Raw genomic sequence first — 144,179 nt, forward strand, 5'->3', positions numbered from 1 at the left:
CATAAAATCAGATGTAATTAATGGAGGGTAAGGATAAATAAATAAATGAGAAGGAACATATGCATGTGAGGGGAAAGTGTGAGCTCTTAGATCTGTGTATAGAGGGCTTTGATCTTCTGAGGATGACCTCCCTCTAAATCTGTTTTCACCATTAATTCATATGGATATGTCAACATTTTATATAGAGTGAAGCTGCTAAAGTTGGTGCTTCACAGCAGTATCAGTTCTAGGAACCAGTCTGTTAGCTTATTAAGTATATTATTCCAAAGTCATAGTCATTAATTCAGAGTTGAGACTGAGCATTAAGGTTTTGGAGTGTGTCTGTGAGCGTTGGTGCCCATTAAGACAAACAAGCATTTTTGAGTTTAGGCACTGATGTTGAATGACAAATTATTGCTCACACTAAAATTTTCAATTTATGCAAGGTTTCAAAGGGGTTGAGTTTAGACCTCTGTGCAGGCTACTAGAGTTTCTCCACGACAAAATCATCAGATGATCTATGTGAGTTTTGTTGTACAATTGCAGTTATGCTTAAACAGGAATGGGCTTTCCCAAAATGTTGCCACAAAGTTGGATATATACACGATCAGCCATAACATTAAACCACCTCCTTGTTTCCACACTCACTGTCTATTTTATCAGCTCCACTTACCATATAGAAGCACTTTGTAGTGCTACAATTACTGACTGTAATCCATCTACCTCTCTACATACCTTTTTGACCTGCTTTCACCCTGTTCTTCAATGGTCAGGAGCCCCACAGGACCACTACAGAGCAGGTATTATTTAGGTGGTGGATCATTCTCAGCACTGCAGTGACAATAACATGGTGGTGGTGTGTTAGTGTGTGTTGTGCTGGTATGAGTGGATCAGACATAGCAGCGCTGCTGGAGTTTTTAAATACCATGTCCACTCACTGGACATGACACACATTAGACACTCCTACCTAGTTGGTCCACTTTGTAGATGTAAAGTCAGAGATGATCGCACATCTATTGTTGCTGTTTGAGTTGGTCATCTTCTAGACCTTCATAAGTGGTCACAGGACGCTGCCCATGGGGCGCTGTTGGCTGGATATATTTTTGGTTGGTGGACTATTCTCAGTCTAGCAGTGACAGTGAGGTGTTTAAAAACTCCATTAGCGCTACTGTGTCTTATCCACTAATACCAGCACAACACACACTAACACACCACCACCGAACTGCCTCTACTCTGCCTCTAAGCATGTATTCAACAAGGTAGATTTATCAGCTGCACATTTATGCTACTACATTTACCATAGCTTTGTAGTCAGCTTGAGTCTTGCAGTTTTTCTATGAACAAATCGTTTTAGCATGCAGAACATTCCCTTACTATATGTTCCTTTCTATTTTTTGCATCCGTCCAACAACCAACCACACCAAAAAACATGCCTATTTTAATTTTAGTTTGGTTAAATTATTTTTACATTTTTATTTTTTTCATAAATGTCCCTTTACAAACATTATAGTTGTACAGAACTTATCAATATTATTGGAATTTGGTTCCTTTCAAAAAATGTCCACAAGTACTAGCTCCATTAGCTGCTTAAATGTGATGGGTGGGTTACAAGGACCTAAGGACATGACTGTCAAAGACTCTTGTTGATGGTGAACGCCACCCTCTTCTTGGCTTTAGGATCTAAAGCTACATGCCAGTACCCACTGTTCATGTCCAGCAAACTAAACCAGCTTGACTCTGCCATCCAGTCCAACGTGTCATCAATCCAGTGAGTAGAAATCCATTGTAGTTACATTGTTTAGCCACCGGTGGTCCATACAAAAATTCCAGTCCATCTCTCAGATTTTGTCCCGGGCACTCTGTCATATTACTAGTGGCAAGCGGCGTGGCTGCAAATGACCAGTTACCACTGTTCCCATGGTGATGACATGCTGGACCAGGTCTGTTCATGTGCAGTCTGCCTCACTGGCTGCAAACTCATTATGAAAACCATCCAACCAGGACAAGCTTAACATGCCGCTGCAGAGCTACTGGGCTGAGTGCCTTGAGAAATGCATCAAGCACCAACTCTTGCTGGACTTCAGCAGAAAACTAAGGGTAAACCTGCCGGACTAGAGTAAGCAGATCCACTGCTAGAACCCCCAGTTGCTCGCCTCTCTCATGGCTGTGCTTTCGGAGAAGCCACCGCTGTACTGCCTCTGTCGGAACCCCACCGAAGCATCACCGCAATGCTGTTTTCAGGGCCCAAGCCTGCAATACCCGACCGCTGGCATGTCCAGTAGCATTTGAAGTGCCTCGTCCTCTAGTGCTAAGTCGAGCTGCACCGTCATCATCTCGTCCATCCACTCGCAGTGCTGCAGGACCAGCCGCAGATGCACCTTGTAGAACTTATACGCTCTGCCACCGTCAAAGCACAGGAGACGCACCAGCTGGCCTTCTGCCATGGACCATCCTGCTCTGACACTGTGTGCCACCGTCATGACCACCAGATGACATTTTTATTTTACATACAGTCCTTGGGAATCTCATTAGGACAATAAAGAAAACAAAACCACGTCATTGCAAAATACAATAAGATCACCAAACAACCAAGGACTATATAGCGGGTCTCCAAGATTCATGCCACTTTTGACAAAGAAGCACAGGATTTGGTTAGGCCTGCAGAATCTAGGGACACATGTTTACATGGAGTGACAAATGATAAAGGTGGGTCAGTAATGATGTGTGCTATGATGTCTGTAATGATGTGTGTAATGATATTTTCAGCTGCAAAAAGGTGTTCTTGTGCTTCACATTATAGCACCATGCATGTGTCTTGAAATTATGTATTCTATTTAGCTATATCTGTGTTATTTATTTTGGTCTACATGGCCAAATGTATGCTGACCCTTGGTACTGGAGTACCACAGGCTGTGTGCACTCACTCTTCAGCTCTTCCAAACACTCCCCAAACACTAGGGCCATTAAACACAACACAGGGCAAGCATAACCGAACATCTTAACAGCTTTTTTTTCTCAGAGCTGTAGCACTTGATAGCCAGTGGACACCTTGCACTTTAAATTTAAATAGAAAACCAACAAGCATTATTGTACCACAGTTTAAAAAAAAGGCTTACTTTTTACATTCATCTTTTATTTTAATCAAGTGATTTACACTAGCTAGGCTTGCATTCCCAGAAGACAAGGGGCTGTGATTCATAGCTGTGTTAGGAGAGCCAAGTGTTTAATGGTCATGGTTTCATCATGGTATGTACAACAAGCTAACAGTGTATCTTACTATACAAGTTAAATTCATAATTTGCTTACAAAGGATATTGTGCTCGGATAAAAGTGGACAATGTGGACAAATTACAGAAAGAAAATACCATTATATCTGATCCCCAGATAATCTAAGCCATCCAAGCTCAACTTTAGGAAAGAAAAAAAAAACAATAGATATAGCAGGTAAAAAATTTAGCTCAGCTGACCCTCAGGGTAATGTGTGCTGACAAGGCAGGCAACTGAGGCACTGGGCAATCTGACAAGTCCCCTGTCTGTCGCTGTGGGGGAGACATCCACACTTGACTAAAATCAGCTTGGTTGATGACACAAAGCCCCTGCAAATGTTTTTTCTTTATTATATTTTTAGAGGTAAGGCAGAGGATTTTTGGTGGTTTTTAACTTACCTTGAATAAGCCTGACTTACCTTTTCTCATGTGTTAAATAATACACAGAGGCAACACTATCAATATTTAACACATTTTATTGTGTAACAGTGTCTTAAGAACGTATGTAGTCCCCAATTTAGCCTTGTCACAAACTGTGATGTGTTAATTCTTACTCTTATTTTCCCAGTAAAAGCATAAAGAAAAAGAGACAATAAGAAAACTTAAAAATGTAAACAAATTCAATTTAATATCATATATATATATATATATATATATATATATATATATATATTAGGGCTGTCAAACGATTAAAATTTCTAATCGCGATTAATCTCAGAATTTCATATAGTTAATCGCGATTAATCGCATTAAAAAAAATCTGTGTAAATGTTATAGAAAACAAGGATTTTTAAGTGAAATGTTACAATTAAAATGGTGAACACATTTTATGCTAAATGTACTTATGTTAAAAACTGCTGGGACAAGAGAAAACTGTAAGGGAGTTTTATTCACTCACATATTAGGCAGTAAATGTCAGATTGTAGGTTAGAATTTCTCCATCAGCAAACATTGTAGATCAGCGGTGCTTTAGGTGGGATAAGGTGTAGTTATTGTATCAGACTTGTCTGTGGTTGTATCGTGACGATGGTTTGATGGACGTTTCTACACGAAGTGAGTGTGTTTTGACCCTTTGGGGCTTCCATAGTTCATGAACTAACGTGCTTGACTCAGCTTTCCGGTATTCGGTACAGAAGAAGAAGTTAATTAAGTGTAATAAAGTGTTCTGCTCCCGACAACTTGTGAATATAGCGTGTATTTATTTCTTTATTAAGCAAGTACATCACTACCACGATCGGTTACATTATGTTAACAAACCGCAAATGAAAAACGGTGGCAAGTCCGACATTAAAATGTTTGTTCTACCAGTCAAGTGTCAACATGAACTAGAACCTGCGTTAATGGCACTAATTTTTTTAATCGCGTTAAATTGAGGTCGCGTTAATGCGTTATTATCGCGTTAACTTCGACAGCCCTAATATATATATATATATATATATATATATATATATATATATATATATATATATATATGTACTGTATATATACTGTATATATATATATATATATACTGTATATATATATACAGTGTATCACAAAAGTGAGTACACCCCTCACATTTCTGCAAATATTTCATTATATCTTTTCATGGGTAAACACTATAGACATAAAACTTGGATATAACTTAGAGTAGTCAGTGTACAACTTGTATAGCAGTGTAGATTTACTGTCTTCTGAAAATAACTCAACACACAGCCATTAATGTCTAAATGGCTGGCAACATAAGTGAGTACACCCCACAGTGAACATGTCCAAATTGTGCCCAAAGTGTCAATATTTTGTGTTACCACCATTATTATCCAGCACTGCCTTAACCCTCCTGGGCATGGAATTCACCAGAGCTGCACAGGTTGCTACTGGAATCCTCTTCCACTCCTCCATGATGACATCACGGAGCTGGTGGATGTTAGACACCTTGAACTCCTCCACCTTACACTTGAGGATGCGCCACAGGTGCTCAATTGGGTTTAGTCCATCACCTTTACCTTCAGCTTCCTCAGCAAGGCAGTTGTCATCTTGGAGGTTGTGTTTGGGGTCGTTATCCTGTTGGAAAACTGCCATGAGGCCCAGTTTTCGAAGGGAGGGGATCATGCTCTGTTTCAGAATGTCACAGTACATGTTGGAATTCATGTTTCCCTCAATGAACTGCAGCTCCCCAGTGCCAGCAACACTCATGCAGCCCAAGACCATGATGCTACCACCACCATGCTTGACTGTAGGCAAGATACAGTTGTCTTGGTACTTCTCACCAGGGCGCCGCCACACATGCTGGACACCATCTGAGCCTAACAAGTTTATCTTGGTCTCGTCAGACCACAGGCCAGTCCAGTAATCCATGTTCTTGGACTGCTTGTCTTCAGCAAACTGTTTGCGGGCTTTCTTGTGCGTCAGCTTCCTTCTGGGATGACGACCATGCAGACCGAGTTGATGCAGTGTGCGGCGTATGGTCTAAGCACTGACAGGCTGACCTCCCACGTCTTCAACCTCTGCAGCAATGCTGGCAGCACTCATGTGTCTATTTTTTAAAGCCAACCTCTGGATATAACGCCGAACACGTGGACTCAACTTCTTTGGTCGACCCTGGCGAAGCCTGTTCCGAGTGGAACCTGTCCTGGAAAACCGCTGTATGACCTTGGCCACCATGCTGTAGCTCAGTTTCAGGGTGTTAGCAATCTTCTTATAGCCCAGGCCATCTTTGTGGAGAGCAACAATTCTATTTCTCACATCCTCAGAGAGTTCTTTGCCATGAGGTGCCATGTTGAATATCCAGTGGCCAGTATAAGAGAATTGTACCCAAAACACCAAATTTAACAGCCCTGCTCCCCATTTACACCTGGGACCTTGACACATGACACCAGGGAGGGACAACGACACATTTGGGCACAATTTGGACATGTTCACTGTGGGGTGTACTCACTTATGTTGCCAGCTATTTAGACATTAATGGCTGTGTGTTGAGTTATTTTCAGAAGACAGTAAATCTACACTGCTATACAAGCTGTACACTGACTACTCTAAGTTATATCCAAGTTTCATGTCTATAGTGTTGTCCCATGAAAAGATATAATGAAATATTTGCAGAAATGTGAGGGGTGTACTCACTTTTGTGATACACTGTATATTAGGGCTGTCGAAGTTAACGCGATAATAACGCATTAACGCAATCTCAATTTAACGCGATTAAAAAAAATAGTGCCGTTAACGCAAATTCTATACAGGAAAAATTTACCTATACAGGCAGTGAGTGCCATGTAGAATTACATCACGAAGACCCACATTGTTATGTTTTGTACTTAACCACGAAATACAAATGACACTAGTTATGTGGAGAACATGTTGTCTTTATTGCTTAATCCACAACTTGGAGCATCTTAAACATAACACGCCATTACCCGCTGGTCACCTGATACACATATCAGCTCAGTGACGTACAGTGGTAACGTGATATGCAGATCACGTAAATTATATATATCACACGCATGATAATAGTAAGCTTTTTTCTCTCTTAATTTTCCCTGACAATTGAAAAACCAAAATATAGCAACCTTAACATTATGACGAAGAATTTCAAAGATATTCCTTTGCAATACTTTATCATTTCAAGAATATGATACAGACTGACCAACACTATTAAGCCAAATCAGCATTGAAAATTGACTTTACTTTTAATATTCTTTTACAATGCTGGTGCTTCTTAAAACTGAATATTTTCTTTTAAACAGAAGTGTTATTTAAATGCTATTAAATTGGTTTCCAACAAAATCTGCCCAATTTGGCAGCTAACCGCCCAATCTGGCAACACTGGAACGCGTTATTATTATCGCGTTAACTTCGACAGCCCTAATAAAAACGTATTCTGATATCCAGTTAGCAGTGTAGGGTTTATATAGCAGCAGGTAGAATAAGGTGAGAATAAGGTGCAAAAACAATGCAATATTGTGCAAAGATGCAAGTAATATAGTCACTAGTATGAGTTGTCAGAACCCAGGGAACAAGACTGTGTTGATTGTGAATGAGTTTTTGTGTATGTTAGTGTATGTACACCGATCAGCCATAACATTAAAACCACCTCTTTAAAAAAAAAAAAAAAATGCGATTAACTATATGAAATTCTGAGATTAATCGCGATTAAAATTTTTATATTTTTATATATATAGAATAGAATAGAATAGAATCTTTATTGTCACTATACACAAGTACAATGAAATTTCGAGTGGCATCTCTCCAATAGAGTAGCAGCAGTAGAAGAAGAAAGACAGTAGTAGTATTAATACAAGTAATTAAAATTATTTACACAGAAAAATTATTTACACTCTAAAAGATAAAAAAAAATAAAAAATAAAATCTTTGCTCTCTTGTAAAGTGAATTTACATTTTTGCTTTAAATATTAAATATTAACTGTGTGTGTGCAGATGCTGCATAGTTCGTGTGTGACCCGTAGTCCTGTGTTTGTGTGTGCTCAGTCTTTTCCAGTTCTGTGGTGTGTGATGGAGGCCACAGCTCTAGGAAAAAAGCTGTTCCTTAGTCTGTTTGTACGTGCTTTTATTGTCCTGAATCGTTTGCCTGATGGTAGTAGCTGGAACAGTGTGTGTCCGGGGTGTGTGGTGTCTTTGATGATGCTGCTAGCCTTCTTCCTGAGTCGGCCAGCATACAACACGTCCAGGTGTGAAAGTTCTGTGCCAATAATTCGTTGAGCTGTTTTCACTATGCGATGCAGATCCTTACGCTCGGCGGCAGTGCAGCTTGAATACCACACTGTGAAATTGCTGGTCAGAATACTTTCTATTGTGCTCTTATAGAAGTTTACTAGTAGTTTCTGTGGTAGCTTGGCCTTTTTCAGCTTCCTGAGAAAGAAGAGTCTTTGTTGAGCTTTCTTAATCAGGTGTGAGGTGTTAACGGTCCATGTCAGCTGGTCAGACATGTAGACTCCGAGGAATTTCAGGCTTTCCACCATCTCCACCTTGTCTCCATTGATGTGCAGGGGAAGGTGGTCTATCTCCTTTGTCCTTCGAAAGTCAATGACGATCTCCTTTGTCTTTGAGGTGTTAAGAGCCAGGTTGTTTAATCTACACCAATCAGACAAGTGAGCTACCTCCTGCCTGTAGGCCATCTCCTGATTGTTGGAGATCAGTCCGACTATTGTTGTGTCATCTGCAAATTTAATTATTCTGTTGGAATTGTGAATGGGGGTACAGTCCTGTGTAAAAAGAGTGAAAAGCATAGGGCTTAACACACAACCCTGCGGAGTTCCTGTGTTTACGATGAGGGTGGAGGAGTTGTGGTTGCCAATTTTGACCTTTTGTGGACATCCAGTGAGAAAGTCCATAATCCAGGTACACATTGAGAAAGTCAGGCCCAGGTTCACCAGTTTGCTGACCAGTTTCTTGGGGATGATCGTGTTAAATGCGGAGCTAAAGTCCACAAATAGAATCCTTACATAGCTGTCAGGTTCCTCCAAATGTGTTCCTCTGTGGAGCGATTTGGTCGGTGGGCAAACTGATACATGTCCAGGCCAGGTGGGATGAATGTTCTGATGTGTGAAAGCACCAGCTTCTCAAAGCATTTCATGACTATGGGTGTTAAAGCCACTGGACGATAGTCATTCAGGCATGATGAAGCTGATTTCTTGGGTACAGGAACGATGGTGGAGGATTTGAGACATGTTGGGACAGCAGCTTGTTGAGTGAGAGGTTAAATACAGTGTATCACAAAAGTGAGTACACCCCTCACATTTCTGCAGATATTTAAGTATATCTTTTCATGGGACAACACTGACAAAATGATACTTTGACACAATGAAAAGTAGTCTGTGTGCAGCTTATATAACAGTGTAAATTTATTCTTCCCTCAAAATAACTCAATATACAGCCATTAATGTCTAAACCACCGGCAACAAAAGTGAGTACACCCCTTAGTGAAAGTTCCTGAAGTGTCAATATTTTGTATAACCACCATTATTTCCCAGAACTGCCTTAACTCTCCTGGGCATGGAGTTTACCAGAGCTTCACAGGTTGCCACTGGAATGCTTTTCCACTCCTCCATGACGACATCACGGAGCTGGCGGATATTCGAGACTTTGCGCTCCTCCACCTTCCGCTTGAGGATGCCCCAAAGATGTTCTATTGGGTTTAGGTCTGGAGACATGCTTGGCCAGTCCATCACCTTTACCCTCAGCCTCTTCAATAAAGCAGTGGTCATCTTAGAGGTGTGTTTGGGGTCATTATCATGCTGGAAAACTGCCCTGCGACCCAGTTTCCGGAGGGAGGGGATCATGCTCTGCTTACAGTACATATTGGAGTTCATGTGTCCCTCAATGAAATGTAACTCCCCAACACCTGCTGCACTCATGCAGCCCCAGACCATGGCATTCCCACCACCATGCTTGACTGTAGGCATGACACACTTATCTTTGTACTCCTCACCTGATTGCCGCCACACATGCTTGAGACCATCTGAACCAAACAAATTAATCTTGGTCTCATCAGACCATAGGACATGGTTCCAGTAATCCATGTCCTTTGTTGACATGTCTTCAGCAAACTGTTTGCGGGCTTTCTTGTGTAGAGACTTCAGAAGAGGCTTCCTTCTGGGGTGACAGCCATGCAGACCAATTTGATGTAGTGTGCGGCGTATGGTCTGAGCACTGACAGGCTGACCCCGCACCTTTTCAATCTCTGCAGCAATGCTGACAGCACTCCTGCGCCTATCTTTCAAAGACAGCAGTTGGATGTGACGCTGAGCACGTGCACTCAGCTTCTTTGGACGACCAACGCGAGGTCTGTTCTGAGTGGACCCTGCTCTTTTAAAACGCTGGATGATCTTGGCCACTGTGCTGCAGCTCAGTTTCAGGGTGTTGGCAATCTTCTTGTAGCCTTGGCCATCTTCATGTAGCGCAACAATTCGTCTTCTAAGATCCTCAGAGAGTTCTTTGCCATGAGGTGCCATGTTGGAACTTTCAGTGACCAGTATGAGAGAGTGTGAGAGCTGTACTACTAAATTGAACACACCTGCTCCCTATGCACACCTGAGACCTAGTAACACTAACGAGTCACATGACATTTTGGAGGGAAAATGACAAGCAGTGCTCAATTTGGACATTTAGGGGTGTAGTCTCATGCTATTACTGTTACTTTTCCGATTACTCTTCATATCATTGTAATTTACAGACCACCTGGCTCATTGGGAGACTTCATAGAAGAGCTGGATGTTCTTCTGAGTTTCTTCCCTTCAGATGGAACTCCTCTGACTCTTCTTGGTGACTTTAATCTCCCTACACTTCAGTCCTCATGTCTTCTTCCTCTTCTTTCATCTTTCGACCTCCTCTTTAATCACAGCCCTCCGACACACAAAGGAGGCAATCTTCTGGACCTTGTCTTCAGTCGTCCAACTTCTGTTCTGGACCTCACTGTCACCCCACTCCACCTCTCTGACCATCACTTTGTGTCCTTCTCTCTCTGTCTCCCAACTCTTCCTACCTCCAACCACATCTTCACCCTTAAAACACGCCCCAATCTTCACTCTTTATCTTCCTCCCTGTTGATCTCCACCATCCTAACTTCACTACCTAACCCTGACATTCTTGCTACCCTTCCACTCAACTCTGCAACTAATACTCTTCTCTCTTCTCTTTCAACATCCCTCGATCAGCTCTGTCCTCCTACCCTCAAACGAGGTAAACCTTCTCACCCTGCTCCTTGGCTTTCAGATGCACTACTCAGCAACAGAAGAGAATTAAGGGCAGCTGAGAGAAAGTGGAGGAAATCTAAGCTCAGTGTTGATCTCCACTCCTACCACGATCTGCTGTCCAGGTTCTCATCTGACGTGACTGCTGCAAAAACATCTTTTTACAAAGCCAAGCTTGAACAATCTTCTGCTGACCCACGTAAGCTTCATGCTATCTTTTCCTCTCTTCTAAACCCTCCTCCTCCTCCCCCATCTGCCTCTCTCACTGCTACTGACTTTTCAACATTCTTTCAGGACAAGATCGACAAAATCAATCAAACCTTCTCTCCGACTGACCCACTTTCAACTGACCCTCAACCCACCAACACACTCACCAGCTTCACCCCACTCACCATGGATGAGGTTACACAGCTCCTCTCATCCAGCAATCCCACTACATGCACACTTGACCCTATACCATCCACCATCCTCAAAGACATCTCACAGGACCTAATCCCCTTCATCACACCCATCATCAACAACTCCCTGACATCAGGTGTTGTCCCTACTGCTTTTAAGAAGGCTCAGGTCATTCCCCTTCTTAAGAAACCTACACTAGACACTACAGACATTAACAACTACAGACCTGTCTCACTCCTCTCTTTTCTATCCAAAATTCTTGAACGTGCTGTCTATAACCAACTGTCTGCCTTTCTTACTCAGAATGATCTCCACGATCAGTACCAGTCTGGCTTCAAGGCAGCGCATTCTACGGAAACAGCTCTTGTAGCGGTTACTGAGAAGCTTCATGCAGCCAAAGCAGCCAAACTGTCATCTGTCCTTATACTTCTTGACCTCTCTGCGGCCTTCGACACAGTGAATCACAGCATTCTCCTGTCCACTCTCTCCAACCTTGAAGTAACAGGTTCAGCATGGCAATGGATGGCCTCCTACCTAGAAGGGCGCTCCTACCAAGTGTCATGGAGGGGATCCATATCTCCCCATGCACTCTCTCAACCGGTGTTCCTCAGGGCTCTGTACTCGGCCCACTTCTTTTCTCTATCTACACCCGCTCTCTGGGCAAGGTCATAGCCTCCCATGGCTTCTCCTACCACGCCTATGCAGATGACACTCAGCTCGTTCTGTCATTTCCTCCTTCAGACACGCAAGTCTCAGCTCGCATCTCAGCATGTCTGCGAGATATCTCACAATGGATGTCGGCTCATCATCTAAAACTTAATCCCAGCAAGACAGAGATGTTGCTCATTCCTGGAGATCAGTCTCCAACCCAGGACCTAGTCATTTCTCTGGATGACTCCCAGATCAGACCATCTGATAAGGTAAGAAGTCTTGGTGTTGTTCTTGAAAACCAGCTGACATTCTCTCCTTATATAGCCAACATGACAAGAGCGTGTCAGTTCCTCCTGTACAACATCAGGAAGATTCGTCCATTTCTCTCCAGGGAAGCTACCCAGATTCTGGTGCAATCACTTGTAATCTCACGGTTGGACTACTGCAACTCCCTTCTGGCTGGAGCTCCCATGTCCACGATTAAACCCTTACAGCTCATTCAAAATGCAGCTGCCCGTCTGGTTTTTAACCAACCCAAACACTGCCACATCACCCCACTGCTGCGTTCTCTTCACTGGCTTCCTGTAGCTGCACGCATTCAGTTTAAAACACTGACGCTCGCCTACAAAGCCAAAAATGGACCAGCCCCAAGCTACCTTCGTGGTCTAATCAAACCCCGCTCTGTACCACGCAACCTCCGAGCCTCTAGTCTCGCTCGACTTGAGCCTCCATCCAGGACTAGAGGAAGACAAGCATCAAGGCTCTTCTCTGTTCTAGCGCCCAAATGGTGGAACGAACTTCCTCTGTCTGTCCGAACATCTGAGTCTCTTGCTGTCTTTAAAAAACGATTAAAAACCCACCTTTTTACTAAACACTTAGGCTGACTTGTACTTATTTACTAACAATCTTTTCCATTAAAAAAAAAAAAAAAAAAAGCCACTTTGGTTCTAACAGGTTTTAGCAGATTTGTGGTCTTCGACTGTTGTTTACCTAAACTTGAGAAATGAAATGTTCACTATAGAAGCACTTCTGTAAGTCGCTCTGGATAAGAGCGTCTGCTAAATGCTGAAAATGTAAATGTAAATGTAGTCTCTTAGGGGTGTACTCACTTTTGTTGCCGGTGGTTTAGACATTAATGGCTGTATATTGAGTTATTTTGAGGGAAGAATAAATTTACACTGTTATATAAGCTGCACACTTTTGTGATACACTGTATATCCCCCCATTTTTCTCCCACTTTAGTGCATCCAATTTCTGCCCGTCAATCATACTCTCACTAATGCTGGTACCTGCTCCTGATTGGGGAGGACGAGGCTGCTCCACGCCCCTCTGACACATGCACAGCAATCGAACATCTTATCACCTACACTTAACGAGTGCAGTGCAGTACAGCGCTGTGTACGGAGAGCCACACCCTCTACCGCACTCCGTTCCCATCTCCCTCCAACCAGCCAGCAGAGGTCATAATTGCACTAGTCTGAGAGAGAGTCCCCATCCGGCTTAATCCTGCCCCTATCTGAACAACAGGCCGATCGTTGTTCATGTGGACGCTCATCCACAGCCAGAATTCGGACAGCCTTCTTCTAGGGAGCGCGCGTAGGATGAGGTAAAATGCTGTCCATGTAGAGAGCTCACTAGGTTTTTCGGACAGACCCAATGTTTGATGTATGTGTTTATGTATTGAGTGCATTTTGTCCCTTTGGGGATTCCAAAATCAATGGAAAAGTGTGCTTCTCTACACATGTGATCATCTATCTGTAGTCTGTGCTCAAAAGAACAAGCCAGTAAAGTATTATACTCATGATCATTTGTCAGTTGTCACATGTACAGTTTATTTCTTTTGTTAAAAACTCTAATGATGCTCGGTCAAAGTCTAAAGCAGCTTAAAATACTCCTGAGTTTGGGTACCTGAGTTTGGGAGAACTTCCAATCGAGTCTGTGAACGCGGAGGTCGGGGGAGGGGTGTTATGTGAAAACGGACGAGAACTATTAAGGTAAGCTGTGCTGTGTATTGTAGCTTCTATTTATTCTATCATTCAATTTATGTATGATATTTAATGAACGCTGTGAAATGTGGCACTTTTCTTAAAAAATACATGAAATCTGTGATTTCTAAAAATGAATGTCCATGAAATTAAGCACATTTCACCGTGAATTTAGTAGGGCGCTAATAATAATATTAGGTAGCAGTGTTGTTCAGCAGTTTGGAGGTCTTTTCACAAATGTTGGATGAAGTTTTGAAAAAAACCCTGATTTGCCCATTCACTTCTTTCTCCCAGTTTTAAACAAGGGCAGTGTTAATCTGACATTGTGCATTGGGTCAGTGTATTTGAACCTACCTTGTTATTTAAGTCATCTTTGCTACTGTAGAGCATCCTTATAATGCAACTACCACCATATTGCACATTAAGGATAGTATTATCTGTTTTATCTGTTGGATTTACAGCACACATACTGCCTAAAATTGAAGCCCAAAAGTTTTAAATTTTCCATCCCAAAATTATTTAGACCACTGTAGTCCTGGGCATGCTCAAAGCATTAGATATTGATTTATAATTATCCTATGATCTATGCCTTGCCGTAATGTGATCACATATATCCAGTTCCTTGGACTTCATGCTTTTTTTGACAATGCAGTATAAACCACAGGCTCCTACAGACCCAGGTGTTTTCCAAATTACACCCCATCAATTTAAATTCAGTTTTATACAGATCTCAAGCCTAGCAAACAGGCTGCTCCTGACAGCAATTTAAAGTGCCACAGACAATGGTCTGAATAATTTTGTGAATAGGAGGCTTCAGTTTTTGATTACTACTTAACTTTTGAAAAACATGGTCATTATAGGTAGTTAGGCATAGATTGATGGGTAAAACTGTAATTTTATCCATTCAGAATAAAACTTTGAGCCATTTAGAGGAAGAATCGCCTGTGTTCTTCAGCTCATTGTCTTGTTGCATAACCTAATTGCATTTGAGTTTTTGTATATGGCAGGTGACAAGACAATTTTCTTGAACATTTTTGATAGAGAAAATTTATGGTTTCCTCATTTAAAGCAAGGGAAGACATAAAAGACATGAGCCACATTGTATATAGCTTTTAGCTATAATACAGCATTATAAAATATAAAATCATACCAATAGTCAAATATAGTGGTGGTCCAGGAATGTTTTGCTAAAAGCTATATGTAATGTGGCTCATACCTTTCAAAAGTTCCATTTTATCTACTCATTAGTCCAAAGCATTATCCCAAAAAGTCCTTGAGGTTATCAGAGTGTGTTTTGTGAAATGAGCATTTATGATACTCTTGGTTAACATTGGTTTTACCTCACAACAAATCCCTAGATACCATTTGGTAGGCTGATCACTTCTAGGAAGAAATAACACTGTTTCAGATTTTCTCTATTTAATGGTAATGGCTTCCACTGTAGTTAGCTTCTACAGCCTCAAAAAATGTCTTTTTACCCGTAAAATATAATGTTGTGCTGCATTATAAGACTTTCAAAACTACACTGATGAAAAGATTACATTTTGTTGATGTTTAGATCCAAGTAAAACTTTCCATTTGGCTACTTAAATGATTAAGTAACTTTGAAGGCAATTACTGTTCTACACAGGACCAGTAGGTGTTAAATGTTTTCTGTTTTCATCCATCCATCCATCCATCCATCCAAAATTTCATCCATCCATCCATTAAAAATTTCATCCATCCATCCATCCATCCATCCATCCAAAATTTCATCCATCCATCCATCCAAAATTTCATCCATCCATCCATCCAAAATTTCATCCATCCATCCATCCAAAATTTCATCCATCCAAAATTTTATCCATCTATCCAAAATTTCATCCATCCAAACTTTCATCCATCCATCCAAAAATTTCATCCATCCCATCCATCCATCCATCCAAAATTTCATCCATCCATCCAAAATTTCATCCATCCAAAATTTCATCCATCCATCCATCCAAAATTTCATCCATCCAAAATTTCATCCATCCAAAATGTCATGCATCCATCCATTCATCCAAAATTCCATCCATCCATCCAAAATTCCATCCATTCATCCAAAATTCCATCAATCCATCCATCCATCCAAAATTCCATCCATCAATCCATCCATCCAAAATTCCATCCATCTAGCCATCCATCCATCCATCCATCCAAATTTCCATCCATCCATCCATCCAAAATTCCATCCATCCATCCATCCATCCAAAATTCCATCCATTCATCCATCCAAAATTCCATCCATCCATCCATCTATCCATCCATCCATCCATCCAAATTTCCATCCATCCATCCATCCATCCATCTATCCATCCATCTAAAATTCCATCCATCCATCCATCTATCCATCCATCCATTCATCCATCCAAAATTCCATCCATCCATCCATCCAAAATTCTATCCATCCATCCATCCAAATTTAATTTACTTTGAATCCTGGTCACACTTAGGGCACTTTTAGTACTTTCAGTTGGCCTGACAGCCTGTCTTTGGACTTGTGTGAGGAAACCGGAGCACCTGACCCTGGCTGCCCAGCCAAGAAATCAAACTCGGGGTCCTTTTTGCTGTGAGGCAACAGTGATACCCACTGTGCCACCATGTCACCTTACCTTAAAATCTAACACTAGTATATTAGTATTCTTAATAAAACAAATAATGGTGTATGGCAGCTCATATCTGTAGTTTTAATGTATGCATGATTTTTGAAGTTTACCTACATTTGAACATGGGGGTTGATGCATGGGTCAACATTCTTTCTATCTTGGTACCTTTTTCACACATGGACTTTTTCAAATTCCAACTTTTGTGGTATGGTTAGCCAGTTAAAAAGTAAAAACAAGCCTTTTTAAATTCAGTAAAGTTTTAGTAACTGGATATTTGGAGGCCATACTGTAAAAAATCAAATGAACAGCATGTCTAAATGTAATAGATTAATTAACGTAACTAGTCATTGGAATGAAAAACAAGTCAGGATGAATCTGTGTATTTCAAACAGTAGCAAACCATGACTCTTAAACCCTTGTCTCCTAAACTCTTGTAGCTTGTATTCTTCAGAATTGGACCAAATTTATATCTGTGTGTTGGATCCGTATTGGGAATGGTATTTAATGTATCCTTTTTACCAGTCACCATTACTCACACTAAATCTGTTATTGTGTTCCTAGCGTTAATTGATTCATGAGCTGGGGGAAATTTCATTAACGCTAATTTGGTGAAGCAAAGTAATTTCCCAGTGAAAACCCATAATAAACTAACAGCGGCCAAGTAGTATTGGACGGGACTATACCACCCATGTCAAGAGTATATCCACTATTACAAGTAGAGGAAATGGCCATGGAGGAATACATTAAGGAGGCCCTGGCACAAAGATTCATCAGGATTTCTACTGTTTAAGGGAGGAGGCTTTTGACCATGCATAGACTATCATGGGCTTAACCAAATTACCAAACCATATGCTTACCCACTAGCTTTGGTCCCTTTAAGGACTAGAACAACTTCATAGAGCAAGCATTTTTACTAAAATTGATCCCAGAAGTGCCAATATTCTCAACAGGAATAAAGAGATAGATGAATGAAAAGCAGCCTTTCTTACCGCCTTTGCAATGCACCCAGGGTCTTCCAGGCATTTGTGATCCATGTCGTACAGGACGCTGGGAAAACATTTTTTTGCTTAAATTGTTATCTTGATTTATTCCTCTGTTTATGGAACCCACCTGGGTCACGTTCACTCATTACTTACACGGCTACTCTCAAATCAGTTGTTGCATTTTTTCTTACATTGCTATTAAAGAGAAATGCAAGAAGAGCAAATGGGACCCTTCAAGCCAAGGTTAAATCACTCACGCATTTACTATCACTCTGGTTTTGAAGCACCTAGATCCCACCCAACCATTTGTTGTAGAGGTGGATGCCTCTGAAGTGGGCGCCAGAGCAGTCTTGTCATAACATGTAGGTATCCAGAGTAAGTTACACCCTAGTGCCTTTTATTCATACCCCCCACAGCCAAACTGAACTACTTTATTCTTGATGTTGATGTACTATTTTGATTTTGTACTATGATTTGTATGGTGTATGTACGTATTTGTTTTGATTATTTGTCTTATGTAAAGCGTCTTTGAGTATCTTGAAAAGCGCTATATAAATAAAAATGTATTATTACTTCTTTTTTAGGAGATAAAGAATTCCAGGCTACAAGACATGGCATTTGAGGAATGGCGCCATTAACTAAAGGGGGCCAACCACCCACTTTTAGTTTTTACTGATCATACAACTTAGTGGTCCCTATTGTTCTTGCAGTTTAATTTCACTTTTACATACCGTCTAAAGTTTAGAAACAAAACAAGCTGATGCTTTGTTGATCAACCAAGAATTAAATAGCACTTGGACCCCCAGCCAGTGTCCAGAGGGTAAGAAATACATGTTTTATAATAATAAACATATAATAAATTAATTGCCTGGGCTTACTCATTACAAACTTTAGGCCACCCAGGCGATACTTAAGTTGAATATATTGGTAGGAAAACATGTTGGCAGACATTCACAAATTTGTAGCATCCTGTACCACTTCCTCTTGGTGCAAGATTCCCAAAACTCTTTCAGCGGGCAAACTGATGTCGTTACCCGTCGTGTCTCTTCTATGGTCCCAGCGGTTGACTTTGTTGCTGATTTACCCTCCTGACAAGGCTATACAGTCATTCATACCATCATGGACAGATTCCTACGAGGAGTAAGATTTATCCCATTCTCAGGTATCCCTACAGCATGCCAAATGGCCAAATGTATTTTTAACTCAGTGTATAGTTTTTTTGGAGTACTGAAAAAATATAGTTTCGGATCGTGGATCCCGGTTTGTTTAACAGCTGTGGAACTTCTTTAGGGGTCATTGTTAGCCTCACCTCTGGTTGTCACCCCTCAACCAAATGGAAAATGTGATACCCCTTTTCCACCGACGCGGCACGGAGCCCGTTCCGGTTCCCAAACTTGATTTTGAACCGGTTCCGTGTGTTTCCACCGGAGAAAAGAGGTTCCAGACAGCAAACTAACGGGCCAATCTGGCACTACAGAATACTTGGTTTTTCAGCCCGAACCGTGACGTCCGTCAGTGGGCGTGTCATGTTGTACAGAATAGCGCGTTAGCAACAATGCCATCTGCTGGAGTCTCATATGGAGCTTAATGCTGCATTTTTATCTTTTAAACTTCACCTGATTAAATTTTGAACCAGTTTGCCGCTGATATTTTCAAAGCGACTTTAAAAAGGTGAATTGTGTGATATTACGAGATAAAAGTGACCCGGACAGAACGAAACATGCTTAACGTGAAAAATAAAGCATGAAGCTTTTTCAACTCCCCGAGCTGCATAAACACACGTGAAGTAAATCCAGCTAAACACAGATACATGTGGTATTTTAGAGTGGATTTGATGTTTATTTCACACAGATGGATGTTCATGTTGTGGAACTTTAATGATGTTTCACCGCTCGAGTCGAGCGCTGAGCAAATCGGCTATTTGCGCCGAGAGTCGCGGTGAAAGCGAAGCGCAAAACTCCTCTCACGCCAATAAACTAAAGAAAACAACAACTGAGACAAACACGTCACATCTTCTAATCACCGATAGTTAGATCGATGCGTTTTACATAAAAACAAACATCTGTAACAGCAGCACAAATGCTCGCACATAATCCACACACTCCGCCATGTTAATACTGCTCTTAACTCTTAGTATGTAACGCCCACTGTTGATGACGCTGCTTGGTTCTTAAAAACTGGTGGAAACGCGCGTCGGTTCTCTACAGAACACCAAGGTTCAGAGAAACCCGAACAGAACCGGTTCAAGAAACAAGTTTTTTTTGGTGGAAAAGGGGTATGAGAGGGCAAATCAGGAGTTGGGGAAATCTTGCCGTGAGCTGAAATGGTTCAAAACTCTTTAGTTTGTTCGTCCACAGACATGATCGCTTTACAGTGTGTACTCGGTTACCAGCCTTCTCTAATGCCCTGGTCAGCTACACCTTCAAATGTACCAGCAGTCAATGAGTGGATGTCAAAGGAGTGAACAAGTCTGGGACAAAACACACCAGAAGATTGAGTAGGTTCTGTCCCGACACAAAAGAATGGTGGATCACCACAGAAGAGAAGTACCTACCTACCCACCTGGGGACTGGGTATGGCTATACACGAAGAGCCTCCGGTTTGCTGAGGTAAGTAAAAAACTATTACTTAAATACGTCCATTTACAGTTCTCAAAAGATTAAATTATCTAACATATAAAACTGATAGCAGACTTTCACAAATGTCATCCCCACAGGCCGGCTCCTAGATTCAGAGGCCGTCCTGATGTGAATAGTCCAGCAATGACCATCCTATGAGAAGATTAGTACTCAAATCTTTAGCCCAGCACAACAGAGGACAATAAAGATCTACAAAAGAATGACGCCAGGAGGTAGAGGGGCAGAGGTGAGATTCGCCTACAGCACTGCCACTCTATAATGACCCTAGGGACTCCAATTCCCAAAATACATGTAGTCATACTGAATACATCTAGAGCATAGTGAGCATTATTACCTATACAAGTGTTCCTGTGTATGACTGCTTAGTGTATCTGATCACATTTCTTGGATCATCCCTGGTTTGTTTGCTTGGTTGCTCTCTGACTTCCCTTACTGACTCTTGACTAGTATTTTGGATTGCCTATTGCATGAAATAAAAGCCTTCTTTTTGCAACCATCATCCGTGTGCATCGGCCTTCGGCCTGACAGTTGGACACATCCACCCAGCTCTGTATACAGATACACCGATCAGCCATAACATTAAAACCACCTTCTTGTTTCTACACACATTGTTCATTTTATCAGCTCCACTTACCATATAGAAGCACTTTGTAGTTCTACAATTACTGACTGTAGTCCATCTGTTTCTCTGCTTGTTTTGTTAGCCCCCTTTCATGCTGTTCTTCAATGGTCAGGACCCCCACAGGACCACTACAGAGTAGGTATTATTTGGGTGGTGGATCATTCTCAGCACTGCCGTGACACTGACATGGTGGTGGTGTGTTAGTTTGTGTTGTGCTGGTATGAGTGGATAAGACCACGGCCATGTCAGTATCACTGCAGTGCTGAGAATCATCCACCACCTAAATAGTACCTGCTCTGTGGTGGTCATGTCCATTGAAGAACAGGGTAAAAGCAGGTAAAAAAGTATGTAGAGAAATAGATGGACTACTGTCAGTAATTGTAGAACTACAAAGTGCTGCTATATGGTAAATGGAGCTAATAAAATGGACAGTAAGTGTAGAAACAAGGAGGTGGTCATAATGTTATGCCCAATTGGTGTATTATCGCAGCTGGCACAGCGGGCGGAACTTGTCAAACAAGTTAGCAATAACAATGTTATAATTGGTAAATTTTGTGGTCTCTTACAAATTTCTATTGCTTGGCCCTCTGAAAATGTATAGCTGGACCACCAATCACAGCAACACATTATTTCTAGCAATAGCAAAGAATGGGCTTCTTTATTTAACCCTTGACATTTCAACACAAATCGAATAGGCAGGTGTAAAGGACTTATTTGCTTAGATTTTTATTTGTTTAAATGTTGATTGTCAAATTATAAGTAGATAAAATAAATGAGAACTAAACACTTTATATTATTATATTATAGTATTAGAATATTTAAAGCCTTCTCTGATGGCCCAGAGGTTCCCCTCTGATTTCAGATGATTGTTATACATTGTTACATTCTCCAGATATTTCCCCCTATTTATAACAAGAAGAACAATTAAGTAATGATCTGCGCACCTGTAATTTGAAATACAGAACATGTGATGTGGAGGAAGAGCTGATAAAGCTGGAAGGGGAGAATCAGCAATCTGTCGGCCACATTTTAATAACATGGAGCCTAACTTGGAAAAAAGAGGTTATATAATATCAGATTGACAGGTATGCGTCTTTACTCTGCTTTCCTCTCTCTACTGTTGAGAGATCACCCTCTTGACAGGGGTGAGCAGTGTAAAATCAGTGTGAAGAATGTTAGCTTGGCACAGTTTAATGACAGATATAGCAAGCGTACAGCATCAGTAGAAGGCTTTAAAATAAAAAGATGGTAGAAATGACTACAGGTAAATAGTGTGAAAACGAATTATCATTACAATGGCAAAAATCCTAAATGTATAGTTATACACCGATCAGCCATAACATTAAAACCACCTCCTGGTTTCAACACTCACTGTCCATTTTATCAGCTCCACTTACCATATAGAAGTACTTTGTAGTTCTACAGTTACTGACTGTAGTCCAGCTGTTTCTCTGCATGCATTTTTAGCCTGCTTCCACCCTGTTCTTCAATGGTCAGGTCCCCACAGGACTACCACAGAGTAGGTACTATTTAGGTGGTGGATCATTCTCAGCACTGCAGCTACACTGACATGGTGGTGGTGTGTTAGTGTGTGTTGTGCCGGCATGAGTGGATAAGACACAGCAGTGCTGCTGGAGTTTTTAAATACCGTGTCCACTCACTGTCCGCTCTATTAGACACTCCTACCTGGTTGGTCCACCTTAAAGTCAGAGACGATCGCTCATCTGTTGCTGCTTTTTGAGTTGGTCATCTTCTAGACCTTCATCAGTGGTCACAGGATGCTGCCCACGGGGCGCTGTTGGCTGGATATACTTTTGGTTGGTGGACTATTCTCAGTCCAGCAGTGACAGTGAGGTGTTTAAACTTTATCAGCGCTTTTGTGTCTTATCCACTCATACCAGCACAACACACACTAACTCACCACCACCATGTCAGTGTCACTGCAGTGCTGAGAATGATCCACCACCCAAATAATACCTACTCTGTAGTGGTCCTGGGAGAGTGTTTGCTCAGTCTCAAGCCCCTTTTGTAATTGGTCTCCGGTTAATGATCTACAGCTGCACCTTGTTTAGGGAAAATGCTCAGGGCATTTAAGGAGGCAAGTGAATCATTCATTGGAGACTATTTTGGTTTGGTTGGTTTTCTTGCATATGCTATTTTGGTTTTCTTGTCAGGTTTGGTTCTAGCTCTTTGTCCATGCTCTTTGTCCATGCTTTTTGTCCATGCTCTTTGTCCATGCTCTTGTTTAGTGAATATTGTTTAGTTCTTGTTTTTTTAGCTTTTGTGTTAGCGTGTCTGGTTAGTTTTAGCATTGTTAGCTTAGGTTCAGAAGAGTTTAGTCACATTGTATGTGTTTAGATTAGCATTAGCATTTAGCATAGGTTGTGTGTTTGTGTGTCTTGTTCTAACCTGTCTTGTGTAACCTTGTCTTGTCTCATTGTGGTTGTTATTATCAAACATTGGAAACATCTCTGCATGTGTCTGCCCCTTGTCACTTGCCTTTAGCCTATTCGTTACTTAACCTATTCGTATTTAGAAATAGATGCCGTCTTTACTCTTAAAATTTAAGATATTAATTGTTGAACTTCTGCCAGTAGACAATTCTCGCTGTTAACAAGTCTTGAATTAAATGGAGTGCCTGGGAAAAGGATAGCAGCATATGTCTCTCCAAAATACCACTATAAGCATTTGTATCAATAATACCTTCACATATGTGCAGATCATCCATTCTGTGGGCACAAGTTTAAACTGCTAATGGTTTCCAGTGTCTGACTAGGATTTTAGGGTGTGTTTCCATCATCAAATATGTGTTTTAAGCTGTTTTAGACCCAATTAAAACTTGGTCTTTCTATATGCCTTGTTTCTGGGTGGTATCCTGATAAGATTATAACCACATTTATTTACACATTTATACATAACAATGAAATGCTTTTTTGTTTGAAGTAGGTACAAGAAAATCCATTTACTGTATTCTGTGTATAATTTACCACAAACATTGTGTGCCTGGTTTAAGTCAAGTAAATGGTTGCATATACATAAACTCAACATTTTAAAGTTGTCAAAAACAAAAAAACAACTGGTTTTAGACTAAAACTTATGTTCAGACTATAAAGTCTGTCAAAGAAACATCAGTATAGACCCTTTGAAATATAAAAAGTATGAAGAATAATGTAAAATCAAATACTGTATTTTAAAATAATGTATAAATAAAAAATTAATAATGTAGTTAAGGAAGTGGAGAGCCCAGGAGGCAGTTGTCCTAAAGCACTTGGGGAAGGGCGTTTCCACTGGCGAAATGACCAGGTGCTGAAGGTAATAGCTGAGCACATCTGCAGCGCCATGGACCAGGCCAAGTGCCGTAGACCACCATGTTGTGGTCACATTTGTAAGAGCTGGTGAACATCCCAAACCCAAGCCGAGAACTCAAGCAGACCTCCTAGGCACAGTACATGACTGGCAACTGAGGGTGGACCTGGGCAAGCAACTTAAATTCCCAGATAACATAATCAAATCCTCTCTTAGGCCAGATGGTTTCGGATATGTTGAAGCAGGTGGTCATACTGGATCTGACAGTACCTTGGGAAGAATGGATGGAGGACGCCAACAAAAGGAAGAGAGGCAAATACATGGAGCTGGTGGATTTTAACGTCATGCTTTACACTTTGGTTACTCATTACACAAGGTTCATTAGTTCACACAAGGTTATATCGAACACAGTCATGGACAATTTAGTATCTCCAATTTACCTCACTTGCATGTCTTTGGACTGTGGGAGGAAACCGAAACAAGTAAACCCACACAGACACGGGGAGAACATGCAAACTCCACACAGAAAGGACCCAGACCACCCCACCTGGGGATTGAACCCAGGACCTTCTTGCTGTGAGGCGACAGAGCTACCCACCGTGCCGCCCAAGGGTCACTTTGCAAAGCTTATAGCGTCCTGGGCAGCACTGGCGCACAGAAAAGGAAAGCCATCAGACAAGCTTCAGAAGCAGCAGAGAAAGCTTCAAGATGGTTGTGGATTAGGAGGGACAAACCGTGGGCTATTGCTACTTGGACACAGGCTGGGAACTGATCGCTCCCGGTCGGGTCGCCTGGGTGAGGGTGTCTGTAACACACCCTATGACCCCAGGTACTATCACTGATGATGTGTCCATGTGCATCACTAGATGTATCATGCAAATAAAAAAGGATGAAAAATAATGTAAACACAAATACTGTATTTTAAAATAATGTGTAAATAAAGATTGGGATAGGGACTGGAACTGAATCATGGGCAAAAGACAGAAACAAACAAACAAAGAAAGTCAGAAGCAGAATCTTAAATAATATAGTCCTCAGAAACACAAGTTAAATACATTTTAAAATGTTAACTTTATTTAATATACAATAACCAGCACAGAATGAACAAATCTATAGAAGGGATATAAAATGTTCGGTCTGTGTCTTTTACGTGTAACTACACTAGGCATAAAAAAGCCATTAGGCTACATTAGTGCTGTATTACAAACTTCCGTAGACTTTTATGTTGAAAGTTAAAAACCAGCATCTTAAAAAACTATGACAATCCTTGTAGTGTTTTGTAGTGTTTACAGTAATCATTAAACCTGTGGACCATGGTTAAGTGGCTAACAAAAATGCCAAAAGAAAATTGCAGAAAATATGATAGACATTTAAAATCAATAAACTGATATTTTGCAAAGAGATTAATGGTCGGCCCTGGGGACGAAGGAATTGCTAAAAATAACAATGGGAGCATAACATGACTTATGATCAAGCGGTGAATATAAAAGAAAAAATGGCACTGTGGCATAGCTGATTATGTGGGTGTCCTGGCACCTAGTTTGATTCCTGACACCTAATGTGTGTGCACATCACAATGTGATGGACTGGTGCCCTGTCCAGGATGTGTTCCTGCCTTGTGTTTATTGTTTAACATGGGAACCCACAACATCCCTGACCAGATTACAGCAGTTAGTAAAAATTACAATAAAAATAATTATAATGATACTTATTTTTATCTTTACTATTTTAAAAACCCAACAAACAACTAAAACATTGAACATATTATCTTGCTAATGTACACATACTATACTTTTTTGTTTACATAATACATAATACTCACTATTGGAAGACTTAAATGGCATTATATACACACTGTATACAAATATAGAGAGATAAATAAATATATTCTACATATTAAACTTCTGTAATAAATTGTGCAAACTCATAACTATTGTGCAAAACTGTGGTACGTCAGCTCTGGTTGTCTTATGTAGAGTAAATCCTTGATATTAAATCAACTGGTGACGTCAGAAACATCTGAGCATTTCACAGATATTGCTACATACACACATACTAACAATAATGCAACATATACAATAACATAACAAAATACAGTTTTCACATTTGTACATATATAACAAAAGCTATTGAAATGGAATTTAGGTTGAACACACCCAACTGTCAAATACAATATTTTCTAAAACCGATTAGTCTCTTTTTGGTGGAATTATAAACATAATTAGGTCCCTAATATTAAGGACATCTTATAAGCAAAATCAGTCAGTGCAATTTCAATCACACAAGTGTGCAAACATTGTTGTACCAGTAATTGTCCAATAACGTGCCTCACAATGTACCGCTGTTTTATCCTGGTTCATGTAAAAGTAGACATCCTCTTTCGCCATCCAGTTATTTTCAAGACGACAGTCTGTAAAATCCTGATATTTAACGTAGTGCCAGGAACTGTTATGAAGTCACTAGATTGTAGATCATACTGGAAAACAGAAATACAAACTGTTAACTTCAACCCATGTACACAGTTAGCTCCCCAGACAAAAAGGTAGCATCCAAATAATTTAGTGTTAATCGGTTGTGCATCTGGAAATAGCATGAACACAGATGTTCAGTTGTTAGTCTGAGTCAAAAAACAACAGCATGTTATCTACAAAGAAAGCATTTTGTAAAGTAGGTAAATGTATGAGTCTTTTAAATGTACTGCTGGCAGGTCACCGGCACAGGTGTTTTAACTACAACCCCAAATCAGAAAAAGCTGGGACAGCATGGAAAATGCAAAAAAATAATACATTAAGATATTTTGTAATATTTGAAATAGACATCCATTCCTGCATTTCCTGCCTACAACACATTACAGAAAAGTTGGAATGGAGGCAATTTAGGACTAGTAATGAGGTGAAAAAAACTAAAAATATGAAACTTCTTCTCTACAGTGAATATTATCATTAAACGATTCAAGAAATCTGGAGGAATTTCAGAGCATAAAGGGCAAGGGCACAAGCTTAAGCTGAACACCCGTGATCTCTGATCCCTCAGACGGCACTGCATCAAGAACTATCATTTATCAATTGCTGATATAACCACATGGGCAAGGGATTACTTTGGCAAATCTTTGTCAAAAAGTACAATACTATGCTACATTCTCTAATGCCACTTAAAACTTTACTGTGCAAAAAAGAAGCCTTATGTTAACCATGTCTAGAGGTGCTATCACATAGTGGAAACATGTATTGTGGTCAGACAAATCAGTATTTCAATAGTTCTCAACAAAGAATGTGTGGAGAAATTTAAAACAAAAAATGCAACAAATAAAACCTTGTACTGTTGCATACCTAAAGACATGTTTGCAGGAAAAATGAGACAAAATAATACCTAAAACACTTTATAGCTTGGTATCCTTGGTGCAAAAATGTCTTGTAAGTGTTGTGAAAAGAAATATAATCATTACAAAGTGCAACTTTTTCTGGAATGTGTTGAAATGCAGGAGTGGATGTACTGGTGCTGGTCATAAAATTAGAATATCATGAAAAAGTTGATTTATTTCAGTAATTCCATTCAAAAAGTGAAACTTGTATATTATATTCATTCATTACACACAGACTGATATATTTCAAATGTTTATTTCTTTTAATGTTGATGATTATAACTGACAACTAATGAAAACCCCAAATTCAGTATCTCAGAAAATTAGAATATTGTGACAAGGTACAATATTGAAGACACCTGGTGCCACACTCTAATCAGCTAATTAACTCAAAACACCTGCAAAGGCCTTTAAATGGTCTCTCAGTCTAGTTCTGTAGGCTACACAATCATGGGGAAGACTGCTGACTTGACAGTTGTCCAAAAGACGACCATTGACACCTTGCACAAAGAGGGCAAGACACAAAAGGTCATTGCTAAAGAGGCTGGCTGTTCACAGAGCTCTGTGTCCAAGCACATTAATAGAGAGGCGAAGGGAAGGAACATATGTGGTAGAAAAAAGTGTACAAGCAATAGGGATAACCGCACCCTGGAGAGGATTGTGAAACAAAACCCATTCAAAAATGTGGGGGAGATTCACAAAGAGTGGACTGCAGCTGGAGTCAGTGCTTCAAGAAACACCACGCACAGACGTATGCAAGACATGGGTTTCAGCTGTCGCATTCCTTGTGTCAAGCCACTCTTAAACAAGAGACAGCGTCAGAAGCGTCTCGCCTGGGCTAAAGACAAAAAGGACTGCTGAGTGGTCCAAAGTTATGTTCTCTGATAAAAGTACATTTTGCATTACTTTTGGAAATCAAGGTCCCAGAGTCTGGAGGAAGAGAGGAGAGGCACAGAATCCACGTTGCTTGAGGTCCAGTGTAAAGTTTCCACAGTCAGTGATGGTTTGGAGTGCCATGTCATCTGCTGGTGTTGGTCCACTGTGTTTTCTGAGGTCCAAGGTCAACGCAGCCGTCTACCAGGAAGTTTTAGAGCACTTCATGCTTCCTGCTGCTGACCAACTTTATGGAGATGCAGATTTCATTTTCCAACAGGACTTGGCACCTGCACACAGTGCCAAAGCTACCAGTACCTGGTTTAAGGACCATGGTATCCCTGTCCTTAATTGGCCAGCAAACTCGCCTGACCTTAACCCCATAGAAAATATATGGGGTATTGTGAAGAGGAAGATGCGATACGCCAGACCCAACAATTCAGAAGAGCTGAAGGCCACTATCAGAGCAACCTGGGCTCTCATAACACCTGAGCAGTGCCACAGACTGATGGACTCCATGCCACGCTGCATTGCTGCAGTAATCCAGGCAAAAGGAGCCCCAACTAAGTATTGAGTGCTGTACATGCTCATACTTTTCATGTTCATACTTTTCAGTTGGCCAACATTTCTAAAAATCCTTTTTTTGTATTGGTCTTAAGTAATATTCTAATTTTCTGAGATACTGAATTTGGGGTTTTCATTAGTCGTCCGTTATAATCATCAACATTAAAAGAAATAAACATTTGAAATATATCAGTTTGTGTGTAATAAATGAATATAATATACAAGTTTCACTTTTTGAATGGAATTACTGAAATAAATCAACTTTTTCATGATATTCTAATTTTATGACCAGCACCAGTATATTAACAAATGAAATGAAGCTGACCAGACAAAACATGACATGAACTGTCTGCAATTAAAAAGTTCAAGAATATGGTTTGATAAAGGCAAAAACATGCTTTTGAATTAGACTGGTACTATGGAGTTGGTGTCCAGTTGTAGAAGGATTGTTGGCCTTTCTTACCATCTTGCTTACTGTGTATATACACTGTTATACTCTTGCATGAAGGTTTTACAGCTCCAGATATTTAAAGTATTTAGAAAATAGAACCACTAATAATGAATTCAAACACTTATTTTGCACATGTTTGTTGTCATAAATGAGCTCTTAGAATTGTTAATGTATCTAGATGTTTGCACTTTAGTTTTCTTGGTCTTGGTTTAGAGCATAGTATAGAGCATAGTATTACTGGATGATTAACAACATTGCACAAGCATGTTATATGCTAGTGTATGTGGTACTTCTTTTTCCAGCTACTTGTTCTTCTTGTGCCATTAAAAAGGTGGGATTGCCGAGCCAAAAACTGCAGAAATAAATATTTTATTGTGTCTGTTTATGTATATATTACCATATAGAAGCACTTTGTAGTTCTACAAATTTCTCTGTATGCTTTGTTAGCCCCCTTTCATGCTGTTCTTCAATGGTCAGGACCCCCACAGGACTACTACAGAGCAGGTATTACTTAGGTGGTGGATCATTCTCAGCACTGCAGTGACAATAACATGGTGGTGGTGTGTTAGTGTGTGTTGTGCTGGTATGAGTGGATCAGACACAGCAGCGCTGCTGGAGTTTTTAAATACCGTGTCCACTTACTGTCCACTCTATTAGACACTTCTACCTAGTTGGTCCACTCTGTAGATGTAAAGTCAGAGACGATCGCTCATCTATTGCTGCTGTTTGAATTGGTCATCTTTGAGATCTTCATCAGTGGTCACAGGACGCTGCCCACAGGGCGCTGTTGGCTGAATATATTTGATTGGTGGACTATTCTCAGTTCAGCAGTGACAGTGAGGTGTTTAAAAACTCCAGCAGCATTGTTGTGTGTTATTCACTCATACCAGCACAACACACACTAACACACCACCACCATGTCAGTGTCACGGCAGTGCTGAGAATGATCCACCACCCAAATAATACCTACTCTGTAGTGGTCCTGGGAGAGTCCTGACCATTGAAGATCAGCATGAAAGGGGGCTAACAAAGCATGCAGAGAAACAGATGGACTACAGTCAGTAATTGTAGAACTACAAAGTGCTTCTATATGGTAAGTGGAGCTGATAAAATGGACAGTGAGTGTAGAAACAAGGAGGTCGTTTTAATGTTATGGCTGATCGGTGTATATCATCATTAATTCTTGTTTTTGTTCATTTGTCCCAGTTCTTTTAGGTTTTATAATAAGAATAAAATGTGATCCTAGAATGCTTGGACATCTGTATTTTACTCTTTTTAAGCAGACACAATGTGAAATTAATGATGTGCATAAGCAGTTTTTGGCTCATTAACATTAAAAGCCTTAGGCCTTTTTCTTGACACAGGACTAGAAGTCATAAGGTGAACTGAATGTTAACTGGCAGTTTCTTTACCTCGTCCTTCACCTAAAAAGCTTGCATGCTGTAGAGGTTCTAATGTAATATTTACATAGCTAAGGCTTTTCTGGTCAAAGACAAAATCTAATTTTGTTTTTGATATTTGTAAAATGATGCATTCCAAAGCTTTCTACCAAAATGAAATGGGACTGACAAGAAGCACCATTATCTGCAAGCAGAGATGCTTTGTACTTGGGTGCTTTAAAACCAATTGTCAATTTAGTTCCCATTATTGTCTATTTATTATACTAAATATTTGTAAATAATTGTACACACAACACAGCTGAAAACGTTAAATGCAAGTTAGTTTAAGACAGTGCTAATTTGATAATGTATAATTTGCTCATTGATATTCTATACTGCAATTCAGGCCTGCAACACATTCCAAAAAAATACGTTTTGGCACCGAGGATACCAAAGATTTAGTGTTTCAGTGAATGCTGATTCATCTGACCACAATACTTGTTTCCACTGTGTGATGGTCCATCCTAGATGCCCCCAAGCCCAGAGAAGTCAATGCCGCTTCTGGACATGGTTAACATAAGGCTTCTTTTTTGCACAGTATGTAACTCTGTATTGTAATCCCTTGCCCATGTGGTTATATCAGCTATTGTTGAGTGGCGGTTCTTGATGCAGTGCCGCCTGAGGGATTGAAGATCACGGGCGGTCAGCTTAAGCTTGCGCCCTTGGCTTTTCTTTGAGGTACATTGTTGCAGGATGGAGGTATATTAACACATGAAATAAAGTTGAGCAGACAAAACATGAAATATCTTGGGTTCAAACTGTCTGCAATCAAATAAAAGTCCAAGTAAATGTAAGGAACACATTTTTATTTTATTTGCATTTTCCATACTGTCCCAACTGTTTCTGACTTGGGGTTGTAAAATCTTTAAAAAAATCATTAAATAAATGCATTTAGTTTTATCCTATGTGGCTAAAAATTGTTAATAAAAGGTTACAACGTTGCAGCGGTAGCAAATGAAAAAAAATACAATTATACAATTGTAGTTATGATAGCAGCGATTAATAATTGGCACCCACCAGTAAAGATAGTAGAAAAAGGAAAGCACAAAGAAGGACATCTTGCACCAAGCCTCTTTCTGGCAGAACTTGAGTGTGTCATTGTTCATGACACTGGCTGGGTCATAAAGCAGCTCCTTGGTATCTGTGGGGCTGTGAAAGTACCTACCAAAGAGTGGAAAAAAAACAGGACAGGTAGTGCACCATATTATATTACACACACCTATGAAGGTTTGGAATTTACTTTAAGATTACCTGGATTTCAGCATTGACTGCTAATACAATTCTAACCTTTATCAGATATATTCAGCCTAAACTAATAATACACAAAAAAGAAGCACAATGCTAAAAAATATAAAAATATTTTAAATGTTTAACAGTGTGTCTGAAGAGAAAAAATCGGCAATGCAAAACATGGTAGATAAAGCATCATGGCTTGGGACATTGTTGCTACCTCAGGGCCTGGACAACATGTTATACTTAAAGGGAGTTAATTTAAATGAATGGATGAATAAATTGTTATTAAAATATTTCACAGGATAATTGTAAGGGGCGGTCTTGGGGCTAGGCAAACTCCAGCCACTAGGGTCAACAATGAGCCAGCAATCAGGCCTAATGCACAACACCTGTGCACAGGTCTATAAAGAGACAGAGAAGCAATCAGAACTTGCTGGGTCTTTGTCTCATGTGAGCAAACACACATAGCCAGTAATCTGGGTAGAGGACTGAGAGCTAGTAGGCTTGTTCGACTTAACCCGGCGCTGCGCAGACCGATCGCCGCCTGGCTCGGTACGGCGCATGCCGGTTAGTTTTTTTTGTCCGACTTGCGTCGGCGCCACCGGTGCGTCACGATGACAGACTGGTTATAATCTCGCGAGAGCGGGGCGGCTGCAGGCGGCGGAACCGGTCACTGCAGTTGCTCTCCACGGGCTGCGCTGCCTGGGAGACGGCTTGATGACGACAGAGCTTAATCCTCATTGGCTAGAAGCTCCGCTGAATCCTCTGGCGGTTGTTTCGTTTCATTCTAAAATGTAAATCTCAGTTTATGTGTCTTAAAGACCTGATATGTGCGAAATACTATCATGCTTTCTAGTAGCATGACAGTTTATTTTCGTACAAATTGCAACATATGTCATAATTATCATTCCATATCATGAAAAGACTCAAGTAGGCTACCTGATATTCTTTAATGTAACAGATCTTTTTATCTTGATGTTTTTCTAGAACTTCTGATGGTTCTTGTCTTCTAATTGTATTAATATAAAGCAATCTGAATTGCTTTAATATTTTATATCTTAACTGTTTTAATACCACTATCACTATTACACTTTGATTTATTTTTCATTCTTCTCTGTAAACTTTGTAAACATTTCAAAATATGCTACATAAATAAAAATGTGTGGATGTGCATGGTGTCATGTTTCTTTACAAGAACCAAGGCCAGAAGGTAAGCTGTTCTGGAAGAACAAAACAATCTTGTTCAGATGATGATTGTGTTAAGAGATTCATCTTCAATAAACCACAGCCACTATTCATCATCAATGCCTAAATAACTGATGTGTCCATGCTCGAAGAAGCACAAACTTCTACACAATTGTACAATGTACTTATTAACCACATTATTCATTAGTGACTCATACTGGGCACATTGGTGAGCATACTGAAGTTTACTGTTTAACAATGCATCTATAAAATACAGTGGTGTGCGAACATTTGGGCACCCCGGTCACAATTACTGTTACTGTGAACAGTTAAGCAAGTTGAACATAAAATGATCTCCAACAGGCATGAAGTTAAAGATGACACAAAACATTTTTTTTGTTATGTCTCTATAATAAACTGCATCTTGGTTGTGAGGTTGTAGTGAATGCTGTTCATCATTCTCTTCATCCTGCACATAATCACCTTGGTCTCCTGGCTCCAAGCAAACATTGTGTAGAATGCAACAAGCTGACACTGCTGAGCTGATGGACTGGACATTCCTCATGTGCAGGCATCAGAGTCTCCTAAACTTTGCTTTCAGAAATCCAGTGAGAATGATAGAATAGAACTGTTTCCTGTTAAAATATGCCAGGGGGTTGTCACAGTGTGGCTTCTGAATATGAATGTGGCATCCATCTACTGCACAGATAGTGTTTGGAAATCCAGCTGCTTGAAAGCCTAACAAAGAATTGTGCAGGGTTTGTCCTAAAGGCCAGGAAATGTGGTGTGCCATGTGTGTATTTACCAGAGTACAAAACTCATGGAGATGTTTGGCAAGAGTGGATTTTGTGATACTGAATCGGTCTGAAATACCCCTATATGACTCCTGGTTCGAGTGTCCATAGACAGGCTAGGACACTCTTTGTCAGTGGCAATTTTGTTTGCTGTGGATTCATATAGACAGGGCCAAACGTGTTTATAAGATCCTAAATAGTAAGTGAGAGAAAAGACGGTTATCATGATAACATTGAAACCATCTGGATGATTATGTGGCTTCCACATACTCTACGTACCTCCACTTGTCCTTTGGTGAGTCTGAAATGACCTCTAAATTCTGAGAGACTATAGAGGGGGACAACATCCTCTACAAAATGTTGTGTTTTTGGAACAAGCCTAAAGAAGGGTAAATGTGATTAATTCCTTATGTAGACAAAATAATTATATAGACCAGGGGTCCTCAAACTTTTTAACCAAAGGGCCAGATTACTGTTCTTCAGTGTTTCGGGGGCCGGACCGCAGGTGAAATAGTAAACACACCCAAAAAAGCTATTTACTATGTATACTGGATGTATTGTCTGTGCTTTGTATAATTGTACTTCATAATGGTAATGCAGAAATTGTATTTATTTCAATAATTTCCATTATCCTTCCTCATACAGTGTGAACTGTGAGTCTGCTTTTGCCTGATGACAGTAAGCGTCAGGTTCCATATTTGTTACTGCCAGTCATAATAGCTAATAAATGTTGATCAGTGAGTCTGGATCTGGTTGGAGATTTAAGGTGTTTCAACTTCGAAAAAGTCTGCTCACAGAAGCATCGGGCCGTAGTTTGATGACCCCTGATATAGACAGTTTGGACTTTAAGCCACTTTGACACAATATAATTGCAGTCTATTTACCATATACACAACCATAATGATTAAGGTCTGATTGAGTGCACTTTATAATTTCCATCTAATTATTTTTGGAACACTTTTACATTGTTTATCACATTCACAGATTCTACCTTGAACAAACCATATATTTGGAATTATGTATTCTTACGTTTTCATGTGAAATGTTTCAATAGTCTTGAAAAATAGGCTACTTAGTTAAGGTCTATTTATTTAAATTGTTGTAGACAGATATTTAAATCTATTCATTAACATAAATATGTGTTTGATAACATGTTTGTTAGAACTTTTCTTTCTTTTTTTTCAATCTACAATCTACAAGATAAATGAATGATGAGTAAAACTATATTTATTTACAGAAACTTATTTTGACACTTTATGGTCATCTATATTCACCACTATGGATTTGGAAAACAAACGCTGGGTTTAACCTGCTCAATGATCAAGAATGTTTAGTTCGATTTTAGTTAGATTCGCTTCATCAGCCACGCAGAACGCAAACGCCACGAGATCCGCTGTAGCTCACGTGGGTTGCAGGTGGCGACTGTCCGACTTGACGGCTTTCTTTTAACCTCCTCCCCCAACTGCAACCGGCAGCTCTCGCTGACCACCAAGGCGAGGCGCAGTTCATCTCGAACAAGCCTCTTTACTCTCACCCTCATTTATCTCTTGTCTGAAGTTTCTCTCTCATGCTTTATATATATATATATAATTATTTTTTATTATTAACCTTTATTTAACCAGGGAAGTCACATTGAGATTAAAATCTCTTTTACAAGTGAGCCCTGGCCACGACAGCAGCAAATCACACAAAAATTACACCATCAACAACATAGGGAGGATAAATATACATGTATACATTTAACAAGAACAAATATATGTATACAATTTTTTGACTTGTTCTTTAAATTCAGTCAAAGAAATAAACTGCTTCAATTTAAAATGTTTCTGTAAATCATTCCAAACAAAAGGTGCACTGTAACTGAATGCTGTCTTTCCAAATTCTGACCGAACTACTGGAACTTCCCATTGTATATAGCTACTGGATCGTAAGTCATACAAAGACTTGTTTGATGATAAAAATTTAGACAAGTATGGTGGGAGCTGACCAATAATTGCTTTATACACAAAAATGACAAAATGTACTCTCCGTCGTACTGAAAGTGGAAGCCAACCAGTCATTTCATAGAGTTTGCAGTGATGAGTTGAATAACTCGCATGTGTTATAAACCTTAATGCAGAATGATAAACCGAATCTAGGGAGTTCAATGTTGTCTTTGAGGTATGTCTGTATAAAATATATCCATAGTCTAGAATTGGTAAAAAAGTAGCTTCAACTAATTTCTTTCTAGCCTGTAGAGTAAAACAAGAACTGTTTCTAAAATAAAAGCCCAATTTTAGCTTTAACTTTTTTATCATATGTTCAACATGCAACTTAAAAGACAGACTATCATCCAACATAAAACCTAAATATTTATAAGATGAAATTAATTCTATTGGTTTACCAGACAGTGTGTATATCTGGAAGGATGATGCATTCTGAAACAAATTTCTTTTTGAAAACAACATATATTTTGTTTTTTGATCATTAAGAACTAGTCTTAGAGAATTAAGATTATGCTGAACAGTCACAAATGCTTTCTGTAGATTTGAAAGAGCCTCTGCAGGTGATGAGGCTGAACTATAGATAATAGTGTCATCTGCATAAAAATGAATATTAGCATTGCACACATTATCGCCAAGGCTGTTGATATAAATAGTAAACAACAGTGGTCCCAAAATAGACCCCTGTGGCACCCCATTTCTAACAACCAGCTTTTCAGAAAAAGCCCCTTCAAGAAGTACTCGCTGAGATCTGCTACTTAAGTAATTTCTAAACCAACCAATCACATTGTCAGACAAACCAATACTAGTCAGTTTTGACAATAAGATTTCATGATTGACGGTATCAAAAGCTTTTGATAAATCTATGAATAGCGCAGCACACAATTTTCTGCTATCAAGAGCATGTATTATGTCATTAAGTACTTTAGTAGTAGCTGTTATCGTACTATGGTTTTTCCGAAAGCCAGACTGAAAAATGGACAGAATATTATTACTACATAAATACTGCTTTAGTTGGTCTGCAACCAGGGATTCAAGAATTTTTGCCAATACTGGTAATTTAGAAATTGGGCGATAATTATCTAATTTAGAGGGATCACCCCCTTTTAGCAATGGCAGGACTATAGCTGTTTTCCAAGCATCAGGTACAATATTCTGCTCCAATGATAAATTTAAAATATAAGTAAGTGGCTCAACAATAATATCAGCTGCAATTTTCAAGAATATTGGCTCAATCTCTTCAGACCCTGCAGACTTCCTAACTTTTTAAGGGTTGACAAAACCTCATTTTTCCCAACTGGTCTAAAATGAAATTTAGGCCCGTCCTTTACTCCTGTACATGTTTTATCTGATATGTTCTTATTTGACACACAGTTAAAATTGGACCCAGATGAAATAAAATGCTCATTAAAACAATTCACCATTTCCTTTCTATCAGTAACTTGTTGATTGTTTACAATTAATTGCTTAAGAACAGAGAAGGATGATGGGATGAAAGACAATGACTTTATTGTTTTCCAGAATTTAATAGGATTATTCAGATTTCTTGTTGTTTCATCAAGATAAAACTTTGATTTGGCTTTGCGAACAGATATTGTACATCTGTTTCTCAACAATCAAAAAGCCAACCAATCTACTGCCAAATGAGATTTTCTTGCTTTAACCCAAGCCAAATTTCTTTCATGAATAAGTTCTGACAATTCTTCTGAAAACCAAGGATTGTCCCGTCCCTTCACTCTGAAACTCCTCATGGGAGCATGCTTGTTCACAATCTCCAGTAAAAGAGTTTGAAAATAAGTCCATGCTATTTCAACATCAGGTATAAGGAATACCTTTTTAAAATCACATAAAAACACATCATGTAAAAAACCCTGAGTATCAAAAACCTTAAAACTTCTCTTCTTAATAATCCAGGGTTTAAATTTTGGCATTTTACTATTCCTGACAGCAGCTACTGCACAGTGATCACTTACATCATTTGGGAATATTCCAACATGAGAAAATTTATTAGGTGCATTTGTTAAAATAAGATCAATTAAGGAAGATTTACTTGGAGTTTTAAAATTTGGCCTTGTGGAAGCATTTACTATTTGGGTTAAATTTACTGAATCACAATATGCTTTAATATCGTCAGAAGCTGAGGTCATCCAGTTCCAATTTAAATCACCCATTAAGATGATCTCCTTAGAAGACAAATCATCTAAAACAGATGAAAGGGAAGAGAGAGCCTCTTTATCAGCTGAAGGTGGTCTGTAACACCCAACAAGAGTCAGATGGCTATCCTTTCCATATTCTAAGTCGATTGCTAATAATTCAAATTGTTTTGGAATAGACAATGATTTTATAACAGTAGCACTGAGTTCTGACTTTATATAAATTGCTATACCACCTCCCTTACTTTTTCGATCTACACGAAAAACATTATACCCACAGACTGAAATGACACTATCTGTGATTGACTTTTTAAGCCAAGTCTCAGACAAAACCAAGATGTCTGCCCTGGATGTCTTGGCCCAGATTTTCACATAATCCAGTTTTGGTATCAAGCTGCGAACATTCATATGCATAAATCCAAGACCAGACCTATTAGAAAAGTCCAGAGGAGTCAGTTGGCAGTTCAACTCTGGCCCAGGGTTTGGGTTAACATTCCCAGCCATCAAAAGCAACAATAATATTAAACCTCGCTTCTTGAAATTTTTCAAAAGGACAGCTCGATGATGATGATTTCCAGCAGATTTCTGAGCCAAGTTTGAGCAATCAACAAAATGCTCTTGGATAGTCAATAAGTAAACCAAAGTGGAGTTCATCATGAGTTCCATGACGGCTGTGCATTAAACAATTTTAAAGAAATAAACAATTGCAGTGCATTTTGATGGAAGTTGTGGTGAAATATATATATAAAATTAAAACCACCTTCTTGATTCTACACTCACTGTCCATTTTATCAGCTCCACTTACCATATAGCAGCACTTTGTAGTTCTACAATTACTGACTGTAGTCCATCTGTTTCTCTGCATGCTTTTTAAACCTCATTTTACTCTGTTCATCAATGGTAAGGACCACACAGGACCACCACAGAGCAGGTATTATTTAGGTGGTGGATGATTCTCAGCACTGCAGTGACACTGACATGGTGGTGGTGTGTTAGTGTGTGTTGTGCTGGTATGAGTGGATCAGAAACAGCAGCGCTGATGAAGTTTTTAAACACCTCACTGTCACTGCTGGACTGAGAAAATCCACCAACCAAAAATATCCAGCCAACAGTGCCCCATGGGCAGCATCCTATGACCACTGATGAAGGTCTAGAAGATCACCAACTCAAACAGCAGCAACAGATGAGTGATAGTCTCTGACTTTACATCTACAAGGTGGACCAACTAGTCAGGAGTGTTATAGAGTGGACAGTAAGTGGACATGGTATTTAAAAACTCCAGCAGCGCTGCTGTGTCTGATCCACTCATACCAGCACAACACACACTAACACACCACCACCATGTCAGTGTCACTGCAGTGCTGAGAATGATTCACCACCCAAATAATACCTGCTCTGTGGTGGTCCTTTGGGTTAAATCTATTGTAGTTCAATAGTAATCCATAGTTAAATCTATTGTAGTTCTACTCTTCTGTTGGGAAAGCCTTTTGTTATAATTTTTTCTTTTCCCCTGGCAGTCCTTTGTTCTTAGTTTTTTTTCCCGTTTAAACATTTTCCCAAAACGGGTGGTTTTTGTATGTTACTTTTGTAACTGTTTGAGCTTATTGGTTTTTTATCCACCTGAGTCAAAGCAGTTTCTAGAGAGCCTGCGTGGCTGACTAATAGAGTGTTCTCTCAGTAATATGACAACCTAGGTTTGAATCCCACTCAGAGAGTCTTGTTTTTTTTTGTTATATTACCTGTTCCATGATCAGACTACTAAGCACTTGGGTCCTATTCCTAATTGGTCTGGTAGCTCACCCAGTTAAAGACACCTGTGTAGTACGCAGGGGTTTGGTGTTCAAATCCACCACTGGGTGAGCACTATTACATAACGGCCAATAACCTGGGAGTTTATAAAAGTTGTATAGGGAAGCAACACAATGACCAAAAATAGCCAACAAATCTAGGGTGGTCAATAAAGAAAGCAGGTGAATACCCTGTAGAATACACACCCTGCCCTAAATATAGTAGTGCTGCGATGTGACCGGATGAAAGATGTTCATGAAAGAAATCCTAGACTGATCTTTATTATGACTAATACTTTGTTAATTGTAAACCTGTGTTACTGGTTTTAGCAGAATGTGTTTGTACTAATTTGGGAATCCTAGTAGCATCTGTAATCTGTAATCTGCGTATGCTAAACAAAATAGCCTAGTAAGGAAAATTATACAGTCAATGTAAACTTGTTGGACACTCGGTTTTAAGATAAGTTGTTAATATAGAGCCCCCTCTTTGTGGCTTCACTTTTGTGGAAAAGCTTTTCACAAGATTTTGGAGTACAGTGGACCCTTGACTTACGAATTTAATTGGTTCCGAAGGGTTGTTCTTAGGTAAAAATGTTCGTTAGGTAAACCTATTTTTCCCATAAGAAATAATATAAACAGAATTAATCTGTGCCAGACCTCCCAAACCCCCCCTTAACTAACCTCTCTAATGTCTTAAATGGTCTTTTTTGTTATAAATACAAGTATATTATAATCTTAAATTATAGAATAGACATTCCTGTAATAAGCAATAATGAACAACAATACACAGTAGTACTGTACATAAACACACATCACATTTCAGTACAGTACGTGCTGTACTATACACCAAAATAAATTTCCTTCTTTTTTTATAAAATGTATCTACCAGAAACAACAATAACTGTCATATTTCCCTATTATTTCCTTCTTTATTTTAATAGTGTTGTATAGTGTTGTATTTTGTAGGTGTAATTGCACGATTCCTTCTTCTCTCTCACTCACTGTCCCCTCTGCCTGATACACAGTGACAGCTACTGGCAGGAATAATTATACAACAACAAATAGTGATTTTTTTTTCATTTTCTCACCATTGCGCTTCGTCTTCTTCTTTGGGGACATTTTAATATTAAATTTTACAAAATATAAAGAAAACACCGGAAAAACACCGTCCGCTGTCCGAATATTCGCTTACTGTATATATATTATTATATATATATATAGAGAGAGAGAGACGGTTGGAGTCAACTTGTTCGTGACGTCACGTGTTTCACGAATTTCTGTTCGTAATCCGAAATTTGTTTGTACGTTAAATTGAAAAAGATCGTTCGTAACCCGAAATGTTCGTATGGTAAACCGTTCGTAACTCAAGAGTCTACTGTATAGTTATTCTATTTTAAATCCTCCCGCCCCTGCCGGTCCGTTGAATTATATTTTATATGAAACCGGTCCGTGGTGCAAAAAAGGTTGGGGACCGTGGCTGTAAAGGACTAAAACCAATAGCATAAACAATCACTAAGTACATGACAGCAATGCTACCAACAAATCTATAAACATCATCCTACCTTTTATTACAGGTGCTAAATAATCAAACCCTTACTGTATGGCAGCCAACCTGGCCGTTTGGTGTTCTGCTGAATGTGCATAGCTTCCAAAAAGGATTGTGATATCCAGTCTGTGCAAAATGTTATTCATCCCTACTGTTTGAATATAATTTCTCAGTAAATTTTTAATCAATACAATGACAAAAATTAGCTGTTTTGCATAATAGCTTAACATGAAATATAAAAATGTGTACACCAGCAAGGTAAAGGGCTGTGTCATCCCTTTACAATATCCTATATGCTGTGCTCAAAATAGTATTTAAGCCATTCGTTGAAATCTGATTTAGCACACTATTTAGTACACAAATACCCTGCAGCACCCCCTTACCCCACTTTCGCTGTATGTGTCCATTACCTTATTTGTGAGGCTATTTATCACACTAGCACATTTAAGCAAAGGTTTTAACTATTGCCATTAGCCATTGACCTAAAACATCAAGCTTGAAGTCCCCTTACGCGAAGATGACATTTGTCAGATATACACTGATCAGCCATAACATTAAAACCACCTCCTTGTTTCTACACTCACTGTACATTTTATCAGCTCCACTTACCATATAGAAGCACTTTGTAGTTCTAAACTACTGACTGTAGTCCATCTGTTTCTCTACATACTTTTTTATCTGTTTCTCTGCATGCTTTTTTTAGCCTGCTTTCACCCACAGGACCACCACAGAGCAGGTATTATTTAGGTGTTGGATCATTCTCAGCACTGCAGTGATACTGACATGGTGGTGGTGTGTTAGTGTGTGTTGTGCTGGTATGAGTGGATCAGACACAGCAGTGCTGCTGGAGTTTTTAAATACTGTGTCCACTCACTGTCCACTCTATTAGACACTCCTAGCTAGTTGGTCCACCTTGTAGATGTAAAGTCAGAGACGATCGCTTATCTATTGCTGCTGTTTGAGTTGGTCATCTTCTACACCTTCATCAGTGGTCACAGGACGCGGCCCACAGGGCACTGTTGGCTGGATATATTTTTGTTTGGTAGACTATTCTCAGTCCAGCAGTGACAGTGAGCTGTTTAAAATCATACCAGCACAACACACACTAACACACCACCACCATGTCAGTGTCACTGCAGTGCTTAGAATGACCCACCACCAAAATAATACATACTCTTTAGTGGTCCTAGGAGAGTCCTGACCATTGATGAACAGGCTGAAAGCAGGCTAACAAAGCATGCAGAGAAACGGATGGACTACAGTCAGTAATTGTAGAACTACAAAGTGATTCTATATGGTAAGTGGAGCTGATAAAATGAACAGTGAGTGTAGAAACAAGGAGGTGCTTTTAATGTTATGGCTGGTCGGTGTACAATTGCCATATTAAGGCTTGAATGAACTTAAATAAATAATAATAAATGATTATTAAATATAATAAATAATGTAATAATTATAATGTCTAATCAACTGATGCTTTAGGTAGCAGCTGAAACAATAGGCTAGGACAGGTGGAAGGACACAGGTGCACACAAATTATAAACATATTAAATTTATTAAAACAAACTAAATGACAAGATCAAAAACACTAGAAACAACAAATAAAAATATAACAAATAGTAATTGCAGGGGTAGAATACACACATACTAAACTAAACCCTATGCTAAACAAGAAGAACATGACATACTAGTCTCTATACTAAGCTATGCTAGCTTATTAATGCTTAGTTAAGAAAATGTATTCATTTATTTATTTATTAGGGTTTTAATGTCATGTTTTACACACTTTGTTTACATTTATAACAGGACAGGTAGTTACTCGTTACACAAGATTCATCAGTTCACAAGTTTGATGTCAAACACGGTCATGAACAATTTAGTATCTCCAATTAACCTCACTTGCATGTCTTTGGACTGTGGGAGGACACAGGGAGACACATAGAGAACATGCAAACTCCACACAGAAAGGACCCAGACTGCCCCACCTGGGGACCGACCTTCTTACTGTGAGACAATAGTGCTACCCACTGAGCTACCGTTAAGCTACACTAGTTGCTAAATGTTAAACTAACAACAGACTATAAAACAATACGATTACAGAAATACACAGCTGCTCAGGTGGCACAGCGGTAAAAACACACGCTGTTCACCAGAGCACATCGTATCGAACCTTGGCTCTGCCTGCCGGCTGAGGCTGAGCGGCTACATGAACAACGATTGGCCTGTTGTTCAGTTAGGGGCGGGATTAAGCCGGATGGGGACTCTCTCTCAGACTAGTGCGATTACGACCTCTGCTGGCTGGTTGGTGGCATCTGCACGGAGATGGGAAAGGAGTGCGGTAGAGGGTGTGGCTCTCCGTACACAGCGCTGTACTGCACTGCACTCGTCAAGTGTAGGCAGGGATGGACTGGCCATCGGGAGGGTCGGGAGTTTTCCCGGTGGGCCGCTCTGTATGTGGGCTGCTGAGAGAGTGAAAAATAAATTCTGTTTTAAATATTCCTGAAGTGTGCATTGGCCCACCACAGTATCCTCGCTGCATGTCCATTGGCCAATCACAGAAATGTCCCGCCCCCAGGATAAACCGTAATCACAAGCAGTGTTGCCAATTTAGCGACTTTGTCGCTATATTTAGCGACTTTTCAAACCCCTCTAGCGACTATTTTTCAAAAAAGCGACTAGCGACAAATCTAGCGACTTTTTCTGGTGTTATTGGAGACTTTTGGAGACTCGAACGTGAAAACACATATTGTTCTGCAGTTACTGTCCTCAACGAGCAGTGGGTCCTGCCGTGAGCCCCTCCCCCGTCCCAAAGCACGGGCAGTATCACAGTCAGTGTTGCCAGATTGGGCGGGTTTCCACCAAAATGAGCGGATTTTGTTGGAAATTGGCAGGGAAAAACACACTTTGGCAGGTGGACAAAATTTGGGCTGGTTTGTAATTATTTTGGCAGCTTAAAATATGAATAAAAAAAAAGCTATTGCTAAAGCAGGTGGAATATAAACAGGTCTCCCTTCTCCCACCACATCCAACCCGTTGTCAAACGTTTGATTGACAGGTTATTCTTTCCAGTCCAAGACACTGTTGCCACGCCCATAAATACACTGATTCATATGTTAGACAAGTGATTTGAGTTGAATATGAAGGTAAGCAAGTCTCGTACATACAACCTCTCATATGTACGAGAGGTTAAACTTTCATTTCTTGCAAGTTTATTTTTATTTACATGCAAAGGGTTGTGTCCTAACAAATAATGCATTTTACAAACTTGGTAGGCTACTTTAAAGACATGCAAGCAAAAAAAAATTGTCCTTAATAATGTATAATTACTGATCTGTACATTTTAAGATATTCATTTGTAAGTCATGATGGTTTAACTGGTTTATTATTTGTGAAATGCTAAACATCATCTGCTTATCCTGTGTTTTGGGCGTTTTTTCATGCATTTTGGCTGAAAATTACTGTCGCAATCTGGCAACCCTGCCCAGAGTAGCTCAGTGTTTTCTTAAAAAACAAAAACAAACCACGAATTAACAGAAGAATGTTCATTTGTAGTTCTAAACATATTTAGGGTGTTTTACCCACTTTTTGTCTCTCCCACGATGTTATTCCTCTCTTCTACAGCGTCAATTACATGCAAATGAATCATATGCAAATTAGGCGATGACGTCATTTAGCGACTTCTAGCGACTTTTAGGACAGCCAATAGCTACTTTCCTTACTGAGGAGTTGGCAACACTGATCACAAGCACCAGTACAAAAACTATGAATGAGTGCGAGATGGAGAAAGGGTCGAAAAAGCGTAAATGAGGTGCAGAAAAAGCCCGTGATAAAAAACAGAAAAAGCTGCAAGCAGATGCAGAAAAGTGCAGGAAACTGGACAGCCTGTTTGGCAGTGAGGAACTACAGTATATCCAGAGAGCAGAAAAGGAAAAGTTAGTGTTCAGTGACTCTGCTTCGTTAGTAACGCCGTTTAAGAAGAGACTGTGGGCCCATCTCAAATGTCGCCTATGCCCTACTTAGGGTACTTCCTAACAGTACAAAACATTTCTTTTAACAGTCACTGAATGATTAATAAGTAGTTATCTAAGCTACTGTTGGATATCAGGGGCTTTAAACCAGCCGTTTTAAGGACGATTTTTGTAAAAGTTCTATGATATCATGTCCAAGATAGTGCACTACATAGGGCGGTGGATATAATTTAAGATAGTACCATTAGTCTCTGCTCTTCAGAAAAAGTAAACACTATCTTGTCCTCTATAATACAGAAAGGAAAATGCAGTTGTTCAGGACATTTTTAGAGTGATTATGTTCATAGCTCACATGGTTAATTTCCCTTGTCAACATATAAAATATTTATTTCTTTGCTCATCGGAGCAATGCACTAATTTGGAACAAACGTGAATCACGTGTGAATAAAAGTGCTAAAAAAGCATATTTACCAGTGTTGAAGGTTTAATGAAAGAAAGGTTTAATTTTATTTCTTGTGGTTTAATGAGACAGGATGGGGAAATCCAATAGAACCATTTAAGAAATTGTAAATTTTATGTGTGTGATAGATGGATAGAACTATTAATCCCAAAGGAAAGTGTTGGAAATATATATATTTGTTTGTAGTTATTTTTTTATTATTTTAATTTTTATTATAGTGAGTTATTAACTTTAGTGGTAAGATAGATGAAAACTATTAATATCAATCATCTAACACTTGATTAGGGGGTGATATGTGTGGCGCAATGTGCTTGTAGTGGGCTGGTCAAGAAAAAAGTCCAGGGCTGAATTTTGTTCCCAGTCCAGCCCTGAGTGTAGGTGATAAGATGTTCGATTGCTGTGCACGTGACGGAGGGGGCGTAGAGCAGCCTCATCCTCCCCAATCAGGAGCAGGGACCAGCATTAGTGAGAGGATGATTGACGGACAGAAATTGGATGCGCTAAATTGGGAGAAAAGGGGGAAAAAAAAAGAAATACACTAAGAAATCACAATAAAGGGGCGGCACGGTGGCTAAGTGGGTAGCATTGTCACCTCACAGCAAGAAGGTCCTGGGTTCAATCCCCAGGTGCGGCAGTCCGGGTCCTTTCTCTGTGGAGTTTGCATGTTCTCCCCGTGTCCACGTGGGTTTCCTCTGGGTGCTCCGGTTTCTTCCCACAATTTAAAGACATACAAGTGAGGTGAATTGGAGACACTAAACTGTCCAAGACTATGTTATATATAACATTGTGAGCTGATGAATCTTGTGTAACGAGTAACTACTGTTCCTGTCATGAATGTAACCAAAGAGTGTAAAACATGACGTTAAAATCCTAATAAACAAACCAACAAATCACAATAAAGAAAATGAACCAGGGTATCAAACCCAGGACCTTCTTGCTGTGAGGCAACAGTGCTACCCACTGAGCCACAGTGCGGCCAACCAGGAATCACAACCAAGCAAAATTACATCCAATCTGTAATAAAAGATCTAGATAATTATAAATGCCAGATGAAGGTAACAGAGCAGAAGGGGTACTTAACACAGACTAATTAGGAGAGACGTGGGGAACAGCTGAGGATAATAAACAAAGGACACATCAAAAAGAAGGGGCAGAGACTGAGTGGGCGTGCAGTGTAAACAAAAACAAAGAGTCCATGTGGTAAATCACAGCGGGAAACTGAGACTGTTACAGCAGCTCTGTACAAGCTTTAAAAAAACCCAAGCAAGATAAATACTCCTAAATATAGGCATCAAATCTTGTTTTAATCTGTTAATTTGTCTCACAAAGACAATTTTGTGTATAAGATTATTTTGCTTGTTTTGATGTTATATAGTACTAAAACAAGCACAATTAGGTTCTTATACACTGATCAGCCATAACATTAAAACCACCTCCTTGTTTCTGCACACACTGTCCACTTTATCAGCTCCACTTACCATATAGAAGCCCTTTGGAGTTCTACAATTACTGACTGTAGTCTATCTGTTTCTCTACATACTTTTTTAGCCTGCTTTTACCCTGTTCATCAATGGTCAGGACCCCCACAGAGCAGGTATTATTTAGGTGGTGGATCATTCTCAGGACTGCAGTGACAATGACATGGTGGTGGTGTGTTAGTGTGTGTTGTGCTGGTATGAGTGGATCAGACACAGCAGTGCTGCTGGAGTTTTTAAATACCGTGTCCACTCACTGTCCACTCTATTAGACACTCCTACCTAGTTGGTTCACCTTGTAGATGTAAAGTCAGAGACGATCGCTTATCTATTGCTGCTGTTTGAATTGGTCATCTTTTAGACCTTCATCAGTGGTCACAGGAGGCTGCCCACAGGGCGCTGTTGGCTGGATATACTTTTGGTTGGTGGACTATTCTCAGTCCAGCAGTGACAGTGAGGTGTTTAAAAACTCCATCAGCATTTCTGTGTCTTATTCAGTCATACCAGCACAACACACACTAACACACCACCACCATGTCAGTGTCACTGCAGTGCTGAGAATGATCCACCACCCAAATAATACCTACTCTGTAGTGGTCCTGGGAGAGTCCTGACCATTGAAGAACAGCATGAAAGGGGGTTAACAAAGCATGCAGAGAAACAGATGGACTACACTTTTTTTTTATTCATCTGTTAATTTTCATTTACGCTTGGGCATTTTTATAAAAAAAGGGCACGAGGGCGGGATCTAAAGAGAAAGGTGAAACGCAGAAAGAATTTGACAATTTTTGGTCCAAAACAGGGGACATGTCCTGGAAAAAGAGGATTCATGCTCTAGTTTTGCAGATACAACTGCGGCACACATCCTGTTGTTGTTTACACCAGAGATCAAGTGATAGCATTGAGGAGCAGGCTTTGATTGCCACGCAGCAGCTGAGGATTCCAGCGGACTTGAGGCATTTCAGGGAAGCTAAGCCGCAAATTTAGGGCAAAGAAAAGGAGATATAAACCTTATCTCCCTTCCATCGTAATGAGAGAAATGGACGAACTGTCTGCTCTAATACAGACACAACACGATTACCGGGATTGCAGAATATTGTGTTCAACGGAGTTATGACTGCATGAGGATCTACCGGACTTGCATGTTCATCTGAAGAATTCACCATTTAATAGGTTCATGAGCAGTTGGGTGGTGTAATCATGGTCACATTACTGTTAAAGATGTCATTTGCAAACCGGACTGTTTGTGGTTGCTATATGTTCATATTATTTACCTCATGAGTTGTCCCATGCTGTTCTTTGTGCTCTTTACATCCCACGTTCTGCTAATGCTATGCCAAGAGTGCAACTATCCTGTGAGTGCATAATCAGAACTTTAATTATTCTTCTCTTTCCTCATATTTAACATTTAGTCAGTTTATTAAATGCAAAACAAGAGAGAACAGGATGTTGGACCTTCTGTATGCTAAAGCTAAACAGTCCTTCCACCTCTGGGGAGATCTGATCACAACTTCATACAGCTCATCCCCCACTATAAGCCTGTAGTATAAAGCCAACCAGTGACAACTAGGACAGTAAGAAAATGGTCTTCTGAGGCCTGAAATTCACTTCATCGTTGCTTTAAATTTACAGATTGGGCTGTGTGAATCACAGGAAGATGACATTGATGGTATTTCATCATCAATTACTGGCTACATCAATTTCTGTGTGGACTTGGTAGTGTCAACTATGACTGTTTGCTGCTTTGCCAGTAACAAACCATGGATAAGCAGGAAATCCCTCCTTAACCAAAAGAAGTGACCCCTCAAGATAGGGAACAAAGAAGAAATTAAGAGGATTCATAAGGAGCTCAAAATTAGGATTAAAGAGGCCAAAGATTATTACTGGAGGAAGCTAGGGGTCAAACTGCAGTGTAGATGTATACACTGATCAGGCATAACATTAAAACCACCTCCTTGTTTCTACACTCACTGTCCATTTTATCACCTCCCCTTACCATATAGAAGCACTTTGTAGTTCTACAATTGCTGACTGTAGTCCATCTGTTTCTCTACATACTTTTTTAGCCTGCTTTCACCCTGTTCTTAAATGGTTAGGACCACCACAGAGTAGGTATTATTTGGGTGGTGGATTATTCTCAGCACTGCAGTGACACTGACATGGTGGTGGTGTGTTAGTGTGTGTTGTGCTGGTATGAGTGGATAAGACACAGCAATGCTGATGAAGTTTTTAAACACCTCACTGTCACTGCTGGACTGAGAATAGTCCAACAACCAAAAATATCCAGCCAACAGCACCCTGTGGGCAGCGTCCTGTGACCACTGATGAAGGTCTAGAAGATAACCAACTCAAACAGCAGCAATAGATGAGCGATTGTCTCTGACTTTACATCTACAAGGTGGACCAACTAGGTAGGAGTGTCTAATAGAGTGGACAGTGAGTGGACACGGTATTTAAAAACTCCAGCAGTGCTGCTGTGTCTGATCCACTCAAACCAGCACAACACACACTAACACACCACCAGTATGTCAGTGTCACTGCAGTGCTGAAATTATCCACCACCTAAATAATACCTGCTCTGTGGTGGTCCTGACCATTGAAGAACAGGGTGAAAGCAGGCTAAAAAGGTATGTAGAGAAATACGGGCTAGAGTCAGTAATTGTAGAACTACAAAGTGCTTCTATATGGTAAGTGGAGCTGATAAAATGGACAGTGAGTGTAGAAGCAAGGTGGTGGTTTTAATGTTATGGCTGATCGGTGTATAAGATATGTGGAAGGGTATAAAGGACATTCCTGGCTGTCAGTAAAGCCCCGTTTCAACTGAGGGCACTCATGTGCAAATGAGCCGAACCATTTTATCTTAGGCCTATCAAGATCCATCTCCCATAAAGCCATCATCTCTAATGCCTCTGCCTCCCTCAAAGCTTTGATTTTTCTCCTTAATCAAATGAAATGATAATTGATTTTTTGTTTACTTAGATTTTCCTTCTATTAGATGTTGTATAGGTATCTAAAACTATTTAGTGTGACAAATATGACAAAATAAACATACAGTATTAGTAATAGTAATGGAAGAGTAAGTACATAACTGTACTTTAAATAAAATGAGCTTTTAATGGATATATTAACTGCATTGCAAAGCAGTCTGTTGCTTTAGTTTTTTTTGTTCACACCTAATTTACTACCAAGTGTATGCATAGTTCTACAGGCAGTGTAGAAGTGTAGAGAAACGTTTAGAAATGTTTAGCATTAGCAGCATTTATCACATTAAAAATGGCCAATCATGACCATAGTACTTAAAAAAAAAGTTGGCTCAGAAGCTTACCTCCATGTGTTGTAAAATAGTAGAGGGATGTTCAAACCCACAGTAAGCCACTCCTGGGCACACAAGAACATGATACAGAAGAGACTGTGGATTGAATATTCTGGAAGCACCAGCTGGTGGAAGAACAGACACATTATAGATGTTATCATTTAGTGCCAGCTATAACAACAAGACATTCATGTGCCATTAAAATTCTATTAACTAAAATTGTAATAGACTAAAGTTATATTGTCTCCTTTTTATGTTCAGTAAATGTGATTTCAATTATAATTATAAAAATTAGGGATGTCCCAATCAAGATTTTTTGTTCCCGATCTTTAATTTTGATCCCGATCCGATACCGAGTCTCAAACCGATACTTGTATTTTCTAGATATTGTCTAGATAAGAACTGGATAATACTGTTCACACAGTGCACACTTCAAGTACATTACAGTTATTCAAATTAATCCAATGTATATGTTTAACAACTGAATAGTTCTGCAGTGCTGTAGGAAAAAAAATGCCTGCCGTGTTGGAACTGTAACAAACGTTTCTGTGGTTCTATTGTGACAATGGTTTGATGGACGTTTCTACGCGAAGTGAGTGTGTTTTGACCCTTTGGGGCTTCCATAGTGCATGGAATAGCGTGCTTGGCTAACACGATGACTCTAGCTGTCCGCTGTTCGGTACCGTAACAGAAGAAGTTAATAAAGTGTTATGCTCCCGACAATTTGTGAATATACCGTGTATTTATTTCTTTATTAAGCAAGTGCATCACTATGATGCTCGGTTACATAACTAAGCCAATCAGAGTGCTTGATACTGAGATGTCGTTCAGTCTTGTAACATGGTAACCCTGTATGTTATGGTCCTGAAGTTTTCATACTCGGATTAAAAGTTATTGTTTTGTAAACCGGAGTGATCCTTGACTCACACACCATATAAATAGTAAAATTCTACAGTAATGAACGCAGCTCTGCTCCTACCGCCTCGTGAAACGCTCGCATTGCAGACATTACACTTCGCTGTTGGACTTGTTTCACTTTCCAATTTAAAGTATTTCCACACAGCGGACATGCTGACGTAAAACAAAGGATGGGGCTTAGGATCGGCCTTAGTAAAGCCGATACCAATCAGTTAAAAAATGCCTTGATCGGCCCCGATGCCGATCTTTGAGATCGGATCGGGACATCCCTAATAAAAACCATTTGAACTTTCTTTATATATATATATATTCCACCCAATTGCCTGATTGCGTCATGCTTCCCCTCCACCAATGCCAATCCCCACTCTGATTGAGGAGAACAAAGCTAACCCACGCCCCCTCTGACACGTGGGCAGCAGCCGTATGCATTTTATCACCTACACTTTGACGAGTGCAATGCGAATCAGCACTGTGTGCGGAGAGACACACCCTGACTTGCCGGACGGGACCTCATAACTGATGCAATTACGACCTCTGCTGGCTGATTGATGCCGTCTGCACAGAGTTGAGGAATAATGCGTTGATCAGGGTGTGGCTCTCCATACACAACACTGATCGCCTCGTGCAGGTGAAAGGATGCAGTCGGCTACTGCACACGTGTCGGAGGGGGCATGTGTCAGTCTCTGCTCTCTTCAACCAGGGTGGTGATCAACATTTGCAGAGAGGAAACAAAATGCAATCGGGTAATTGGATATGACTAGATTGGGAGGAAAACTGGGAAGAATGCAAAAAAAAAAGTGTCCAATGTGATTGAGATTAAGACTCTGCACAGGCCACTAATGCTTCACCACACCAAACTCATCAAACAAGGTTTTTATATAATTATGAAACATGTAATTGATGAAAGTTGCAGAGTGTCTACATACTTTTGGCTGTATCAATGTGTTTTTTTTTCTACAATCCCAAATCAGAAAGTTGGGACAGTATGGAAAATGCACATAAAATAAAAATGCAGTGTTCCTTACATTTACTTTGATATTTCATGTTTTGTCTGCTCAACTTCATTTCATTTGTTAATAAAACCTCCATTCCTGCATTTCAGGCCTGCAACACATTCCAAAAACAGTTGGGACAGGGGCAATTTAGGGCTAGTAATGAGGTGAAAAAACGAAATAATGATGTGATTCCATGAGGTGATGTCAACAGGTGATTGTAATCATGGTTTGGTACAAAAGCAGCATCCAGGAAAGGCTGAGTCTTTGATGAGCAAAGATGATCAGAGGATCTCCAGATTGTCAACAAATGTGTAAGAAAATGATTGAAATGTTTACAAACAATGTACCTCAAAGAAAGATTGGAAGGGATTTACATATTTCTCCCTCTACAGTGCATAATATAATTAAACCATTCAAGGAATCGGGAGGAATTTCAGTGCGTAAAGGCCAAGGGCGCAAGATTAAGCTGAACGCTCGTGATCTTCGATCCCTCAGACGGCACTGCATCAAGAACCGTCACTCAACAATAGCTGATATAACCACATGGGTGAGGGATTACATTGGCAAACCTTTGTCAAGCACTACAATACAGAGTTACATGCACAAATGCCACTTAAACTGTACTGTGCAAAAAAGAAGCCTTATGTTAACCATGTCCAGAAGTGGCGTCAACTTCTCTGGGCTCTGAGGCATCTAGGATGGACCATCACACAGTGGAAACGTGTACTGTGGTCAGATGAATCAGCATTTTAGGTCTTTTCTGGAAAAAATAGCCATGTGCTCTGGACCGAAGACGAAAAGGAACATCCAGACTGTTATCAGCAACAAGTCCAAAAGCCAGGGTCTGTCATGGTATGGGGCTGTGTCAGTGCCCTTGGCAAAGGTAATTTACACTTCTGTGATGGCAGCATTAATGCAGAAAAGTACATTGAGATCTTAGAGCAACGTTTGCTGCCTTCAAGACGTCATCTTTTCCAGGGATGTCCATGCATTTTTCAACAAGACGATGCAAAACCACACGCTGCACACATTACAAAGACATGGCTGCAGAAGAAGAGGGTACTGGACTGGCCTGCCTGCAGTCCTGACCTGTCCCCAATAGAGAATGTGTGGAGAATTTTGGAATGAAAAATGCGACGTCAACCCCGCACTGTTGCACATTTTAAGACGTGTTTGCAGGAAGAATGAGACAAAATAAAAGCTACAGTAAATCACTTGGTCTTCTCGGTGCCAAAACGTCTTTTAAGTGTGGTGAAAGGGGATGGCAACATTACAAAGTGGTAAATGCTTTACTGTCCCAACTTTTTTTGGAATGTGTTGCAGGCCTGAAATGCATGTTTGGAATGGATGTTTATTAATAAATGAAATGAAGACAAAGCATGAAATATCTCAGGTTCATCCTGTCTGCAATTTTCTCCCTTTTTCTCACGATTTAGCGTAGCCAGTTAGTATTCCGCTGCTGGTGATCCCTATTGCATTCAATGAGGGTATGTTTGTCTGTTCCATGCCCCCTCAGACATGTGCCCAGTCCCTCGACCCCTTCTTTTTTGGCTGTGCTTCGGTGGATTCGCACATGAGACTTATCCACTTCTGCACAGGCACCTTGGTCTGCTAACCAGGATTTTTGCACAGCGGTTGAGGACCCCACTCACTCAGTCCAGCAGACTCAGGGGCCAATTTTGTCTGCTGCAGGCACTGCCAGTTATGCCAGTTAGATGGCACCCAGCCGACCGGTAGCAGAGCTGAGATTCGTACCAGGGTGTTAAGAATCTCAGTGCTAGTGTGCTAACAGAATATCCCGCTGTGCCACCTGGGCACCGTTCAATGTGTTTTATATAATAAAGTAAAAATAATTAAGCTGCTTTTAAAAAAAGTTACTGTCATGGTTTCAGCTTCTCTTTCCTCCAGGAACACATACATTCTTGTGGTTTGTTTACGTGACACATAAATAATAATAATAAATTTTATTTATAGGCGCCTTTCAGGACTCTCAAGGTCACCGTACATAAAAGAATAAACATACAAACAGCATAAAACAGCAATAAAAACAGGGAAAGAATTTTAAAAATATATATAGTCAAGAGAACAGGCTAAAGACTGTATGCTGTCCTAAACAAGTAAGTTTTGAGGCGTGATTTAAAAATGTCTAGAGAGTCAATATTACGAATGTCTGGTGGGAGGGAGTTCCAGAGACGGGGAGCCGAACGGCTAAAAGCTCTAGACCCCATGGTAGTCAGACGGGCTGGAGGGACAATAAGACTAATGGATAAGGAAGATCTAAGGGTCCGGCTGGGTCTATTTATATGAAGGAGCTTGGTGAGATATGGAGGAGCAAGATGATGGATAGCCTTAAAAGTGAGCAGTATAAGTTTATAGTCAATGCGAAATTTAACAGGGAGCCAGTGGAGCTGTTGAAGAACGGGGGTGATGTGATGAATGGATGGGGTTCTAGAAATGACACGGGCAGCAGCATTCTGAACTAGTTGTAGCTTATGGAGGGACTTGAGGGGGAGACCAAACAGAAGAGAATTGCAATAGTCCAAACGGGATGTGACCAGGGAGTGGACCAGAATGGCAGTATTGTCAGGAGTGAGGGAAGGACGGAGACGGTTAATATGACGAATATAAAAGTATGCAGACCGAGTGATGTTATTTATGTGAGTTTGGAAAGACAAAGTGCTATCAAGGACGACACCCAGACTCTTTACCTGAAGGGAGGGGGAAACAAGAGTGTTGTCAATGGAAATTGAGAAACTGTCTACTTTAGCAAGGACAGATTTAGAACCAATGAGAAGAACCTCTGTTTTATCACTATTGAGTTTGAGAAAATTAGAGGAAAACCAAGACTTGACTTCCTGTAAGCAATTGCAGAGGGAGGAGGGAGGGAGGGTAGAAGTGGGTTTGCTAGAAAGGTAGAGCTGGGTGTCGTCTGCATAACAATGAAACTGGATATTATACTTATGGAAAATATGACCTAAAGGAAGAAGGTAAATGATGAAAAGAATAGGACCTAGAACCGAACCTTGAGGAACACCAGAAGTGAGGGGAGATGGTTGGGATGTAAATGTCTTTAATTGAATAAACTGAGTGCGATCAGAGAGATATGAGGTGAACCAGTCCAGAGGTATGTTGGAAAAACCAATGGCTGATAGTCTATGGAGGAGAATAGAATAGGAGATGGTATCAAATGCTGCACTCAGATCAAGGAGAATGAGTATGGATAAAAAACCTGAGTCTGCTGCAGTCAAAAGGTCATTTGTTATTTTGAGGAGAGCTGTTTCTGTACTATGATAGGGACGAAGACCAGATTGAAACTGCTCATAAAGGTGATTATTGGAGAGGTGAGAATGTACCTGAGAAGCAACTGTCTTTTCAAGGATTTTTGAAAGAAAAGGCAGATTAGAGATGGGACGAAGGTTATTGAAGTTGTTAGGATCTAGACCGGGTTTCTTTAAAATAGGGGTGACTGAGGCAGACTTTAATGACAAAGGGACAGATCCAGAGGTGAGGGAGGAGTGAATAATGGCAGTTATCAGAGGCAATATAGCAGGTAAACTTGCTTTGACCAGGGGTGTTGGGAAAGGATCAAGTTGAGAAGTGGAAGATTTTGATTTCTGGATGAGATTAGATATATCAGAGATAGTGGGAAGGTGAAAAGTAGTAAATGGATGAATAAGAGGGACCGACACTGGGGAAAATACGGTACAAGAAGTAACAGGAAGCAATTGCTGGTGTATCAGATCTATTTTAGTATTGAAAAATGACATTAACAAATTGCAATGATCGACAGAATAGAAGTGTGAAGGTAAAGAGTCAGGTGGGCGAAGAGTGGAAGTGACCAGAGAAAACAGGGCCCGTGTGTTTCCATCACCAGCTCTAATTAATTGGGAATAGTACTGGGATTTTGCTGTGTGAAGATTATCTTTATATAGAAGAAGATGGTTATGATATAGCTCCTTGTGTATTATAAGGCCAGTTTTCCTAAAGAGACGTTCCAGCTGGCGTCCTGTAGTTTTAAGCTGACGTAGATGGGGTAAAAACCAAGGAGCTGAATGGGTGAAAGAAACAGTCCGGGTTTTTAATGGAGCAAGTGAGTCCAGTAGAGAATGAAGTCCAGTGTTATAGTGACAAACCAAATCATCAGTAGTGGCTGAAAGACTAAGGTTAGGAAAACTGTCAATACCTGATAAAAGAGAAGTTAGATTAATATTTTTAATATTATGATATGTAATGTCACGTAGTGGTCTACTTTTAGATAGAATCATATTGATATTGAATGAAATTAACAAGTGATCAGAGACAGGGAGATCAGTGGCAGTACAGTTGTGGGGAGTTACACCAGAACAGCAGACTAAATCCAAGGTATGTCCTTTAGAGTGTGTTGGAAAGTTGATATGTTGTTGTAATCCAAAACTGTCCAAGCAAGATATAAAATCCTTAGTAGTAATGTGATTAACATTGTCCATATGTACAGTGTATCACAAAAGTGAGTACACCCCTCACATTTCTGCAGATATTTAAGTATATCTTTTCATGGGACAACACTGACAAAATGAAAATTTGACACAATGAAAAGTAGTCTGTGTGCAGCTTATATAACAGTGTAAATTTATTCTTCCCTCAAAATAACTCAAAATACAGCCATTAATGTCTAAACCACCGGCAACAAAAGTGAGTACACCCCTAAGAGACTACACCCCTAAATGTCCAAATTGAGCACTGCTTGTCATTTTCCCTCCAAAATGTCATGTGATTTGTTAGTGTTACTAGGTCTCAGGTATGCATAGGGAGCAGGTGTGTTCAATTTAGTAGTACAGCTCTCACACTCTCTCATACTGGTCACTGAAAGTTCCAACATGGCACCTCATGGCAAAGAACTCTCTGAGGATCTTAAAAGACGAATTGTTGCGCTACATGAAGATGGCCAAGGCTACAAGAAGATTGCCAACACCCTGAAACTGAGCTGCAGCACAGTGGCCAAGATCATCCAGCGTTTTAAAAGAGCAGGGTCCACTCAGAACAGACCTCGCGTTGGTCGTCCAAAGAAGCTGAGTGCACGTGCTCAGCGTCACATCCAACTGCTGTCTTTGAAAGATAGGTGCAGGAGTGCTGTCAGCATTGCTGCAGAGATTGAAAAGGTGGGGGGTCAGCCTGTCAGTGCTCAGACCATACGCCGCACACTACATCAAATTGGTCTGCATGGCTGTCACCCCAGAAGGAAGCCTCTTCTGAAGTCTTTACACAAGAAAGCCCGCAAACAGTTTGCTGAAGACATGTCAACAAAGGACATGGATTACTGGAACCATGTCCTATGGTCTGATGAGACCAAGATTAATTTGTTTGGTTCAGATGGTCTCAAGCATGTGTGGTGGCAATCAGGTGAGAAGTACAAAGATAAGTGTGTCATGCCTACAGTCAAGCATGGTGGTGGGAATGCCATGGTCTGGGGCTGCATGAGTGCAGCAGGTGTTAGGGAGTTACATTTCATTGAGGGACACATGAACTCCAATATGTACTGTGAAATACTGAAGCAGAGCATGATCCCCTCCCTCCGGAAACTGGGTCGCAGGGCAGTGTTCCAGCATGATAATGACCCCAAACACACCTCTAAGACGACCACTGCTTTATTGAAGAGGCTGAGGGTAAAGGTGATGGACTGGCCAAGCATGTCTCCAGACCTAAACCCAATAGAACATCTTTGGGGCATCCTCAAGCGGAAGGTGGAGGAGCGCAAAGTCTCGAATATCCGCCAGCTCCGTGATGTCGTCATGGAGGAGTGGAAAAGCATTCCAGTGGCAACCTGTGAAGCTCTGGTAAACTCCATGCCCAGGAGAGTTAAGGCAGTTCTGGGAAATAATGGTGGCCACACAAAATATTGACACTTCAGGAACTTTCACTAAGGGGTGTACTCACTTTTGTTGCCGGTGGTTTAGACATTAATGGCTGTATATTGAGTTATTTTGAGGGAAGAATAAATTTACACTGTTATATAAGCTGCACACAGACTACTTTTCATTGTGTCAAAGTGTCATTTTGTCAGTGTTGTCCCATGAAAAGATATACTTAAATATCTGCAGAAATGTGAGGGGTGTACTCACTTTTGTGATACACTGTATGTTAAAATCACCAAGCACAATGATGTTAGGAAAATGTAAACAGAGGAATGTGAGAAATGCTGAAAAGTCATTTATAAAATCCTTATTGGGCTTGGGAGAACGATAAATAGTAGCCAGAACAGTAGGTTTTGGTCCATACAACTGTATGGCTGCTACTTCAAATGTATGGTAGACAGGTAGAGTGAGAGTGGAGGCTTTCAACTGCTCACGGTAAAGTATCGCGAGACCTCCTCCACGACCAGTGACACGCGGCTGACAGATGTAAACAAACCCAGTCGCCCTCAGTTCCGGGAGCACATAGACTTAATGTTTGTATCTTTTGTTTCCACCCCTGCCTCCTAATTTGCCATCATGTTTATGATCACCACCTGTTCCATGTTATTCAATAATTGTCATGTGTATACACCGATCAGCCATAATATTAAAACTACCTCCTTGTTTCTATACTCACTGTCAATGTTATCAGCTCCACTTACCATATAAAAGCACTTTAAAGTTCTACAATTACTGACTGTAGTCCATCTGTTTCTCTGCATGCTTTGTTAGCCCCCTTTCATGCTGTTCTTCAATGATCAGGACTCTCCCAGGACCACTACAGAGCAGGTATTATTTGGGTGGTGGATCATTCTCAGCACTGCAGTGACACTGACATGGTGGTGGTGTGTTAGTGTGTGTTGTGCTGGTATCAGTGGATCAGACACAGCAGCGCTGCTGGAGTTTTTAAACACCTCACTGTCATTGCTGGATTGAGAATAGTCCACAAACCAAAAACATCCAGCCAGCAGCGCCCCATGGCCAGTGTCCTGTGACCACTTATGAAGGTCTAGAAGATGACCAACTCAAACAGCAGCAATAGATGAGCGATCGTCCCTGACTTTACATCTACAAGGTAAACCATCTAGGTAGGAGTGTCTAATTGAGTGGACAGTGAGTGGACACAGTATTTAAAAACTCCAGCAGCGCTGCTGTGTCTGATCCACTCATACCAGCACAACACACACTAACACACCACCACCATGTCAGTGTCACTTCAGTGCTGAGAATGATCCACCACCTAAATAATACCTGCTCTGTGGTGGTCCTGACCATTGAAGAACAGGGTGAAAACAGGCTAAAACAGTATGTAGAGAAACAGATGGACTACAGTCAGTAATTGTAGAACTACAAAGTGCTTCTACAGGGGTTGGACAAAATAACTGAAACACCTGGTTTTAGACCACAATAATTTATTAGTATGGTGTAGGGCCTCCTTTTGCGGCCAATACAGCGTCAATTCGTCTTGGAAATGACATATACAAGTCCTGCACAGTGGTCAGAGGGATTTTAAGCCATTCTTCTTGCAGGATAGTGGCCAGGTCACTACGTGATGCTGGTGGAGGAAAACGTTTCCTGACTCGCTTCTCCAAAACACCCCAAAGTGGCTCAATAATATTTAGATCTGGTGACTGTGCAGGCCATGGGAGATGTTCAACTTCACTTTCATGTTCATCAAACCAATCTTTCACCAGTCTTGCTGTGTGTATTGGTGCATTGTCATCCTGATACACGGCACCGCCATTGGATGCACATGGTCCTCCAGAATGGTTCGGTAGTCCTTGGCAGTGACGCGCCCATCTAGCACAAGTATTGGGCCAAGGGAATGCCATGATATGGCAGCCCAAACCATCACTGATCCACCCCCATGCTTCACTCTGGGCATGCAACAGTCTGGGTGGTACGCTTCTTTGGGGCTTCTCCACACCGTAACTCTCCCGGATGTGGGGAAAACAGTAAAGGTGGACTCATCAGAGAACAATACATGTTTCACATTGTCCACAGCCCAAGATTTGCGCTCCTTGCACCATTGAAACCGACGTTTGGCATTGGCACGAGTGACCAAAGGTTTGGCTATAGCAGCCCGGCCGTGTATATTGACCCTGTGGAGCTCCCGACGGACAGTTCTGGTGGAAACAGGAGAGTTGAGGTGCACATTTAATTCTGCCGTGATTTGGGCAGCCGTGGTTTTATGTTTTTTGGATACAATCCGGGTTAGCACCCGAACATCCCTTTCAGACAGCTTCCTCTTGCGTCCACAGTTAATCCTGTTGGATGTGGTTTGTCCTTCTTGGTGGTATGCTGACATTACCCTGGATACCGTGGCTCTTGATACATCACAAAGACTTGCTGTCTTGGTCACAGATGCGCCAGCAAGACGTGCACCAACAATTTGTCCTCTTTTGGACTCTGGTATGTCACCCATAATGTTGTGTGCACTGCAATATTTTGAGCAAAACTGTGCTCTTACCCTGCTAATTGAACCTTCACACTCTGCTCTTACTGGTGCAATGTGCAATTAATGAAGATTGGCCACCAGACTGGTCCAATTTAGCCATGAAACCTACCACACTAAAATGACAGGTGTTTCAGTTATTTTGTCCAACCCCTGTATATGGTAAGTGGAGCTAATAAAATGGACAGTGAGTGTAGAAACAAGGAGGTGGATTTAATGTTATGGCTGATCGGTGAAAGCATTAAACCCTTGTTGAAGCTAGCCCTGTTGTAGTCTAGCCATAGTATAACACTGATTTCTTGCTCTACCCTAGCCATATTATAACCTTGATATTCTTGTTATAGCGTAGCCTTAATATAACCTCAACCCTTGTCAATGCCTAGCTGTTGTATAGTCTTGTTTTTGTAGCTTTGTCCTTGCTTATATCGTGGTTTCCCCATAGTGTCTTGCCCCTTGTTAGCCATTAGCTTAGCTTTGGCTTACGAATTAGCATTCATATTTATAGACAACAATTATTTTGGTAGAATACTTTTATAAATTCATTAGCAGCTCATCACAATTACTGTTTTTACAGTGTAATTTAACTTTTAATTACAGGTCTTAAATTGCCTTTTTGTTCAGCAGGCACATTTTCTTTAATGTCCATTTTTAACTTATTTGTCAATACACTAAAGTCTTGTAGTAAGGCATTTACTATGAGCTGGCTCCTTCAATGCTGTTTATTTTCTTGGGTAATTAGGGGATGCTACTAAGAACAAATAGGAGACATTAAAATTTTCTTAATTGCAACTTTCAAAATGGTCTACCCTTGTAGTGGGTGCGGGTTCACATTTTATGCTTTGGTTACCTAATTATAAATGTGATGTATGTTGACGGTTGCACTCTCGTTATTTTTTCTTCTCTCCACTAATTATACAGTTTTTGGCAGTTTTCATTTGGAATACTTAAACTTAAAAAATATATATATTTTTTTATAAATTAATACAAAAACTATTATTAGCTATGTGGGGGAATTTCAAATTGCATTTAAGATCCTAAACTTTATGCAAGTCTTAGCTGGACATTAATTAAATAGAGCAGAATATTGGAGATGAATGTATTTATTTGTTATCTTAAAAAAAGCCAACATTATTTTTTTTAATGTGCCAAGGTAGCTCTTCTGTGGAATTGAACCGAACAAGCTAGCTTATGCTTCCCATGACAATTAAAGAGCCTTGGGGATACATGACCCTGTCACTGGTTCGCCAGTTGTTTTGGAGATGTTTTGACCCAGTCTGCTTCTTGCTGTCAGTAGTTTTAATTAATGTATAGTACATTGTCTTTAAATATATTATGCATCTAGCAAAACAATCACAAGCTTTATTAGTCTTTTAATGTCAAATACAGTCATGAACAATTTCATATCTCCAATTCACTTCACTTGCATGTCTTTGGACTATGGGAGGAAACCAAAGCTCTCGGAGGAAACCCATGCAGACACGGAGAGAACATGCAAACTCCACACAGAAAGGACCCGGACCACTCCACCTGGAGATTGAACCCAGGACTTTCCTGTTGCGAGGCAACAATGCTATCCACTAAGCCAATATGCTGCACCTGCTAGTCATGTTGGAGGTGGATTTGTCTTTAGTGGCTAGCCGTCGCCCCTCATGATGATTGGTCAATGAAGCTAATGATCCACAGCTGAACCTAACTGCAGTTTAAGTGCTCATGGCATTTAAGGTAAGGCTTCAATGGAAGCAATTTTGGATAAAATTCTTTGTTTGGGCTGCTCATGGTTTGGACTGCTTGTGATTTGGGCTGCTCATGGTTTGAACTGCTCGTGATTTGGGCTGCTCATGGTTTGGACTGCTCATGGTTTGGACTGCTCATGGTTTGGACTGCTCATGGTTGTGGTTTAGAATTTTGATTGCTCATGCTTAGTAGTCTTGTTTAGTGTTGTGGTCTTGTTCAGTGTTGTGGTCTTTTTCATGTTTGGTTTTAGCCTGTGTTAGCTTCGCTTAGGATCTAGAATAGTTTAGTCAGGTTTCATGTGTGTTTAGTTTAGCAGTTAGCTTAGCATTTAGCTTAGTTCATGTGTTTGTGTCTGGTCTTGTCTTGTGTACCCCTGCCTTGTTATTATTAAACATTTTGTGAAACACATCGGCATATGTGTCTACCCCTTGTCTCCCATATTGCCCATTTGTTACGTCTACTTCCCATTATAACCAAATAAAATGTTTAAGCTATGCTTTGTATCCCTGTATCATTCTCCATATTATGCTATGTTCTGTTTTTAATGCTATCCATCTGGGTGGATTGGCTAATTTAAATAACTCAAATGTTTAAGTAAATGGGTGGCTTTGTGATGAACTGCAGTGTACTGCTGTTCCTCACCAGTGGTAACAAACCCACCACAATCCTATTCAAGCCAAAGTAGTTTCAACAGATCATATGCAATAAGAGTTAATGATCCAGTAATTATGGGCCACTGCCTGTTTTAGACCCTTGGGATCATCCTTTCCACCCTCTATTCAGAGTGCTCCTGGTTTCAGAGCTCAAATGACAGACTAATGGTTCTGGTACCGCCTGCCTGAACACAGCCTATTTGCTTCAATCCACGATGCTGCTATTTTTATAAAACGCTGCCTTTTCAAGAGAACAATTCATGTCTGTTTTAATACATTTTAAAAACATAAGACCTGTGTGCTTTATTATTAATCACTCTTTTCTAGAAGAGATTTATAGCTACATCAGAGTGAATCATAAATGTTTAACCAGGCAGATTTATTTGGGATTTTAAAGCCATACGCTCTACGCTGCTCATACATATGAGTTTCTGCCACACAGCATTTTCAGGTTTCAGTTCAAAAGTTAGTAATATAGGTCAAGGCAATGTGAGTTTGGCTGATGGTTCCCAGCTCTTTGCTCCAAAAACTGTGATGGATCTTTTTCAGATAATACGGAATCTGAACCCAGAGAAGTTTGTAATGTTTCCAGATGTTGTTGATACGTGGCTTTCAATCTGTGAAGTAGAATCTTGTATATTATCTGTTATTAACATTTTTCGAATTTTGTTTGTAATAACTGCACCCAATATCTGCCCTGCCAAGAATAAAAACACCTACATCTGGACACACCAATGCAATTATTCTGCCACATTTATGCTCATTTTACCAATTCTCATGCACAGCCAACCATTAAACCAAAACAGTACAGCTGCTGAGTGTTTCCTTGTCTTGCTACATAGAATTAAAGTCCTTTTGCAATGACCTCAAATTAATATAAACTGTTGGGCATCAACTGCAGTTGCTTATAATGAGCTATGTCATTTTGAATGAACTGAAGCTCATGTCCTTAAATAAAACATGATTATACTATTTCAGTCTTATTTAATTTACAATGACTTTCTGTTAACTGCTGAATTGACTACAATGTCTCACTAATGCCCAATTCATTTAAAGCCCTAATTTTTTAATTATATATTTTATTTAGCTCGTCTAATTGCCCGATGGGGTCATGGTTCCTCTCCACTAATGCCGACCCCGGCTCTGATTGAGGAGAATGAAGCTAGCCCACACCCCCTCCGACACATGGGCAGCAGCCGTATGCATTTTGTCACCTACACTTTGACAAGTGCAATGCGGATCAGCACTGTATATGGAGAGACACACCCTGATCAGTGCACTCTTTGTCATGAGAGAGCCCCTATCCGGCTTAATATCCAACCCCTGTATGAGCAACAGTTAAATCGTTGTTCATGTGGCTTGATACGATGTATTTGAGATCCCAGATCTGGTGTTCTAGCGTGTGTTTTTACTGCTGCGCCACCTGAGCGGCTTAAAGCCAGCATATTTTATTCACATACAGTACGTACTAAAATAGTGTAGCCAATGCAAAGCATTTTAACAGAGGTCTTCTGTTAATCCATAAAATCACTTACAGCTTACTCTGTGGTCATGTTTTTCTTATATTATTTCTCAACACTAAAACAGTTTTCCAGAAGATATTAAGATTATAAACTTCATTCTGTTTTTAAACCCGGATTAAAAATGTAGGTTTCAACCTTACTCTTTCAGAACTTTTCTCATTGTAGTTTTTTTTTTTTATTAAACAAATCTTGTTCATATTCATGTGAATAATTCAAGATTTTAAATCTAAAATAAAAAATATTCAATCTATTACTCATTATTTTAATACTGTAACATTGTCTAAGCTGTTTATGAGCTCCTGCTGTGCAGCATTTGCCAGGGTCCAGTTTAAATGTTTCTGAGGCTAAGGCAGTGTGGTGAAAACGCAAATGAGTCTTCCTCCCTAGGGCAGAAGAACAATTGACACTCCAACATCTCAGAAAGTAATCTAGTTAAATCACCACTAATGAGATGTGCATTAACTGGTACAATTCTGAGAGTTAATAAAGGCTGCTAAAACCGGATGCATGCTGAGTTGAGACATTTTTATAGTTTAGTCAAATCTTTTGTGCCCCCGTTGTCTCATCTAATAACGATTATCTTTTAAATTAGTGGTTTTCAGTATAGATATTGCACACCAAAGCTGCTATGCATTTAAATCTTGTTCCTGTCTATAAGTGTGTGCTGCACACAATCATGAATCAAATGCTCTAGAACTGCTGAAAATTATGACAACTCTCAGTTAAAGAGGTTAATATAAGAACCCCTCTTTTTAAAAAACCTTTATTTCAACACCACAGAATAAAGTAATGGATAAACTAAGATGAGATGTTTTTAATTATTTAATACATATTTTGCATCCTATTCAAATTATGCAATACTATTAATACCCCAAATTTGTAGTTGTTAAGATGCATATTGCACCTAATATCCACAATTTAAATAATTCCTTATTTGTGTGATTGCAGTACACAGTACTCTTATCATTATTTATTTGTTGTCTGTTTTACTGCAGGTTTATCCTGGTCACGGTTGTGTTGGGTCTGATTTTTTTGGGCGTAAGGCAGAAAGCACCCCGGACAGGTCACCACACACACACACACACACACACACACACACACACACACACACACACACACACACACACACACACACACACACTCACACTTAGGGCATTTTTTAGTAGCTTCAATCCAATAGTCATATTATTCTTAGTGAAACAATCACACTGTTGTTATCTGATAGTCTTATTGTTAGTGATTGTGCACAGTATTGTGCACAAGGTATATTCTTATTCTTTTTGTCCTGCAGCAAGAAGGTCCTGGGTTCGATCCCCAGTTGGGGTGGTCCGGGTCCTTTCTGTGGAGAGTTTGCATGTCCTTCCTTTGTCTGCATGGGTTTCCCTATAGGTGAATGAGTATTGAACCGGCAACCTTCTGTTTACTAGTCCAGTACCTTAACCAATGAGCTATCACTGGCCCTATCACTGGTATTATATACACACAATCACATACTATCTAACCAAATGCATTCACACCCATTCCCCATATACCTACTTGCACACCCTTGCACATACTAGCAATTAACCGCCAGCACCCTGGCTACCAATTACACCTTAGCAACCACCAAGTAACAGCTTAGTAACCCCAGTACACCTTGGCAACAACCTAGCTACACCTCAGCAACTGCTTAAAAATGCCTTAGCAATTAAACTGTTCCCATAGCAACCACCTGTCCTTGGGTGGCCTGGAGAATAATGTGACCTGGAGAATACATTTATTCATAGTTTTGTATATTCTTTTAAACACATATTTAACTTTGCGGGCAAAGATATTTAGTGGCTCACCAGTATGTGCCACACTATGGGTGGGTTCGAAAACGTAGGAGCTGTCTTGCTGTCTTACTGTCTACATAGGCAGCTGCCTCAGTAAAGAGGAATCTAATAAGTATTTGACTTATAAAGCAGGTTTTGCGAACCCGTTATTTAGACAGCGATTCCATCAGTTTTCGCTAACTAAGCTAACACCGTTAGCCGCATGCCATTCAAACCCATGAGATGAAGTGGCACAACGTGCTAGCATGTCAACTAACGTCTCCCTCCGTGTACCGAAAATGGATAAATTGTGGCTGACAAGCCCGAATTTGCAAATAAAAACACTTGTACACCTTTATACAAATTAAATTAAATAATATTTTATTTACGTTTGAAAATAACTCGTGTCGTTCATGTCCCCGCACCGTCCGCCATGTTTGTTTATATTTCTCTGTGAGAAAAGTTGGATGCTGGGATTGCCTTCACCGCTAAGGGAGCATCAAATGCTCCCTCGCTCTTGAGTCTTGAGCGTTGACATTTTAAGATGCCTTAGTAGTGAGGGTATTAAGACATCTAGGATTTCGAACAGCCTACTTCTCGGGAGTGCGAGTAGGATGACATAAAATGCTGTCTATGTAGAGAGCTCACTAGGTTTTCGAACACACCCTATGTTAATGAACACTTCAATATCAAACAAAAACAGCCTTAAACCAAATGCTTACCTTACGTAGAAGGCAGCATATCCTCTCAATGTTCCGAAGTCTTTCACGCTGGGAAAATAAACAAAAAACTGTTAATTTCTTTTCAATATTTGTTTATACAGTTGACCCAAATGTTTGTGTTCACAAAATTATCTGATTGTAATCATTTGTAAATGATTTAATTTAGTTGCATACTGTTTTAATACACAGCATTAATGTACAAAAATAACCATGTTTGTGTATGTACTTGCAGGAAAAACTTATAAATCCTCTAGAATTACTAAGACCTGTGCATTAATTACTATTATAAAACGGATAGTTCTGGTCCTAAAATCTCATTGGCTGAGCCACGTTCGAAGCCGTTGTAAAATCCCCGATATACGCACACCTATGACCACCTCACATCATTCCATATTAATACGCCACTGAAAAGAAAAAGTACAAACTTGGTTGAACACTATTTTAAGTCATGTACTATAATGTCCAGATTAATATAAACAGTAATCATTAAGTGGGTGTTTCGTCCAAGAAATAGTGTAATAGTGTTTGTGGAGGAATGTTTATTGCGAATGTTATGTTCGCCCTCATGTTGCCTAGCAACACTGTTAACGGACTACCTGATTTCGCGGAAGAATGCTTTTTGTAAGTGTTTTTGTAAATAAAAACATTTATAAATTGAACGTTGTTGTATTTTATTATATTTTATGTTGACCGCCGTTTTATAAAAGCAATAAGCCACTCGAGACCGTGCGTTACTGCTATGATTTTATCACGGGGAAAGACGTTTTAGGCACTCCGCTTCGTGTTGTGCCAAAACATCCTTCCCCGTGATAAAATCGCAGTCAGGCATGGTCTCGAGTGGCTTATTGCTTTAATACCAGTGGTCTGATGTTCATAACACTTCCATAATACATAAACACATTTTGCCTGAACTCATTCTTTACTCATTCTGACATCAACATGCAGAAAAACATATCTTGTGATTGGCCTGAATTTTGAAAATGGTAAGGTAGTAAAGGTTTCCTCCTGTAGAACTGCTGTGTTTAATAAACACTCTCTTTTGGTTAACCGAACAATAAGGATAATGTGCTTTTTAATTTTCTTTTTTGTTACTGGGGTTGTGATATTATATTTGGTGCTTATCAAATACCGCTAGTTTAGCCCAAAGATTATGGAGGACATCATACAAGGGTTCTTTAAAAAGTTTCCGCACTTTTTAACTCTATTTATTAAGAATTGCAAAAACAAATTACATAACTTTACTACATAGTCACCTTCCGATGCATTGTTCTTAGCGTCATTCCAATTTTTTAATGCCATCAGCAAAAATGTTTTTGACTGAGCGCACAGCCATTGATGCACTGTTGCTTTCACATCATCATCACATGCAAATCTTCTTCCCCTTAAAGCTTCTTTGAGTGGTCCAAAAAGGTGGAAATCAGATGGCGCTAAATCTGGACTATAAGCTCTCTCTCAGTCTCTCAGACACAACCAATTACTACTCCTCCCACCCTCACTGTTTCCAACCAAAATATAAAAGTGCGGAAACTTTTTGAAAATCCCTCATATATTTTCATTCACCAGCTATTTTATACTTTCCATAGTGCAGTTGGATCAAAGCTGCTAGAAAAAAAAACTGGACACAAAGCAGGAATACACCCCTGACAGGGCACCAATTCTTCGCATGGCCACACTTACATTTTACAATCTACATATTTAAAGGAAACAAATACTCACACTAATACATAGTAGGGATGTCACGATCACGTTTTTTTGTTCCCGATCCCGATCTTTAATTTTGATCCCGATCCGATACCGAGTCTCAAACCGATACTTGTATTTTCTAGATATTGTCTAGATAAGAACTAGATAATACTGTTCACACAGTGCACACTTCAAGTACATTACAGTTATTCAAATTAATCCAATGTATATGTTTAACAACTGAATAGCTCTGCAGTGCTGTAGGAAAAAAATTAAGCAATTGCTTAATATTCTCTTATTTTTACAAAATAAAAGTAAACAAACTCACCATCTCTGCCGTGTTAGCAGACAGCCGGTTCCTCTTCTCATCATATAAAAATAAACTCGCTGTATTCGGCTGAGTGTTTATTTTTTAGGTGCCGTATCAAATTAGTAGTAATTGTAGATCGTTTGGTTAAATGATATCTGGTTTGTTTCTTATGAGCCACCGTACTTGAATGAATGTTGTAACTGTAACAAACTTTTCTGTGGTTGTATTGTGACAATGGTTTGATGGACGTTTCTACGCGAAGTGAGTGTGTTTTGACCCTTTGGGGCTTCCATAGTGCATGGAATAGCGTGCTTGGCTAACGCGATGACTCTAGCTGTCCGCTATTCGGTACCATAACAGAAGAAGTTAATAAAGTGTTATGCTCCCGACAATTTGTGAATATACCGTGTATTTATTTCTTTATTAAGCAAGTGTACCACTACGACGCTCAGTTATATAACTAAGCCAATCAGAGTGCTTGATACTGAGATGTCGTTCAGTCTTGTAACATGGTAACGCTGTATGTTATGGTCCTGAAGTTTTCATACTCGGATTAAAAGTTATTGTTTTGTAAACCGGTGTGATCCTTGACTCACACACCATATAAATAGTAAAATTCTACAGTAATGAACGCAGCTCTGCTCCTACCGCCTCGTGAAACGCTCGCATTGCAGACATTACACTTCACTGTTGGACTTGTTTCACTTTCTAATTTAAAGTATTTCCACACAGCGGACATGCTGACGTAAAACAAAGGATCGGGCTTAGGATCGGCCTTAGTAAAGCCGATACCGATCAGTTAAAAAATGCCTTGATCGGCCCCGATTCTGGTCTTTGAGATCGGATCGGGACATCCCTAATACATAGAAAGATGAACATTTCCTCAGATAAGTGTTGACCTCCATGGTTTATTTATGTGTTTACTGGGATTTTAATGTTACGTTTTATTGTTTGGTTACATTCAAGACAGGACAAGTAGTATGATTACATATGATTAATCAGTTTAAGTTCAATGTCATGTAACAGAATAGACTCTGTCACAGTATTAGGCCCTCCATTAGCTTGTGATATGTTGCAAAGCCTCTCCCAGCCTATAGGGGGCAAAGAGGCTACTGCTTCTCCTCTAAGCCTATAAGAAGAAGAAGTGAAAGGCATGGGGGGAAGGGGGGTTGTTTGGTGAGGACTTCATGAATGTTGGCAATGTTTGGTGTGGAGTTTGGTTCCTAAAAGAGCACCCAAGAATTTGGGTTTAAAAAGCAGGAGGCCTAGCCTTCTAGCCTTATAGTCTGCGTATACACGCCTTTGAGGAGCTAGTAAGCTCTCCCACTCAAAGTAAGTGTATACAGTGTATCACAAAAGTGAGTACACCCCTCACATTTCTGCAAATATTTCATTATATCTTTTCATGGGACAACACTATAGACATGAAACTTGGATATAACTTAGAGTAGTCAGTGTACAGCTTGTATAGCAGTGTAGATTTACTGTCTTCTGAAAATAACTCAACACACAGCCATTAATGTCTAAATAGCTGGCAACATAAGTGAGTACACCCCACAGTGAACATGTCCAAATTGTGCCCAAATGTGTCGTTGTCCCTCCCTGGTGTCATGTGTCAAGGTCCCAGGTGTAAATGGGGAGCAGGGCTGTTAAATTTGGTGTTTTGGGTACAATTCTCTCATACTGGCCACTGGATATTCAACATGGCACCTCATGGCAAAGAACTCTCTGAGGATGTGAGAAATAGAATTGTTGCTCTCAACAAAGATGGCCTGGGCTATAAGAAGATTGCTAACACCCTGAAACTGAGCTACAGCATGGTGGCCAAGGTCATACAGCGGTTTTCCAGGACAGGTTCCACTCGGAACAGGCTTCGCCAGGGTCGACCAAAGAAGTTGAGTCCACGTGTTCGGCGTCATATCCAGAGGTTGGCTTTAAAAAATAGACACATGAGTGCTGCCAGCATTGCTGCAGAGGTTGAAGACGTGGGAGGTCAGCCTGTCAGTGCTCAGACCATACGCCGCACACTGCATCAACTCGGTCTGCATGGTCGTCATCCCAGAAGGAAGCGGACGCACAAGAAAGCCCGCAAACAGTTTGCTGAAGACAAGCAGTCCAAGAACATGGATTACTGGAATGCCCTGTGGTGTGACGAGACCAAGATAAACTTGTTTGGCTCAGATGGTGTCCAGCATGTGTGGCGGCGCCCTGGTGAGAAGTACCAAGACAACTGTATCTTGCCTACAGTCAAGCATGGTGGTGGTAGCATCATGGTCTTGGGCTGCATGAGTGTTGCTGGCACTGGGGAGCTGCAGTTCATTGAGGGAAACATGAATTCCAACATGTACTGTGACATTCTGAAACAGAGCATGATCCCCTCCCTTCGAAAACTCATGGCAGTTTTCCAACAGGATAACGACCCCAAACACAACCTCCAAGATGACAACTGCCTTGCTGAGGAAGCTGAAGGTAAAGGTGATGGACTAAACCCAATTGAGCACCTGTGGCGCATCCTCAAGTGGAAGGTGGAGGAGTTCAAGGTGTCTAACATCCACCAGCTCCGTGATGTCATCATGGAGGAGTGGAAGAGGATTCCAGTAGCAACCTGTGCAGCTCTGGTGAATTCCATGCCCAGGAGGGTTAAGGCCGTGCTGGATATTAATGGTGGTCACACAAAATATTGACACTTTGGGCACAATTTGGACATGTTCACTGTGGGGTGTACTCACTTATGTTGCCAGCCATTTAGACATTAATGGCTGTGTGTTGAGTTATTTTCAGAAGACAGTAAATCTACACTGCTATACAAGCTGTACACTGACTACTCTAAGTTATATCCAAGTTTCATGTCTATAGTGTTGTCCCATGAAAAGATATAATAAAATATTTGCAGAAATGTGAGGGGTGTACTCACTTTTGTGATACACTGTATACTTACACCTTCAATAAAACTGTTATGGTTCACACAGAGGGTTCTTCATGTGTTTCTGTATGTGTTCATCTTGATGATTTTCGACCATCAGCCTCTGTTCTTTGGGCTTGGTATTGGGTACACTTTCTAATCGACTGGCTTCATTGTGTATAGACTTTTAGTCAAAACGGACTCATAGAATAAGGGGACTTCAATCATTACTCGGGTTGGGAAATACGCCAATATAGACTGTAAATATTTTAAAAATGGTGGATGTGTAAAATGTTTTCAGATTGATTAGGTGTACTGCTATTTGTTGTTATTTACACTGAATGTTATGGGAGATAATGGAGCAAATAAATGATTTTTGTGACTTGATCGGAGAGTCCTGACCCTTGAAGACTGCAATTCTTATTGTAGTTCTGTTAACCTGGTTTCTCACAAAAGAAAAGTGGGACTAGTGTTACAGTCAAACACCATGACAGGCAATTTTTCTATCTTCAATTCACCTTAATTACGTGTCTTTGGAATGTAGGAGGAAACCCGCAATCCCGGAATATCTCCACACAGGCACAGGGAGAATTCTGCTAGCTTCAGTACCAGGCAGCATGGCACCGTAGATTTTAGAAAAATTTTATGCATTAGAACTGCTACCTTTGAAAAAAAAAAATCCAATTTGTGGAAGGTGGATGGTTGAAGTTGGTTTTAATACATTAAAAAAACAAACAAATAAACATAACCCATAAAAAGCTTTTTTTTAAAAAAAAGGTTTTGAGACGGTGATCAATAAAGTGGTGGTAAAACATACAATAAATGAATTAATTAATATTTTTTCTTTATCTCAATTCGCTGTCACCTCAAGCCTGAACGTTCAGCAATACCATTCCATTGGGATCATGTTTATACAGCTGTATATTAAAAATGACAGAATATAGAAACAAACACTCTGATACATGTATGTCTAAATTATAAAGCAATGTCAGTGTTTTAAATACAGCAGATTTGGGTTGTCGAGATATGAACACAAACATCTGGCACACCAACACACACACATATCATTTTAGGAGCTGCTAACTGAACTACTAAGCTAACTGTTCGCGTCACAAACACATTAATGTGTACTACATAGTGCACTAGATAGTGTGAAAGATAATAGATTTATAGGGATGTCCCGATCACGTTTTTTTGTTCCCGATCATTAATTTTGATCCCGATCCGATACCGAGTCTCAAACCGATACTTGTATTTTCTAGATATTGTCTAGATAAGAACTAGATAATACCATATTGCATGGAATAGCGTGCTTGGCTAACGCGATGACTCTAGCTGTCCGCTATTAACAGTGTTGCTAGGCAACATGAGGGCGAAAATAACATTAACTTTTTCTATTTAGTAGCGTATTAATATGGAATGATGTGAGGTGGTCCTAGGTGTGCGTTTATCGGGGATTTTACTATGGCTTCGAACGCGGCTCAGCCAATCAGATTTTAGGACCGGAACTATCCGTTTTATAATTCTACAGTAATGAACGCAGCTCTGCTCCTACCGCCTCGTGAAACGCTCGCATTGCAGACATTACACTTCGCTGTTGGACTTGTTTCGCTTTCCAATTTAAAGTATTTCCACACAGCGGACATGCTGCCGTAACACAAAGGATCGGGCTTAGGATCGGGCTTAGGATCGGCCTTAGTAAAGTCGATACCTATCAGTTAAAAAATGCCTTGATCGGCCCCGATTCCGATCTTTGAGATCAGATCGGGACATCCCTATAGATTTATGTTCCCTACATAGTGCACTAGATGTATATTAGAAAAGAATTTATGTTCCTTACTTAGTGCACTAGATAGTGTACTAGATAATAGAGTTCAATGTAGGAATGGATCCTGAACCCGGTGCCAGTTCATGGAAGGCATAATACACTCACTCCTATTCTTATTTTCACATTCACCTTAAGCCAATTTTAAGTAGCCAGTGAAACTATTGGCAACTTTTCAAAACTAAGATGAAACCTGATTACCCAGTCTGTATTCTTTAAAGATTGTTATTATTTACTTGTTCTGCTTAAGGAAAATGAACAAAGAGCATTTCATATTATATAACATGCAATGCAACACTGTGCCCTATTACTAAGGCCGTACTAAATTCATGGGAAAATGTGCTTAATTTCACAGACCTGGTTTTTCAAAAATCACAGATTTCACTGATTTTTAAAGAAAAGTGCCACATTTCACGGCTGTCATAAAAAAACACGCATAAATTGAATAAATGAAAGCTACAACACACAGCACAGCCTACCTTAATAATTGAATGAGACCATCGCTGAATGTTCTAGGTTTACAAAGACGAAAATTGTCATCCATGTTTTAACACCCCCCTCCCCTCTTTGTGCTGGCTGTGCAATTGTTTCATATGAAGTGTGGCACTGCACTTTCCTGAGGGATTAAACTTTGACTGAGTTTGCTGCTGACCTTTTCAAAGCACCTCCGATAAGACGAACTGTTTGATATGACATGGTCTAATCAACTCAGGCAATATGACCAACGCTTAACATGAGCAAAGCTTAACATGGCTTATTGAACTAAAACAATGACCAAGAAATTTAATTCGCAGAGAGAACTTATGACCAGTATTACCTGAGAGAAGTTTAGTGTTCCTATGTTGTTCTTTTAGTACATTAAGTCACGTTAAGCTTTTTTCACAATAAGCATTTTAGACTCTTAAAAAAGCTGATTCTCGGCATTTCTCAGCACTCCGAACTATAACACAAGTTTAAAAGCGAAACAGTGAGGTCAATACAGCTAAACACAATTGTATGTGGATGCTTTTAAAGCTTGGCTTTTAAAGGTTATTTTAAACAAATGCAAATTTGTGTTATGGAAAACACTTTGATGTTGTTTTACTGCACTCCTCAAGCCAAGCGCCGAGTATAGCGACGAATTGCGCTGAAGCTCGTGGGGAGCAAAACGCAAAACGCTTCTTATGTGAATGCGCCCTTAGTATTTTGGAGAGACATACAGTGGTGTTCAAAAAAATAGCAGTCCAACACCATTAACCTGATAAATCACTGTTTTTAGTAGAAGTGATATTTCTGCATAGCAAAAAATGTACTTGAAAGTGTAGTAGAGTAATGAAAACAAAACAAACCCAACAATTAGAACATGCATGCTGCTCATTATGAGTAATCGAAGCATTGATTGAAAGGGGGTTGTTCAAAATAATAGCAGTGAGGAGTTCAATTGGTGAAGTCATTAATTATGCAGAAGAACGGGTGTAAATTTTGGCCCTTATTTAAGGTAGGAGGGGGGCAAATGTTGCACAGGTTGGTCATAGCGCATTTCCTTCTGAAATACTGGGTAAAATGGGTTGTTCCAGGCATTGTTCTGATGAACAGCGTACTTTGATTAAAAAGTTGATTGTAGAGGGAAAAAACATACAGAAAAGTGCAGCAAACTATAGGCTGCTCAGCTAAAATGATCTCAAATGCCTTGAAGTGACAACCAAAACCTGAAAGATGCGGAAGGAAGTGTGGAACTACTGTTCAAAAGGATCGAAGAATAGCCAGAATGGCATAGGCTCAGCCAATGATCACCTCCAGAAAGATCAAGGAACATCTGAAGTTACCAGTGAGTACAGAAGATGATTAAGTGAAGCCAATTTACCAGCAAGAACTCCTTGCAAAGTCCCGTTGTTAAGAAACAGATGTGTCCTGAATGGGTTAACATTTGCCAAGGAACACATTGACTGGTCCAAAGAGAAATGGCTTAACATTTTGTGGACTGGTGAAAGCAAAATTTTTCTTTTTGGGTCTAGTGGCCGTAGACAGTATGTCAGACGACCCCTGAGCACTGAATTCAAGCCCAAGTTCACTGTGAAGACAGTAAAGCATGGTGGTACAAAATGATGATATGGGGATGTTTTTTATACCATGGTGTTATGCCTATTTATCTCATACGAGGGATCATGGATCAGTTTAAATATATCAGAACACTTGAGGAGATCATGTTGCCCTATGTCGAAAAAGAAATGTCCTTAAAATGGGTGTTTCAACATGACAATGACCCAAAACATCTTGATTACAGACAAACAAGATTGAGGTAATAGAGTGGCCAGCCCAATCCCCTGACTTCAATCCCATAGAGAACTTGTCTTCTGACATCTGAAACATGTTTTTTTGAGGCAAAACCCAAAAATGCAGAAGAACTGTGGAATGTAGTCTGATCATCCTGGACTGGAATACCTGTTCAGAGGTGCCAGAAGTTGGTCGACTCCATGCAACACAGATCTTAGAAACAATTGTTATATTAAATATTAGTTCAGTAATTTAAAGTAAAGTGAAACCTCAAACATTTTTTCATGTTATAGATAATTTTTTTTAGTTTTTTTAAGAAAAATGCTGGCACTGCTATTTTTTTGAACAACCTAATATTCATTTTTCTTAATTTTCTGTAAAGGATGAACGCAAACTGGCTAAATTTTAATAATGTTTTGATTTAGAATTGAAAGTGTAGTATTTTCAATGCATTTGCATTTATGGAAATAAAAGTTATTATAAAGATTTTGTGCTTTATTCGGTTTTTTGAAATCACTGCTATTTTTTTTAACACTACTGTATGCTGTCTTCAGCATGGGCCTCATTCTGCATAAGTCTTGTGTACAGCAAGAATGGACAAATTCCACTTGCAAATCTGTAACAATTAGTATCTTTAATTCCCAAACTAATAAAATGTATAGTTACAACCCCAAATCAGAAAAAGTTGGGACAGTATGGAAAATGCAAATAAAATAAAATGCAGTGTTCCTTACATTTACTTTGACTTTTATTTGATTGCAGAAAGGATGAACCCAAGATATTTCATGTTTTATCTGCTCAATTTCATTTAATTTATTAATATACCTCCATTCCTGCATTTCAGGCCTGCAGCACATTCCAAAAACAGTTGGGATGGAGGCAATTTAGGGCTAGCAATTTTAAACAAGTGATGTCAGCAGGCGATTGTAATCATGGTTTGGTACAAAAGCAGCATCCAGGAAAGTCTATAATGAGCAAAGATGATCAGAGGATCTCCAGTTTGTCAACAAATGTGTGAGCAAATGATTGAAATGTTTACAAACAATGTACCTTAAAGAAAGATTGGAAGGGATTTACATATTTCTCCCTCTACAGTGCATAATATCATCAAACGATTCAAGGAATCGGGAGGAATTTCAGTGCATAAGGGCCAAAGGTGCAAGCTTAAGCTGAACGCCCGTGATCTTCGATCCCTCAGACGGTACTGCATCAAGAACCGCCACTCAACAATAGCTGATATAACCACATGGGCAAGAAATTACTTTGGCAAACCTTCAGCAAGCACTACAATACAGAGTTACATGCACAAATGCCACTTAAAACTTTACTGTGCAAAAAAGAAGCCTCATGTTAACCATGTCCAGAAGCAGCGTCGACTTCTCTGGGCTCAGAGGCATCTAGGATGAACCATAACAGTGGAAACGTGTACTGTGGTCAGATGAATCAGCATTCGAGGTCTTTTTTGGAAAAAAATGAACGTTGTGTGCTCTGGACAAAAGACAGAAAGGACCATCCAGACTGTTATCAGCAACAAGTCCAAAAGCCAGAATCTGTCATGGTATGGGGCTGTGTCAGTGCCTTTGGCAAAGGTCATTTACACTTCTGTGATGGCAGCATTAATGCAGAAAAGTACATTGAGATCTTAGAGCAACATATGCTGCCTTCAAGACGTCATCTTTTCCAGGGACGTCTATGCATTTTTCAACAAGACAATGCCAAACCACATGCTGCACACATTACAAAGGCATGGGTGTGGAAGAAGAGGGTACGGGTACTGGACTGGCCTGCCTGCAGTCCTGACCTGTCCCCAAAAGAGAATTTTGAACGGAAAAATGCGACAACAACAACCCTGTACTGTTGAACATATTAACACGTGTTTGCAGGAAGAATGAGACAAAATAAAAGCTGAAACACTAAATCACTTGGTCTCCTCTGTGCCAAAACGTATTTTAAGTGTGGTGAAAAGGAATGGCAACAGTACAAAGTGGTAAATGCGTTGCCGTCCCAACTTTTTTTGGAATGTGTTGCAGACCTGAAGTGCAGGAATGGATGTTTATTAATAAATGAAATGAAGTTGAGCAGATAAAACATGAAATATCTCAGGTTCATCCTGTCTGCAATAACACAAAAGTCAAAGTAAATATGAGAAACTCTGTGTTTTTTATTATTTGCTTTTTCCATGCTGTCCCAACTTTTTCTGATTTGGGGTTGTAGAAGAAAAAGTTACTTCACACAGTGTCAAGCATGCCTCTGTCCAAGTTTTTTTGAGTGTGGTGCAGGCAATTTCTAAATTTGTCTATATTTGACAAATTAAATTAAATGAATTAAAAATTTACAGTACTTACTGCATGAAGTGGATTGCCTTGATCAACTGGAACCTTAAAATCAGCTTGAAGCTCATCAAAAGCTGTAATCTAAAAACAAACAAAAAAGCAAGAAAAAGATCATTACACTACTATCCATAAAATTCACTACCATGCTTGTTCATGTGAAATTTTCCAATTTCATATATATCTTTCCCAAATAATAATTAATACTTCCCTCTGCTTTATGTTTGTCATGGAAAAAATTAAATATGATAGTCATATAAGCAAAAATGATTTTCTTCATATATAAACTTGCCTGTTTTAATTTACATTTTTACATTTACGACATTACCAGATGTTTTTTTATTACAAAGCAACTTACAATTGTAAACGTACAGTGTATCACAAAAGTGAGTACACCCCTCACATTTCTGCAAATATTTCATTATATCTTTTCATGGGACAACACTATAGACATGAAACTTGGATATAACTTAGAGTAGTCAGTGTACAGCTTGTATAGCAGTGTAGATTTACTGTCTTCTGAAAATAACTCAACACACAGCCATTAATGTCTAAATAGCTGGCAACATAAGTGAGTACACCCCACAGTGAACATGTCCAAATTGTGCCCAAATGTGTCGTTGTCCCTCCCTGGTGTCATGTGTCAAGGTCCCAGGTGTAAATGGGGAGAAGGGCTGTTAAATTTGGTGTTTTGGGTACAATTCTCTCATACTGGCCACTGGATATTCAACATGGCACCTCATGGCAAAGAACTCTCTGAGGATGTGAGAAATAGAATTGTTGCTCTCAACAAAGATGGCCTGGGCTATAAGAAGATTGCTAACACCCTGAAACTGAGCTACAGCATGGTGGCCAAGGTCATACAGCGGTTTTCCAGGACAGGTTCCACTCGGAACAGGCTTCGCCAGGGTCGACCAAAGAAGTTGAGTCCACGTGTTCAGCGTCATATCCAGAGGTTGGCTTTAAAAAATAGACACATGAGTGCTGCCAGCATTGCTGCAGAGGTTGAAGACGTGGGAGGTCAGCCTGTCAGTGCTCAGACCATACGCCGCACACTGCATCAACTCGGTCTGCATGGTCGTCATCCCAGAAGGAAGCGGACGCACAAGAAAGCCAGCAAACAGTTTGCTGAAGCAGTCGAAGAACATGGATTACTGGAATGCCCTGTGGTCTGACGAGACCAAGATAAACTTGTTTGGCTCAGATGGTGTCCAGCATGTGTGGCGGCGCCCTGGTGAGAAGTACCAAGACAACTGTATCTTGCCTACAGTCAAGCATGGTGGTGGTAGCATCATGGTCTTGGGCTGCATGAGTGTTGCTGGCACTGGGGAGCTGCAGTTCATTGAGGGAAACATGAATTCCAACATGTACTGTGACATTCTGAAACAGAGCATGATCCCCTCCCTTCGAAAACTCATGGCAGTTTTCCAACAGGATAACGACCCCAAACACAACCTCCAAGATGACAACTGCCTTGCTGAGGAAGCTGAAGGTAAAGGTGATGGACTAAACCCAATTGAGCACCTGTGGCGCATCCTCAAGTGGAAGGTGGAGGAGTTCAAGGTGTCTAACATCCACCAGCTCCGTGATGTCATCATGGAGGAGTGGAAGAGGATTCCAGTAGCAACCTGTGCAGCTCTGGTGAATTCCATGCCCAGGAGGGTTAAGGCAGTGCTGGATAATAATGGTGGTCACACAAAATATTGACACTTTGGGCACAATTTGGACATGTTCACTGTGTACTCACTTATGTTGCCAGCTATTTAGACATTAATGGCTGTGTGTTGAGTTATTTTCAGAAGACAGTAAATCTACACTGCTATACAAGTTGTACACTGACTACTCTAAGTTATATCCAAGTTTTATTTCTATAGTGTTGTCCCACGAAAAGATATAATAAAATATTTGCAGAAATACGAGGGGTGTACTCACTTTTGTGATACACTGTATATACACTCAATGAGCATTTTATTAGGTTCACCCATCTGGTATATTCTTTCATTGTTTATTTTATGAACTACACCGAATATACAGATGGACTTTGGGAGTATACAATTACTGACTAAAGCTCATCTTTACTCTGTACACATTCTCTCCCTCCTAAATCCCATTTGTCAATCAAAATGTCTCCCACAGGACTTCCACTGATCACACAATGTTTGGGTGGTGGACTGTTCACAGCACTGCAGTGACACTAACATGGTCATGACATAGAAGATCATCAATTCTAATTTGGCCTAATATTAACATACAGTGGTACCTTAACTCAACGTCCCCTAAACTCAAAATCTTTGAAACTCAATGCCCCTCGTTGAGAAATTTGTACCTCTAAACTCAACGTTTCTTTTAAACTCAATGTGTTCAGTTTGTTTTTTAAAAATGTATTTATCTGATTTCAAATTAACAATGAACAGCCGCTTTGTTCAGCTCTCGTCTTTAAAAGCATCCACATGTATCTGTGTTTAGCTGGATTTTCCTCACTGTTTTACTTTTAAACTTGTGTTACAGCTTGGGGTGCTGAGAAATTGTAAGAATCAGCTTTTTATTTCAGTGTTTTTATATAATATTTGTGTTATTTTTAGTGCATAAGTGTCTAAAACAACCCCATTATTTTACATTAGCCTAAAATATATGCAGTACCACGGGCCCATGGAACGCATTAACAGGTTTCCCAAACATCCTTATGGGAAAAATTACCTTGAAACTCCTTGCATTTTAAACTCAGTGCCACTCCTAGAACCAATTGACGTTGAGTTTCAAGGTACCACTGTATTTTCTAACATTCCCACTGCTGAGTTGGGTAAATGACAGAACAAATATAAAATAAATAAAATAAATGAAATTAGTTACCTCAAATCTTTACTATTACGCTTATATCTGCTTCCCTCTAGCAACCACCTGAGACATCATTGTAACTACTTTGCAACACCCTAGCAACCACCTGGGATACCATAGCGACCACCAGGTATATCACGTTAACCATCTAGCAAGATTGCCACAATTATGAATTTTATGTAAATGCACAATTTTCTACATACATTGACAATAAACCTGGCATTACTTGGGTCAAGATATTAGTCAGACCTTTGATAAGTGTGCCTATTATAAAATGTGCAGCTAAAACGGTTAGCTATTATGATTGACAGGAAGATAAAAGACAAAAAAAAAACCCTGATCTTGGGTGAAGTTTAGCTACTCCTTTAAGAAATACTTTTGATTTAATATTAGAATTGTAATTTTGTAGCAGATCCACCACACACATGTTAGTACTCCATTGCAATGTTGTTGTTATCAATTAAAGCTGTTAGAAATGATTTTTGCAGCAATCTGTCCTGCTGCCTATTAGTGCCTTTTGCACGGTTGCTAATGAAGCTCTAAGGGGGGTGGGTAAATTCAATATGTTCACTTAGTTTATTGCATTACAGCTAGTTGGATCAAGTTTTAGTGGCCATCTGAACCTTTATAAAAAGTCTCCTTTTTTCTTTTCACAGTATGTACTGTGAAGGTATGAGAAGTAGAATACAGAGTGCATGTGATATATTAGCATAAAACTTGCTGTATTTACTTCAGAGGGAGCAGATCAGAGCTGCAGTGTCCCAAATACCACAATATACACTAAATAGTGCGATGTGTGCAGAATTAGACACATTCATCAATTTTGCATAAATCCATTCATGTTTACCTCATTAATTTGTATACCTGAGTATGATTTCCAGAAGCAGTCCCATATCATTACGCTCCCATCCCAACTTTACTTTGGGTATGGAATTCTTGGCATAATAAATGGAATCCTTTTTTTACAAGTTCATCATTGTTTAAAAGTTCTATTTTTTTTCAAATTTTCTCCGACCCCCCCTCCCCAAATTTCTATCCTAATCTAGTCGTATCCAATTACCCTGATTGCATTACGCTTCAACTCTACCGATACAACCCTCCACTGCTGACTGAGGAGCTTCGCAACTGACACACACCCCCTCCGACACGTGTGCAGTAGCCAACTGCATCTTTTCACCTGCACGAGGTGAGTTCATATGTGGATCAGCCTTGTATACGGAGAGCCACACCCTGATTAGCATAATTTACCAACTCTTTTTGCCAACCAATTGCACCAGTTATAAGGAACCATGGTCCGGCTAGTTCCACCCTATGAACGACAATTATTGTTCATGTAGCCGCCCAGTCCAGCCAGATGGCAGAAGTTCTATTTTGTTTAATCAGAGTACATTGTTTTTTTTGCATTTTATTTGCATTTCTTTGCTTCTTTTAACAGAGGGGTTTTGCTTACAGTGTAAGAACAAACATGACTGAAAGTTCATTGTGTACTTTTTTTTTTGTAACTTTTGTTCCTGTTGCTTTCAGGGCAAATCTTCTGGAGGAAATTTTTTTCCTCCTTGTTTATTAGTAGTATAAGAGCACTTTGTAGAAGCACCTGTCTGGGCCGACTACATATTTCAATTCTAATGAAGACACAACTAATGAGAAACTAAAACCTAAAAACAAACAAAAATAATTAGTGAGGGCAAATATTGCATTTTTTTAAATACATTTTGAAATAAAACCATTTCATTAAAATCCTAATAAAAATTATAGTGTATGATGGCACTGGGCAAACAGTACACACACTGCAAAGTAAAAGTGGGACTGATTTAATGAGCCCCATCCATCAATGACAAGCAAATAAAACTGGGACCCACTGTGGTTACAAGGCCATTATTTATTAATGGGTATTATCATTAAGCATTGCCTCTGCATCTTTATTCCATCATATCCTAAATAAATACAGTAGATATAAATTCAACAGATTTTAATAATTGTAGTTGTTTAAACATTGTGCATAATGCATTAATCTCTGACCCTACACTGATTTAAATAAAATCTCCCTGGTGTATAGGAAAAAAATAAACAATTGCACAGTAAAACATTAAGCTGTGCATAATTAATTGTATGTCATCATTTCTAATAGACAATAAAGCATTGCTTACTAAATTCAGACAGTATGTTAGAGACATTTCTTATATGGCATAATTCATTAACATGCATAAGGTTCATGTCACTTAGGAACAGCCTAAAATAGCCCACAGGACAGAACTTTTCCTTTACAAAACAAAAAATATGCCACCTAGTTGGGTTGGCTGTATGTTTGCCTGTATGAGGGTTCCATGATCTCCATTGGCTTTGGTATTGCAGAAAAGAAATAGGCTAAACACTGGAACAAAAATAATTTAGGGTGGATTCAATTCCTATGCACAAATGTCACTATGTTCCTATGGTTCATATTGTTCAAATATGATTTCTGAGTGAATCAACATGCACCTAGTATTTCAAAGTGGTTTAATCAAGGTTTGCCTAGCTAATGCCCATCCATTGGTTGATAGTCTATGCTACCCAATAACAACAAGGATAGTGCCCAAACCTATTACTGGCGAGTTCCTGACAATGTTAATACTTTTTATTAGGCGTTACGTGCGGTCCTGCTCAGAGATCAGGTTAGACAGCGTGATTTGTCTCATTATACAAACTGTAAACAAAATCTTTGTGAACCTTGTACTGCGTTTCTGTTTGGAGGGAACACACTGGCCTAGGTGAGGACTGCATACTTTTTATGACAACTTGTTTGAACAATATGTTCCCCGAGCATGCACACACCCTGCGCTGCACTATAAAGGATATCATGACTTTCACCCCTGACCAATTATCTGCCAGTTCCACAGTTTTACTAATACAAATTTTTACTTTACATTCATTGTGCTTTTGGACACCCAAATCATTCAAACCTACAACCCCAAATCAGAAAAAGTTGGGACAGTAAGAAAAATGGAAATAATGTGTATTGTGGTCATATGAATCAGCATTCCAGGTCTTTTTTGGAAAAAATGGACGCTGTGTGCTCCGGACCAAAGACTGGTTCCATACTGTTATTAGCAACAAGTCCAAAAGCCAGGGTCTGTCATGGTATGGGGCTGTGTCAGTGCACTTGGCAAAGGTCATTTACACTTCTGTGATGGCAGCATTAATGCAGAAAAGTACATTGAGATCTTAGAGCAACATAAACAATGCAAACATTACAAAGGCATGGCTGCAGGAGAAGAGGGTACAGGTAGTGGACTGGCCTGCCTGCAGCCCTGACCTATTTCCAATTTTGAAATGAAAAATGCGACAACGACGACCCCGTACTGTTGCACGTCTTAAGACGTGTTTGCAGGAAGAATGGGACAAAATAAAAGCTGAAACACTAAATCGTTTGGTATATTCCATGCCAAAATTTCTTTTAAGTGTTGTGAAAAGGAATGGCAACATTACAAAGTGGTAAATACTTTACTGTCCCAATTTTTTTTTTAAATGTGTTGCAGGCCTTAATGGATGTTTATTAATATTGCAGGCCGGAATGGATGTTTATTAATAAATGAAATGAAGTTGACCAGATAAAACATGAAATATATTAGGTTCATCCTGTCTGCAATGAAATAAAAGTCAAAGTAAATGTAAGAAACTCTGTGTTTTTTTATTATTTGCATGTTCCATGCTGCTCCAACTTTTTCTGATTTGGGGTTGTAGTAGTTCAGGACTAATGACTGACACAGATTGGTGTAAAACTGTTCTCCCATTTCCTTTGCAGCGTTTCGGGAAACGTAACAGTGAAATTACCGGTAGACTCATGTCTAATGTGCCAGAAACAGTAAAATACCTGATTCTGCTAAACATGACACACTGCCACCACCTGAGCAACCTGATTGCAAATTGACTTCATGCACATGCCTAAAAAGGTCAAATTAAATAACTGCTTGTCAGATTTTTTTAATTGGTAGAAGCCTTCCCATGCTCTAAAGAAGGACACAATCCCCCGGTATGGTATAACTGTCATAACTGACAGTGATCAGGGTTCACTCTTTTATGCAGAAACTATGTAACTACTTTAAGTATGGACTGACATCTTGAAAACTGGTAAGTCATAGTTAAATTTGCTGTATACAGTGTATCACAAAAGTGAGTACACCCCTCACATTTCTGCAAATATTTCATTAAATCTTTTTATGGGACAACACTATAGACATGAAACTTGGATATAACTTAGAGTAGTCAGTGTACAACTTATATAGCAGTGTAGATTTACTGTCTTCTGAAAATAACTCAACACACAGCCATTAATGTCTAAATAGCTGGCAACATAAGTGAGTACACCCCACAGTGAACATGTCCAAATTGTGCTCAAATGTGTCGTTGTCCCTCCCTGGTGTCATGTGTCAAGGTCCCAGGTGTAAATGGGGAGCAGGGCTGTTAAATTTGGTGTTTTGGGTACAATTCTCTCATACTGGCCACTGGATATTCAACATGGCACCTCATAAGTACCTTATGGAATGCTCTCCCCAAACACCTACGAGATTGTCCTGACCTGTCCAAATTCAAGTCACTTCTCAAAACTCATCTATTCAATATGGCATTTAACTTGTAACAACACGAAATAAATGCTTTTATTTTTGCTATTCTTTTTAATAGTTTTTATACTTAGATCACGACAGAAATGTGAAGTCCTAGATCCTAAAACTTGTAAAGTTTTCAGTTTCCTGATTGCATGTAAATCTGTCCTGTTTCTGTCTAATTTTAAGAAATTGTTCTATATTTGTTGTTCTCTCTCATAATTTAGCTAATTTTTAATGAACTGTCTTATGCTGCTCTCTTTGTTTTTATCTTAATTATTCTTGATGTTGATGTACTATTTTGATTTTGTACTATGATTTGTATGGTGTATGTACGTATTTGTTTTGATTATTTGTCTTATGTAAAGCGTCTTTGAGTATCTTGAAAAGCGCTATATAAATAAAATGTATTATTATTATTATTATTATGGCATAGAACTCTCTGAGGATGTGAGAAATAGAATTGTTGCTCTCCACAAAGATGGCCTGGGCTATAAGAAGATTGCTAACACCCTGAAACTGAGCTACAGCACGGTGGCCAAGGTCATACAGCGGTTTTCCAGGACAGGTTCCACTCGGAACAGGCTTCGCCAGGGTCGACCAAAGAAGTTGAGTCCACGTGTTCGGCGTCATATCCAGAGGTTGGCTTTAAAAAATAGACACATGAGTGCTGCCAGCATTGCTGCAGAGGTTGAAGACGTGGGAGGTCAGCCTGTCAGTGCTCAGACCATACACCGCACACTGCATCACCTAGGTCTGAATGGTCGTCATCCCAGAAGGAAGCTGACGCACAAGAAAGCCAGCAAACAGTTTGCTGAAGACAAGCAGTCCAAGAACATGGATTACTGGAATGCCCTGTGGTCTGACGAGACCAAGATAAACTTGTTTGGCTCAGATGGTGTCCAGCATGTGTGGCGGCGCCCTGGTGAGAAGTACCAAGACAACTGTATCTTGCCTACAGTCAAGCATGGTGGTGGTAGCATCATGGTCTTGGGCTGCATGAGTGTTGCTGGCACTGGGGAGCTGCGGTTCATTGAGGGAAACATGAATTCCAACATGTACTGTGACATTCTGAAACAGAGCATGATCCCCTCCCTTCGAAAACTGGGCCTCATGGCAGTTTTCCAACAGGATAACGACCCAAAACACAACCTCCAAGATGACAACTGCCTTGCTGAGGAAGCTGAAGGTAAAGGTGATGGACTAAACCCAATTGAGCACCTGTGGCGCATCCTCAAGTGGAAGGTGGAGGAGTTCAAGGTGTCTAACATCCACCAGCTCCGTGATGCCATCATGGAGGAGTGGAAGAGGATTCCAGTAGCAACCTGTGCAGCTCTGGTGAATTCCATGCCCAGGAGGGTTAAGGCAGTGCTGGATAATAATGGTGGTCACACAAAATATTGACACTTTGGGCACAATTTGGACATGTTCACTGTGGGGTGTACTCACTTATGTTGCCAGCCATTTAGACATTAATGGCTGTGTGTTGAGTTATTTTCAGAAGACAGTAAATCTAAACTGCTATACAAGTTGTACACTGACTACTCTAAGTTATATCCAAGTTTCATGTCTATAGTGTTGTCCCATGAAAAGATATATTGAAATATTTGCAGAAATGTGAGGGGTGTACTTACTTTTGTGATACACTGTATATTGTGTAAAGTTAGAATGACCCCAGGCACCACTACTAAACTATCACCATTTGAGGTCATCAAGGGATGTCCCTTTCCTACTCATTGGGTCCAGGGTAACCCTGGAATTTCTTTAACAGGAGATTTGGATGCTGTTATCAGCGATTACACACAAGCTCTTATTGAAAAACTTAACAGTGCTCATGGTAATGTCTCTGTTTCTCTTCCTCTGCCCACAGACACGCCTACTCGCCCTTCGTTCCAGGTGATGAATCTCTGAATCTCTGAAAAGTAGGTGATACTGCTTATGGACCACCCACCACAGTCATTGCAATAACAACAACAGCTGTTTTAACATTAGCACAACCACAGCGGATTCAAGGCAGCAGGCTAAAGCACACCCCTGCTGACTGCCCCTCATCTACATCAGACATCTGCTATTAAGCTGCCCTAAAGGGGTCCACATCGTTGTACATAAACATATTCGCATTGCACTCATTAGCTACATATACACATTACACTCTTCATTTTTCATTCATGATTCATTTTTTTTTAATATTTAAAAAAATTTAATTAGCTTTTTAATTTAATTAGCTATTTATGTATTTTAGATAGATAGACAGATAGATAGATACTTTATTTATCCCAAGGGAAATTATTGACTAAGCTACTGTAGAGGCTGCCGCTCGCGATAGCGCCTAGAACACTTATTTGCAAATTTTTGGGACACCACCCATTGCGCACCACTTGTTATTACTGAACCATTATGCAAGAAGGTCCAGGGTTTAATCCCTAGGTGGGGCGATCTGGGTCTTTTCTGTGTGGAGTCTGCACGTGTAGTCCTCCGGGTGCTCCGGTTTCCTACCACAATCCAAAGACATGCAAGTGAGGTGAATTGGAGACACTAAATTGTCCATGACTGTGTTCGATAAGTGTAAAACATGACGTTAAAATCCAAACTGAACCATTATTAAACACCTTACCCACTAAAAAACATATGACACCTTCTCTGATATTCATTATAGGTTGTTTGGCTCCAAGCATTACCATAGTAACACATTTTCTGCCAGGAACTAATCCTGGTTTGACGCAAAGCAAGTTATACTTTTCCCTCTTTAACCAACAAATCCTGTAAACTTGATAAGACCTTATAAGTTGTTTCCTTATAATAGTCCCTGGGACTGTGTTTTCTACTACTGGTATCAAAAGTTTGATCAAACTCACTTTAACTGAAAATATAAATTTTTAAAACAGACCAACCACCTGAGGAATTTTCTATTAGCCCCAATCAACCGTATTAATATATATATTTATAAGCCACTATGTGATGGTCAGGTGGAGAACTTTTCAAGGAAATGTGCCTATCCCTAGACTATACAAATGTAAGTGTACATACTTTTACCTCTAACCTTAATAAGCATTATTTTCAGGTTAATAATGCAAAATAACAGAAACTCAGTTATTGTCAGCAGTTAATTGGACTGATACAAAAGCAGTATCCACAAAAGGCTTAGTTTCTGGAAAAGAAAAGATGGATCGTTTGTTAACAAATGCATAAGAAAATTATTGAAATGTTTCTTAAAGAAAGATTAAAAAGGTTCTGTATATTTCTCCTTCTACGGTGTATAATATTATTAAACAATTCAAATCTGGAGGACTTCAGGAACTGTCATTCATCAATAGCTGATACAACCACATGGGCAAACCACATTATGCATGACCTCATGAGTGGATCACATTCACACAACACATGGCCCGCACCCAAATTCTAAATCGCTGTCCGGGACTGCATAGATGCCCAAACGTATAAAAAAAAGGTTGGAAATTAAACCCAAAATATCTAAAAGCAAATCTGTCAGTATAGTCATTAATGCTTTAAATTAGAAGCTGTTGAAACATGTGTGATACACTTCACAGTCAAGCAAACTTTACATCAAATGTCTAAAGGGTCTGCTGTGCAAAAAACCTGCTTTTTTAACTGCCCATGTGCTTGAACTTTCTTGGAGATTTATAGTGCTAATTTTAAAATAGGGGTTTCTTTTATGCCACTAAGCCCATGGCAATGTCATGTCTGCATTATGTTCCAGCAGCTAATATAAATATGTAGTTCTTTTGTTCTTAGATTACATATGACAATTTGGACAAGACAGTGTAGCTCAGTTGTTTATGTACTGTCTAATTAGCGATCAGAAGGTCGCTGGTTTATACCCACCACCACTAAGTTGCCACTGTTGGACTCCTGAGAAAGGCCCTTAACCCTAAGTTAAGCTAGTTTTACTTCCAACTCCGATAAAGAGATCACTGTACCTACTTTTTTTAAAGGAGAATTTTATATGGGCCTAATCAGCTGTACTAAGTCATATTTACTAAGTAATTAAAGGTATTAAAAATCCATACCACAAAATTAAATAATATTTAATTTATAATTTATACAGAATTTATAATTAAGATATACAGTATATGTACACAACCCCAAATCAACTTAATTGTATTTATTAAGAAACATCCATTCCTGCATTTCAGGCCTGCAACACATTCCAAAAAAGTTGGGACAGTAAAGCATTTACCACTTTGTAATGTTGCCATTCCTTTTCACCACACTTAAAAGATGTTTTGGCACCAAGGATACCAAGTGATTTAGTGTTTCAGCTTTTATTTTGTCTCATTCTTCCTGCAAACACGTCTTAAGATGTGCAACAGTACAACATGAACTCAACCACTTACATCACTGCCTCCCCATTGGCTGCACGTATTATGGCAAGCCAAACAGGAAATATATAGCAAACACTGATATATATGGAATAAAACAGATATGGGCAGCACGGTGGCTAAGTGGGTAGCACTGTCGCCTCACAGCAAGAAGTACCTGGGTTCGATCCCCAGGTGGGGCGGTCCGGGTCCTTTCTATGCGGAGTTTGCATGTTCTCCCCGTGTCTGTGTGGGTTTCCTCCGGGTACTCCGGTTTCCTCCCACAGTCCAAAAACATGCAGCTAGGTTAATTGGAGACACTGAATTGTCCTATACACACCTAGCCGCTAAAATGCACAAACCAGTGCATTGTAGTGCCGGCCCCAAGGATAAACAGGAGGATTGTGTCAGGAGGGACATCCGGCATAAAAATTGTGCCAAATCGATGAGGATCATGATCCGCCGAGAGCCGACCCCGCAACCGAATGGGACAAAGACCGAGGAACACACATATATATATATATATACTGTATATATATAAAAGATTTGATGAGGCCCCCCCCCCCAAAATATGGTCATGGTGGCTCAGTGGGTAGCACTGTTGCCTCACAGCAAGAAGGTCCTGGGTTTGATTCCCAGGTGGAGCGGTATGGGTCCTTTCTGTATGAAGTTTGCATGTTCTCCCTGTGTCAGCGTGGGTTTCTTCCCACAGGAAGGTTAATTTGAGATACAAAATTGCCCTAGGTATGAGTGTGAGTATGTTTACCCTGTGATGGACTGGCGACCTGCCCAGGGTGTTCCCTACCTTTCGGCCAGTGAATTGAACCCACCGTGACATGGATAGGATTAAGCTATGGTAAAACATTCAATGAATGAATGAATTTAGTAACAGAAAACGACATTTTGTGTAAAACATTTACCATACGTGTCTCATACGAGTGCATTTGAATTTAGTCAGTATTCCGATATAAATTTCCTTTAGCCCTGGAAATGGCTAGGGTGTGAACTATCTCATAACTAAACATTCAGCATCTATTTAACATGGATCAAACTGTGCCCTGAACATTGAGTATTAGCGACACATGTGTGGTCAGATGCGGGTACTTACATGCCAGATAGCAAAGAAGATGAGAGAAGCGCACAGGACGAGGGAAAGCATGTAGCAGAAGGCAGCGAAAGAGAACATCCTTGGTGGATTTCAATGTCCAGAAACTGATTTAAAGGATCACGGGGGAAAAAAGAGATACAGCGCCTTGTTCTGCAAGCCCATGCAAACATTAAAACATCTCCATGCACATCCTTTCCCACAATTTACTCAACCCTCTCTGTACTGCTTAATATCATTTCGAAGAACATAAAAAACTAAACGAAAAGTCCATTCCGAACAGCAATAGCTTAAAAATGTATCATCAGTAAAAAAATCACAACGCGTTACCCAGATCTGAAGATGAAATATGATGGAACTCATTAAAATTAAAGAGCTCGATGTGATATAAGAATGAAGCATGCGGTGAGGAGAGAGGAAGATTCGTTTATCTCACGCTGCCCCTGTATACGCGAACAGCTCTCTCTCTCTCTCTCTCTCTGTCTCTCTCTCTCTCTCTTTTTCTCTCTCTCTCTCTCTCTCTCTGCAAATACATATACAGGGGTTGGACAAAATAACTGAAACACCTGGTTTTAGACCACAATAATTTATTAGTATGGTGTAGGGCCTCATTTGCGGCCAATACAGCGTCAATTCGTCTTGGAAATTACATATACAAGTCCTGCACAGTGGTCAGAGGGATTTTAAGCCATTCTTCTTGCAGGATAGTGGCCAGGTCACTACGTGATGCTGGTGGAGGAAAACGTTTCCTGACTCGCTTCTCCAAATCACCCCAAAGTGGCTCAATAATATTTAGATCTGGTGACTGTGCAGGCCATGGGAGATGTTCAACTTCACTTTCATGTTCATCAAACCAATCTTTCACCAGTCTTGCTGTGTGTATTGGTGCATTGTCATCCTGATACACGGCACCGCCATTGGATGCACATGGTCCTCCAGAATGGTTCGGTAGTCCTTGGCAGTGACGCGCCCATCTAGCACAAGTATTGGGCCAAGAAAATGCCATGATATGGCAGCCCAAACCATCACTGATCCACCCCCATGCTTCACTCTGGGCATGCAACAGTCTGGGTGGTACGCTTCTTTGGGGCTTCTCCACACCGTAACTCTCCCGGATGTGGGGAAAACAGTAAAGGTGGACTCATCAGAGAACAATACATGTTTCACATTGTCCACAGCCCAAGATTTGCGCTCCTTGCACCATTGAAACCGACGTTTGGCATCGGCACGAGTGACCAAAGGTTTGGCTATAGCAGCCCGGCCGTGTATATTGACCCTGTGGAGCTCCCGACGGACAGTTCTGGTGGAAACAGGAGAGTTGAGGTGCACATTTAATTCTGCCGTGATTTGGGCAGCCGTGGTTTTATGTTTTTTGGATACAATCCGGGTTAGCACCCGAACATCCCTTTCAGACAGCTTCCTCTTGCGTCCACAGTTAATCCTGTTGGATGTGGTTTGTCCTTCTTGGTGGTATGCTGACATTACCCTGGATACCGTGGCTCTTGATACATCACAAAGACTTGCTGTCTTGGTCACAGATGCGCCAGCAAGACGTGCACCAACAATTTGTCCTCTTTTGAACTCTGGTATGTCACCCATAATGTTGTGTGCATTGCAATATTTTGAGCAAAACTGTGCTCTTACCCTGCTAATTGAACCTTCACACTCTGCTCTTACTGGTGCAATGTGCAATTAATGAAGATTGGCCACCAGACTGGTCCAATTTAGCCATGAAACCTCCCACACTAAAATGACAGGTGTTTCAGTTATTTTGTCCAACCCCTGTATATACACAGATCAGCCATAACATTAAACCCACCTCCTTGTTTCTACACTCACTGTCCATTTTATCAGCTCCACTTTGTAGTTCTTCAATTACTGACTGTACTCCATCTCTCTACATGCTTTTTTATCCTGCTTTCACCCTGTTCTTCAATGGTCAGGACTCTCCCAGGACCACCACAGAGCAGGTACATATTAGGTGGTGGATCATTCTCAGCACTGCAGTGACACTGACATGGTGGTGGTGTGTTAGTGTGTGTTGTGCTGGTATAAGTGGATAAGACACAGCAGCGCTGATGAAGTTTTTAAACACGTCACTGTCACTGCTGGACTGAGAATAGTTCACCAACCAAAGTTATGCCCCGTGGGCAGCGTCCTGTGACCACTAATAAGGGTCTAGAAGATGACCAACTCAAACAGCAGCAATTGCTTACTTTACTTTATATGTATATATATATATATATATACTGTATATGTAGTCCATCTGTTTCTCTGCATACTTTTTTAGCCTACTTTTATCCTGTTCTTCTATGGTCAGGACTCTCCCAGGACCACCACAGGGCAGGTATTATTTGGGTGGTGGATCATTCTCAGCACTGCAGTGACAATGACATGGATCAGACACAGCAGCGCTGCTGGAGTTGTTAATTACCGTGTTCACTCACTGTTCACTCTATTAGACACTCCTACCTAGTTGGTCCACCTTTTAGATGTAAAGTCAGAGACGATCTCTTATCTATTGCTGCTGTTTGAGTTGGTCATCTTCTAGACCTTCATCAGTGGTCACAGGACGCTGCCCACATGGCGCTGTTGGCTGGATATTTTTGGTTGGTGGACTATTCTCAGTCCAGCAGTGACAGTGAGGTGTTTAAAAACTTCATCAGCGCTGCTGTGTCTTATCCACTTATCCACTCATACCAGCACAACACACACTAACACACCACCACCAGGTCAGTGTCACTGCAGTGCTGAGAATGATCCACCACCTAAATAATATCTGCTCTGTAATGGTACTGTGGGGGTCCTGACCATTGAAGAACAGGGTGAAAACAGGCTTAAAAAAAGTATGTAGAGAAACAGATGAACTACAGTCAGTAATTGTAGAACTTCTTCTATATGGTAAGTGGAGCTGATAAAATGGACAGTGAGTGTAGAAACAAGGGGGTGGTTTTAATATTATGGCTGATTAGTGTAGACAGACAGACAGACAGACAGATCGAGCAGTCTTATTAGACTGTTTTATTAGAGGTAAGTTGGCATTGTTGGATGCAGATATAAAAATATAAAGAGCAATAACTTACCACTACACTTGGAGCTGCATAAGAAATTATTAATGAGTTTATTAAGGCTTTCACAAAACCACTAACAAACTGAGGTGGTTCCAAAACAAACTGAAATTTTTTTATAAAAAAACCTTTATACTGTCTGACTATCTGTTTCATCACTTTAATTACTTAGTTTTCTTTATTTTTTCCCACTATTCTAAATTGTTTCCCAATTTTATCTAGTTATCGGGTATCCTTGGTACTGCTACTTTCTCACTTTCTCAGCAGCTGCCCCAGAACTGTACATCATTGTCCATTATTCATTCAAAACTTGTTCATAACAAGTCAGGGTCAGACTCCTTACATAATCAAAAGGAATACATAATCAAAATATACTGAAAGAATGTGAAATACGTCCCCAGAATGTACTGTAAATAAAAAACATAAAATACATAGACTAAGTATACTGTCAAAATAATTAACACAGTCCTTTCAATATTTAATTATCTCCAAATATATACAGTACAATGTTTTTAATTAAGCCTAATAAATATTTTGACATTAGGTGACTTTTATTTACACACTCACCAGTGACTATTATACTCATTCATCATTTTCAACATTAGTTCTGTTTAGTTGGTCACTCATTATAGCACATGCAAAGGATTTTGGAATATGTCTGATGTGCATGAACGGATTTACACTTATCAGAATGACAGAGCACTGCTGTTTCTTATCAAAGCCTGAGTTCCTTCCAACTGCCCCTGGTTTTATTGCCTGTAAAGCTGCTCTCTGTTTCTCCCTTCTAATATATCTTACACACACACACATACCAACATCTGTTTTGAGCTGTCAAGTAGTGTATGCCAATGTTATCCGGTGCGATAAGCGCTATTTAGGTATCAGCTTCCCTGAATGCGGTTTAGACCAAGAAATAAAGAGCTGATTACTCTTTTTAAACTCTTTAGTTCTTTCTTTGTATGTGTGTAGTGCCCATACTGGGCATAATGCAATGAATTGCTCTTGTTCCACAGTGGAGGGTAAAAAGCTTTAAGCTTCATAGGGAGGCAAGGCTGAATGATCCTTGGGATAAACGCTGCATTTGGTTTTAGAAACACATTCAAGTCTCCTTCTGCAAACTGCATGCATGCTTTGTGCACAGATAGAGCCTGTGTCACCCCATGTGTTGATTAGTGCTTTTTCAAATGACAGAACCGTAGGTTCCACCTGATCCAATGGTTTAAAGGGGCGCTACTAAAAAAGCCTCCAGCACCACCGATTAATCCCATGATAGAGAAATTGGTCTAGAAACTGGCAGTGCCTGTTGTGAGCCTTTTATAAAAGGCATACTAAAGAGTGCTGTCCAACTGTTTTGCCTTCACAGACATCCCAAGTCTCCCGGAAGTTCTGGGAGTCTCCCACATATACATAGCGGCTCCCTGATGCCCGCAAGTCAGATCAAATCTCCCGGAATCTAGAACGAGCAGCCAAGAGCGCACACGCGCATGCAGGCGACACAGACTTTTTTCCCTGATTGCGTATTAAATCCGTTATCTGATATACAATCTAGTGCACTATGTAGGGAACATAAATCAATTGTCTAATATACTGTCTAGTGCACTATGTAGGGAACATAAATCCTTTATCTGATATACAATTTAGTGCACTATGTAGGGAACATAATTAATTATGTAATACACTATCTAGTGCACTATGTAAGGAACACAAATCATCATCTAGTTATACTTTCTAGTGCACTATGTAGTGAACATGAATGCGTTATCTAATACACTATATAGTGCACTATGTAGGAAACTTAAATCCGTGATCTGATATACAATCTAGTGCACTGTGTAGGGAACATAAACCAATTGTCTAATTCACTATCTAGTGCACTACGTAGGGAACATAAATTAATATCTAAAATACTATCTAGTGCACTATGTAGGGAACATAAATCCGTTATCTGATATACAATTTAGTGCACTATGCAGGGAACCTATATCCGTTAACTAATACGCTACCTAAAGCATTATGTAAGAAACATAAGTCTATTATCTAGTACACTATCTAGTGCACTAAGTAAGGAACATAAATTCTTTTCTAATATACAATCTAGTGCACTATGTAGGGAACATAAATCTGTTATCTTTTACACTATCTAGTGCACTATGTAGTACACATTAATGTGTTTGTGATGCGAACAGTTAGCTTAGTAGCTCAGTTAGCAGCTCCTAAAAGTTCTGTTATCACCCATATCCTTTGGTGTGTGCAAGAGGTTTTTTAGCTTTTTTTTTTCTTTGGGCTTGGGGGGTCGGGGTTCGAGGTCCGGGTCCGGGGGTACCTCCCTGAAATGAGTTTTTGCAACTTGGGATGTCTGCCTTCAAATCCCACATGGCGCACTGCAATAGCTACCAAGTGTGTTGTAATGGTTAAAAATAATTTACCTTTATCTATCAGGTCCTGGAGGAAATATAGTATGACCACCACGGAATGCTGAAAAGGGCAGCATGTTTATCTGGGCACCACTGCTCTAACACATGCCACTTTTATCCATATAGGATTCTGGTGGATGGGGCTCTTGCATTTTTGATGGTTTCATTTACCTTCAATGGCAGCTCACTGGTACTCAAATGGAACCAATCACTGACCATGCCCATAGATTGAAGCACTCAGAATTTCAATGGTAAATATTCCCCGGGTCTTAGTTAGTAAGTCCCTGTACGGTCGGAGATCCTATTGATCACCTTTGCATTGAATGTCCATTCTCTGTAAAGTTGATTGCCTCTTGGTAGCTGGTCCACTCCTTGGTTTAACACTCCTGGGCACTGCTCTGTAAAATCAGTTTGTGTGCCAGTGTGTGCAAGGGAAGGGATCAAAGCCCTGCCAATTGATTAACATGCTGTTTCTTGAGGAAGAAAATGCCTTAGCGTTAGACACAGTGCTTGCATTTACAGGCATTTTATGGATCCGTGTACTGTTTACTATTTTGCCCTCATGTGCATCTGACGCATCTGTCGTTACTACTTTTCAGGCATGCACTATGCCCATAGACACTCCCTGCATAAGGAAAAATTGGCGTTTCCACTGAGGCAGTGCCATCACAGCTGTCTGTGACACATTCACTCTTTGACATGTGTGACATAATGGGTTCAGTCTGAGTGATCCAACACAGCACTGAAAGTCCCTCGTGTACAGTTTGACTAGTTGGATGACATCAATGGCTGAAGCCATCATTCCTGACAGTTTGAGACACCTGTGGAACGAGATTGCCCATTTGAAATGCCCTTAGGCATTGTGATTTTTCTCACACGTTTGATTGACAGACATCCGCCAAGAGACACAGAGTTTAGGGACAAGCCCAGGTATGAAACACACTACGTTGGAATCAGCACACTTTTTCTGTGTTTAGTTTAAAACCTAATTTCGTCAGATCCTCTATAAGCGTTGTATGCTCTGACACTGTGCATTGCGACTGTGCCTCTATAAGCCAGTCACCTATGAGTGTAACCAGGCGAATGCCCTTTTTTTCATTGCGGGACTATTGCTGCCTTTGTGCTTTTTTACAAATACTCCTAGGCTGACCGAGAGGCTGAAGGGGAGAATGAGATATTCATATCACACCCCACAGAAATGCAAGGTGGGTATATGCTTTTGTGAAAATACACAGCTTTCGGGTCGATGGATGTTTATTTATTTGGATTTTAATGTCATGTTTTACAACCCCAAATCAGAAAAAGTTGGGACAGCATGGAAAATGCTAATAATAAAAAAACGCAAAGTTTCTTATATTTACTTTGATTTTTATTTGATTGCAGACAGGATGAACCTGAGATATTTCATGTTTTATCTGCTCAACTTATTTCATTTATTAATAAACATCCATTCCTGCATTTCCTGCAACACATTCTAAAAAAAGTTGGGACAGTAAAGCATTTACCACTTTGTAATGTTGCCATTCCCTTTTCACCACACTTAAAAGACGTTTTGGCACCGAGGATACCAAGTGATTTAGTGTTTCAGCTTTTATTTTGTTCCATTCTTCCTGCAAACACGTTTTAAGATGTGCAACAGTACGGGGACGTCATCGTCACATTTTTCATTTCTAAATTCTCCACACATTCTCTATTGGGGACACGTCAGGACTGCAGGCAGGCCAGTCCAGTACCCGCGCACCCTCTTCTTCCGCAGCCATGTCTTTGTAATGTGTGCAGCGTGTGGTTTTGCATTGTCTTGTTGAAAAATACATGAACATCCCTGGAAAAGATGACGTCTTGAAGGCAGCACATGTTGCTCTAAGATCTCAATGTACTTTTCTACATTAATGCTGCCATCACAGAAGTGTAAATGACCTTTGCCGAGGGCACTGACACAGCCCCTGACAGACCCTGGTCTTTGAACTTGTGGTTGATAACAGTCTGGATGGTCCTTTTTGTCCTTGGTCCGGTGCACACAGCGTCTATTTAAAAAAAAAAAAAGACCTGGAATGCTGATTCATCTGACAACAACACACATTTCCACTATGTGATGGTTCATCCTAGATGCCTCTGAGCCCAGAGAACTTGACGCTGCTTCTGGACATGGTTAACATAAGGCTTCTTTTTTGCACAGTAAAGTTTGAAGTGGCATTTGTGCATGTAACTCCGTGTTGTGGTGCTTGACAAAGGTTTGCCAAAGTAATCCCTCACCCATGTGGTTATATCAGCTATTGCTGAGTGATGGTTCTTGATGCAGTGCCGTCTGAGGGATCGAAGATCACGGGCGTTCAACTTAACCTTTACGCACTGAAATTTCTCTTGATTCCTTGAATCATTTAATGATATTATCCACTGTAGAGGGAGAAATATGCAAATCCCTTCCAATCTTTCTTTGAGGTACATTGTTTTTAAACATTTCATTAATTTGTTGACAAACTGGAGATCCTCTGATCATCTTTGCTCATCAAAGCCTTTCCTGGATGCTGCTTTTGTACCAAACCATGATTACAATCACCTGTTGACATCACCTGTTTGAAATCACATAATTATTTAGTTTTTTCACTTCATTACTAGCCTTATATTGCCTCCATCCCAACTTTTTGTGAAATGTGTTGCAGGCCTGAAATGCAGGAATGGAGGTATGTTAACAAATGAAATGCAGTTGAGCAGACAAAACATGAAATATCTTGGGTTCAAACTGTCTGCAATGAAATAAAAGTCAAAGTAAATGTAAAGAACACTGCATTTTTTTATTTTATTTTCCATACTGCCCTATAATGTCCCATTTATTTTCCATAATGCATTTTCCATACTGTCCCAACTTTTTCTGATTTGGGGTTGTACAAACTTTGGTTACATTCATGACAGAAACCGTAGTTACTCGTTACACAAGATTCATCAGTTCACAAGTTTAATGTCAAAACAGTCACGGACAATTTTGTATCTCTAGTTCACCTCACTTGCATGTCTTAGGACTGTGGGAGGAAACCCGAGCTCCCGGGGGAAACCCACGCAGACAAAGAGAGAACATGCAAGCTCCACATAGAAAGGACCCAGACCACTCCACCTGGGAATCGAAACCAGGGCCTTCTTGCTGTGAGGCGACAATGCTAACCACTGAGCCATCGTGCCGCCCTTGATGGATGTGAACCAATTGCCTGGACGCACAATCCTCAATAGAGTTGAATAGGTGAGCATTTTGAAGTTGTACGCAACTTAAGTGCGTGTAGAGAATGAATGAGAAATCTAATGGAATGAGAAAGTACCGTGAGTTAAACCTGCTCTAACTTTGCTCGGGTGGTACTATCCCTACTGCATTTTTCGCAAAAAAAAAAAAAAAAAGGAAATTTCCTCTTGCAGAATACAGGATGCCTCCCCTTGTGCTTTGCCCCGAATTACTTGCCGGTTGGCAGACCACAGTCTGCATTTGTTCAGAATTGTTTTCAGTACTTTAGTACTAGAGACGTGGTATTTTCTTTCCAGCTTTCCAGTCGTGTTACTCTGGCGCCCTCTTTTGGACACCCTTCTACACTGCAAAAAATCACCTTCAGAAAACAAGAAAAATAAAAGCAAATCAAGACAAATGGTGCTTAAATCAAGCATAATTATCTGCCAGTATAGTGAGAATTTATCTTAGCAAGATTTCCTAAAACAAGAAAAAAAATCTTGTGCTATAAATTATCTTATAATCTTAAAATTAGTAAGAAATTACTTGATTTAAGGCATTATGGCTAGATTTGAGTAAAACTCATTTGCTCTAATTTCATATTAATAATCCAAAAACTAGCATAATCAGCTAAACTAGCATATTAATCTTGTTTTAAGCATTTTCATAAAACCTTATTTGGTAAAGAATTTCTTGAAATTAGAATGCTTGGACATATTTTTAGCTAAAATGGCTTTAGAATGTTCTTAAATTAACACTTTAAAGCTTAAAATAAGATCAACTCCAGAAAATAGTTCTCAAAATAAGAAATGAACAATTAAAAAACTCACATTATTATAATTAACAAATGTTACTTAGTAAAACTTCTTAAAATAAGCAATAATACATAGGTTTTTGCATCACACTAAATGCCTTAAAACCAGTCAGAAAATATGAAAATTAGAGCATTTTAATCATGACATAAGCGTTAAAAATTCAGTTTCCATGCACAAAAGAAAGACAGAGACTCAATACAAGTCTGTTTCTCTCATTTAAGTCTATTTGTAAGACTGCATTGCTAGTAATCTGAGACTGTACTTTATACTCAAATTAAAACATCATACGCCAAGTCCGTTTATCAAAAATACAACAGAAAATCTGAATTTTGCTATCAATTTTATTAACTTTAATAAGTGTGCCATCATGGCAGCTTGATATGAATACATTACAAGTGTGCAAACAAGACAGATTTATCCAAATACACAACAAGCATGTTCAGGCCGCTTCTGAGAATTCTATTAAAACATGTCAATCTTAGATGTCAAGGCTTTCCAATAACAATGTCCCTACGTCTACAACATTACCAACATTGCTTGGTCTTCATATACTATTTTTAAACATAAAAAAATAATAATAAAAAGGGTCTTCAATCTAAACCTGACTTGCAGCGCGTAATAGTACGCCATGACATACAGAACACCTTCGTGCAGCAGGCCTTCGGGGAATGTTGTCACTGTTCTTCCCAACACTGATCATGCAGTTATCCTGGTCAGTTAGAAGCTTGATAGACGGCATCTGCTAAGAAAAGCAGCAGCGTTTTCAGAGGGCTGAAAAAACAAAAACCAAAGGCACTATAAGCCACAGACATGAACAGAACAAACTTTATTCAGCATTTAAATCACAACTTAAAGTTTCTTTGCAAGCAGTTTAGTAAACTATCTAAACAACAAATAAATAACAGTTGACAATACTTACCATGAGAATATGAAACAGAGGCTCACGTGGCTGTCCCAGTTTCTGTGGTGGTGCAACTCCTGATGGGAAGAGTGCTGGAAGGCCGTTCAAAATCTCAATGGACTGTTGCACTATTTAAAGAAAAGCAATGCCTTACTGAAATTGAAATCACTTTTAAAATCAATTTTTTCCCTTCCAGAATTTTTACAATATGTCATATCTAATTCACTTAATTTTTGCCTGGCCACACTACAGGATTTACAATAATTACACATTTATTTTACCTTCAGTCACCGAAACCACCAGACTATAAATCTACCCAGAATAAAACACACCACCAAACGTGTACAAAGTTCTAGACCAACCTGAGAGTAGGGCTGTCGCGGTGACAGAATTTCCCCTTGCGGTGTTCAGCCTGTCTCAATATCGCGGTATGCGGTTATATCGCCATTTTTTTATTTTATTTTTTAATTACTTAATTAATCTGCATTTTAGAGCTATATAAACAAGCTTTATTGTTAGGCTATGATTCGGTATATTATTGCTTTATAATGACAAAGATGAGACGGCTTTAAGACCAATGAAATGCGTGTTTATTGTTAAATACAGAACAGAGCAGGGATGCGCGTCTTTTCTCTATAAAAAAAAGGTTTAAATAAGCTTCTAGCCTAGGCTAGATATACACTGTGAAACAAAAAAAAAGTGTTTAGGCTAAATATTTTAAATGCACATCTAATCAAAATATGGTAAAAAAATAGAATAAAGAATAAAGTCTGTAAGAGTTTAAACCTGCGTTATCATGCGCGCTAGACGAACCAACATGTTCACCTGATGTGTTTTAGAGAGGATCTGAGTGGGGTAGTGATGTTCCCCTCAGCACTAAAACCCTCTCTGATGGTGCTCGTTGCATTAATACACTGTAGATGTACTGTACCTGCATGCGACTTTAGAGATCAGAGAAAGTCTAGCCTGGTTATCGCGCCACTATTAACCATCTATTTAGTAGGTATAATTAATATAACAATATATACTACATTTCAAGTTATTATTCGTTTCAATAAATTTTTATTCAACGAAAAAATGCATTTAAATAATTCCAGCAAGCCAACAAGAGAATCTGCAGGCTGCAATGCCATATTAACCGTCATTAAGTGTTTTAGTTCACCAAGGCTGTTTAAATGTCGTCTAAATTACAAGTATTTTATTGAGTGTGAACTCAATTTAATCATTAATAAACTTGCCTATAATTCCTGTTGCGATTGTTTACATTTTAAAACACAAAGCCTGACACTCAGCAGCAACGCATGAGAACAGGTTGCTGGAAAATGTCGCTCTTAGCTAATTTTCATTATGAATTTATTTAACATTTATTACGCACGAATGTAAGCGTATAAAACAAGATGGACCCTGCAACAATAAAAAAAAAAGAGAAGAAAGAAAGAAAAAACGTGAATATCGCGGTGTTGCGGTTGCTTGGCATGCCCTGCGGTTGGCTGGTCTATACCGCGATATTTCAAAATTGCGGTTAGCGCAACAGCCCTACCTGAGAGCTCACAACATTTCTCATGAACAGACATGACTTTAGACAGGGCTTCAGACTACTGCTTGTTGAGGATGATAAAAATAGCACATGGGATATTTTACTGATTACTGATAAACTGTTTTGCTTCAGGGTCGAGTGGCAAATAAAGACTTAACACTCAACATCTATAAAACAATAATTTACTAATAAAGCAGTATTTCATCCAGAAATTATTTTAAATCACTTTTATTTCATCAAGTTTTTACTGCAAGCATAACGCAAATTTCTATCTTTAATGAGAATGTATTGTAGCATCAAGCTAACAGTTTTGTCTGTTTGTGTTTTTTAACACTCTTAAACAAAGTTTCTAACAAACATTTAAGTAACATTTCCTGTTAGAGACTCTGTAATCTGGTCAACCTTCTAAGTACTATTCACAAACAACAATCTAATGTTTGTGTTCAGTGATTAGCCAATTTAGTAATTTTAAAACTTAAATTAGGCTCCAGGGAACAAAAAATAGGTTTGTGATATTCTTCTTTCAGCCATAAATGTTAATAATTGTTTATAATTACTCTTTGCTAGCTATTTACATCGATTAACCAGAACATTAACACCACCTCCTTGTATCTACACTCATTGTCTATTTTATTAGCTCCACTTACCATACTGGAGTACTTTGTAGTTCTACAATTACAGACTGTAGTCCATCAGTTTCTCTGCATACTTTGTTAGCCACCTGTTCTTCAATGGTCAGGACCCCCACAGGACCACCACAGAGCAGGTATTAATTCACTGAAGGATTGTCTCAGCACTGCAGTGACTGACATGGTGGTGGTGTTTTAGTGTGAGTTGAACTAGTACAAGTGGATCAGACACAGCAGTGCTGCTGGAGTTTTTTAAAACATTGTGTCCACTCTACAGACACTCCTACCTTGTTGGTCCACAGGATGCTGCCCAAAGAACATTGTTGGCTGGTGGACTCAGCAGTGGAACTGAGATGATTAAAAACTCAATTAGCACTGCTGTCTTATCCACTCATATCAGTGCAACACACACCAACACACCACCATCACATCAGTGTCACTGCAGTGCTGAGAATAATCCACCACCCAAAGAAAACCTGCTCTGTGTTGATACTCTGGGGGTCCTGAAGAACAGGATGAAAGAGGGATAAAGCATGCAGACAAACTGATGAACTACAGACTGTAATGGTAGAACTACAAAGTACTCCAGTATGATAAGTGGAGCTGATAAAATAGACGATGAGTGATTAAGGTGGTGTTAATGTTACGGCTGATGTGTGTATGATGCCCATTACAATGCATGCTGGTTACAATGCATTCTGAGCCACAATATTACAGTATTTACAATATAATTGTAAGAGTTATTACAAAAAAACCTAACTACAATATTAAATTACATTGATGTGTTTTCATGAATGAAGTAATAAAGTGATGCTTTAAAATATTTTAGACAGCGGTGCCTCTAGGGGTACAAATTGCTGAATACATTTTGAGTAATGACTTATATTGAATTTACCTTCATCCAGAGTCACTGGTGGCCTCATTACATTTTTCATGACTCCAAAGAACTGAACTTTTGAACAATGCTTTCCATCAGTTCTGTGGTGTACTTGTGATTGCCAGATTAAAGAATCATCCATCCAACTCATCCATGACCTGTAAACAAGCACAAAAAGCCATGACAACATATTTTAGAGAACCAGAACTGAAGCATCTCAATTTTTATTTAATCACTATTTCTGATCTAAAACTGAGATCACTATTGTCACAATTTATTTGGGCCCTAAGGAGAAAAAAATATGATTTAAGAGATATTTAAACCTCCGTGAAGCTGGCCCCCCATGTGGTCAGAAATGGAATATAAATATTATTATTCGTTTGTGCTGGTTTGTGCCGTAGGAATCATCGTTTGTGCTGGCACCGTTTTAGAGAAATTAAGTATTATATTTTATTACCCGTGACGTCACTCAGCCCCCCATCAGAGCCCAAATTGCACCAAAACCATCTCATTCGTTTGTGCTACGTTTGTGCTGGTTTGTGCTGCTAAAAGAAACATTTGTGCTGTTTTAATTTTCAAGTTATTACGCTATAAATATTACACCCGTGACGTCACCAGCCCCCCATTAACGTCCAAATTGCACCAAAACCCTTTAATTCGTTTGTGCTGGTTTGTGCTGCTAAAAGAAACATTTGTGCTCTTTTAATTCTCAAGTTATCGGCTAAATAATATATTTTTTTATAAAGTGAGGACACACGGCCCCTAAAAATGTCCAAATTGCACCAAAACCCTTTAATTCGTTTGTGCTGGTTTGTGCTGCTAAAAGAAACATTTGTGCTGTTTTAATTCTCAAGTTATTACGCTATAAATATTACACCTGTGACGTCACCAGCCCCCCATTAACGTCCAAATTGCACCAAAAGCATCTCATTCGTTTGTGCTACGTTTGTGCTGGTTTGTGCTGCTAAAAGAAACATTTGTGCTGTTTTAATTTGCAAGTTATAGGCTAAATTCTCTCTCTTTTTCTTTATTAAGTGAGGACACTTAGCCCCTAACAATGTTAAAATTGCATCACAGAGTGAAATTTATTATAATCGAATTACCTTTAAAAACCTTTAACATTTTAAATGTTAAAATGTTATCCATAACATTATCCATACACATGTTACACAGCTAAATTGATTTGTGAATTCCAAATGTTAATGTTATTTCAAAGGTTTTAAATGCTTGTGGGCCGTCAACAAGTATATTCTACCTACAGACTCACCAAATAATCAAAATGTAACATAGCTTAAAAAAGTTTAGTCACAGCAAAATTCCATGGTTTGTGTTATAGCTCTGATGTCTTTGTTATTCTATTTATATAGGTCTTCAAACCAGAGTAAGAAGTAAAGGCCTTAACAAGACCACCCAGTAATGCAAGAGAGAAATCAAAAACAACTTCTTTTGGTACAGATGCTCCTCCTCTAAGCCATTCAGAGACCCAGTTTGATATGGCGTTAATGTCATGCCGCTCAGACAGCATTTGCACCACTGGGATGTGAATAGAAGTATCTCCATGTGAGGACAGAACTCCTTGATATGGAAATATACTGTATGTCCTGATGTTTCTGTTTAGTGAGCCTTTTGACTACTGTACCTGTAGCATTAAAACTTACACTTGAGTCTTTACTAGTATTTTGACTAGTAGTTGAGAGGGGGTCCAATAGTGGCATAAAAAATTTGTCAAGGCCGATGTCATGAATACTGCCCCTATGAGGCACACTGTATTTTATTAGATGAGGGGGAAAGGATGGGGTGTTTGTGTTCTACCTCCCTATCCCCTCTCTCTTGTTTGGCTTTTCTTAATGTACTCAGGCTTGGTAGGTGGGTAGCTCTGGGTTACCGAGTGGCATTATCTTGTAAGCCTCTGTGGCTCGCCACACATGTAGCAGTTTTTTACCCTGCCAGAGTTCTTCAGAGAGTCTTTTCTCTCCAGATAGCATGTGCTTTGCCTTTCCAGTATGAAGACTGTCATCAATGTAATCAATTCTGCATTTTAGCACTGCTGGTGTGCTCACCTCTGGTAGACTCTCACTGGAAATGGACAATTTTGCAGTACAGTGGCCAGTGATGTTAATGCACTTAGATGCACTGTGTGGGTACACTTTTGCTCTCTTGAAACTAAGTATGCAGGCTAATCTGGTCATGTTCCAGATCTCTTCATTTAGGACATGAGACCATGTGCCAGAATTAGAGCTGTCACGGTCTTCATCTGCCTTTACCTTCATCTATATTTTTGATGCAATCATTTTCAATTTCAGTTGATTTGTCTTTCACTTGCCTTTTAATGTGTATGTACAGCATATGTTTGTTTTATATTTTTCACAGAACTGTCCAATCTTGTTCTAAATGTCATTAATATGATTAAAATTCTCAGAGGACTATTACAGGGTTTTATTAGAAGCAATAAATTACCTTAAAATGAGAATTATGTGTTTATGCGCTATGAAAGCTCTTTCCTGGAATGTCTCTTCCAACAGTTGCCTGAGGAGAGGACAAAAGAAAAGTATGCTCAGACCTTAGTCAAACGTGACTACCAACTTTTTGTTGCTAGGACAATGGTCTTTCTCATATGTGTTTTTTTTTTTTTTATAAAACTTGCATAAAAATAATGTTTTTTCATGCCATGCCTTGGGTTGTTGAAGCCCAATTTACTGGCCAGTGAGCGTAATTGAAAGGTAGGTCTTTATAATAACGTGGTAATGTGGTGTATAGTGGAGCAGAATGACATTCTGCCAAGGTTTTGGTGCAGCATGCTATCTAGTGAAAGGGAAAGTACAAACAAAATGAATGAGTGCAGTGTAATTAGACAAGGCAGTGCATCTTAATACAATAAATATGCAGGGCAGCATGATGGAAAGTATAAATGTGTAAAGTATGCAGATTTGTGAAGACCTAACAGAACTGACAGCAAGTTGCACAGGGAGATGGATAAACAAGTATATAACCTTAATGACTAATATGACGTTATATGGTGAGGGTTATATATTTGTGTGTTTTGTAAGTGGATGCTGCAGTAGATTCTTGCAAACAATGTTAATGAGCCGAGGAAGCTTTGGGGTTACTTCTTTACAGTGTCATTACAGTGATACACATATGGGAATCCTGATCACCAGTAAACTGCATGTCAAATTAGACATGCATTGCATTCTTCATAAAATACTTGTATTCATACAACAAACACTCCAACTCTGCCTCAGTATTTTATTACTGATGTTGAGTCTACTGAGACACTTTTCTCTTCATAAAGTGACAATAAAGTACAAAATATTGAAAATAAGTCATCTTACTGTTATTTTAGTCAAGTTTTTACCTGGAAAAGAAATTTTAGGAGTTTAAGTTGTGCTGTCTGAAAATGACTGCTTACAGTCAAACAGGTCCCCACCCTGTATCTCAGACTTTGGTCCTCATGGAAACATGGCTTAAAATAAAGATTCCCACCGTTAAGAAGTCACATAAGGACAATTGGTTTATTTATCAAAGGACTTTTGACATTAAAATTATTGATGCGACTAAATAAGAATGAATAGAGAGAATGCCATGTAAAACCTATACTTTTGTAGTGTATATTTCTGTAGTGTTAAGTGATTCACAGTTTACAAACGTGTGGTAAGTTATGTTCTGCCATAAGTTGTGTATATTGCAGGAATATCAATTAAAACATGAAAACCAATTAAAACTGCGTGTTTAGTTTCAAAAGGATATTGAAGAGGATACGCAGTATGGCTGAGTGCTTTGACATATCTGTGCAAAGTGGAATCCACATCCAATGACATCATCCAGATGAGATGACGTCAAACAAAATGATGTCAAACAAATGAGATGGTTTTGATGCAATTTGAACATTTTATTGGGCTAAATGTCCTCAATTTATAAAAAAAAATTATTATTTAGCCTATAACTTGAGAATTAAAACAGCACAAATGTTCCTTTTAGCAGCACAAACCAGCACAAACGTAGCACAAACGAATGAGATGCTTTTGGTGCAATTTGGACGTTAATGGGGGGCTGGTGACGTCACAGGTGTAATATTTATAGCGTAATAACTTGAGAATTAAAAGAGCACAAATGTTTCTTTTAGCAGCACAAACCAGCACAAACGTAGCACAAACGAATGAGAAGCTTTTGGTGCAATTTGGGCTCTGATGGGGGGCTGAGTGACGTCACGGGTAATAAAATATAATACTTAATTTCTCTAAAACGGTGCCAGCACAAACGATGATTCCTACGGCACAAACCAGCACAAACGCAGCACAAACGAATAATAATATTTATATTCCATTTCTGACCACATGGGGGGCCAGCTTCACGGAGGTGATATTTAAAACAAAGAGTTTACAAAAAGTATAAATATACATTTATGTACCCTGCCTTCTAAACGAAACAAAGTATAATTTACATAACATTACAAATAAACAAAATACTAAGAGATGAGTTACAAGAATTACTAAAATAATTCAAACAGCAAATATTAACTGTGCATTCAAGTGTATTCTTTACAATAATTAAATGGTTTTTCAAAATACTGTTTCGTATACATCAAAAGACAATTTCACAAACATAAGCTGATTAAAAATGCTCTTTATAGCAGCAAAGTAAACAATCAGAAAAAAAGAACAAAACTATTTATTATTACTTGTGTTCATCACTACAGGCTCCACAACACCACAACATGAGCCATGACATGATTATACTGCAATAATATTATTGCAATAATCATTCATTTATCCTGATTTATTACTTATGGTTACAAGTTATTCCTCCAAAACGCATCTAATAAATCACCACACTTTTATAGTCTTCCTTACCTTTAAACTTTTAGCACATTCTCCACAAAGTTATTTTCCTATCCCTAACACCACGTTCACCAGGCTGAAGTGACCCTCACCTGTGGAGCCGCTTGTACATGAACAGTTTCAAAACAGTTCAGAAGCTCAAACTCACTTCACTGACATTTAAAAACTCTCATTTTAAGTTTAATCTTTTTCAAGTCTAAATGAAACTTCGTTGTTTTTCCCTCTTACAGAAAGCAGCACTCATGTTTTACCACTCACAATTTTAATTTAAAAGTATATTCTATGGTCCAACTACACTTGGTTATCAAACCTGAAAACAATTAAGAAAAAAAATGCTGACTTTAAAGTTAAGCTAGCTAGCTAAGTTAATTAGGTCAATGCTAACGCAAATAAACCTAGACGAGACTCTGAACAAGCACAATACTGGCTCACAAAACTCAACATCCAAACAGAAGATATAAGTTATTAGCTCACCTGTAAGTGCTGCGGTGGAAATATCATCCAGGGTTTCTCCATTTCAGTTGTTTATGGTTAGCACTTAGCAGCAGAAAAAGACTGAAATGTCGGTTGGAAGAAAGTTCCGGCGGGAACTGAGGAGGAATGTACCATCTCATGTTGTACAAGGGGAGCAATTCATTTCATTAGGCAGCACGGTTTTGGTTAGCTGTTCGAATTGATAAAATGTGTTGCATTTATTACAGCTCTAAAACACAAATATAATTAAACAAAAACAGCTCAACAATACCGGTGACTGTTTAAGCAGCTGTTATAGACAACCCCCCCCCCCCCCCCATGTGACGTGGCTAGTGGTGTGCGATATTGCAAAATTTGGTATGATCCGATTCCAATACCAAGTAAATACAGCGCCAGTATCGCTATTATCAATCCGATACTTATTAATAATTAAGGTAGATGCATCATCAAATTGCTTAATCTGAATTCTCATGAGTTGTATTATTGTAATAATTTTTTTTGTAAAGAGCTGTTCTCAGTAGGGTTGTAAATAAATTCAGTTGTTTAAAGCTCAGATTTCTTGTTTCTTGTAAGATGTGAGAGGAGCGAGTCTGTACACACATGGTCTCTACTTTCTGATGAAACGGGAGAAACGTGCTGAATGTAGCAGAGAAAAAGTTAAACTAAAGTATCGATCCCATCACACTAGTATCGACCCAATACCAATACCAACGTTGGTATCGATAATATTGATATTTGGATCAATCCACCCACCACTAGCGGTGGCTTGTTATCTACTTGTTAATAGTATATTTGAATTATTTAAAATGATTTGGCGTTGTGTAATCTGTATTTGTAGCTTTAACACTTAAGTCAAATAAACACTGGGTAGAGAGAACAAGGGAGGTTTGAAAGAAAGAGAAGATAAACTGTTGCCTGTTTTGTTTTGTTTTTTTGACCCAGTTTTTTCATCTGTATGAACCCACAATCAGAATGGCTGTAAAGTTTAAAGTGCATGTGTATAAATAATGAACAAAATAATATACAGTGGTGTTCAAAAAAATAGCAGTCCAACACCATTAACCTGATAAATCACTGTTTTGTGTGTGATATTTCTACATAGCAAAAAATTGACTTGAAAGTGTAGTAGAGTAATGACAACAAAACAAACCCAACAATTAGGACATGCATGCTGCTCATTCTGAGTAATTGAAGCATTGATTGAAAGTGGGTTGTTCAAAATAATAGCAGTGAGGAGTTTAATTGGTGAAGTCACTCATTCTGCAGAAGAACTGGTGTCAATTTTGGCACTTATTTAAGGTAGGAGAGTGGCAAATGTTGCACAGGTTGGTCATAGCACATTTCCTTCTGAAATACTGGGTGAAATGGGTTGTTCCAGACATTGTTCTGATGAACAGCGTACTTTTATTAAAAAGTTGATTGTGGAGGAAAAAACATACAGAGAAGTGCAGCAAATTCTAGGCTGCTCAGCTAAAATGATCTCAAATGCCTTGAAGTGACAACCAAAACCTGAAAGACGCAGAAGGAAGCGTGGAACTACTGTTGGAATGGATCGAAGATTAGCTAAAATAGCAAATACTCAGTCAATGATCACCTCCAGAAAGATCAAGGAACATCTGAAGTTAGCAGTGAGTACAGAAGATGATTAAGTGAAGCCAATTTACCAGCAAGAACTCCTTGCAAAGTCCCGTTGTTAAGAAAAAGACGTGTCCTGAATGGGTTCAAATCTGCCAAGGAACACATTGACTGGTCCAAAGAGAAATGGCTCAACATTTTGTGGACTGGTAAAAGCAAAATTTTTCTTTTTGGGTCTAGTGGCCGTAGACAGTATGTCAGACGACCCCCAATCACTGAATTCAAGCCACAGTACACTGTGAAGGTAGTAAAGCATGGTGGTACAAAATGATGATATGGGGATGTTTATCATACCATGGTGTTACGCCTATTTATCACATACGAGGGATCATGGATCAGTTTAAATATATCAGAATACTTGAGGAGATCATGTTGCCCTATGTCAAAGAAGAAATGTCCTTAAAATGGGTGTTTCAACATGACAATGACCCAAACCATCCTGGTTACAGACAAACAAGATTGAGGTAATAGAGTTGCCAGCCCAATCCCCTGACTTCAATCCCAGAGAGAACTTGTGGGCTGATATCTGAAACACGTTTTTTTTTAGGCAAAACCCAAAAATTGCAGAAGAACTGTGGAATGTAGTGTAATCATCCTGGACTGGATACCTGTTCAGAGGAGCCAGAAGTTGGTCGACTCCATGCAACACAGATCTCAGAAACAATTGTTATGCCACTAAATATTAGTTATTATTAGTTAAATATTAAAGTAAAGTGAAACCTCAAACATTTTTTTCAGTTTATAGATAAATTTTTTGAGTTTTTAAAGAAAAATGCTGGCACTGCTATTTTTTTAAACAGCCTAATATTCATATTTCTTAACTTTCTGTAAAGGATGAACACAAACTGGCTACATTTTGTTAATGTTTTGAATTAGAATTGAAAGTGGAGTATTTTCAGTGCATTTGCATTTATGGAAATAAAAGTTATCATAATGATTTTGTGCTTTATTCACTTTTTTAAAACCACTGCTATTTTTTTTGAACACTACTGTACAGAAATTATATGTCTTTGTTTTTTTGCACGATTGTACTTAATTTACTTGCACTTTTTGTAAAATGTGTTATAAAACAAAAAAAATGCTTCACCTTTTTTGAAATTTGTGTTTTGTGTAATGAGCATTTGGTTAAAAGAAACCCAACAGCAAATCGAAAATACCAATAGAATTCTTGTCAGTCACATAAAAATGTGTCATCAAATTAAGGGAAACATGAGTGGGGATGTTTAGCTTTATAATCTTAAAAAAGAAATATTCAGAACACATTGTATTCTTAAATTAAGTAAAATTGTCTTGAATTTCTTTTTACGTAGTGGAGAGGGTCAATACTTTTCAGTTCTCTAGAAAAAGTTTCTTGTTTCATTGTAAGAAGTCTGTATAATTAGCAAATTTTTCTAATTAAGACAATTGTAGACAAAGTTTCTTAAATCTAGATTATTAATCTTGCACATGCAAATCTAGTCAAGTCAGTTAATCTTAAAATAAAAAAAACAAGATCTATTGTTTATTTTTAAGATTTTCTGCCTTGTCAAGATTTCATTTTTTGCAGTGTAATGGAGTGAATGGAATGAATGCATGAATCTTAGACCATTTAAGTAATAAGCATTGTATTCGTAGTGTTATTGTTTGTTTAATAAACATTATAATTGTATGCAACTTGGTACTGTTTTAATTACTTGAGGCAGGAAATAGTCCCTTTTAAGTACTTACGTGAGAGGAAAAAGACTGAAAACTGAGGTTTCTCAGGGATCAACCTTTAAATCCAAAATCGCTGGTGGTGCTCCGTTCTAAAGGCTATTAATTATATAATGAATTAATTATATAATTAATTAATCAATTATTATTTTATCCCAATTAATGCAACACGGTACATGAAGGAAGATGTTATATTGATGTTAGCGTGCTGTGTTACCTCAGTTTATTGGTTTTAATGGCAAGATGCTAAATGCTAAACGCGAAATGCGAAACTCGATGGAATCGCTATCTAAGTAGTGCGTTCGAATAACCTGCCTTATAAGTCATTGACTTATTAGAATCTTCTCTACTAAGGCAGCTGCCTATGTAGACAGTAAGACAGCAAGGCAGCTCCCTAGGTTTTCGAACACACCCATAGTCTCTCTCTCACACACACACGCATGTACGCACGCACGCATGTGCACACATACTCTGTCTTGCACACACACGCATGCATGCAAAATGGATGTTGACATTGTTCTATTGCTGTTGTGTGTGATAATGAGCTCCTGCGTACCACGCCCCCCTCTTCGTGAGCACACTCAAGCTGCGTCCGGAATCGCATACTTACAGAGTACGTACTAGATTGGAGGAAGTATGCACTACTCGGCCGGTGATTAAGTACATGCTTTCAGTACAGAAGTGTGCAGTATGCACACAACACCGCTACGTACTACATGCGCCATCTTGCCAACGTCAAGTGATGACGTAAGGACGTAATGACGTAATATCACCATAGTTACAGACTCATTACAAACCCCACTCACTTTGGATATTTATTGTGTTTTTGTTATTTATTCGTCTTTAAAATTATTTTATTTATCTTACTTACACTTGTGAACAGAGGACTCCGTTTTCTGCTATCTTTCTTGTTTCTTATTCCGCTTTGAACGCCTACGCAGCTCCAGTTGCATTATGGGATACAATAGCGGACTGCAAGTGTGCATCGCTTGCATACTCAAACATGGCTGCCCAATAAGTAGGTCATCCGGGTACTTCTCACGTACCTCTTTATTTATACTATGTATTCGGACATACTAACCACTATCGCGTACTCATTTCGCGTACTATTGAGTATGGAAGTATGCGATTCTGGACGCAGCTTCAGCCTCCTGCCATGCCTCAGGCTTAGTCCCTGGCTGCTAATTGCTGGCAGCTGCACCTCGTCTGGGAGGAGAAGCCTGGGACATTTAAGGAGGCAGCTTCTCCTCAGACTTCGGGAACTATTTGATTTTGACTTTTGTTTGGCGCGGTAGGGATTCTGTTTCTAGGTCTTGTTACTAGCCTTGTTTCTAGCTCTTGTTACTAGCCTTGTTACTAGCCTTGTTACTAGCCTTGTTACTAGCCTTGTTTCTAGCTCTTGTTACTAGCCTTGTTACTGGTCATGTTCCTAGCTTTTGTTGCTAGTCATGTTCCTAGCTCTTGTTACTAGCCATGTTAATAGCTCTTGTTACTAGCCATGTTAATAGCTCTTGTTACTAGCCATGTTCCTAGCTCTTGTTACTAGCCATGTTTCTAGCTCTTGTTACGCTAGCCCTTAGTTTTGCCAGTTTTGCCTTGTTTTGCCATGTTTGTCTTTATTAGCCTTAGTCAGCTGTGTTTAGTTTAGGTTCGCCTTGTTTTGTTCTGTCTTGTCTTTTTTATAATAAATCTTGGTTTAGTTATACATCTCTGCGTGTGTGTCCGCCCCTTTGTCTCGTCCCTAGCCCTGCGTGACATAATAGTTCCCCACTTAGGACACAGCAAGATGAATTTTGTTTCAGGGTTCCCTGAGTTTGACTCCATGGAGTTCCCTCAGACCTTCCCGCTTTGTAGGCCAGCTCCCTATGATGGAAGTGACCCTTGGGTCGAGGGCTTCCTTCTTCAGGGCCAGCTCTACCTGCAAGACCTTTTTGACCCTCAGTCTACTGAAACACAAAAGGTGTGGTTCATGATGTCAAGGCTGAAGGGTGCTGCGCAAGAATGGGCTAGGCAGCTCTGGTCTGAGAAGGGAGCTGAGCTGAACTCGGTTAAGGTGTTTGAGGGCCTCATGAGAGCCAAATTCACAGGAAGGAACCCATATGAGTTTGGTATAGGGAAGTTGGCGAAACCTCCCGTACCCATTGGAGATGCTCCACGCAGCAAAGCGCCCACTGTAGCGTATGCCCGGCATCCAGTGCCTGCTGGGGATGTTAAAATTCCCCCAGTACCCACTGCCGATGCGGCCCGGGTGCCAGTGCCGCTGAAATTGCTCGTGACCGTCCCAGGTCTATGTTAGGAGCCAGTCAGGATCGCTTGTTTAGTTTTGTTCCTTGTAATGACCCCAAGAGCTCCGGGGGTCCTTCTGTTTTTTCGCTGGCTCCAGTTTTGTGTGGTCGTGTATATGTCCGGCCCCTGCCTGTTCAGTTAGTCTCTAGTTTGTCGGTCTCTTCGCCAGGGTCCCCGCAGCTGACTCCGGACGCCTCTTTTCAAGGGTCCCCGCAGCTGTCTCCGGACGCCTCTTCTCAAGGGTCCCCGCAGCTTACTCCGGACTCCTCTTCGCCAGGGTCCTTGCAGCTGACTCCGGACGCCTCTTCGCCAGGGTCCTCGCAGCTGACTCCGGACGCCTCTTCTCAAGGGTCCTCGCAGCTGACTCCGGACGCCTCTTCGCCAGGGTCCTCGCAGCTGACTCCGGATGCCTCGCAACTTATGCTGCATTCCAAGTCGGCGCCCCCCGATGGCGCTTTTGCTCTCAAGTCGGCGCCCCTCGATGGCGCTTTTGATCTCAAGTCGGCGCCCCCGATGGCGCTTTTGCTCTCAAGTCAGCGCCCCCCGATGGCGCTTTTGTTCTCAAGTCGGCGCCCCCCCGATGGCGCTTTTGCTCTCAAGTCGGCGCCCCCCAATAGCGCTTTTGTTCTCAAGTCGGCGCCCCCCGATGGCGCTTTTGTTCTCAAGTCGGCGCCCCCGATGGTGCTTTTGCCCTCAAGTCTGAGCTCCCAGAGGACGTTTCTGAACTCTTGTTGGCGCCCCTCAACGGCGCTTTTGTTTTCTCAGCGGCGCCCTACATTCCAGCAATTTTGTCAGGCCTGCCTCGGAACTTTCTAAATGACTTTAAATTTGCCCCACAGGGCCCAGGACCCCCTTATTTTGTTTTCTTGTGGTGAAGGCACTCCAGGAGTTGTGCCTTTAGGGATGGGGCTTCTGTGACAATGAGCTCCTGTGTGCCACGCCCCCCTCTCCGTGAGCACACTCAGCCTCCTGCCATGCCTCAGGATTGGTCCCTGGCTGCTAATTGCTGGCAGCTGCACCTCATCTGGGAGGTGAAGCCTGGGACATTTAAGGAGGCAGCTTCTCCTCAGACTTCGAGAGCTATTTGTTTTTGACTCTTGTTTGGCGCGGTAGGGATTCTGTTTCTAGGTCTTGTTTCTAGCTCTTGTTACTAGCCTTGTTTCTAGCTCTTGTTACTAGCCATGTTAATAGCTTTTGCTACTAGTCATGTTCCTAGCTCTTGTTACTAGTTATGTTCCTAGCTCTTGTTACTAGCCATGTTTGTTTCTAGTCTTGTTACTAGCCTTGTTTCTAGCTATTGTTACTAGCCTTGTTACTAGCCTTGTTTCTAGCTCTTGTTACTAGCCTTGTTACTAGTCATGTTTCTAGCTCTTGTTACTGGTCATGTTCCTAGCTCTTGTTGCTAGTCATGTTCCTAGCTCTTGTTACTTGTCATGTTCCTAGCTCTTGTTACTAGTCATGTTCCTAGCTCTTGTTACTAGCCATGTTCCTAGCTCTTGTAACTAGCCATGTTTCTAGCTCTTGTTACGCTAGCCCTTAGTTTTGCCAGTTTATCTTTATTAGCATTAGTTAGCTGTGTTTAGTTTAGGTTCGCCTTGTTTTGTTCTGTTTTGTCTTTTTTATAATAAATCTTGGTTTAGTTATACATCTCTGCATGTGTGTCCGCCCCTTTGTCTCGTCCCTAGCCCCGCATGACATTGTGTAATGTTTCAAGAATGTTAAAAATGTTTAAAAAGTAAAAATTATTTCAAACATAAAATCATTCTTTTATAGACCAAAATATAATACTAAATGTAATACAAATAATTATTCTTAACCAAAATGACAAAAGTGGCATTTTTGACCCACTTATGAAAGAGTGTAGGGTTCAGTCACTCGTGCATCTGAGGGTTAAGGTTTGTTTAGGTCCGTTAAGGTCTATTAAGGTCTAGTATGGTCTGTTAAAGTCTAGAAAAGTCTGTTAAGGTCTAGTAAAGTCTAGTAAGGTCTATTAAGGTTCTGTAAGGTCTGTTAAAGTCTAGTAAGATCTTTTTTAGATTTTGTAAGGTCTCGAAAGGTCTTGTAGGGTCTAGTAAGATCTATTATTGTCTAGTAAGGTCCATTAAGGTCTAGTAAGGTCTGTTAAGGTCTAGAAAGGTCTATTAAGGTCCAAGAAGTCCTGTTAAGGTCTTTTAAAGTCTGTTAAGGTCTAGTAAGGTCTGTTGAGGTCTAGTAGCGTCTAGTAAGGTCTAGTAAGGTCTGTTGAGGTCTATTATATCTTAGTAAAGTCTGTTAAGGTCTAACGTCTTTTAAGGTCTATTTAGGTCTAGTAAGCTCTATTAAGGTCTGTTAAAGTCTGTTAAGGTCTATTAAGTTCTAGTAAGGTCTTTTAGGGTCTAGTAAGGTTTATTAAGGTCTGTTAAGGTCTATTAAGGTTTATTAATGTCTAATAAGGTCTGTGATGGTCTAATAAGTTCTAATAAAGTCTATTAGGTCTGTTAAAGTCTATAAAGGTCTAGTGAGGTTTGTAAAAGTCTAGTAAAGTCTGTTAAGATCTATTATGGTTTAGTAAAATCTAGTAAGTTATGTTAAGGTCTAGTAGGTTCTAGTAAGTTATATTATGGACTTCTAAGGTCTATTAAGGTTCAGTAAGGTCTGTTAGGGTCTAGTAAGATCTAGAAAGGTCTTGAAGGTCTAGAAAGGTCAAGTAAGGTCTATTAAGGTTTATTATTGTCTAGAAAGGTCTATTAAGGTCTAGTATGGTCTGTTAAGGTCTGGGAAAATCTACTATGGTCCATGAAGGTCTATTAAGGTCTGATAAGATCTATTAAAGTGTAGTAAGGTCTATTAAGGTCTGTTAAGGTCTAGTAAGGTCTTTTAAGTTTTAGTAAGGTGTAGTAAAATCTTGGAAGGTGTAGTAAGATCGTTTAAGGTCTATTAAGATTTGCTAAGGTCTAGTAAGGTCTGTCAAGGTCTGATAAGGTCTATAAATGCCTGTTAAGGTTTAGTAAGGTCTGTTAAGCTTTAGTAAGGTTTTTTAAGGTCTAGTAAAGTCTTGGATGGTCTTTTAAGGTCTAGTAAAAAAAATTATATTCTAGTAAGGTCTGATATGGTTTGGCAGGGTGTAGTAAGGTCTGTTAAGTTTTAGTAAGGTCTGTTAAGGTATAGTAAGGTCTGTTGAGGTCTAGTGGGGTTTAGTAAGATCTATTAAGGTCTGTTAGGGTCTGTTATTGTCTATTAAGGTCTAGTAAGGTCTGTTAAGGTTTTTAAGCTCTACTAACGTTTGTTAGGGTTTGTTAGGGTCTATTATGGTTTAGTAAGGTCTGTTAAGGTCTATTAAGGTCTAGTAAGATTTATTAAGGTCTGTTAAGGTCTTTTAGGGTCTAATAAGGTCTATTAGATTCTGTTAAATTTTGTTAAGGTCTAATAAGGTTTACTAAAGTCTATTAATGTATTTTAAGGTCTGGTAAGGTTGGACAAGGTGTGTTAAAGTTTATTAAGGTTTATTAAGGTCTAGTTCAGTCTAGTAAGGTCTGTTACGGTCTGTTAAGGTCTATTATGGTGTATTAAGATCTTTTGAGGTCTAGTAATGTCTAGTATGGTCTTTTAAGGTCTAATAACGTCTAGAAAAGTCTAAAATGGTCTAGAAAGATCTTTTAGTCTCAGTTTAAGATTGTTATGTTCTTGTAAGGTCTGTTAAGATCTAGTGAGGTCAAGTAAGATCTGTTAAGGTCTAGTAAGGTCTACTAAAGTCTATTAAGGTCTTTTTAGGTCTAGTAAGGTCTGATAAGGTGTGTTAAAGTTTATTAAGGTCTATTAATGTCTAGTAAAATTTAGTAAGGTTTGTTACGGTCTGTTAAGGTCTTTTATGGTCTATTAAGGTCTTTTGAGGTCTAGTAATGTTTGTTAAGGTCTATTCAAGTCTTATAAAGTCTAGAAAGGTCTAGTAAGGTCTAGAAAGGTCTTTTAGTCTCTGTTAAGGACTGTTAAGTTCTTGTAAGGTCTGTTAAGGTCTGTTAAGGTCTAGTAAAGTCTTTTAAGGTCCATTAAGGTCTGGTAAGGTCTTTTAGTCTCTGTTAAGGACTGTTAAGTTCTTGTAAGGTCTGTTAAGGTCTAGTAAGGTCTTTTAACCCTTTCATGCCTGAGTGGAACATTCCATTTTCGGACACTATGTAACATGGTCATAGAAAAAACCTTATTGTGTAAATACCGTACATACAGTGTATCACAAAAGTGAGTACACCCCTCACATTTCTGCAGATATTTAAGTATATCTTTTCATGGGACAACACTGACAAAATGACACTTTGACACAATGAAAAGTAGTCTGTGTGCAGCTTATATAACAGTGTAAATTTATTCTTCCCTCAAAATAACTCAATATACAGCCATTAATGTCTAAACCACCGGCAACAAAAGTGAGTACACCCCTAAGAGACTACACCCCTAAATGTCCAAATTGAGCACTGCTTGTCATTTTCCCTCCAAAATGTCATGTGACTCGTTAGTGTTACTAGGTCTCAGGTGTGCATAGGGAGCAGGTGTGTTCAATTTAGTAGTACAGCTCTCACACTCTCTCATACTGGTCACTGAAAGTTCCAACATGGCACCTCATGGCAAAGAACTCTCTGAGGATCTTAAAAGATGAATTGTTGCGCTACATGAAGGCTACAAGAAGATTGCCAACACCCTGAAACTGAGCTGCAGCACAGTGGCCAAGATCATCCAGCGTTTTAAAAGAGCAGGGTCCACTCAGAACAGACCTCGCGTTGGTCGTCCAAAGAAGCTGAGTGCACGTGCTCAGCGTCACATCCAACTGCTGTCTTTGAAAGATAGGCGCAGGAGTGCTGTCAGCATTGCTGCAGAGATTGAAAAGGTGGGGGGTCAGCCTGTCAGTGCTCAGACCATACGCCGCACACTACATCAAATTGGTCTGCATTGCTGTCACCCCAGAAGGAAGCCTCTTCTGAAGTCTCTACACAAGAAAGCCCGCAAACAGTTTGCTGAAGACATGTCAACAAAGGACATGGATTACTGGAACCATGTCCTATGGTCTGATGAGACCAAGATTAATTTGTTTGGTTCAGATGGTCTCAAGCATGTGTGGCGGCAATCAGGTGAGGAGTACAAAGATAAGTGTGTCATGCCTACAGTCAAGCATGGTGGTGGGAATGCCATGGTCTGGGGCTGCATGAGTGCAGCAGGTGTTGGGGAGTTACATTTCATTGAGGGACACATGAACTCCAATATGTACTGTGAAATACTGAAGCAGAGCATGATCCCCTCCCTCCGGAAACTGGGTCGCAGGGCAGTGTTCCAGCATGATAATGACCCCAAACACACCTCTAAGACGACCACTGCTTTATTGAAGAGGCTGAGGGTAAAGGTGATGGACTGGCCAAGCATGTCTCCAGACCTAAACCCAATAGAACATCTTTGGGGCATCCTCAAGCGGAAGGTGGAGGAGCGCAAAGTCTCGAATATCCGCCAGCTCCGTGATGTTGTCATGGAGGAGTGGAAAAGCATTCCAGTGGCAACCTGTGAAGCTCTGGTAAACTTCATGCCCAGGAGAGTTAAGGCAGTTCTGGAAAATAATGGTGGCCACACAAAATATTGACACTTCAGGAACTTTCACTAAGGGGTGTACTCACTTTTGTTGCCGGTGGTTTAGACGTTAATGGTTGTATATTGAGTTATTTTGAGGGAAGAATAAATTTACACTGTTATATAAGCTGCACACAGACTACTTTTCATTGTGTCAAAGTGTCATTTTGTAAGTGTTGTCCCATGAAAAGATATACTTAAATATCTGCAGAAATGTGAGGGGTGTACTCACTTTTGTGATACACTGTAGCATAGACTATATATACACACCATTATAACCAGAAGAATCAGTTCTTTAAAATGATATAAAACTCAGTATGGTTATTTAAGTGTAATATAACCAAATCTATACAAAAATCCTTCAAAATCAACCTAAAAAACCTCTCAATTTTTATTTCATACATAAATACTTACATTTTTAACCCATTTCTGTGCAATATAGAGAAAAATATAGAGTATATGAAATGTTTGCAATTTTGTGAGCCATTTGGGAAGAAAATAATTTTGAATCTATCATCTTCTATTCAAAAGTTATGACCAATTTAGCAGAAGGTGTCATTTAGCAATTTAGAATGTTCGTGTAGCTCCTTTTTTACCTCACTTTTTACCAATGTCAGCATACACTATAAACCAATGAAAGTGTACTTTTATGAAAAAAACCCTGCATATACACACACCATTATAACCAGGAGAATCAGTTCTTTAAAATTATATGAAACACAATGTTTTTCAAGTGTAATATAATAAATGTTTACAAAAAACCTTCAAAATCAACCTAAAAAAATCTCTCGTTTTTTATTTATTTCATAAATACTTACATTTTTAACACATTTCTGTGCAATTTAGAGAAAAATATAGAACATATGAAATGTTTTCAATTTTGTGAGCCATTTGTCAAGAAAATAATTTTGAATCTATCATCTTCTATTCAAAAGTTATGATCAATTTAGCAGAAGGTGTCATTTAGCAATTTAGAATGTTCGTGTAGCTCCTTTTTTACCTCACTTTTTACCAGTCAGCATACACTATAAACCAATGAGTGTACTTTTATGAAAAAAAACCCTGCATATACACACACCATTATAACCAGGAGAATCAGTTCTTTAAAATTATATGAAACTCAATGTTCTTCAAGTGTAATATAATAAATATTTACAAAAAACCTTCAAAATCAACCTAAAAAATCTCTCGTTTTTTACTCAATTCATAAATACTTACATTTTTAACACATTTCTGTGCAATATAGAGAACAATATAGAACATATAAAATTTTTGCAATTTTGTGAGCCATTTGTCAAGAAAACAATTTTGAATCTATCATCTTCTATTCAAAAGTTATGATCAATTTAGCAGAAGGTGTCATTTAGCAATTTAGAATGTTCGTGTCGCTCCTTTTTTACTTCACTTTTTACCAGTCAGCATACACTATAAACCAATGAAAGTGTACTTTTTTCTTAATTATTACTAAATTGTCAACATCCATATTTTTGAAATAAGACAGCAGATAAAATGTATTTGACAAAATAAGCACTCTAACAACAGTGTATAGTTCAAAAACATTAAAGATTTTTATTAGAATTATATACACTTCTCATTCTATAAATAATTTCAAAACAACAATACAATATAGTTCAGCACTATTGAAGAACAATGAACAATGCATCACTCCATAAAACAAACTCTCAAATAATCCAATTCAACAATACAAGAAAAAGCAATTATTTGTTCAGGATAATCATTGAACAATTCAGTAAACAGTTTTGAGGCAACAGGATATCAAATCTCATCTAAGCCATTTTGCCAAAAATTCACTACAAAATATTTAACAGACAATGCACAATGGATAATTACCTCAAGTTACCTCCTTCCAATGAACAATGCACACTGAACTTTGACCTGTGAAGAGAAAGAGAAACAAAGAACATATACACAAACACAGGGGTTGAGGAAGGATGAGAGGGACTGACAGTAGAAGACAGAAGCCCTGTGTAGGTCTAACTGCGAAACTCATCTCCTTCACTAGAATGCCAAGACTGAAAACAGTTTCGATTGCCAACTAAACAAAATGTTCTACCTTGGCACTCAGGAGCCATGCATGCAATCTTTGTTTTATTTTCTTTTTTGAATTTTTTGTAGCAAAGCCAGCAATTTCTTGATACTTGCTCCATCTGAGGAATGTGGGTGACGTAAAACGATGAGGAAGTGGTTGGAGCTACTGAAAGCTGAGATGGCAAAATTGAATCTACGGCAATGTCTGCATTACGGCAATGTCTGTATATCCCGAATCTGAAGTTGCAATGACCCACAATTCGAAACCCCAGCGAGTAGGTTTGCCCTTCATATACTGCTTGAATCCGGATCGACCTTTTGATTTTACCATTCTCTCGTCTATGCTCAGATTTTCATCAGCCTGGAAAAGCTGCTGACACTTGGTTTTGAGGTGGTCCATCAGGTAACGCAATTTCCTAAGATGATCAAGATTATTTTCTGTGGCAGGATCTACAACATGGAGGGCTGCCATCAATTCCTTGAAACGGTTACGGGACATGAATAACTTGGCCCATGAACCCTGAAGAGATCTGGTTCCCCAATATCTGTGAATGCTGTGGAGGGATGTGAAACCCATGTAAATGAGGAGCCCAAGAAACCGGTAGAATTCATCTGGGGTCACTTCTTCCCATGCCCCATGATGGTTCGCATAAGACGGCCTATTCAGTACAAGCTCCCACCCCTTAGAGTTTGTAAACTGGCAAATCTCAGCAACAATGGTGTACGTGAAAAACAACTTGAAGAAGTCTATTTCACGCAAGGTACTTGTGGCTGACCGTACAGCCCTGTGCACACTTCCCAGATCTATGCCTACTGGACGAGAAGGATTAAATGGTATGGGCTCTGGTGCTTCTGTGTCTACATCAGCATAGGAAAAAAAGGATACAGATTCAGGGAAGCGTTTCCGCTTCCTACCTGACATGGGACAAGAAAGACTAACCAAACCCATAAAAGAAAACAAACATTAGTAAAAATCATAATCTGAGTTTGTACTCTTTTGTTGATTTTATATTTTGTTGGCAGCCCTGATTGTGTGTGTGGGTGCAAATGCTGACATTTATTGTCAGCATACAGTGTATCACAAAAGTGAGTACACCCCTCAAATTTCTGCAAATATTTCATTATATCTTTTCATGGTACAACACTATAGACATGAAACTTGGATATAACTTAGAGTAGTCAGTGTACAGCTTGTATAGCAGTGTAGATTTACTGTCTTCTGAAAATAACTCAACACACAGCCATTAATGTCTAAATAGCTGGCAACATAAGTGAGTACACCCCACAGTGAACATGTCCAAATTGTGCCCAAATGTGTCGTTGTCCCTCCCTGGTGTCATGTGTCAAGGTTCCAGGTGTAAATGGGGAGCAGGGCTGTTAAATTTTGTGTTTTGGGTACAATTCTCTCATACTGGCCACTGGATATTCAACATGGCACCTCATGGCAAAGAACTCTCTGAGGATGTGAGAAATAGAATTGTTGCTATCCACAAAGATGGCCTGGGCTATAAGAAGATTGCTAACACCCTGAAACTGAGCTACAGCATGGTGGCCAAGGTCATACAGCGGTTTTCCAGGACAGGTTCCACTCGGAACAGGCTTCGCCAGGGTCGACCAAAGAAGTTGAGTCCACGTGTTCGGCGTCATATCCAGAGGTTGGCTTTAAAAAATAGACACATGAGTGCTGCCAGCATTGCTGCAGAGGTTGAAGACGTGGGAGGTCAGCCTGTCAGTGCTCAGACCATACGCCGCACACTGCATCAACTCGGTCTGCATGGTCGTCATCTCAGAAGGAAGCTGACGCACAAGAAAGCCCGCAAACAGTTTGCTGAAGACAAGCAGTCCAAGAACATGGATTACTGGAATGCCCTGTGGTCTGACGAGACCAAGATAAACTTGTTTGGCTCAGATGGTGTCCAGCATGTGTAGCGGCGCCCTGGTGAGAAGTACCAAGACAACTGTATCTTGCCTACAGTCAAGCATGGTGGTGGTAGCATCATGGTCTTGGGCTGCATGAGTGTTGCTGGCACTGGGGAGCTGCAGTTCATTGAGGGAAACATGAATTCCAACATGTACTGTGACATTCTGAAACAGAGCATGATCCCCTCCCTTCGAAAACTGGGCCTCATGGCAGTTTTCCAACAGGATAACGACCCCAAACACAACCTCCAAGATGACAACTGCCTTGCTGAGGAAGCTGAAGGTAAAGGTGATGGACTAAACCCAATTGAGCACCTGTGGCGCATCCTCAAGTGGAAGGTGGAGGAGTTCAAGGTGTCTAACATCCACCAGCTCCGTGATGTCATCATGGAGGAGTGGAAAAGGATTCCAGTAGCAACCTGTGCAGCTCTGGTGAACTCCATGCCCAGGAGGGTTAAGGCAGTGCTGGATAATAATGGTGGTCACACAAAATATTGACACTTTGGGCACAATTTGGACATGTTCACTGTGGGGTGTACTCACTTATGTTGCCAGCCATTTAGACATTAATGGCTGTGTGTTGAGTTATTTTCAGAAGACAGTAAATCTACACTGCTATACAAGTTGTACACTGACTACTCTAAGTTATATCCAAGTTTCATGTCTATAGTGTTGTCCCATGAAAAGATATAATACAATATTTGCAGAAATGTGAGGGGTGTACTCACTTTTGTGATACACTGTATATGTACACACACACATTTACAAATACACACACTTGGAATACATGTATTTACCGATAGGAGGTTGTTGGTTGATCCCTCTGCTCATCTTGCTCTTCTTCATCCTCTTCTTCCCCTTCATCCAGGAGCTCCATGTCCATGAAGTCCTCCTTTTCAATGGTCATGCCTTCATGATCTTCATCGCTGTCATGTTCAGCAATAAGCCTAAGCTCATCAGGGCCTAGCCGCTGTCTCCTCTTCAGAGACTCCATAAATCACAAATACTCTATATGTTTTTGTCAGAGACACTAATGTCCACAGGCTCATGTTTTGAAGTAAACTCAAGTACACTGAACCAATACATATGACAAAAGTTTCTCAAATCTGGCACATGGTTTACACATAAAACAATAATTATCTAAGAGGATCAATAATTACAAGACAAAGTAAATAGTCACAGACTGAAATGTTATGCACCTGTATGCTTTCAAAAAAAGCTTTCAAAAAAAGTTTGATACCATATTTTAGTCCCTTTCAAATATCTCTTGCAATACATTAGAAAATTATGCAAATCTGACAGAAATATTTTATAGATAAAACTATATTTCACTGATACAAGTAAGAATTACCACAGAAAAAAATATATTATGGTAAAAAAAAAGTTATAAATTGCACAGACTGACATGTTATCTACCTATATGCACCTACGTATATGGTAGCATAGCATACTTTAGTCTCTTTCAAATAAATGCAGCAATTTTTTAGAAAATGATGCAAATTTCACAGAAATATTTAATAGGTAAAATAATATTTCTCTGTTATAAGTACAAATTACCACAGATAAAATATAGCATTGAAATAAAGGTTATAAATTGCCCAGACTGACATGTAATCCACCTTTATGCTTTCTGCCTCAGCTAAATTACTTTAGCCAGTCATGCTAAATGCATGTAATGCAAAATGTAATGCTATTATGAGCAAAGCCATGGTGATTTCTAAGCAGACTTTAGACAGTATTGAAGTAAAACAAGTAAGCTATAACTGATTTCAAGATTACATGCATAAAATCTAACTTTGGAGTTTGAGAGCAGCCTGTTCAAACCACATGGCTGCAACACACAGCTCCGGTAGTTTAGCTTAGCTCACTGCTATTCCCTTATTTGTGTAAAACTGCTGCATACTTTACAAACTACTAAACAAACGAGACTAAAAAGGTATCAGATAAACTCTCCACACGTATTTATTTCCATCTAGATGAACATAAAAAACATTACAATCGATTCAGAAAGGAGAGTTGTGCAGCTGACTGACTAAACTTAGAACGCAACTCTCAGAATCACCTCAGCTTTTCCAAAGCGTAAAGCACTAATAATATTAAAATTTTACCATTAAAGCCAAGTTTTCTGAGTAGAAATGAAAAGTAATAACACTAATAATGTTAGGAGGTTTAGATTTGGAACCACGATGCGAACGCAACCACAGACACAGAAGCAGGGTTTAAATGGTTTATTAAGAACCACAGTCCAGCCAGAGAACCAGGGAACGGGGAAAAGCGAGGGAATCAGCGGCAGCGCTTGGGGCTAGGAGGCTGATGGGAACAGCAGGAGGCAAGTGAATGAGAGAACCAGGAACCAGGCAGGAACAGCAGGTACACAGGAACAGAGAGCAGACGGGGATCCAGGAACCAGGCAGAGAAGGCTGGAACTCAGTAACAGAGAGCCGACGGGGATCCAGGGACCAGGCAGAGAAGGCTGGAACTCAGGAACAGAGAGCCGACAGGGATCCAGGGACCAGGCAGAGAAGGCTGGAACTCAGGAACAGAGAGCCGACAGGGATCCAGGGACCAGGCAGAGAAGGCTGGAACTCAGGAACAGAGAGCCGACAGGGATCCAGGGACCAGGCAGAGAAGGCTGGAATGGCGGAATGGCGGACAGGTTTCAGCTGAGAGACGTGGAAAGTGGGGTGAATGCGCATATGTCTGGGTAGCTTGAGTCGGACTGCAGTGGGGCTGATGATACTTTGTACGGTGTAGGGGCCAATATAACGGGGCGCAAGCTTTCGGGATTCGGAGCGTAGGGGGATGTTTTTGGAGGACAACCAAACCGACTGATCAGGAAGATACTGAGGACTGGGTTTCTGGTGGAGGTTGGCCGAACGTTGGGCGGCGGCCTGAGATCTGACTAACGTGGCCCTTACGGACTTCCAGACCTTCTTGCAGCGGCGGATGTGGTGCTCGACTGAGGGCACTGCCACCTCAACCTCTAGTTCAGACAACAGTGGTGGTTGGTATCCTAGGGAGGACTCAAATGGGGATCGACCAGTAGCCGAGCAGGTGAGGGTATTGTGAGCGTATTCCGCCCAGGCGAGGTGAGCGCTCCAGAGGGAGGTGTCTTTGGCCGTCATACAGCGCAGGGCAGCCTCCACCTCTTGATTTGCTCTTTCAGCTTGCCCGTTGGACTGGGGGTGGAACCCGGACGAAAGGCTGACGGTAGCTCCCAAGGCCTTACAAAAGGCACGCCAGACCCGAGACACAATCTGGGGGCCGCGGTCGGAGACAATGTCCAAGGGAATTCCGTGGGTCTTGAAGACCTGGTCGAATAAAAGTTGTGCCGTCTCCAGGGCTGAGGGCAACTTGGGTAGAGCAATTAGCCGTATAGCCTTGGAAAAACGGTCCACAACCGTAAGGATGACAGTCATCCCCTGAGATTCTGGAAGGCCGGTGATGAAGTCTAGGGCGATGTGGGACCAGGGACGACTAGGGACGGACAGGGGCTGTAGCAGGCCAGCCGAAGGCGCGTGGTTGGCCTTATTACGGGTACAGGTGGTGCAGGCAGCCACAAACTCCCTCGTGTCTGCCTCGAGGGATGGCCACCAAAAATGACGTCTAAGGAGGGATTCGGTGCGGTTCGCTCCAGGGTGACCGGCAAAATTGGAACTGTGGGACCACCTGAGGACAGCGGGCCTCACAGCAGTAGGGACGAACAGGCGGTTGGGGGGTCCATCCCCAGGGTCAGGTTCCTGTTCTTGGGCGTCTCGTATCACTTTCTGGATCTCCCAGGTGACTCCAGCTAGGACACAATTGGAGGGCAAGATGGAATCAGAGGAGGGTGTGGAATCAGAGGAGGGTGGGGAATCCTCGGCAATGAACTGGCGCGAAAGCGCATCAGGTTTGGTGTTACGGGTGCCTGGGCGGTACGTCAGCGTGAAGTCGAATCGGCTGAAGAATAAGGCCCATCTGGCCTGGCGGGAATTCAGCCGTTTAGCCGTCTGGACATAGGAAAGATTCTTGTGATCTGTCCATAACACAAATGGTTGTCTAGCGCCCTCCATCCAGTGCCTCCACTGCTCGAGGGCCATTTTGACAGCCAAGAGCTCTCGATTACCTACGTCATAATTAGCTTCCGAGGGGGTGAGCCGTCGGGAGAAAAAGGCACAGGGATGGAGCCGGTTGTCAGAGCTAGAGCGTTGGGAGAGGACCGCTCCGACTCCAATAGAAGATGCATCCACCTCCACGAAGAACTGCCTCGAGGGGTCTGGTTGGGAGAGGACTGGTGCCGAGGTGAATAGCACCTTAAGACGGTCGAAAGCGGCTTGAGCCTCTGGAGACCAAGAGAAGGGGACCTTGGTGGACGTCAGACTGGTAAGGGGGGCCGCTACCTTGCTGTAGTCGCGGATGAATCTCCTGTAGAAGTTAGCAAACCCCAGGAAGCGCTGTAATGCCTTACAGCAGGAAGGGGTCGGCCACTCCTTCACCGCTCGGAGCTTCTCAGGGTCGGCCCTAATTTGTCTGGGCTGGATGATGAAACCGAGAAAGGCGATGGTGTGAGTATGGAACTCACATTTCTCGGCCTTTACAAATAGTCGGTTCTCCAATAGGCGGGTAAGGACCCGCCGGACGTGAACTACATGCTCCTCAGGAGACTGGGAAAAGATCAGGATGTCATTCAGGTAAACAAAAACGAAACGGTAAAGGAAATCTCGTAGGACATCGTTAGCCAGGGCCTGGAAGACGGCGGGGGCGTTGGTCAGGCCAAAGGGCATCACCTGATATTCGAAATGACCGAGGGGAGTGTTGAAGGCCGTCTTCCACTCATCGCCTTCACGGATACGCACCAGGTGGTAGGCATTGCGGAGGTCAAGCTTGCTAAAGATGGAAGCACCTTGCAAGGACTCGAACACCGAAGACGAGAGGGGAAGTGGATACTTGTTCCTGACTGTGATCTGGTTCAGCGCTCGGTAGTCTATGCAGGGCCTCAAGGACTTATCCTTCTTTTCCACAAAGAAGAACCCTGCACTGAGGGGAGAGGAGGAAGGACGAATGAGACCAGTTTCCAGACACTCAGAGATATAATTCTCCATGGCTTCCCGCTCAGGACGAGACAGATGGTAGAGACGGCTGGTGGGAAGTGCGGCCCCGGGGAGGAGATTAATAGCACAGTCGTAGGGCCGGTGGGGAGGAAGAGCTCTAGCTAGGTCCTTACTAAATACTTCCCGGAGATCATGATACTCGGAGGGGACTTGGGAGAGGTCCGCAGAGTCGGTGGAAGGAGTAGGGTCGGTACGAGGGCTAGAAGGATGGACCGCAGACTGTAAACACCGGGAGTGGCAGAGATCGCTCCAAGCAGTGATCTTTCCCTGCTGCCAATCAAGATGGGGATTATGGGTGGAGAGCCATGGGAAACCCAAAACCAGAGGGGACTTAGGGGTCTTGACTACCGAGAAGCGGAGGGACTCGCGATGATTGCCAGAAAGGACGAGGGTCACCGGAGCCGTGCGGTGAGTAATGAGAGCAAGCATGCGCCCATCCAAAGCAAAAGCGGTTACTGGGGTGTCGAGAGCCTCCAAGACGCACCCTTTCTGGGTGGCAAGACACTCATCAATGAGATTGTCTTCTGACCCAGAATCGATGAGAGCAAGGAGGAACACAGGATTCCCGGGGAAGCATAGGGTAGCTGGGACCTGGAGGCGAGGACGGAGGGTTGATGTTGTGGGTCTTGAGCTCGTCAGAGTCCCCACTCCTACTGACGAGCTCCCCCTTTTGGGCGTATGGGGCACGAAGCGAGGAGGTGCCCGGTTTGACCACAATAAAGGCATTCGCCCGAACGCAATCTTCTCAGATGTTCCTCTGGGGCCAGCCGGGCTCGTCCAAGCTGCATGGGTTCGGCGCCCTCAGCAGTGGGGGAAGCTGGAAACGGAAGAGGCGTTACAGGAAGAGAGGATCTGGGAAGAACTGACCTCGGGGTCAGAGCTGGACGTGACGACCGCTCTCGGCGGCGCTCCCGGAGCCGGCCGTCCAGACGGATAGCAAGGTCGATGAGACCCTGAAGACTAGAAGGCTCATCCCGGGCTGCCAACTCATCTTTAAGGCGCTCTTCTAGGCCACGGCGGAAAGCTCCCCGGAGGGCAACGTCATTCCAGCCGGCATCAGCCGCAAGCGTCCAGAACTCCACGGCGTAATCAGCAACAGACCGGGAGCCCTGGTGTAGCCCCAAAAGTCGACTGGCCGCATCCCCGGCATGATTAGGGTGATCGAACACTGCCTGAAACCGGCAGAGGAAGTCTTCATATGACCCCACATGTGGACCCACAGACGACTGGGCGGCCTCGGCCCAAGTTAGGGCTCTTCCCCTAAGGAGTCCAATCACATAGGCAATCTTGCTAGCGTCGGTGGTGAAGGAGATGGGTCATTGGCTAAAGACCAGGCCGCACTGGTACAGGAAACCCCGGCATTTCTCCAACTCACCATGGTAAGGCTCCGGATGGGTGGTAAGTCCCTCAGCCAGGGACGGGGCTGGGGAACCGAACTCGGAAACAGGAACATGTGGCGCGGCGCTGGGGTTCGGGGACGAGATAGGTTGGGCGGAGGTAAGGGCTGCAACTTGCCGGGAGACCTGTCCTAATTGCTGCACAAGCTGGCGGTTGCTCTCGATGAGAGACCTGAGCAATTGGTCGTGCTGATCCAGCTGAGTGGCTTGGTGGCACAGCAGGGACTCCATGGACCCTTGCCCATCTGTGGAAGGGTTCGCGGGTTCCATAGTGATGACCAGATTGTACTGTTAGGAGGTTTAGATTTGGAACCACAATGCGAACACAACCACAGACACAGAAGCAGGGTTTAAATGGTTTATTAAGAACCACAGTCCAGCCAGAGAACCAGGGAACGGGGAAAAGCGAGGGAATCAGCGGCAGCGCTTGGGGCTAGGAGGCTGACGGGAACAGCAGGAGGCAAGTGAATGAGAGAACCAGGAACCAGGCAGGAACGGCAGGTACACAGGAACAGAGAGCAGACGGGGATCCAGGAACCAGGCAGAGAAGGCTGGAACTCAGTAACAGAGAGCCGACGGGGATCCAGGGACCAGGCAGAGAAGGCTGGAACTCAGGAACAGAGAGCCGACAGGGATCCAGGGACCAGGCAGAGAAGGCTGGAACTCAGGAACAGAGAGCCAACAGGGATCCAGGGACCAGGCAGAGAAGGCTGGAACTCAGGAACAGAGAGCCGACAGGGATCCAGGGACCAGGCAGAGAAGGCTGGAACTCAGGAACAGAGAGCCGGAGTAAAGGGAACCAGGCAGAGTACAGAGCAAACAGCAACTGACAATCTGGTGGTGACTGGGAAGAAACCAAGGGCTTAAAACAGTAGGCTGATGAGGAGTAGATTGGTAACAGGTGTGCTTCATTAGGCAGGGGAGAGATCTATTGGCTGGAAAATGGAGATGAAGTACCTCCAGCCACCACCAGATGTAGCCAAACCGCTCACAAAGGGAGTCTAAGGAACAACAGCCCAAGAGGAACTCCTAACAAATAAACAGTTTTAAAATAAATCTTACCTTATTTCACTGACAGAATTTCTCTCTCTGTGTTGTTATCCAGTCGACTGTCTCGGCAGCGCTCCGTGTGAGGGCGGGGCGAATGAAAAAAATAAATTCTCCGCCTTCTCAATAAATATGCAAACCAGCCACGACACAAACCGCTTGACCAATGACAATGCCTTTTAGCCTGGGTTGTCAGCTACCTGGGGCAGTTTTCAGATTTACAATCAGTGATTGGACGGCGGAGATATAAGGCTTCAAGCCATCGAAATTACTGTTTCGAAATTTGGGCCGGCTTTAAAGGGTTAAGGTCTATTAAGGTCTGGCAAGGTCTTTTACGGTTTGTTAAGGTCTATTATGGTTTTTTAAGGTCTAATAACGTCTAGAAAGGTCTAATATGGTCTAGTTACCTTTAGTAAGGTCTAGTAAAGTCTATTAAGGTCTGTTAAGGTCTATTGAGGTCTAGTAAGTTCTGTTAAGGTCTATTAAAGTCTTATAAGGTCTAGAAAAATCTAGCAAGGTCTAGAAAGGTCTTTAACCCCATGGTGGTCTTTAGCCCGTGAACGGGCTTTGAATTTTTATGTTTGTGTTTCTCTGTATACTGTCACACCGTCAAAATATCATTGTTGGTAAACAAGGAACCTTCTGATAGCTTAAAATCTCTAGTTTTTAGCAACGTAAACATTGAGCTTATTTTGTTTATAAGTTCTTTTAAAAACACAAAAGAATTGTAGGTCTGAAAAATTTCTGCCAGAAATACAGCCTTTATATTTTGTAATATTATACTGCGGTACTTACTTTCATACCGACAACATTTATACCAAACAAGCCAGCACAACTTCACCATCACATTTCTGCTGTTTGTTTTACTTCAAATAAATCAGCATCCAAAATATTACAGAAAAGTTTTACATCTGATAAAGCTCTGCCATCAATGCATGGCATGCAATGCATCAAGCACTCGGTAAACAACACCACCGCGACAAATGTATATCAAACAAAAGCATTAGAGCTAAACCAGCACATACCTGGATATTTTATCTTCAAGCTGAGTCCAAATTTATGTTCATTAGTCCTTCCATTCCAGAAAAAATCCACTTTTTGTAAATGTTTACAAACACCGGCGGCCATTTTGAATAGTTACAAGCATGTTGTATAAGTTTATAAGTCAATAACACGCGAATATCAGATCGTATCATAATGAGAGAGCGCTCACAGTAATCACAAAACCTCACTCTAACAGATAGCGTTCCCTGTTTTGCTGTGAGATTGCGCAATACCTCTACAGCCAATGTAGAGACAGTATCCATCTCACCACCTAATACTTTTCATTGGAGAAATGCAAAAATATTAGCATATTTTGCTTTTGATTGGAGGACCAGCTTATATCCCGCCCCACTTTTTGCATTTAGCCTCTCGGATTAGTCTAAACAGCTGTATTTCACCAGCCGTCACCATGGATACACATTACGCACGCTGAAACCTAAGCTTCTGAATCAGTAGAGTGAGTCAAACTTTTCTCTTAGGGCTGATAATACAGTGTGAATCAATTTAAACGACTCAGTTCGTGAAAAGTTCAACCGGCTGCATGTATTTTGTTACAAAAGTAGCGGTTTGTATATGTGTGTGTGCGCTGGGGGAAGGGAGCGCTTACTGGCTCACTGTGAGAGTTCATCACTCCAAAAAACACTCAAATGTTATAAATAATGACTTTATAAAGTATAAATAATGCATTTTACACATTTTATCTGCAGTATAATCTGTTTATTGTCAGTTAGAAAGCTATGGAAAGCTTTGGAGAGCAGTAAAGTGTGATGCCACTCCAGGTGCAATAACTCAAAATCAGAATGAGTTAGAGGTCTAAAATTTGGGCCTGTGACAGAAAACCCTTTTGGCTACAACTCTATATATGTTCTGTAGATGGTCTGCAGACCTGCAGTCCTACTTATACTCACTGAAACTTTGGCTTTAAAAAAAAATGTAAAAAGCGCCTACATTTTGGGGTGTTTTTGTCATCATTTGATCATTGTAACATAACATCATGGCATTTGGCTGTGTTTTTCTGATACTTTAAAGGGTTTTCTATAACACTGAAGTATAATTTTTGTGTTATCTTATAAACTTTCTGAATGAGAAGCCTTAGAAACTAGGTATGTCTTTCAGGCGGAAAATGCACAAAAATAGGCCGGACTATTAAGTCTCTTTTAAGAACTGTTAAGTTCTTGTAAGGTCTGTTAAGGTCTATTAAGGTCTGGTAAGGTCAAGTAAGATCTGTTAAGGTCTAGTAAGGTCTGGTAATTTCTATTAATGTCTAGTAAGGTCTAGTAAGGTCTGTTAAGGTTTAGTAAAGACTGTTAAGGCCTAAGAAGGTCTATTAAGGTCTGGTAAGGTCTTTTAAGGTTTAGTAAGGTCTAGTAAGGTCTGTTAAGGTCTATTAAGGTCTGTTTACGTCTAATAAGGTTTGGTTAGGTCTAGTAAGGTCTTTTAAGATCTAGTAAGGTCTGTTAAGGTCTTGTAAGGTCTGTTAACGTATACAAAATTTTGTTAAGGTCTAGTAAGGTCTATGAAGTTCTAGTAAGGTCTTTAAAAGACTTTTAAGGTCTATTAAGGATTAATAAAGTCTGTTAACGTTTTAAGGTCTGTTAAGGCTTTTTAAGGTATGTTAAGGTTTGTTAAGGTTTAGTATGTTCTGTTAAAGTCTAGTAAGGTCTGTTAAGTTATGATAAGGTCTGTTAAGGTCTATTAAAGTCTGTTAAGGTTTAGTAAGGTTTGTTAAGGTCTAGTGAAGTCTTTTAAGGTCTTTTAAGGTCTAATAAGGTCTAATAAGGTCTAATAAGGTCTAATAAGGTCTAATAAGGTCTACTAAAGTCTGTTAAGGTCTGTTAAGGTCTATTAAGGTCTTTTAAGGTCTGATAAAGTGTGTTAAAGTTTATTAAGGTCTGTTACGATCTGTTAAGGTCGATTATGGTTGATTATGGTCTATTAAGGTCTTTTGAGGTCTAGTTATTTCTATTATTGTCTATTAGGGTCTAATAACATCTAGAAAGGTCTAATAAGGTCTAGTTATGTTTAGTAAGGTCTAGTAAAGTCTAAAAAGGTATAGAAAGGTCTAGTAAGGTCTGATAAAGTCTAGTAAAGTCTATTAAGGTCTGTTAAGGTCTATTGAGATCTAGTAATGTCTGTTAAGGTCTATTAAGGTCTTTTAAGGTCTAGAAAGGTCTAGTAAGGTCTAGAAAAGTGTTTTAGTCTCTGTTAAGGACTGTTAAATTCTTGTAAGGTCTGTTAAGGTCAAGTAAGGTCTAGTAAGGTCAAGTAATGTCTGATAAGGTCTAGTAAAGTCTGTTAATTTTTTATTAAGGTCTTAAAAGGTCTAGTAAGACCTGATAAGGTCTAGTAAGGTCTAGTAAGGTCTACAAACATCTGTTTAGGTCTACAACAATCTATTAAGGTCTATTATGGTCTATAAAGGTCTAGTAAGATCTTTTAAGTTCTAGTAAAGTGTCTGAAGGTCTGTTAAGGTCTAGTAGGGTCTGTCAAGTTCTGTTAAAATCTAGTAAGGTATTTTAAAGTCTATTAAGGTCTAGGAATGTCAATTAAGGTCTAATAATGTTGATAAAGGTCTGTTAGGGTCTAGAAAGGTCTGTTAAGGTCTCGTAAAGGCTGTTAAGGTCTAGTAAAGACTGTTAAGGTCTAGTAAGGTCTATTAAGGTCTTTGAAGGTCTGTTAAAGTCTATTAAGGTCTATTACGGCTTGTTAAGATCTTTTAAGGTGTAGTAGGTTCTATTATGGTCTAGTAAAGTCTATTAAGGTCGAGTATGGTCTATTAAGGTCTAGTAAAGTCTAGTAATGTCTAGAATGGTCTAGTAGGGTCCAGTAAAGTCTATTATGTTCTTTTAAGGTCTAGTAAGTTCTCTTAAAGTCTAGTAGGGTCTAGTAAATTCTAGTAAAGTCTTGTAGGGTCGAATAGGGTCTAGTACGGTCTAGTAGGGTCTACTAAGGCCTAGTAGGTGAAATCTCATAAGATCTGTTAAGGTTTTTTAAAGTTTAGTAAAGGCTAAAAAGTTATAGCAAGGTCTAGAAAGGTCTGTCAAGGTCTAGTAAGTTCTAGTAATGTCTAGTAAGTTTTCGTAAGGTATTGTAAGATCGATTAAGGTCTAGTAAGATTGAGTAAGGTCTAGTAGAGTCTACTTAGGTCTACTAAGGTCTAATAAGGTCTAGTAAAGTCTAGTAAGGTCTATTAGGGTCTCGTAAGGTCTAGTAAGGTCTATTATGGTCTAGTAAAGTCCAGTAAGGTAAGGTCTAGTAAGGTCTATGAAAATCTGTTAAGGTCTATGAAGGTCTAGTAAGGTCTGTTAAGATCTAGTAGGTTCTAGTAAAATCTAGTAAGGTCTAGTACGGTATAGCAAGGTCTAGTAGGGTCTAGTAAGGTCTAGTACGGTCTAGTAAGGTCTAGTAGAGTGTTGTAAGGTCTATTATAATCTAGTAAGATCTACTAAAGTCTAGTAGGGTCTTTTAGGGTCTTGTAAGGTCTTTTAAGGTCTAGTAAGTTCTATTATGGTCTAGTAAGGTCTATTAAGGTCGAGCAGGGTTTAGAAAGATCTAGTAATGTCTAGTAAGGTCTAGAATGGTCTAGTAAAGTCTATTATGTTCTATTAAGGTCTAGTAAGTTCTATTAAAGTCTAGTAGGGTCTAGTAAACTAAAGTTTAGTAAAGTCTCATAAAGTCTAGTAAGGTCAAGTACGATCTAGTAAAGTCTAGTAAGGTCTAGTAAAGACTACTAAAGTCTAGTAGGGTCTACTAAGGTCTACTAAATTCTAGTAAAATCGAGTAAGGTCTAGTAGGCTCTAGTAAGGTCTAGTAGGGTCTAGTAAGGTCTAGTAATGTCTAGTAAGCTCCAGTAAGGTCTCGTAAGGTCTAGTAAGGTCTATTATGGTCTAGTAAAGTCTAGTAAGGTCTTGTAAGGTCTACTAAAGTCTAGTAGGGTCTAGTAGGGTCCACTAAGGTCTATTATGGTCTATTAAAGTCTGGTAAGGTCTAGTAGGGTCTAGTAGAATCTTCTAAGATCTAGTAAGGTGTGGTAGGGTCTAGTAATGTCTAGTAAAATCTAGTAGTGTCTAGTAAAGTCTAGTAAAATCTAGTAAGGTTTAGTATGTTCTGGACAAATAGTGGACAAAATGTATTTTAAACAGTGTGTTTGTAAAGTCTCACTTACTACACAAAAGTAGAAAATGGAAATGGAAAACAAATAAAAACAAATAAGTGTCACAGTGTAAGGACAAAGAAACATGATATCAATCTTTCAAACTTTTTTCTGAAGTCTTGCAGAAAAAATAAAAATAGATGCAAGTGAAAGTGCAAGAGAAACACTCGCTGAAGGTGGACTGTAGTTCTCCTCCTGAACTCATCTTTCACCTAAGACAAAGATTAAAAAATAACATTATAAGTTAGTAATTATAAAGTTTATGTAAAGCTCAGAATGTTACTTTCTTTTACTTTCTCAAGGTTTGCTCAAAGGTCGCTTAATAAAGCACATTTATATATGAAAGACCCAAGACTACATCCTAATACAAATTTATTTTTAAGTGGCAATATGAGCTTTCATAATCATGAGACAAAAGAACTATTTTGGAACCAACGTTTCAAGTCCACGTACATTAAAAGGAAATTTATTACTATTAACACAACTACATAACATTAATTCTGCGATGCTAACAGATGCTAATTTGGTGCCATGTGTGTAGAAAGTTAAACAACTTTTTAAATATTAATAACTGGCATGGTAATATAATTTCTTTAAAATGACAACTTATCATAAAACAGTTCTTTTTAGCCAAAGCATGTCCTCAACAACCGGAAAACTTTGTGGTGAGAAGATCCAAAAATCCTCAGCTCCTTACTTTGCACTCCATGTGTGAAACATGTCTGGACTTGCCAGCCAGGCAATCGCAGTGCGCATGCGTGGAACGTATACACTGTAAAAAATTTTAAGCTGCTGCAACTTAAAATAATTAAGTAACTGATTTCATCACCTTTTTTAAGTTAGTACAACTTTAAGGCTGATTTGTTCGCTACAATTACAAATTTAAATTAACACAACAAGTCTTAAAAAGTTTGCTAAACTTAAATTGCTAAGTCACCTCAACTTGAATTTTTTTCAGATTGATAACCATAACCTAATATTTTAAGTTGGCAGAACTTGATATATCAAGTAAATGCAACTTTAAATTTCATGTTAGAATTGCCAACTAAAAATTGTTTTGAAATTTGTTACTAAAACATTTTTAGTTAGACTAACAAACTCAAAGGTGTTTGTTGTACACAGCAACAGCAATACAATAGTAAACTGAACTTTGTTAATTTAAAACTCTGAAATAAAGACATATCAATATATTTAAAGATTTATTAACAGCACAATCAGTAAGTCTGCACTTTTACAAAACATATTACAAAATATGCAGTTTTTACAGTTACACTAAAAAATATTATACACTAAACATATTTGTTTTTTAACGTGTACAAAATTCTCATGAATAGAATATTACTCAACACATCTTGCCAAAGGTCAGTAATCTGAAAAGCAAAACTGTGCTAATAACATTTAAATTATGTGTAAAATATAATAATAATAATACATTTAAATAAAGTACATTCAATGAACTACTATGTACTTATACTTAAACAAATGATGCTAAACTTCCATTTCCATTGCTAAAAAGTCTATATATAAAACTTACACAATACTATTACATGAACAAGATAGTGACCTTTGTTCAGCAGCAGATATCTATACTCAACAGTTATGACACCCTGAACCTTGAAATATACAAAAACATAAAATATACATAACCATTAAAAAAATAAATAAAAGGTCATAAAGCTGCTTAAGTGTACACCGATCAGCCATAGCATTAAAATCACCTTATTATTTCTACAATCACTGTCCATTTTATCAGCTCCACTTACCATATAGAAGCACTTTGTAGTTTTACAATTACTGACTGTAGTTGATCTGTTTTTCTACAACTTTTTTATTTGCTTTCATGCTGTTCTTCAATGGTCAGGACCCCCACAGGACCACCACAAAGCAGGTATTATTTAGGTGGGGGATCATTCTCAGCAGTGCAGTGACAATGACACAACAGCGCTCATGGAGTTTTTAAACACCTCACTGTCACTGCTGGACTGATAATAATACACCAACAAAAATATACAGCCAACAGCGCCCCATGGGCAGCATCCTGTGATCACTGACCAACTCAAACGGCAGCAATAGATGAGCGATCGTCTCTGACTTTACATCTACAAGGTGGACCAATGAAGTAGTAACTCTAAGAGTGGACAGAGAGTGGACACGGTATTTAAAAACTCCAGCAGCGCTGCTGTGTCGTATCCACTCATACCAGCACAACACACACTAACACACCACCACCATGTCAGTGTCACTGCAGTGCTGAGAATGACCCACCACCCAAATGATACCTACTCTGTAGTTGTCCTGGTAGAGTCCTGACCACTGAAGAACAGGGTGAAAGCAAATTAAAAAGTATGCAGAGAAACAGATGGACTACAGTCAGTAATTGTAGAACTACAAAATGCTTCTATATGGTAAATAGAGCTGATAAAATGGACAGTAAGTGTAGAAACAAGGTGGTTTTAATGTTATGGCTGATCGGTGTATATCAAGGTCTTATACTGAATAAACAGAAAGGTACAATACCAAGGCTGAACTTGCATTCCTAGGCTTTAAGCAGGCGGTTTTTCAGTGACAAGGTTCGAGCAGAGCACTGCTCACCAAGAGGCAGGAATACCTTCTGCACAGTTTCAAATGTGTATCTCCATTCTTTTGGGTATTCAATGTTAAGCGCATAAAGAAGTCCAAAGGCTGTGGGAAAGTCACCAAGCCCTTCTAGAGCAAGAGTCTCCTCTATCACAACAGCAAGGTTTCCAAGAGGGTCTGTCTCACCTCTGGCATCTGATAACTCCAGGATGGCCATTTTGATCCCTCTGATATGAGAGAACTCAGTTCCCTGAACCAGAAACAAATACACAAATCAACATCCACCCTCCTCCACCATAGCATTAGTTGTATACAGTACAACATATTACATCTTCACAAATGAGACCATCTTAAATCTAGTCAGAATAAGTATTTCTCATTTTGGGAAAAATATTGTTTTAAGTTTTTCATTGTAGGTAGTGAAGTTGTCTTATTCTATCATTTTGATTCATAATTTTGATTTGGGTCATGGGTGGCCAAGGCTCATTGATGCACGTGGGGAGCGAAGGCTGGCCTGTGTGGTCTGATCCAACAGACGAGCTACTGTAGCTCAAACTGCTGAAGAAGTTCATGCTGGTTCTGATAGAAAGGTGTCAGAATACACAGAGCATCACAGTTTGTTGTGTATGGGGCAGCAACAGGAGGATTAACACAATACTAGGAAGGTGGTCATAATGTTATGCCTAATCTGTGTATTTGCCAAGCAAATCAGTTTCTTAGGAAATCTAATGTGTAGCATGCTTTGTGTAATCTGTTCTTTGACTAACCCAATCTTGCTCGACAGCTTATTGCCATTTTTCCATAAGTATTACTTACCACACATGTCTTCACTGTCACGTGGGAGAGAAAGGACTCAAACGCGGAGGTTTAAATAAATAAAAGTTTATTTATTAACAGAAAAACACAGAACATCACACACAAGACAGAACTCAAAAACAAACATAAGGAACCCCGATGGACTTTAGCTGGGGAGTGCAGACAGCAACAAAAAGAAAAGAAGAAAACTAAAAGACGCTGGGCGCGAACCCCGGCCGCTCGGGTGAGAGCCGGGCGCGTAACCAGCGCGCTGCTGCAGCGGGGGAAAGCAGATGACTTCATGCGCTTAAGGCGCTACAATTATTTTTGGCTACAAAGCCTCGAAATCGCCTCAGGCGCAGTTCGAGGTAACAGACGGCTCCGTTATCAGCCGCAGCTAGAGCCAATCTGTTAAAGCACACGAAAAGGGTGCAGATTCGAACCGGGTGAGCTGGCAGAACGGCCACGCGCTTGGCGGTGTCGCCACCCAGCGGTTGCAGAATCCCAGACTACATGTTTTGAGCTACAAAGCCCCGAAATCGCCTCAGGCGCAGTTCGGGGTAACAGACGGCTCCTTCATCAGCCGCAGCTAGAGCCAATCTGTTAAAGCACACAAAAGGGTGCGGATTCGAACCGGGGAGGCTGGCAGGACAGCCGCGCAGTTAGCGGTGTCGCCACCCAGCGGTTGCTGAATCCCAGAATAAATATTTTTAAGCTACCGAAAACCCCGAAATCGCCACTGGCGAAGTTCGGGGGAAACAGAGGGCTCCGTCATCAGCCGCAGCTAGAGCCACCCTGTTATGAGAACTGAGTAAAGAAAACCGGTTAACAAAACAGTTACCCAAGCTCCTAGTGCGGATTCGAACCGGGGGTGCTGGCAGACCAACCGAGTGTCTTACCGAGACGCCACCCACCGGCTGCCGAATACCACAGCTAGAGTAGCTAGGTACACATTAGCGGGGAGAGGACCAGCGCCGTGTCGCGGGGCTGGCTTCACCCGCTAATGCTAAATGCTAACGGGCAAAATAAAAACAGTACGAGGACTGCACGACATCGCACCACGCTACTTCTAAGAAGGTAAAAGAAAAGCTAATTACCTCAACCTTGCAGTCTACACACCCTGATGGTCTAATGCCACCGGGGGTACCTCTAAAACTACAAAAGAAGCGTGGGGGAGCCGTCAGCAGTCCCAACGGACACCGCAGTGCCCAAAACAAAAGGAACAAACAAGACAAAAGGTGCGACACCTGCAGCCAGGCGGCGTGCCCTTAAATAAGGGAGCCGCAGCTGCAGGTCGTTCACCCTAACGAGCTGGCCTCTTATTAAAGGCCTGGCTCTGTACTGCTCTGTAAGGCCTGTGACGTCAGGGAAGAGTGGTAAGTCCCACAAACGCCACAGAACCATTACATTCACCATAGGTGTGTACTCTCTCAGGTAACAGGGAAGACCTTTTAGCGCAGTCACTCTCTTGTGTTTTATTATATCAGCTGTCTGCAGTAGGTAAACATGGAAAATAAATCATCAAATCAATAAATAAAATGAATCAATCAGCTTTCCCCATACAGCAGTGACCAGCACATTTGGCAGTTCCCCTACTCAAACTCACCCACTAAACCCATCCACTTGCATTTAACAAATGAGTTGAACCAGGTGTGCTGAACAGAATAATAACCAAACTATGCTGGACACAGAAATTCAGGACCAGAATTGTACACCACTGCCTTAGAGGATAGGTTCATTATTTTTCCAAAACATATTTAATATTTCCTATTATTTCCAAATCCGAGCTGCACAAACACACTGATAACATTAATATTACTAAACTTGCTTTGCTGCTTATCACTGTGCTTGGTATGCCCATTTTGGCAATTACACACTAGTATAATGTTTGGTTGGCAGTATAGCAACTTTGTAATACAAATGCTGCCAACATGTTTGTACAAATAACTGTTGTGTGCAATTGAAACACCACAATATGTGCTGAGATTCTTAAACAAAACAGCAACAATAAATGCACAACAGTGCACATGTACAACAAGCATACATACACAAAAAAATACAACCAACCATCACTTAATTAGGTACACCTCCTTTGCATCTGCACTTATCATATAAATGCATTTAGCAGTCCTACACTTGCATATTGTAGTTGCATATCTTTTTCTGTGCATAATTTGTTAGCACCCCCTTTATCTTATTCATTAATGTTCAGGACCACCACGGAGCAGGTATTATTTGGGTAGTCACTCAGCACTGCAAAGACACTGGCGTGGTGGTGGCATGTTAGTGTGTGGTGCACTGGTGCGAGTGGATCAGACACAGCAATGGAGTTGGACACCTCAGTGTCACTGCTGGACTGAGAATAGTCCACCAGCCAACAGTGTCCTGTGGCCAGAAACTGACCACTAATGAAGGACTAGAGGATGACTAACAAAGTCTGCAGCCACAGAAGAGCTATTGTCTCTAACTTTACATCTACCAAGTGGACCAACAGTGAGTCTAATGGAGTAGACAATAATCGTTATCATAATGACAAACTTATAATGTGAAAATGTGCTTTGC

The 144,179-nt window shown here is 40.1% G+C and overlaps 1 protein-coding gene and 1 long non-coding RNA gene across 2 annotated transcripts; both read right to left on the reverse strand.

Annotated features, from left to right (window-relative positions):
• Positions 1-26,590: 26,590 nt before the first annotated feature.
• Positions 26,591-91,669, reverse strand: cnih3 (cornichon family AMPA receptor auxiliary protein 3). The gene is made up of 6 exons (XM_063001229.1): positions 91,592-91,669; positions 78,765-78,833; positions 67,447-67,494; positions 50,736-50,848; positions 31,848-31,991; positions 26,591-26,618 (listed from the first exon to the last, which is right to left on the reverse strand). The coding sequence occupies exons 1-6, from the start codon at positions 91,667-91,669 to the stop codon at positions 26,591-26,593; spliced, it is 480 nt and encodes a 159-aa protein (XP_062857299.1).
• Positions 91,670-101,430: 9,761 nt separating this feature from the next.
• Positions 101,431-110,450, reverse strand: LOC134319948 (uncharacterized). The gene is made up of 4 exons (XR_010013585.1): positions 110,350-110,450; positions 105,056-105,195; positions 102,013-102,122; positions 101,431-101,864 (listed from the first exon to the last, which is right to left on the reverse strand). It is a non-coding gene; the product is annotated as an uncharacterized LOC134319948 (long non-coding RNA).
• Between the last annotated feature and the right edge of the window lie 33,729 nt (positions 110,451-144,179).

The sequence above is a fragment of the Trichomycterus rosablanca genome, chromosome 9 (assembly GCF_030014385.1).
Source record: "Trichomycterus rosablanca isolate fTriRos1 chromosome 9, fTriRos1.hap1, whole genome shotgun sequence".
Lineage (NCBI taxonomy): Eukaryota > Metazoa > Chordata > Actinopteri > Siluriformes > Trichomycteridae > Trichomycterus > Trichomycterus rosablanca.

Coding starts and splice junctions, on each gene's coding strand:
- cnih3 (XM_063001229.1), bottom strand. CDS start 91,669: ATGTTCTCTTTCGCTGCCTTCTGCTACATGCTTTCCCTCGTCCTGTGC. Junction 67,495..78,764: donor AAGGCAATCCACTTCATGCA/GTAAGTACTGTA, acceptor TTATTTTCCCAG/CGTGAAAGACTTCGGAACAT. Junction 26,619..31,847: donor TTTTTCTACTATCTTTACTG/GTGGGTGCCAAT, acceptor TCTGTTTTCCAG/TATGATCTACAATCTAGTGA.